The sequence below is a fragment of the Thalassophryne amazonica genome, chromosome 13 (genome assembly GCF_902500255.1).
Source record: "Thalassophryne amazonica chromosome 13, fThaAma1.1, whole genome shotgun sequence".
NCBI lineage: Eukaryota > Metazoa > Chordata > Actinopteri > Batrachoidiformes > Batrachoididae > Thalassophryne > Thalassophryne amazonica.
This window is the reverse complement of record NC_047115.1, coordinates 3,799,376-3,943,554: the sequence shown is the minus strand read 5'-3', so window position 1 is coordinate 3,943,554 and position 144,179 is coordinate 3,799,376. Positions and strand designations below refer to the sequence as shown.

The window sequence follows — 144,179 nt, the reverse complement described above, 5'->3', positions numbered from 1 at the left end:
CTTATCCGCACGCCACAGCAGTGAGAAGCAAGCTGCACAATTGTCATCACAATTCAAGTATACTGCGTAACAAAACACCAAGTTACTATCAACAATTAGTCAAACACTTAATCACCTTTGATGTGTGCTGACAGCATGTGTCCTCACCCTTCCTTGCTTCACGGGCTCGATGTGTCAAACCCAGGCGCGGTCCTCAGCGTCTCACAAACGAACATCACAAGGTCGAGTTCCCGGCAGTTCTGCTTGAATCACACATCAATCAATCAATCAATTTTTTTATATAGCGCCAAATCACAACAAACAGTTGCCCCAAGGCGCTTTATATTGTAAGGCAAGGCCATACAATAATTATGTAAAACCCCAACGGTCAAAACGACCCCCTGTGAGCAAGCACTTGGCTACAGTGGGAAGGAAAAACTCCCTTTTAACAGGAAGAAACCTCCAGCAGAACCAGGCTCAGGGAGGGGCAGTCTTCTGCTGGGACTGGTTGGGGCTGAGGGAGAGAACCAGGAAAAAGACATGCTGTGGAGGGGAGCAGAGATCGATCACTAATGGTTAAATGCAGAGTGGTGCATACAGAGCAAAAAGAGAAAGAAACAGTGCATCATGGGAACCCCCCAGCAGTCTACGTCTATAGCAGCATAAATAAGGTATGGTTCAGGGTCACCTGATCCAGCCCTAACTATAAGCTTTAGCAAAAAGGAAAGTTTTAAGCCTAATCTTAAAAGTAGAGAGGGTGTCTGTCTCCCTGATCTGAATTGGGAGCTGGTTCCACAGGAGAGGAGCCTGAAAGCTGAAGGCTCTGCCTCCCATTCTACTCTTACAAACCCTAGGAAATACAAGTAAGCCTGCAGTCTGAGAGCGAAGCGCTCTATTGGGGTGATATGGTACTACGAGGTCCCTAAGATAAGATGGGACCTGATTATTCAAAACCTTATAAGTAAGAAGAAGAATTTAAAATTCTATTCTAGAATTAACAGGAAGCCAATGAAGAGAGGCCAATATGGGTGAGATATGCTCTCTCCTTCTAGTCCCCGTTAGTACTCTAGCTGCAGCATTTTGAATTAACTGAAGGCTTTTTAGGGAACTTTTAGGACAACCTGATAATAATGAATTACAATAGTCCAGCCTAGAGGAAATAAATGCATGAATTAGTTTTTCAGCATCACTCTGAGACAAGACCTTTCTGATTTTAGAGATATTGCGTAAATGCAAAAAAGCAGTCCTACATATTTGTTTAATATGCGCTTTGAATGACATATCCTGATCAAAAATGACTCCAAGATTTCTCACAGTATTACTAGAGGTCAGGGTAATGCCATCCAGAGTAAGGATCTGGTTAGACACCATGTTTCTAAGATTTGTGGGGCCAAGTACAATAACTTCAGTTTTATCTGAGTTTAAAAGCAGGAAATTAGAGGTCATCCATGTCTTTATGTCTGTAAGACAATCCTGCAGTTTAGCTAATTGGTGTGTGTCCTCTGGCTTCATGGATAGATAAAGCTGGGTATCATCTGCGTAACAATGAAAATTTAAGCAATACCGTCTAATAATACTGCCTAAGGGAAGCATGTATAAAGTGAATAAAATTGGTCCTAGCACAGAACCTTGTGGAACTCCATAATTAACTTTAGTCTGTGAAGAAGATTCCCCATTTACATGAACAAATTGTAATCTATTAGACAAATATGATTCAAACCAGCGCAGCGCAGTGCCTTTAATACCTATGGCATGCTCTAATCTCTGTAATAAAATTTTATGGTCAACAGTATCAAAAGCAGCACTGAGGTCTAACAGAACAAGCACAGAGATGAGTCCACTGTCCGAGGCCATAAGAAGATCATTTGTAACCTTCACTAATGCTGTTTCTGTACTATGATGAATTCTAAAACCTGACTGAAACTCTTCAAATAGACCATTCCTCTGCAGATGATCAGTTAGCTGTTTTACAACTACCCTTTCAAGAATTTTTGAGAGAAAAGGAAGGTTGGAGATTGGCCTATAATTAGCTAAGATAGCTGGGTCAAGTGATGGCTTTTTAAGTAATGGTTTAATTACTGCCACCTTAAAAGCCTGTGGTACATAGCCAACTAACAAAGATAGATTGATCATATTTAAGATCGAAGCATTAAATAATGGTAGGGCTTCCTTGAGCAGCCTGGTAGGAATGGGGTCTAATAAACATGTTGATGGTTTGGATGAAGTAACTAATGAAAATAACTCAGACAGAACAATCGGAGAGAAAGAGTCTAACCAAATACCGGCATCACTGAAAGCAGCCAAAGATAACGATACGTCTTTGGGATGGTTATGAATAATTTTTTCTCTAATAGTTAAAATTTTGTTAGCAAAGAGAGTCATGAAGTCATTACTAGTTAAAGTTAATGGAATACTCAGCTCAATAGAGCTCTGACTCTTTGTCAGCCTGGCTACAGTGCTGAAAAGAAACCTGGGGTTGTTCTTATTTTCTTCAATTAGTGATGAGTAGAAAGATGTCCTAGCTTTACGGAGGGCTTTTTTATAGAGCAACAGACTCTTTTTCCAGGCTAAGTGAAGATCTTCTAAATTAGTGAGACGCCATTTCCTCTCCAACTTACGGGTTATCTGCTTTAAGCTACGAGTTTGTGAGTTATACCACGGAGTCAGGCACTTCTGATTTAAAGCTCTCTTTTTTAGAGGAGCTACAGCATCCAACGTTGTCTTCAATGAGGATGTAAAACTATTGACGAGATACTCTATCTCACTTGTAATACACGTCGGCAGTAATGACACCTGGTTACGCCAATCGGAGGTCACTAAAATTAACATTAAATCGGTGTGTAACTTTGCAAAAACAATGTCGGACTCTGTAGTTTTCTCTGGGCCCCTCCCCAATCGGACCGGGAGTGACATGTTTAGCCGCATGTTCTCCTTGAATTGCTGGCTGTCTGAGTGGTGTCCAAAAAATGAGGTGGGCTTCATAGATAATTGGCAAAGCTTCTGGGGAAAACCTGGTCTTGTTAGGAGAGACGGCATCCATCCCACTTTGGATGGAGCAGCTCTCATTTCTAGAAATCTGGCCAATTTTCTTAAATCCTCCAAACCGTGACTATCCAGGGTTGGGAACAGGAAGCAGAGTTGTAGTCTTACACACCTCTCTGCAGCTTCTCTCCCCCTGCCATCCCCTCATTACCCCATCCCCGTAGAGACGGTGCCTGCTCCCAGACCACCAATAACCAGCAAAAATCTATTTAAGCATAAAAATTCAAAAAGAAAAAATAATATAGCACCTTCAACTGCACCACAGACTAAAACAGTTAAATGTGGTCTATTAAACATTAGGTCTCTCTCTTCTAAGTCCCTGTTGGTAAATGATATAATAATTGATCAACATATTGATTTATTCTGCCTAACAGAAACCTGGTTACAGCAGGATGAATATGTTAGTTTAAATGAGTCAACACCCCCGAGTCACACTAACTGTCAGAATGCTCGTAGCACGGGCCGGGGTGGAGGATTAGCAGCAATCTTCCATTCCAGCTTATTAATTAATCCAAAACCCAGACAGAGCTTTAATTAATTTGAAAGCTTGTCTCTTAGTCTTGTCCATCCAAATTGGAAGTCCCAAAAACCAGTTTTATTTGTTATTATCTATCGTCCACCTGGTCGTTACTGTGAGTTTCTCTGTGAATTTTCAGACCTTTTGTCTGACTTAGTGCTTAGCTCAGATAAGATAATTATAGTGGGCGATTTTAACATCCACACAGATGCTGAGAATGACAGCCTCAACACTGCATTTAATCTATTATTAGACTCTATTGGCTTTGCTCAAAAAGTAAATGAGTCCACCCACCACTTTAATCATATCTTAGATCTTGTTCTGACTTATGGTATGGAAATAGAAGACTTAACAGTATTCCCTGAAAACTCCCTTCTGTCTGATCATTTCTTAATAACATTTACATTTACTCTGATGGACTACCCAGCAGTGGGGAATAAGTTTCATTACACTAGAAGTCTTTCAGAAAGCGCTGTAACTAGGTTTAAGGATATGATTCCTTCTTTATGTTCTCTAATGCCATATACCAACACAGTGCAGAGTAGCTACCTAAACTCTGTAAGGGAGATAGAGTATCTCGTCAATAGTTTTACATCCTCATTGAAGACAACTTTGGATGCTGTAGTTCCTCTGAAAAAGAGAGCTTTAAATCAGAAGTGTCTGACTCCGTGGTATAACTCACAAACTCGTAGCTTAAAGCAGATAACCCGTAAGTTGGAGAGGAAATGGCGTCTCACTAATTTAGAAGATCTTCACTTAGCCTGGAAAAAGAGTCTGTTACTGTTATATGGCTGGGGGGGCCTGGCTGCCGGTTTGTTTGTCTTTTGGTTTCCTCCCAGGTGGCGTGCATTTGGGACTGAGTGGCTGTGTTGCTGAGGCTGTCAGGACCTCACCCTGATCACCTGCGACTCATCAGGACTCACAGCTGTGGTGCATCTGGATGGATTGGAACATGTTGGCATTTAAGACTGGAGTGCACAGTGTGTATTTGCCAGAGACTCGACCTTGTGACCAGACGGGTGAGATCGTCGTCTCGGGAGCCATCTCATCAACAGCGGATGCTGAGAACGTCCAGGTTTGATGCACAGTCTGTGAAAGAGGAGGGGGTGAGGTCTCACGCTCGTCAGCACACTTCCTGAGGTACGTTAGATTTTGTGACTAACAGTTATACAGTCAGTAAATGTGGTGTCCCTCACACCTTATTGTATTGAGCTGTTTGTTAGTCATGTATCAGCTTCCACTGCAGTGGAGTTTTGTGAACGGGATGTTCCATGCCTGCAGGTTGGGAAGCTGATCAGTAATCAAGCCAGGAAGTGTTTGCTGTTTGTACACCTTTAAGTGTTCTGTGTGTAGAGTGTGGACTCACATAATGGTTCCTTCTTTCACAGACTCGGTTGTTGCGGCCACCTGGGGGGTGTCGGCGGGGTCCTTGGGTCCGAAACAGCTTCTGGCTCCGGACCGTTAGCGCTGCTGGGAGCGCACCACGCCAGGCCGCACCTTTTTGTTATATTATCACTGTTATGTATTAAATTCAGTTAGCCTTTGAACCGTGCTCTGCTTATTTCATACTGGGTCCTTCAAACGCTGGTCGGTTCTCCGAGCTGCGTCCGACACATAACAGTTGCTCTATAAAAAAGCCCTCCGTAAAGCTAGGACATCTTTCTACTCATCACTAATTGAAGAAAATAAGAACAACCCCAGGTTTCTTTTCAGCACTGTAGCCAGGCTGACAAAGAGTCAGAGCTCTATTGAGCTGAGTATTCCATTAACTTTAACTAGTAATGACTTCATGACTTTCTTTGCTAACAAAATTTTAACTATTAGAGAAAAAATTACTCATAACCATCCCAAAGACGTATCGTTATCTTTGGCTGCTTTCAGTGATGCCGGTATTTGGTCAGACTCTTTCTCTCCGATTGTTCTGTCTGAGTTATTCTCATTAGTTACTTCATCCAAACCATCAACATGTTTATTAGACCCCATTCCTACCAGGCTGCTCAAGGAAGCCCTACCATTATTTAATGCTTCGATCTTAAATATGATCAATCTATCTTTGTTAGTTGGCTATGTACCACAGGCTTTTAAGGTGGCAGTAATTAAACCATTACTTAAAAAGCCATCACTTGACCCAGCTATCTTAGCTAATTATAGGCCAATCTCCAACCTTCCTTTTCTCTCAAAAATTCTTGAAAGGGTAGTTGTAAAACAGCTAACTGATCATCTGCAGAGGAATGGTCTATTTGAAGAGTTTCAGTCAGGTTTTAGAATTCATCATAGTACAGAAACAGCATTAGTGAAGGTTACAAATGATCTTCTTATGGCCTCGGACAGTGGACTCATCTCTGTGCTTGTTCTGTTAGACCTCAGTGCTGCTTTTGATACTGTTGACCATAAAAATTTTATTACAGAGATTAGAGCATGCCATAGGTATTAAAGGCACTGCGCTGCGGTGGTTTGAATCATATTTGTCTAATAGATTACAATTTGTTCATGTAAATGGGGAATCTTCTTCACAGACTAAAGTTGATTATGGAGTTCCACAAGGTTCTGTGCTAGGACCAATTTTATTCATTTTATACATGCTTCCCTTAGGCAGTATTATTAGACGGTATTGCTTAAATTTTCATTGTTACGCAGATGATACCCAGCTTTATCTATCCATGAAGCCAGAGGACACACACCAATTAGCTAAACTACAGGATTGTCTTACAGACATAAAGAAATGGATGACCTCTAATTTCCTGCTTTTAAACTCAGATAAAACTGAAGTTATTGTACTCGGCCCCACAAATCTTAGAAACATGGTGTCTAACCAGATCCTTACTCTGGATGGCATTACCCTGACCTCTAGTAATACTGTGAGAAATCTTGGAGTCATTTTTGATCAGGATATGTCATTCAAAGCGCATATTAAACAAATATGTAGGACTGCTTTTTTGCATTTACGCAATATCTCTAAAATCAGAAAGGTCTTGTCTCAGAGTGATGCTGAAAAACTAATTCATGCATTTATTTCCTCTAGGCTGGACTATTGTAATTCATTATTATCAGGTTGTCCTAAAAGTTCCCTAAAAAGCCTTCAGTTAATTCAAAATGCTGCAGCTAGAGTGCTGACGGGGACTAGAAGGAGAGAGCATATCTCACCCATATTGGCCTCTCTTCATTGGCTTCCTGTTAATTCTAGAATAGAATTTAAAATTCTTCTTCTTACTTATAAGGTTTTGAATAATCAGGTCCCATCTTATCTTAGGGACCTCGTAGTACCATATCACCCCAATAGAGCGCTTCGCTCTCAGACTGCAGGCTTACTTGTAGTTCCTAGGGTTTGTAAGAGTAGATGGGAGGCAGAGCCTTCAGCTTTCAGGCTCCTCTCCTGTGGAACCAGCTCCCAATTCAGATCAGGGAGACAGACACCCTCTCTACTTTTAAGATTAGGCTTAAAACTTTCCTTTTTGCTAAAGCTTATAGTTAGGGCTGGATCAGGTGACCCTGAACCATCCCTTAGTTATGCTGCTATAGACGTAGACTGCTGGGGGGTTCCCACGATGCACTGTTTCTTTCTCTTTTTGCTCTGTATGCACCACTCTGCATTTAATCATTAGTGATTGATCTCTGCTCCCCTCCACAGCATGTCTCTTTCCTGGTTCTCTCCCTCAGCCCCAACCAGTCCCAGCAGAAGACTGCCCCTCCCTGAGCCTGGTTCTGCTGGAGGTTTCTTCCTGTTAAAAGGGAGTTTTTCCTTCCCACTGTAGCCAAGTGCTTGCTCACAGGGGGTCGTTTTGACCGTTGGGGTTTTACATAATTATTGTATGGCCTTGCCTTACAATATAAAGCGCCTTGGGGCAACTGTTTGTTGTGATTTGGCGCTATATAAAAAAAAAATTGATTGAATTGATTGATTGATTTTGATTTTGATTTTTTTTTTTTTTGGGCGCTGTTGTCGTGCGTTACCTGTGCTGCTCCACAGCCTGTCTAGTGGATTTTTATTTAGCGCTGTTGTCGTGCGTTACCTGTGCTGCTCCACAGCCTGTCCAGTGGATTTTTATTTTTATTTTATTTTTTAGCACTGTTGTTGTGCGTTACCTGTGCTGCTCCACAGCCTGTCCAGTGGATTTTTATTTTTATTTTATTTTATTTTTTAGCACTGTTGTTGTGCGTTACCTGTGCTGCTCCACAGCCTGTCTAGTGGATTTTTATTTTGTTTTAGCACTGTTGTCGTGCGTTACCTGTGCTGCTCCACAGCCTGTCTAGTGGATTTTTATTTTGTTTTAGCACTGTTGTCGTGCGTTACCTGTGCTGCTCCACAGCCTGTCTAGTGGATTTTTATTTTTATTTTATTTTTTAGCACTGTTGTTGTGCGTTACCTGTGCTGCTCCACAGCCTGTCCAGTGGATTTTATTTTTATTTTATTTTTTAGCACTGTTGTCGTGCGTTACCTGTGCTGCTCCACAGCCTGTCTAGTGGATTTTTATTTTATTTTAGCACTGTTGTCGTGCGTTACCTGTGCTGCTCCACAGCCTGTCTAGTGTCGGATTCCCTGTTTGGGAATCCGCTAGCTTAGCGTAGCTACTAGCTCTTAGCCGTTTTAGCATGGCGGCTTCTCCTGTCTCTCCCGTACTTTTCTGCTCTGGGTGTGAAATGTTTAGTTATTCCTCGGCCTCCTTTAGCAGTAACGGTACTTGTAATAAGTGCAGCTTATTCGTAGCTTTGGCGGCCAGGCTGGGCAAATTGGAGGCTCGGCTCCGCACCGTGGAAAATTCTACAGCTAGCCAGGCCCCTGTAGTCGGTGCGGACCAAGGTAGCTTAGCCGCCGTTAGTTCCCCCCTGGCAGACCCCGTGCAGTCGGGAAGGCAGGCTGACTGGGTGACTGTGAGGAGGAAGCGTAGCCCTAAACAGAAGCCCCGTGTACACCGTCAACCCGTTCACATCTCTAACCGTTTTTCCCCACTCGACGATACACTCGCCGAGGATCAAACTCTGGTTATTGGCGACTCTGTTTTGAGAAATGTGAAGTTAGCGACACCAGCAACCATTGTCAATTGTCTTCCGGGGGCCAGAGCAGGCGACATCGAAGGACATTTGAAATTGCTGGCTAAGGCTAAGCGTAAATTTGGTAAGATTGTAATTCACGTCGGCAGTAATGACACTCGGTTACGCCAATCGGAGGTCACTAAAATTAACATTGAATCGGTGTGTAACTTTGCAAAAAACAATGTCGGACTCTGTTGTTTTCTCTGGGCCCCTCCCCAATCAGACCGGGAGTGACATGTTTAGCCGCATGTTCTCCTTGAATTGCTGGCTGTCTGAGTGGTGTCCAAAAAATGAGGTGGGCTTCATTGATAATTGGCAAAGCTTCTGGGGAAAACCTGGTCTTGTTAGGAGAGACGGCATCCATCCCACTTTAGAGGGAGCAGCTCTCATTTCTAGAAATCTGGCCAATTTTTTGGGATCCTCCAAACTGTGACTGTCTAGCGTTGGGACCAGGAGGCAGAGCTGTGGTCTTACACACCTCTCTGCAGCTTCTCTCCCCCTGCCATCCCCCTATTACCCCATCCCCGTAGAGACGGTGCCTGCTCCCAGACCACCAATAACTAGCAAAAATCTATTTAAGCATAAAAATTCAAAAAGAAAAAATAATATAGCACCTTCAATTGCACCACAGACTAAAACAGTTAAATGTGGTCTATTAAACATTAGGTCTCTTTCTTCTAAGTCCCTGTTGGTAAATGATATAATAATTGATCAACGTATTGATTTATTCTGCCTAACAGAAACTTGGTTACAGCAGGATGAATATGTTAGTTTAAATGAGTCAACACCCCCGAGTCACACTAACTGTCAGAATGCTCGTAGTACGGGCCGGGGCGGAGGATTAGCAGCAATCTTCCATTCCAGCTTATTAATTAATCAAAAACCTAGACAGAGCTTTAATTCATTTGAAAGCTTGTCTCTTAGTCTTGTCCATCCAAATTGGAAGTCCCAAAAACCAGTTTTATTTGTTATTATCTATCGTCCACCTGGTCGTTACTGTAAGTTTCTCTGTGAATTTTCAGACCTTTTGTCTGACTTAGTGCTTAGCTCAGATAAGATAATTATAGTGGGCGATTTTAACATCCACACAGATGCTGAGAATGACAGCCTCAACACTGCATTTAATCTATTATTAGACTCTATCGGCTTTGCTCAAAAAGTAAATGAGTCCACCCACCACTTTAATCATATTTTAGATCTTGTTCTGACTTATGGTATAGAAATAGAAGACTTAACAGTATTCCCTGAAAACTCCCTTTTGTCTGATCATTTTTTAATAACATTTACATTTACCCTGATGGACTACCCTGCAGTGGGGAATAAGTTTCATTACACTAGAAGTCTTTCAGAAAGCGCTGTAACTAGGTTTAAGGATATGATTCCTTCTTTATGTTCTCTAATGTCATATACCAACACAGAGCAGAGTAGCTACCTAAACTCTGTAAGGGAGTTAGAGTATCTTGTCAATAGTTTTACATCCTCATTGAAGATAACTTTGGATGCTGTAGCTCCTCTGAAAAAGAGAGCTTTAAATCAGAAGTGTCTGACTCCGTGGTATAACTCACAAACTCGTAGCTTAAAGCAGATAACCCGTAAGTTGGAGAGGAAATGGCGTCTCACTAATTTGGAAGATCTTCACTTAGCCTGGAAAAAGAGTTTGTTGCTCTATAAAAAAGCCCTTCGTAAAGCTAGGACATCTTTCTACTCATCACTAATTGAAGAAAATAAGAACAACCCCAGGTTTCTTTTCAGCACTGTAGCCAGGCTGACAAAGAGTCAGAGCTCTATTGAGCTGAGTATTCCATTAACTTTAACTAGTAATGACTTCATGACTTTCTTTGCTAACAAAATTTTGACTATTAGAGAAAAATTACTCATAACCATCCCAAAGATGTATCGTTATCTTTGGCTGCTTTCAGTGATGCCGGTATTTGGTTAGACTCTTTCTCTCCGATTGTTCTGTCTGAGTTATTTTCATTAGTTACTTCATCCAAACCATCAACATGCTTATTAGACCCCATTCCTGCCAGGCTGCTCAAGGAAGTCCTACCATTATTTAATGCTTCAATCTTAATATGATCAATCTATCTTTGTTAGTTGGTTATGTACCACAGGCCTTTAAGGTGGCAGTAATTAAACCATTACTTAAAAAGCCATCACTTGACCCAGCTATCTTAGCTAATTATAGGCCAATCTCCAACCTTCCTTTTCTCTCAAAGATTCTTGAGAGGGTAGTTGTAAAACAGCTAACTGATCACCTGCAGAGGAATGGTCTATTTGAAGAGTTTCAGTCAGGTTTTAGAATTCATCATAGTACAGAAACAGCATTAGTGAAGGTTACAAATGATCTTCTTATGGCTTCGGACAGTGGACTTATCTCTGTGCTTGTTCTGTTGGACCTCAGTGCTGCTTTTGATACTGTTGACCATAAAATTTTATTACAGAGATTAGAGCATGTCATAGGTATTAAAGGCATTGCGCTGCGGTGGTTTGAATCATATTTGTCTAATAGATTACAGTTTGTTCATGTAAATGGGGAATCTTCTTCACAGACTAAAGTTAATTATGGAGTTCCACAAGGTTCTGTGCTAGGACCAATTTTATTCACTTTATACATGCTTCCCTTGGGCAGTATTATTAGACGGTATTGCTTAAATTTTCATTGTTACGCAGATGATACCCAGCTTTATCTATCCATGAAGCCAGAGGATACGCACCAATTAGCTAAACTGCAGGATTGTCTTACAGACATAAAGACATGGATGACCTCTAATTTCCTGCTTTTAAACTCAGATAAAACTGAAGTTATTGTACTTGGCCCCACAAATCTTAGAAGCATGGTGTCTAACCAGATCGTTACTCTGGATGGCATTTCCCTGATCTCTAGTAATACTGTGAGAAATCTTGGAGTTATTTTGATCAGGATATGTCATTCAAAGCGCATATTAAACAAATATGTAGGACTGCCTTTTTGCATTTACGCAATATCTCTAAAATCAGAAAGGTCTTGTCTCAGAGTGATGCTGAAAAACTAATTCATGCATTTGTTTCCTCTAGGCTGGACTATTGTAATTCATTATTATCAGGTTGTCCTAAAAGTTCCCTAAAAAGCCTTCAGTTGGTTCAGAATGCTGCAGCTAGAGTACTGACGGGGACTAGCAGGAGAGAGCATATCTCACCCGTGTTGGCCTCCCTTCATTGGCTTCCTGTTAATGCTAGAATAGAATTTAAAATTCTTCTTCTTACTTATAAGGTTTTGAATAATCAGGTCCCATCTTATCTTAGGGACCTCGTAGTACCATATTACCCCATTAGAGCGCTTCGCTCTCAGACTGCGGGCTTACTTGTAGTTCCTAGGGTTTGTAAGAGTAGAATGGGAGGCAGAGCCTTCAGCTTTCAGGCTCCTCTCCTGTGGAACCAGCTCCCAATTCAGATCAGGGAGACAGATACCCTCTCTACTTTTAAGATTAGGCTTAAAACTTTCCTTTTCGCTAAGGCTTATAGTTAGGGCTGGATCGGGTGACCCTGGACCATCCCTTGGTTATGTTGCTTTAGACGTAGACTGTGTTTCATAATTATTGTATGGCCTTGCCTTGCAATGTGGAGCGCCTTGGGGCAACTGTTTGTTGTGATTTGGCGCTATACAAGAAAAAAGTTGATTGATTGATTGATATTCATCCTGTTGTAACCAGGTTTCTGTTAGGCAGAATAAATCAATATGTTGATCAATTATTATATCATTTACCAACAGGGACTTAGAAGAGAGAGACATAATGTTTAATAGACCACATTTAACTGTTTTAGTCTGTGGTGCTAAATTTTTCATAATTATTGTATGGCCTTGCCTTACAATATAGAGCGCCTTGGGGCAACTGTTTGTTGTGATTTGGCGCTATATAAGAAAAAAATTGATTGATTGATTGATTGGTGCAGTTGAAGGTGCTATATTATTTTTTCTTTTTGAAGTTTTATGCTTAAATAGATTTTTGCTGGTTATTGGTAGTCTGGGAGCAGGCACCGTCTCTACGGGGATGGGGTAATGAGGGGATGGCAGGGGGAGAGAAGCTGCAGAGAGGTGTGTAAGACTACAACTCTGCTTCCTGGTCCCAACCCTGGATAGTCACGGTTTGGAGGATTTAAGAAAATTGGCCAGATTTCTAGAAATGAGAGCTGCTCCATCCAAAGTGGGATGGATGCCGTCTCTCCTAACAAGACCAGGTTTTCCCCAGAAGCTTTGCCAATTATCTATGAAGCCCACCTCATTTTTTGGACACCACTCAGACAGCCAGCAATTCAGGGAGAACATGCGGCTAAACATGTCACTCCCGGTCTGATTGGGGAGGGGCCCAGAGAAAACTACAGAGTCCGACATTGTTTTTGCAAAGTTACACACCGATTTAATGTTAATTTTAGTGACCTCCGATTGGCGTAACCGGGTGTCATTACTGCCGACGTGAATTACAATCTTACCAAATTTACGCTTAGCCTTAGCCAGCAGTTTCAAATTTCCTTCAATGTCGCCTGCTCTGGCCCCCGGAAGACAATTGACTATGGTTGCTGGTGTCGCTAACTTCACATTTCGCAAAACAGAGTCGCCAATAACCAGAGTTTGATCCTCGGCGGGTGTGTCGTCGAGTTGGGAAAAACGGTTAGAGATGTGAACGGGTTGGCGGTGTACACGGGGCTTCTGTTTAGGGCTACGCTTCCTCCTCACAGTCACCCAGTCAGCCTGCTTTCCCGGCTGCTCGGGATCTGCCAGGGGGTAACTAACGGCGGCTAAGCTACCTTGGTCTCCAATTCGCCCAGCCTGGCCTCCAAAGCTACGAATAAGCTACACTTATTACAAGTACCGTTACTGCTAAAGGAGGCCAAGGAATAACTAAACATTTCACACCCAGAGCAGAAAAGTGCGGGAGAGACAGGAGAAGCCGCCATGCTAAACCGGCTAAGAGCTAGTAGCTATGCTAAGCTTGCGGATTCCTAAAAACACGCAAAGTGAATAATGTGTAAATAATTTAGAGGTGATTCAGCAGAAGGAGTGCTTTAGTTAAGGCACGTAAAGATTACACTGGGAAACAAATTGTAATCTAGATAACTAGATCAATCTAACTGCGCAGATTAAACAGCTAACAGATACAGAAAAACACCGCTGTGCTCCGGAACAGGAAGTGATACAATACCGCAGTGAGAGCCAACCACCAGTAGAGGCAAGCAAGACTTATGACTTAAATGCAGAACGCCATCCAATTATCTGCTTCAGCTGAAAGTCTTTAAGGTTGCATGTGAGCACCAGTCACAGGTGCTACACATGATGTTGATGAGGGTGAGGACTCTTCAGCCAGCACCTTCTCCACAAACAAATCAGTTTCCATGCCATCTGAAGAGCAAAGAAAAGAAAAGAACACCAAAATATCCAGCCACACCCCCCAACACACAACAAGAAACTCTACTGCCATCTCTCCTAGACATTTCCATGCCTCCATTGGAATGTCATCTGGACCAACTGCCTTTCCACTCTTCATCCACTTCATAGCAGCCCTCACTTCTTCCTTGCTAATCTCTTGTACTTCCTGATTTACTCTCACCACATCATCCAGCCTTTTCTCTCGCTCATTTTCTTTATTCATCAACTCTTCAAAATATTCCCTCCACCTTCTCAGCACACACTCCTCACTTGTCAGCACATTACCATGTGCATCTTTTAATCAATCAATCAATCAACTTTTTTTTTATATAGCGCCAAATCACAACAAACAGTTGCCCCAAGGCGCTTTTAACACCATAACCTGCTGCACATCCTTTCCAGCTCTGTCCCTTTGTCTGGCCAATTGGTACAAGTCCTTTTCTCCTTCCTTACTATTCAACTTCTTGTACAGCTCGCAATATGCCTTTTCCTTTGCTTTTGCCACTTCTCTTCTCGCCTTACACCGCATCTCCTTGTACTCCTGTCTACTTTCTTCATCTCTCCGACTATCCCAAAACGTTTTCGCCAACCTCTTTCTCCTTATGCTTTCCTGGACCTCTTCATTCCACCACCAAGTCTCCTTATCTTCCTTCCACTGTCCAGATGTCATACCCAGTACTGCCCTAGCTGTCTCCCTCACCACATCTGCAGTACTTTTCCAGTTGTCCAAAATTGCTTCCCCTCCAACTAGTGCTTCTCTCACCTGCTCGCTAAATTTCACACAACAGTCTTCCTCCTTCAGCTTCCACCATCTGATCCTTTGTTGAGCTCTCACTCTCTTCTTCTTCTTTACCTCTAAAGTCATCCTACAAACAACCATCCTATGCTGTCTAGTGACACTCTCTCCTGCTACCACCTTACAGTTTGTGATTTCTTTTAGCTTGCATCTCCTATAAAGAATGTAGTCCACCTGTGTGCACCTTCCTCCACTCTTATATGTTACCCTGTGCTCCTCCCTTTTCTTAAAGTAGGTATTCACCACAGCCATTTCCATCCTTTTTGCAAAATCAACTACCATCTGTCCTTCCCCATTCCTATCCTTGATACCATATCTACCCATTACTTCCTCATTACCTCTGTTCCCTTCACCAACATGCCCATTGAGGTCTGCTCCTATCACCACTCTTTCATGCTTGGGCACACTCTCCACCACCTCATCTAACTCACTCCAGAAATCTTCTTTCCCCTTCATCTCACAACCTACCTGTGGGGCATATGCACTGATGATATTCATCATCACCCCTTCAATTTCCAACTTCACACTCATCACCCTGTCAGACACTTGCTTAACCTCCAGCACACTTTTAACATACTCTTCCTTTAAAATGACCCCAACACCATTTCTCTTTCTGTCCTCACCATGGTACAACAACTTGTACCCACTGCCGATGCTCCTGCTCTTACTTCCCTTCCACTTGGTCTCTTGCACACACAATATGTCTACCTTTCTCCTCTCCATCATATCAGCCAGCTCTCTTCCTTTACCAGTCATACTACCAACATTCAAAGTCCCCACTCTCATTTCCACCCTTCTAGTTTTCTTCTTCTCCTGCTGTTCGTGGCAACGTTTTCCTCCTCTTCTTCATCGTCTTCACCCAGCAGTAGCCCAATTTCCACCGGCACCCTGTTGGGCAATAGCACCGGTGGCGGACGTTGTTAACCTGGGCCGCGACCGATCCGGTATGGGAATTCGATTCTGAGTCTGCATAGTTGTGTTGGCTTGTTTTATGCCGGATGCCCTTCCTGACGCAACCCTCCTCATTTATCCGGGCTTGGGACCGGCACTCCGAATGTACTGGCTGCACACCCCATGTGGCTGAGTTAGTGAGTACACACTCTGTACATACATAAAAAGGTATTTTTCAAAATGTGTTAATCAGATGAAATGTAAACAACTCATTTAAAATTGGGTCATTGCTCTAGTTGTATTTAGTTGTTTCAGACACTAAAGCTGTCACATAGTTAATTTTCAGTTTGATAGAGTGCACATTGACATGTGTGAATGGACTGACTGTGATTTGTTGCAATGTTCCTACTTCTGCAAAACTAAAATATATTCTAATATTTACTTTAACTGATTGACCAGTTACTTGTGTGCCTTTCTGTGTGTGTGCACGACATTAAAAAGGATTTGTGCATTTGAATGTGGTTGATGTGCACCCTTTGGGGGGTGTTTTGAGTGAGTGTGTGTGTGTTGCGTCAAATGAACATTATGTGTGTGTGGGGGGAGCTTTGTGTGTGTTCACAAGCGTATAATATGATAGAAAGTATTCAAACAGTGTTGCATTGCAAGAGCTTATAATGTCCATAGATTTAACAAATTTTTGTTTCTATTTACTTTAGTAATCTATCAAAAACTATACTGCATGTACAAGTCTTATAAATGGCCTTAACAGAGCTTAATAATATTACATAACAACTCGACGAAGGGCTTCATTCTGCTGAAATTGGTGAGTTTGACCCGATACTATCAACCTGATTCCACTGTGCGGCGTTTACGCCTTTTGGGGGAAGCCAGATGGCCGACAATGCAGCGGCTTGGCTTCACTCGCTCAGCCATGACGCCCATTCAACATAGTGTATAGTTCAGTGGCAGTATCCCATGAGATCGCATCTCGTGGGATCCAGGAAGTGTTCAATAGTTGACCTTTCCTGTTTCACTGTGGACTCAAAATTTGGCAATTCCTGTTTCAGTGTGAACTTCCCACTGTATTCCCACAAGATTCCATGAGGTCTCATGTGTCAGTCCAAGAAGTGTTTGACATTTGACAATTCTTGTTTCACTGTGGACTCAAAATTTGGCACTTCCTGTTTGGGAATCAGTGTACCATGAGTGAGCTTTACACAGAAAGATGTTAGAAAGATTTTTTAAACTTTTAATTAAATACCTACCGTAAATGCTTTTTTCCCTGAGGTGTTACACGTAAATATTGACGCGAATGTCATCCAGTGTGCGCACAGCGTCATGCAGCTTCTCCACTCCACACGGAGAACTGAGTAATTTGAACTTTTTCTTGCCAGGATCAGATGGAGTCTGTGGTAAATGAGGCGTTAATGAGGCGCTGTGACTTTTTCAACTTCTTGCACCAAGACAGAGAACCAGTGTGAGGGGGGGAGGAGGAAGGGGGGCTCCACTCTGCTGACAGTGCAACTCTGGCGCTGCAGAGGGACTTCTCTTCACTAAAACGAACAGGTAAAACCTTAAATTTACACTGTGCGGAAATTCACACCACGAGGAGCGCAGCTTTCAGGAAATCAATCGACAGCGTCAATTTACATATTTGGGCTTATGAGAAAGCCTGTAAAAATCCATAAATTAGCCGCATCATTGTCAATGCCGCAGTGTTCAAAGCGTGTGGAAAAAAGTAACGGCTAATGGTCCGGAAATTACGGTATTGGCCTTTTGGTATTTCACATATTTTAATTTGTTTATGCCATTTCAAATACAAAAGGCCAACCAGGCTTCTCAATATAAAACAATCTAAAATTATCTTCCTCAAATTCAACCTGAAAGCAAATCTCTACAACTTGATATAAATTAATTAAAAATATAAAAACCAAGATGATTAGTTACATATGTAATGAGCCCCTTTGGTATAATCCTGGCATCCGTCCATCTGCGGGAGACCGTGGTGTAGCGTCCAGTTTGTTTTTTGTTTTGTTTTTTTTATTTGTGTTTTTTTTTACACTTTTTAATTCAATTTTAAATTATTTCATTTATGTAGCGCCAAATCACAACAAAGCTGCCACAAGTAAGGTATACACTGCAAAAACTGATATCTAATAAAGTAAAAAATATTTGTTTAAAGAAAATTTGACTTATTTTTTGTCTAAATAGAAAAATAATATTCTCGAGCATTTTCTACATAAGAAAAAATGTCCTATTTTGGGAAAATGTTTGCAAGTTTTGAGCAAATTTTTCTTACCCCATTGGCAGATTTTTTTTTTGCTTAATACAAAACAATTTGGCTAGATTTGGGATTATCTTGCTTATTTTGAGAGGGACAGTGTTTACAGTGTAACTTTACCAACCCCTAGAGCAAGCACACAAGAGACAGTGGTAAAGAAAAACTCAAGCAGACCAGACTCAGAAGGGCGACCCTCTGCTTGGGCCATGATACTGACACAACTGACAAAACAATTTACAAAACGAATATATACAGGAAATTTTTGTCTTTTGTTTCTATTTGGACCTGCACAAATGAGTACACGTGCAACAAATGCAGCAGAGATTGTCACGTGTACTGTGACGCCAGCTGTGGCTGCCACTGTCACTCCTTCCTCCTCGCCCGTTGCTCAGCGAGGTCTTGGTTCCTCTCCTGCTCCTCTGTGCACCTGTTCTGAAAGTAAGGTTCCAGGCTGCACAGTCGTCTGCACTCTGCTCCCACGTGTTGACATTGATGCTGCACATTTTCATGTCCTTCTTGCAGACATCCTTGAAGCGCAGGTGTGATCGACCAGCCAAACGAGTGCGCTCTTCCAGCTCACCGTACAGTAGATCTTTAGGAATGTGAACCGGATCCATTCTCCTGACGTGGCCAAGCCAGTGAAGGCGCCTTTCACCAAGAATGGTGAACATGCTGCTCATGTTGGTGTGTTCCAAGACCTCTGTGCTGGGCACCTTGTCCTGCCATCCGATGTGCAGAATTCATCTAAGGAACCTCAGATGGTAGCTGTTGGACTTTTTCTCATGTCTGGCGTAGGCGGTCCATGCCTTGCTACCGTAGAGGAGTGTGCTGAGCACGCAGGTCCTGTAGACGCGCAGTTTTGTCTTCTCAGTGAGGCTGGAGTTGTTACAGACTCTGGGGCTTAGTCTGACCATAACTGCTGCTGCCGTCGCAATCCTGCTGTTCATCTCTGCATCAATGCAGAGTGAGTTAGAGATGGATGACCCAAGGTATGTGAAGTGCTCCATGACTTCCAGGCTGTACCCATCAATGTCAATGTCAACAACTGTGCCCTGCACTATGACGTTTGTCTTCTTCAAACTGATGGACAGTTCAAATTCCTTGCAGGCGTGAGAGAGGCGACTAACAAGCTGCTGTAGACTGTCTTCAGAGAGTGATATCAACGCTGCATCATCAGCAAAGAGCATGTCATGGATGAGTACCTCCACAACCTTGGTCTTGGCGCAAAGTCAGGCAATGTTGAAATGCTGGCCGTTTGCTGCAGTCCTTCAAGGCGTACTGGAGGAGCATAGAGAAGAAGATTCAGAAGAGCACTGGCACAAGTACACAGCCCTGTTTCACCCCACTGCTAACTGGGAAGGCCTCTGATGTTGCACCATTGAAGCTAACTGTTTTGTGCATGTTCTCATGGAATGAAGAAACCACTGCGAGGAGTTTTGGGGGACAGCCAATCTTCTACAGGAGCCTGAAGAGTCTGCTTCGACTGACTAAGTTGAAAGCCTTGGTCAGGTCGATGAAGGCGATGTAGCGTGGCATTTGCTGTTCTTGACACTTCTCCTGCAGCTGGTGTATTGAAAAGATCACGTCCACAGTAGACCTCCCAGCTTGAAAGCCGCACTGGGACTCTGGGTAAACACGCAAGGCCAAGGGCAACATGAGCGAAGGCCTTCCCAACAGTGCTGAGAAGGGAGATGCCTCAATAATTATTGCAGTGACTTCTGTCTGCTTTGTTCTTATACAAGGTGACAATGCTCGCATCTCGCATGTCCTGGGGAATGTGTCCCTGTTCCCAGCAGAGCAGTTCCTACTCTCACCTATGGTCATGAGGGTTGGGTCATGACCGGAAGAACTAGATTGCGGGTACAAGTGGCCGAAATGTGCTTCTTCAGGAGGGTGGCTGGTGTCTCCCTTAGAGATAGCGTGAGAAGTTCGGTCATCCATGGGAGGCTCGGAGTAGAGTCACTGCTCCTACATGTTGAAAGGAGCCAGCTGAGGTGGTTCGAGCATCTGGTAAGGATGCCTCCTGGGCGCCTCCCAAGAGAGGTGTTCCAGGCACATCCATCTGGGAGGAAACCCCAGGGAAGACCCAGGACTAGGTGGAGAGATTATATCTCCACACTGTCCTGGGAACGCCTCGGGAACCCCCAGTCAGAGGTGGTCAATGTGTTCCAGGAAAGGGAAGTCTGGGGTCCCCTGCTGGAGCTGTTGCCCTATGACCCAAACCTGGAAAAGCAGTTGAAGATGATGATATTAAAGACTGCTCTTAACCCACCTGCAGCGCAGCTTTTTTACGGCGAGCTTCTCCACAAAAATATCCAATGAAATATGAACCAGCCACACCGGCCAGGGTGAAAGTCAGATTATTCAATAATTTCTGGACCAAGTTGAAATAAATATAAAAACACTGGAATATTCAGTATATGAAAGAGAAATGAATCTCATTGGTATATATTCTTATATTAGTAGAATATGCAATGTCAAAGCAACTGTCATGTGACCCACCAAACTGAGAGAAAAAACATTTCCATTCTATGAATTTGCTCTTACAGAATATCTCAGGATGGAAAACCTGATGTGAAGAAAAAAAAAACCCTGAGGCTAATTAAAAAGGGATAAATTGAGACTTCTGAAAGTGAGGCTTTGACAGGAATTTTCAATATATTATCAATTATTAATGTCTTTACTTTGGTTTGCTGTCTTTGATTTTGTCTTTGATCTCATTCTTCATATACACATTTATATACATGTGTTTCAATTAATATTACTCTCTTAGTTAATCACTGAATTGCTAAAGTAATTATATACACTGAACTGTTTGAGTAATCATTAAACTGCTCACACAGGAAGATGAACAGATGAACATGGGCTCAGTGAGAGTGCGGACTGTTTTGCTAAGACCATGTTTTTGCTGAGCACAGATGTACGAGGTTTATTAGAAAAGTATCCGACCTTATTATTTTTTTCAAAAACCATATGGATTTGAATCACGTGTGATTACATCAGACATGCTTGAACCCTCGAGGGCATGCAAGAGTTTTTTTCACGCCTGTCGGTTACGTCATTCGCCTGTGGGTAGTCTTTGAGTGAGGAGTCGCCCACCCTCTCGTCGATTTTTTCATTCTTTAGGAATGGCTCAGAGACTGCTGCTTTGTTTGATCAAATTTTTTTCAAACCTGTAAGGCACAACTGAGTGGACACCATTCGATAAATTCAGCTGGTTTTCGGTAAAAATTTTAACGGCTGATGAGAGATTTTGGTCTGTAGTGTCGCCATAAGGACGGCCCATGGCGCCTGACAGCGATCTGCGCTTCGTGGTGGCGTCGTCTCGCCGTTTCAAGTTGAAAACTTCCACATTTCAGGCTCTGTTGACCCAGTAAGTCGTCAGAGAACAGAGAACTTTCAGAAGAAGTCGGCATGAGGAGTTTATTCGGACATTCCATTGTTAACGGACATTTTGTATTGAAACAACGTGTGGGCAGAGTCGCATGTCGGGCCGGACCCGACCGCGGGGGGTCGCGACAGGAAAAACACCTCCGTTGGAAACCTTAACGGGCAAGTTGGAACATGCCCAAGCTGTTAAACAATTTCTCAGTTATTCACTTGTTGAAAGCCATCAAAAGCCGCCTGAATTCTACAAATGGTTTTCAACACGGAGGTGTTTTTCCTGTCGCGACGCACACAGATTTGCCGAGTCGTCACGGAAATGACTCGGCGAATTTGCGTGCACGTCTTTCATTAAAAAATGTCCTTAAACAGTGGAATGTCCACATAAAGTCCTCATGCCGGCCTCTTCTGAATCTTCTCTGTTCTCTCACGACGTCCTGGGTGAATTAAGCCTTAAATTAGGATGTTTTCAGGTTGAAACAGGCCGATGACGGCGCCTGGAAGCGCTGCATGACGTCCTGCTCTGTGGGAAGTCCTTACAGCGACAGAAACACCCCATAATCTCTCATCAGCCGTTAAACTTTTCACAGAAAACCAGCTTAATTTCTCGAATAGTGTCCACTCGGATATTCCTCACAGGTCCAGAAAAAATGTTGATAAAGCAACGCGCGCCGTCTCGAGCAGCGTGTGAAACAAAGGAATTCAGCCGAGAGGGCGGGACCACGTCTCACTCAACGCCTGCCCACAGGGAAATGACGTCACCGACACGCGTGAAAAAACTCACGCATGCGCACGAGGGTTCAAGCATGATTGGTGTAATCGCATGTCATTCAAATCCATATAGTTAAAAAAAATAAATAAAAGGGTCGGTTTATTATCTAATAGACCTCGTACATTTTAATTAACAGTCCAGCCTTGAGAAGAGAGCAGTGTGACCTGCACGCCAGTTCAGGGTTGCAGGCTGTTATGAGAGACTGGAGGTTTTAAAGCCATAACAATTTTCATATCGACGTGAGAATAGACTTTGTGTCGCTACTTGTTTGGTATTTTGTCTCTTTCATATGTCTGTATGCAAGTTATTCTAATAAAACCAGGAAGCAAGTGGGCGGGGCCCTTCAGAGCTGATGAGACGGTCGGTGACAAGGGTCACGCTCGTTTTGCTCTCTCCTGATTCAGGAAAAGAAGTTCAGTGTCTCCTGCATGATTATTTTCTGTTTTAACTGAGTTGTTCTTTTTCAGGTCCAACTCTGTACAACTCTGACAGGCTTCTAAATGAATCACTAAATAAATGCTGAGATATTTATCACCACAAAACATTCAGGCAGTAAAACTAAGTCACTACTTTACAGAATAGGGGATTTTCATGTTTCTTGGTTTCTAATGCAGAAGTAAAAGTTAATTGTGCATCTGAACTTCCGGTCTCTTGCAAACAACAGTAGAAGCAGCTTCACGGTGTCGCTGCTCCGCACCGCTCTGTAATTCTAACGAACAAACACAGCTGTACCTCAGCTTTCACTCCTTCACGAGTGACAAAAGTCTCCAAAAGAAAAGAGTGAGAGCTTAGAACATGACGATCACTCTGCTCTGACTGTGGAGAAGCTGCTGTGAGGACGACGTGGAGAACACGGCAGCTTCAGCTGCGACGATGCAACACGGCGACCGTCCGGCTCCTCAGCTTGGGAGGTTTTATTTAAGGGTGATTCTTTAACTACGGGCACTATTGGCCTTGTAAATGTAATTTCCACCACACCGTTGCCTTACAATATAAAGCGCCTTGGGGCAACCGTTTGTTGTGATTTGGTGCTATATACATGTGCTCTGATGTCACTGTTTATCTCCATAGAAACTACCCAAACAATCTTTCATACAAACTGTTTAAAGGGACATTACAGTGTTGTGGTGGAAATTATGGCAATAGTGTGGGACAACTACATTTTGTTTAAAAAAATCACAACAGTTGTATGACATTGAATACCCCAATTATGTTGTGATTATTTTACTGATATTTTATTCAGAGATATTTTAAAACATTAGAAAAAATGTTTCTTTACCATTCATTTTTATCATTGAAGATCAAAAGTCTGGGTGTGGGACAAGCACAAAACGGCAATATTTGCATATAATGATGCTGAAAAAAGGTGAAAAAGTCATCATAGACTACTAGGACAAAGTTCTTAACACACTTTCATTGTGAAGATAACTATAAAAGTGTGAAATTTCCCCTTTTTTCTATTTTTCATACAATATGATCAAAGGACATAATAAGTGCCCGTAGTCTAAGAATCACCCTTAAACATATATGATGGGTCGCAGGCTGCCACGCTGCTGTTGCTTCCACAGACGACGACCAGGTGGATTATGGGGTACTTTATTACAACACCTCTTTTCTCTGCAACACAGCATGTAAGCACTGCGGTGGTGTGGGAAAGATTGTGTCAGTGTCGGGACAATCTGAACACACCACAGTGAAGTCCTCTTTTTTCTGTCTGTATAGTAATTAAGTCAATCATTGGAATAAAACACAGAAATCTGTTCATATAAAATAAAAAAATACATTCTAGGGTGATCGTATAGTGTATTATTTTGTTATTCTAACATCATAAATTAACAATCCCCACATAATCCTTATGTGACATGAAACATCTTTGAAGAACACAATAAACATCTACCGTGAGATATCTGACCAGCGGCTCATTAACATTAGATTCAGAACTACATGAACAAATGTGAGTCCTTTAACTGAACAAATAAAAGCTGCTCACACAGGCTGATATACAAAATCAGGAAAAGTTACATTTAAGGAAAAAAATACACAAAAAAAATATATTAACTGCAACACAGCATGTAGCACCACAGTGGTTTGTGGGAAAGATGACGTCAGTGTGGAGACCATCTGAATACAGCTGGCACGAGGGAACACATTTAAGCTAGTTTAGCATCATTAATAAGTCTCTAAACATCGTTTTATGGTCCAATAACTCACAGAAAGTGCTCAAAGCAGTTACCTTAAGTCACAGTGAGTACAAGACACGGCAAAATGTAAAATATAACCACCTGAAATGTAAAGAAAATAATTAATTATCCCGGACCGTAGAAAAGGACGTCTTACCACAGTGAAGTCCTCTTTTTTTCTGTGCTTTACCCAAGTCCACCACTGCGCCACTAGATGGCAGTGTTGCACCTTTTTGCCATAATTTAACAGGCACAATTCAACTCCACCAGGTGACCATGTGCTCGCCTGGCGCGCAAGCGCCTGGTGGTCAGGCCTTAGTCCACAGGGCCCGGCCAGGCTCAGCCCAAAAGAGCGATGTGGGCCCGCCCTCCTGTGGGTTCACCACCTGCAGAGGAGGCCATGGGGGTCAGGTGGAGAGACGACTGGGTGGCAGTCGAAGGCGGGTGGGCCGGCGGCCCGGTCCGTGCTCACAGCCTCTGGCTGTTGGGACGTGGAACGTCACCTCGCTGGTGGGAAAGGAGCCTGAGCTTGTGCGGGAGGTTGAGAGGTACTGACTAGAGATTGTCGGGCTCACCTCCACGCACAGCTTTGGCTCTGGTATCCAACTCCCGGAGAGGGGCTGGATGCTCCACTTTTCTTGCGTTGGTCATTGGGAGAGGCGGCGAGCTGGGGTAGCATTGCTTATTGCTCCCCGGCTCAGTCGCCATGTGTTGGAGTTCACCCCGGTGAATGAGAGGGTCATGTCCCTACGTCTTTGGGTTGGGGACAGGCCTCTCACTGTTGTCTCGACCTATGGGCCGAGCAGCAGTGCAGAGTACCAAACCTTCTTGGAGTCTCTAGGAGGGGTACTAGATAGTGCTCCGACCGGGGACTCCATTGTTCTCCTGGGGGACTTCAACGCCCACGTGGGCGGCGACAGCGAGACCTGGAGTGGCATGATTGGGAAGCACGGCCTCCCCGATCTGAACCCAAGTGGTGTTCAGTTGTTGGACGTCTGTGCTAGTCACAGTTTGTCCATCATGAACACCATGTTCGAGCACAAGGGTGTCCATAAGTCAATCAATTCAATCAATCAATTTTATTTATATAGTGCCAAATCACAACAAACAGTTGCCCCAAGGCACTTTATATTGTAAGGCAAGGCCATACAATAATTACGTAAAAACCCCAACGGTCAAAACGACCCCCTGTGAGCAAGCACTTGGCGACAGTGGGAAGGAAAAACTCCCTTTAACAGGAAGAAACCTCCAGCAGAACCAGGCTCAGGGAGGGGCAGTCTTCTGCTGGGACTGGTTGGGGCTGAGGGAGAGAACCAGGAAAAAGACATGCTGTGGAGGGGAGCAGAGATCAATCACTAATGATTAAATGCAGAGTGGTGCATACAGAGCAAAAAGAGAAAGAAACACTCAGTGCATCATGGGAACCCCCCAGCAGTCTAAGTCTATAGCAGCATAACTAAGGGATGGTTCAGGGTCACCTGATCCAGCCCTAACTATAAGCTTTAGCAAAAAGGAAAGTTTTAAGCCTAATCTTAAAAGTAGAGAGGGTGTCTGTCTCCCTGATCTGAATTGGGAGCTGGTTCCACAGGAGAGGAGCCTGAAAGCTGAAGGCTCTGCCTCCCATTCTACTCTTACAAACCCTAGGAACTACAAGTAAGCCTGCAGTCTGAGAGCGAAGCGCTCTATTGGGGTGATATGGTACTACGAGGTCCCTAAGATAAGATGGGACCTGATTATTCAAAACCTTATAAGTAAGAAGAAGAATTTTAAATTCTATTCTAGAATTAACAGGAAGCCAATGAAGATATGGGTGAGATATGCTCTCTCCTTCTAGTCCCTGTCAGTACTCTAGCTGCAGCATTTTGAATTAACTGAAGGCTTTTCAGGGAACTTTTAGGACAACCTGATAATAATGAATTACAATAGTCCAGCCTAGAGGAAATAAATGCATGAATTAGTTTTTCAGCATCACTCTGAGACAAGACCTTTCTAATTTTAGAGATATTGCGTGAATGCAAAAAAGCAGTCCTACATATTTGTTTAATATGCGCATTGAAGGACATATCCTGATCAAAAATGACTCCAAGATTTCTCACAGTATTACTAGAGGTCAGGGTAATGCCATCCAGAGTAAGGATCTGGTTAGACACCATGTTTCTAAGATTTGTGGGGCCAAGTACAATAACTTCAGTTTTATCTGAGTTTAAAAGCAGGAAATTAGAGGTCATCCATGTCTTTATGTCTGTAAGACAATCCTGCAGTTTAGCTAATTGGTGTGTGTCCTCTGGCTTCATGGATAGATAAAGCTGGGTATCATCTGCGTAACAATGAAAATTTAAGCAATGCTGTCTAATAATACTGCCTAAGGGAAGCATGTATAAAGTGAATAAAATTGGTCCTAGCACAGAACCTTGTGGAACTCCATAATTAACCTTAGTCTGTGAAGAAGATTCCCCATTTACATGAACAAATTGTAATCTATTAGATAAATATGATTCAAACCACCGCAGTGCAGTGCCTTTAATAGCTATGGCATGCTCTAATCTCTGTAATAAAATTTTATGTTCAACAGTATCAAAAGCAGCACTGAGGTCTAACAGAACAAGCACAGAGATGAGTCCACTGTCTGAGGCCATAAGAAGATCATTTGTAACCTTCACTAATGCTGTTTCTGTACTATAATGAATTCTAAAACCTGACTGAAACTCTTCAAATAGACCATTCCTCTGCAGATGATCAGTTAGCTGTTTTACAACTACCCTTTCAAGAATTTTTGAGAGAAAAGGAAGGTTGGAGATTGGCCTATAATTATCTAAGATAGCTGGGTCAAGTGATGGCTTTTTAAGTAATGGTTTAATTACTGCCACCTTAAAAGCCTGTGGTACATAGCCAACTAATAAAGATAGATTGATCATATTTAAGATCGAAGCATTAAATAATGGTAGGGCTTCCTTGAGCAGCCTGGTAGGAATGGGGTCTAATAGACATGTTGATGGTTTGGATGAAGTAACTAATGAAAATAACTCAGACAGAACAATCTGAGAGAAAGAGTCTAACCAAATACCGGCATCATTGAAAGCAGCCAAAGATAACGATACGTCTTTGGGATGGTTATAAGTAATTATTTCTCTAATAGTTAAAATTTTATTAGCAAAGAAAGTCATGAAGTCATTACTAGTTAAAGTTAAAGGAATACTCGGCTCAATAGAGCTCTGACTCTTTGTCAGCCTGGCTACAGTGCTGAAAAGAAACCTGGGGTTGTTCTTATTTTCTTCAATTAGTGATGAGTAGTAAGATGTCCTAGCTTTACGGAGGGCTTTTTTATAGAGCAACAGACTCTTTTTCCAGGCTAAGTGAAGATCTTCTAAATTAGTGAGACGCCATTTCCTCTCCAACTTACAGGTTATCTGCTTTAAGCTGCGAGTTTGTGAGTTATACCACGGAGTCAAGTACTTCTGATTTAAAGCTCTCTTTTTCAGAGGAGCTACAGCATCCAAAGTTGTCTTCAATGAGGATGTAAAACTATTGACGAGATACTCTATCTCACTTAGATAGATAATAACAAATAAAACTGGTTTTTGGGACTTCCACTTTGGATGGACAAGACTAAAGCTTTCAAATGAATTAAAGCTCTGTCTGGGTTTTTGATTACTTAATAAGCTGGAATGGAAGATTGCTGCTAATCCTCCACCTCGGCCCGTGCTACGAGCGTTCTGGCAGTTAGTGTGACTCGGGGGTGTTGACTCATTTAAACTAACATATTCATCCTGCTGTAACCAGGTTTCTGTAAGGCAGAATAAATCAATATGTTGATCAATTATTATATAATTTACTAACAGGGACTTAGAAGAGAGAGACCTAATGTTTAATAGACCACATTTAACTGTTTTAGTCTGTGGTGCAGTTGAAGGTGCTATATTATTTTTTCTTTTTGAATGTTTATGCTTAAATAGATTTTTGCTGGTTATTGGTGGTCTGGGAGCAGGCACTGTCTCTACGGGGATGGGGTAATGAGGGGATGGCAGGGGGAGAGAAGCTGCAGAGAGGTGTGTAAGACTATAACTCTGCTTCCTGGTCCCAACCCTGGATGTCACTCCCGGTCCGATTGGGGAGGGGCCCAGAGAAAACTACAGAGTCCGACATTGTTTTTGCAAAGTTACACACCGATTCAATGTTAATTTTAGTGAGTGCACGTGGCACCAGGACACCCTGAGCTGGAGGTCGATAATCGACTTTGTAGTCATATCATCTGACCTTCAGCCACGTGTCTCTGATACTTGGGTAAAGAGAGGGGCTGAGCTGTCGACCGATCACCACATGGTGGTGAGTTGGATCCGCTGGGAGGGGAAGAAGCCAGTCAGACCTGGCAGGCCCAAATGTATCGTGAGGGTCTGCTGGGAACAACTGGCGGAACCATCTGTTAGCAAGGTCTTCAACTCCCACCTCCAGGAGAGCTTCTCCCAGATCCCGGGGGAGGTTGGAGTCATGTAGTCCGAGTGGACCATGTTCTCCACCTCCACTGTTGATGCAGCCGCCTGCAGCTGTGGTTGCAAGTTCTCTGGTGGCTGTTGCGGTGGCAATCCCCGAACCCGGTTGTGGACGCCGGACGTAAGGGATGCCGTCAAGCTGAAGAAGGAGTCCTACTTGTCTTTGTTGGTAGGCGGGACCCCAGAGGCAGCTGACAGGTACTGGCAGGCCAAGCATGCTGCAGCCTGTGCAGTCGCAGAGGCAAAAACCCAGGTCTGGGCGGAGTTCGGAGAGGCCATAGAGGAGGATTATTGGTCAGCCTCGAAGAAATTCTGGCAAACCGTGCGACGCCTCAGGAGGCAGAAGCAGCTCTTCGCCAACACTGTCTATAGTGCGGGTGGGGAGCTGTTGACCCTGACTGGGGACGTTGTTGGGCAGTGGAAGGAATACTTTGAGGATCTCCTCAATCCCATCGCCACGTCTTCCGAAGAGGAAGAAGAGACTGGTGACTCAGAGGCGGACTCATCCATCACCCAGGCCGAAGTCACCAAGGTGGTCAGAAAGCTCCTTGGTGGCAAGGCTCCTGGGGTGGATGAAATCTGTCCTGAGTACCTTAAGTCTCTGGATGTTGTGGGACTGTCCTGGTTGACACGTCTCTGCAACATCGCGTGGCGGTCGGGGACAGTACCCCTGGATTGGCAGACCGGGGTGGTGGTCCCTCTGTTTAAGAAGGGGGGCCGGAGGGTGTGTTCCAACTACAGGGGGATCACACTCCTCAGCCTCCCCGGTAAGGTCTATTCCAGGGTGCTGGAGAGGAGAATTTGACAGATAGCCGAACCTCGGATTCAGGAAAAGCAGTGTGATGTTCGTCCTGGTCGCGGCACACTGGACCAGCTCTACACCCTCCATTGGGTGCTCGAGGGTTCATGGGAGTTCGCCCAACCAGTCCACATGTGCTTTGTCGATCTGGAGAAGACGTTTGACCGTGTCCCTCGGGGCACCCTGTGGGGAGTGCTCCGGGAGTACGGGGTCCGGGGTCATTTGCTAAGGGCTATCCAGTCCCTGTACGACCGCAGCAGGAGCTTGGTTCGCATTGCCAGTAGTAAGTCAAACCTGTTTCCAGTGCACGTTGGCCTCCACCAGGGCTGCCCTTTGTCACCGGTTCTGTTCATTACCTTTATGGACAGAATTTCTAGGCACAGCCAGGGTGTAGAGGGGGTCCGGTTTGGGAACCACAGAATCTCATTTGTGCTGTTTGCGGATGATGTGGTCCTGTTGGCTTCGTCAAACCAGGACCTTCAGCGTGCACTGGGGCGGTTTGCAGCCGATTGTGAAGCATCCAGGATGAAGATCAGCACCTCCAAATCTGAGGCCATGGTTCTCGACCGTAAAAAGGTGCCTTGCCCTCTTCAGGTCAGTGGGGTGTCCTTGCCTCAGGTGGAGGAGTTTGTTTAAGTATCTCGGGGTCTTGTTCACGAGTGAGGGACGGATGGAGCGTGAGATCGATAGACAGATCGGTGCAGCGTCTGCAGTGATGCGGTCGCTGTATCGGACCGTCGTGGTGAAGAGAGAGCTGAGCAGGGGGGCAATGCTCTCAATTTACAGATCGATCTACATTCCGACCCTCACCTATGGTCATGAGATTTGGCTCATGACCGAAAGAACAAGATCGCGAGTACAAGCGGCCAAGATGAGTTTCTTCCGCAAGGTGGCTGGGCGCTCCCTTAGAGATAGGGTGAAGAGCTCTGTCACTCGGGAGGAGCTCTGAGTCGAGCTGCTGCTCCTCCACGTCAAAAGGAGCCAGCTGAGGTAGCTCGGGCATCTTTTCCGGATGCCCCCTTGTCGCCTCGCTGGAGAGGTGTTCCGGGCACGTCCCATTGGGAGGAGACCCCGGGGAAGACCCAGGACACGCTGGAGGGACTACGTCTCTCAGCTGGCTTGGGAATGCCTTGTGGTTCCCCTGGAGATGCTGGGGGAGGTGTGTGTGGATCGAGAGATCTAGGCGGCTTTGCTTGAGCTGCTGCCCCCGCGACCCGACCTAGGATAAGCCGAAGAAAATGGATGATGGATGGATGGAATTCAACTCCGTTACACATATGTATATTTATTACATCCTTTATTTAACCAGGTAAAAGCCTCATTGAAATTAAAAATGTATTTTCAAGAGTGACCTGCTCAAGAAGGCAACACAACAACATGAACACAGACACATAAACTACACAACAAATAAAATATAAATATATGTATACAGAAATACACACATTTCAATTAATAAAATAAAAATCACATCCAGCCAGCATGGAATACAGGTACAGTTACTAAAATGCTGTCATAAAAACATTTAAACACATGATTATTCTGTACTTTTGTGAGTGTGTGGAGTTAATACGTGTGAAGCATCGCGCAGCAGCGCAAAGCTCACTCATGGTACAGGGCATCCTAAACAGGAAGTGCCAAATTCTTAATCCACAGTAAAACAGGAAATGTTCAAATGTCAAACACTTCCTGGATTGACAAACGAGATCCCATGGAATCTCACGGGAACTCAGTGGCAAGCTCACACTCAAACAGGAAGTGCCAATTTATCAGTCACAGTGAAACAGGAAATGTCCAATGTTGAACACTTCCTGGCATGGGTGGAGCTAGAGCGGAGGCCGGGGTTTCACTGGACTCTCCTGAAATCTGAATGGATACAGATGATTGACATGTCACGGCACCACACGTCTGGTTGAAAGACCTGCATTTTCAAATCAGTGAGTCACATTGACTGCTAGGTTCCTCCTGTCCAGTAGTTGGTGCTGTGTACCACAAAAAGTTCTAATCCACCTTAGAAGAAGAAAAAAAAGTTTGCCTACATACAACTGCATTTTATGCCAGAAATGAGTTGTTAAAAGCAGCATTTCTCCTTTAATTCGGGTTGGCTTATGTACACATGCTTAAGCTAACAGACAGCAGCTGATTCATGCTCTGTTGGCTTATTATCAATCAATCAACTTCAATCAACTTTTTTCTTATATAGCGCCAAATCACAACAAACAGTTGCCCCAAGGCGCTCCATATTGCAAGGCAAGGCCATACAATAATTATGAAAAACCCCAACGGTCAAAACGACCCCCTATGAGCAAGCACTTGGCAACAGTGGGAAGGAAAAACTCCCTTTTAACAGGAAGAAACCTCCAGCAGAACCAGGCTCAGGGAGGGGCAGTCTTCTGCTGAGACTGGTTGGGGCTGAGGGAAAAAACCAGGAAAAAGACATGCTGTGAAGGGGGGCAGAGATCGATCACTAATGATTAAATGCAGAGTGATGCATACGGAGCAAAAAGAGAAAGAAACAGTGCATCATGGGAACCCCCCCACAATCTACGTCTAAAGCAGCATAACCAAGGGATGGTCCAGGGTCACCCGATCCAGCCCTAACTATAAGCCTTAGCGAAAAGGAAAGTTTTAAGCCTAATCTTAAAAGTAGAGAGGGTATCTGTCTCCCTGATCTGAATTGGGAGCTGGTTCCACAGGAGAGGAGCCTGAAAGCTGAAGGCTCTGCCTCCCATTCTACTCTTACAAACCCTAGGAACTACATGTAAGCCCGCAGTCTGAGAACGAAGCGCTCTAATGGGGTAATATGGTACTACGAGGTCCCTAAGATAAGATGGGACCTGATTATTCAAAACCTTATAAGTAAGAAGAAGAATTTTAAATTCTATTCTAGAATTAACAGGAAGCCAATGAAGACAGGCCAACACGGGTGAGATATGCTCTCTCCTGCTAGTCCCCGTCAGTACTCTAGCTGCAGCATTCTGAACCAACTGAAGGCTTTTAGGGAACTTTTAGGACAACCTGATAATAATGAATTACAATAGTCCAGCCTAGAGGAAATAAATGCATGAATTAGTTTTTCAGCATCACTCTGAGACAAGACCTTTCTGATTTTAGAGATATTGCGTAAATGCAAAAAGGCAGTCCTACATATTTGTTAATATGCGCTTTGAATGACATATCCTGATCAAAAATGACTCCAAGATTTCTCACAGTATTACTAGAGATCAGGGAAATGCCATCCAGAGTAACGATCTGGTTAGACACCATGCTTCTAAGATTTGTGGGGCCAAGTACAATAACTTCAGTTTTATCTGAGTTTAAAAGCAGGAAATTAGAGGTCATCCATGTCTTTATGTCTGTAAGACAATCCTGCAGTTTAGCTAATTGGTGTGTATCCTCTGGCTTCATGGATAGATAAAGCTGGGTATCATCTGCGTAACAATGAAAATTTAAGCAATACCGTCTAATAATACTGCCTAAGGGAAGCATGTATAAAGTGAATAAAATTGGTCCTAGCACAGAACCTTGTGGAACTCCATAATTAACTTTAGTCTGTGAAGAAGATTCCCTATTTACATGAACAAACTGTAATCTATTAGACAAATATGATTCAAACCACCGCAGCGCAGTGCCTTTAATACCTATGACATGCTCTAATCTCTGTAATAAAATTTTATGGTCAACAGTATCAAAAGCAGCACTGAGGTCTAACAGAACAAGCACAGAGATGAGTCCACTGTCCGAAGCCATAAGAAGATCATTTGTAACCTTCACTAATGCTGTTTCTGTACTATGATGAATTCTAAAACCTGACTGAAACTCAAATAGACCATTCCTCTGCAGGTGATCAGTTAGCTGTTTTACAACTACCCTTTCAAGAATCTTTGAGAGAAAAGGAAGGTTGGAAATTGGCCTATAATTAGCTAAGATAGCTGGGTCAAGTGATGGCTTTTTAAGTAATGGTTTAATTACTGCCACCTTAAAGGCCTGTGGTACATAACCAACTAACAAAGATAGATTGATCATATTTAAGATTGAAGCATTAAATAATGGTAGGACTTCCTTGAGCAGCCTGGCAGGAATGGGGTCTAATAAGCATGTTGATGGTTTGGATGAAGTAACTAATGAAAATAACTCAGACAGAACAATCGGAGAGAAAGAGTCTAACCAAATACCGGCATCACTGAAAGCAGCCAAAGATAACGATACATCTTTGGGATGGTTATGAGTAATTTTTCTCTAATAGTCAAAATTTTGTTAGCAAAGAAAGTCATGAAGTCATTACTAGTTAAAGTTAATGGAATACTCAGCTCAATAGAGCTCTGACTCTTTGTCAGCCTGGCTACAGTGCTGAAAAGAAACCTGAGGTTATTCTTATTTTCTTCAATTAGTGATGAGTAGAAAGATGTCCTAGCTTTACGGAGGGCTTTTTTATAGAGCAACAAACTCTTTTTCCAGGCTAAGTGAAGATCTTCTAAATTAGTGAGACGCCATTTCCTCTCCAACTTACGGGTTATCTGCTTTAAGCTACGAGTTTGTGAGTTATACGACAGAGTCAGACACTTCTGATTTAAAGCTCTCTTTTTCAGAGGAGCTACAGCATCCAAAGTTGTCTTCAAAGAGGATGTAAAACTACTGACGAGATACTCTAACTCCCTTACAGAGTTTAGGTAGCTACTCTGCTCTGTGTTGGTATATGACATTAGAGAACATAACGAAGGAATCATATCCTTAAACCTAGTTACAGCGCTTTCTGAAAGACTTCTAGTGTAATGAAACTTATTCCCCACTGCTGGGTAGTCCATCAGGGTAAATGTAAATGTTATTAAAAAATGATCAGACAGAAGGGAGTTTTCAGGGAATACTGTTAAGTCTTCTATTTCCATACCATAAGTCAGAACAAGATCTAAGATATGATTAAAGTGGTGGGTGGACTCATTTACTTTTTGAGCAAAGCCAATAGAGTCTAATAATAGATTAAATGCAGTGTTGAGGCTGTCATTCTCAGCATCTGTGTGGATGTTAAAATCGCCCACTATAATTATCTTATCTGAGCTAAGCACTAAGTCAGACAAAAGGTCTGAAAATTCACAGAGAAACTCACAGCTTATTAGTGCAGCAGATAACTGAAACAATCCTTCAAATGGTGATACAAGCATCAAATTCAGCACAAATATACACACACACACACACATCTTCAACCGCTTAGTCCAATTTAGGGTCGTGGGGGGCTGGAGCCTATCCCAGCAGTCATAGAGCACGAGGCACGGTACACACAGGACAGGACGCCAGTCTGTCACAGGGCCACAAACAAACAAACAAACACATTCACACCCACTCGCACACCTATGGCAATTTAAAGATTCCAATCCACCTAACCCGCATGTCTTTGGATGTGGGAGGAAACACACACAAACACAGAAAGGCCACAGGCGGGAATTGAACCCATGACCTTCTCGCTGTGAGGCAACAGTGCTAACCACTAAACCACAGTGCTGCCTAGCACAAATACAGCTGGAGCAAAATTAATGGAGCAACTTTAACTTTTGACCCCTGTACAAACTGAAACTGACCTTTGTCACCATTCTTGCTGCTTTTACCTCATAACTCCATAACATTCAGTCACAGACTGTCCAAACTATACCTTTTTTTTTAGAATGTTTATGATCAGGCAAATAATGTGGTGTAGTTTTCTATATGATTGGAACATCTTTTCATTTTGACCCCTGTGTAATTCTTCATTTGACCCCTACCTGGCTGCCTGAAAATTCAAGTGGCCAATCAGGTTTTTTTTTAAAGAGTTCATGTCTATGGATTATTTGTGCTGAATTTGATGTTTGTATCATCATTTGCAGGATTCCATTCTAAATATTCTCTTATCTGCTGCTCTATATATGAGATGTAAGATGCTGCTCCTCACTGTTTCTCAGTTGCCTCAAAAGTATTGGAACACTTGGTATTTCACACATTTTAATTTGCTTATTCTATTTCAAATACAATTTTTTTTCTAAAATTATCTCCCTTAACTCAAACTGAAAACAAATGTCTACAACTTGATATAAATGAATTAAAAATCTAAAATCCAAATTAAAAATCTCCAATACTTTTGGAGGGCACAGTATCCTAACCTTATGATGAGTGCAAAATGAGTGTGGTATTATTACTGTTTTGTTTAAGAAGGTTTAATTTTCACTGTTGCTGCACTTTGTGTCAAATCATAGTCATATCGTATATCAGATTGATATGAAAATTCAGTAAGGTATATCTTCTATTATACATTATCACAGGTCTGGGGAACTACTTTTTGCGCAGGAAATTCATCAAGCACGTCGGCCGCGTACTAACACAGAATACCCAGAAACTGGACAGTTGTTCGGCCATAACGAGAGTGTCCACTTTTAGCTTGCCATAAGCTAAGTTAGTGGCGCTCGTGAGAGTGTGACTGTCTGGGTCAGGAGAAAGTAGTCCGTCGATCGTAATCTGTTCCAGCTATACCACAATGCCAAAATAGCAGAGATGTCGCTCCAACGAAAGCGGCACGTTGAGCAGGATGAGCCACAGCTCACAGGCTGCATCCGCTATCTAGTGGGTTATATAGAAATCGATGATCAGAACTAATCTTCATTTCCAGAAAACTTTATGAAATATTTTAACAGTTTCTTTCCAACATTACCTGAAGTTGGTTTCTTTTTTCATATGTAAATCTGTAATTGTAATATTTGAGTTTGTGGATTTATTGATTTGTTTTTGCCTTCAGTCAGTTTGTGATATCTCGGCGCTCCGACCGTCTCTGTGGGCCGCAAAGGCGTCACTGTGGGCGTCACGTGGGGCTGTGTTTGTGCTGTGATTGGCTGAGGCAGCTTAGCCGCTGATCAGCTGCTCTCTGCGGATATCGGAGCTCAGCGGGGAGTCAGCAGTGTCCTCAACGGCTCACAGCCTCCGACAACCGCTGAAGTCACGGCCTCCTCGCCGCTGACAGCTCCCCAGCGACTGACCGTTTCATACCGTGTTTCCAGGGATGAGAAAGCGGAACAGCTCTGCGCCTGTGGAGCATGACAGCGACGCGGACCTGAAGCAGCAGCAGCAGCCCGCGAGGAGAGCAGGGGAGCCGGCGTCAGGCAGCCGCCACGGCCCGGGAGAGGAGCGGAGCATGGGCAAAGTGTACCGGAGGTAAGATCCGGAGCGCCCGAACACCGTAACACTGTTAAAATACCGTTAAATCAACAGAGCTGGAACACTGTTGAAACACCAGAACCGGAACACTGTTGAAACACCAGAACCGGAACACTGTTGAAACACCAGAACCGGAACACTGTTAAAATACCGTTAAATCAACAGAGCCGGAACACTGTTAAAATACCGTTAAATCAACAGAGCCGGAACACTGTTAAAATACCAGAACCGGAACCCTGTTGAAACGCCAGAACCGGAACACTGTTAAAATACCGTTAAATCAACAGAGCCTGAACACTGTTGAAATACCAGAACCGGAACACTGTTAAAATACCAGAACCGGAACCCTGTTGAAACGCCAGAACTGGAACACTGTTAAAATACCGTTAAATCAACAGAGCCTGAACACTGTTGAAATACCAGAACCGGAACACTGTTAAAATACCAGAACCGGAACACTGTTGAAACACCAGAACCGGAACACTGTTAAAATACCGTTAAATCAACAGAGCCGGAACACTGTTAAAATACCAGAACCGGAACACTGTTGAAACGCCAGAACCGGAACACTGTTAAAATACCGTTAAATCAACAGAGCCGGAACACTGTTAAAATACCAGAACCGGAACCCTGTTGAAACGCCAGAACCGGAACACTGTTAAAATACCGTTAAATCAACAGAGCCTGAACACTGTTGAAATACCAGAACCGGAACACTGTTAAAATACCAGAACCGGAACCCTGTTGAAACGCCAGAACTGGAACACTGTTAAAATACCGTTAAATCAACAGAGCTGGAACACTGTTGAAACACCAGAACCGGAACACTGTTAAAATACCAGAACCGGAACACTGTTGAAACACCAGAACCGGAACACTGTTAAAATACCGTTAAATCAACAGAGCCGGAACACTGTTAAAATACCAGAACCGGAACACTGTTGAAACGCCAGAACCGGAACACTGTTAAAATACCGTTAAATCAACAGAGCCTGAACACTGTTGAAATACCAGAACCGGAACCCTGTAAAAACACCAGAACTGGAACACTGTTAAAACACCAGAACCGGAACACTGTTAAAACACCATTAAATCAACAGAGCCGGAACACTGTTGAAATACCAGAACCGGAACCCTGTAAAAATACCAGAACCGGAACACTGTTAAAACACCAGAACTGGAACACTGTTGAAACGCCAGAACCGGAACACTGTTAAAATACCAGAACCGGAACCCTGTTGAAACACCAGAACCGGAACACTGTTAAAATACCGTTAAATCAACAGAGCCTGAATACTGTTGAAATACCAGAACCGGAACCCTGTAAAAATACCAGAACCGGAACACTGTTAAAACACCAGAACTGGAACACTGTTAAAACACCAGAACCGGAACACTGTTAAAACACCGTTAAATCAACAGAACCGGAACACTGTTGAAATACCGTTAAATCAACAGAGCCGGAACACTGTTGAAATACCGTTAAATCAACAGAGCCGGAACACTGTTGAAATACCAGAACCGGAACACTGTTAAAACACCAGAACCGGAACACTGTTAAAACACCGTTAAATCAACAGAACCGGAACACTGTTGAAACACCAGAACCGGAACACTGTTAAAATACCGTTAAATCAACAGAGCCGGAACACTGTTGAAATACCAGAGCCGGAACACTGTTAAAATACCGTTAAATCAACAGAGCCGGAACACTGTTGAAACACCAGAACCGGAACACTGTTGAAACACCAGAACCGGAACACTGTTAAAATACCGTTAAATCAACAGAGCCGGAACACTGTTGAAACACCAGAGCCGGAACCCTGTTAAAATACCGTTAAATCAACAGAGCCGGAACACTGTTGAAACACCAGAACCGGAACACTGTTGAAACACCAGAACCGGAACACTGTTAAAATACCGTTAAATCAACAGAGCCGGAACACTGTTGAAATACCATAACCGGAACACTGTTGAAACTCCAGAACTGGAACACTGTTAAAATACTGTTAAATCAACAGAGCCGGAACACTGTTGAAACACCAGAACCGGAACACTGTTAAAATACCGTTATATCAACAGAGCCGGAACACTGTTAAAATACCAGAACCGGAACACTGTTAAAATACCGTTATATCAACAGAGCCGGAACACTGTTGAAACACCAGAACCGGAACACTGTTGAAACACCAGAACCGGAACACTGTTAAAATACCAGAACCGGAACACTGTTGAAACACCAGAACCGGAACACTGTTAAAATACCAGAGCCGGAACACTGTTGAAACACCAGAACCGGAACACTGTTGAAACACCAGAACCGGAACACTGTTAAAATACCGTTAAATCAACAGAGCCGGAACACTGTTTAAATACCAGAACCGGAACACTGTTAAAATACCGTTATATCAACAGAGCCGGAACACTGTTAAAATAGCAGAACCGGAACACTGTTGAAACACCAGAACCGGAACACTGTTAAAACACCGTTAAATCAACAGAACCGGAACACTGTTGAAACACCAGAACCGGAACACTGTTAAAATACCGTTAAATCAACAGAGCCGGAACACTGTTGAAATACCAGAGCCGGAACACTGTTAAAATACCGTTAAATCAACAGAGCCGGAACACTGTTGAAACACCAGAGCCGGAACCCTGTTAAAATACCGTTAAATCAACAGAGCCGGAACACTGTTGAAACACCAGAACCGGAACACTGTTGAAACACCAGAACCGGAACACTGTTGAAACACCAGAACCGGAACACTGTTAAAATACCGTTAAATCAACAGAGCCGGAACACTGTTGAAATACCGTTAAATCAACAGAGCCGGAACACTGTTGAAACACCAGAACCGGAACACTGTTAAAATACCGTTAAATCAACAGAGCCGGAACACTGTTAAAATACCGTTAAATCAACAGAGCCGGAACACTGTTAAAATACCGTTAAATCAACAGAGCCGGAACACTGTTAAAATACCGTTATATCAACAGAGCCGGAACACTGTTAAAATACCAGAACCGGAACACTGTTAAAATACCGTTATATCACCAGAACCGGAACACTGTTAAAATACCAGAACCGGAACACTGTTGAAACACCAGAACCGGAACACTGTTAAAATACCAGACCCGGAACACTGTTGAAACACCAGAACCGGAACACTGTTGAAACACCAGAACCGGAACACTGTTAAAATACCGTTAAATCAACAGAGCCGGAACACTGTTTAAATACCAGAACCGGAACACTGTTAAAATACCGTTATATCAACAGAGCCGGAACACTGTTAAAATAGCAGAACCGGAACACTGTTGAAACACCAGAACCGGAACACTGTTAAAACACCAGAGCCGGAACACTGTTAAAATACCAGAACCGGAACACTGTTGAAACACCATAACCGGAACACTGTTAAAATACCATAACCGGAACACTGTTGAAACACCAGAACCGGAACACTGTTAAAATACCAGAACCGGAACACTGTTGAAACACCATAACCGGAACACTGTTGAAACACCAGAACCGGAACACTGTTGAAACACCAGAACCGGAACACTGTTAAAATACCAGAACCGGAACACTGTTGAAACACCAGAACCGGAACACTGTTAAAATACCAGACCCGGAACACTGTTGAAACACCAGAACTGGAACACTGTTGAAACACCAGAACCGGAACACTGTTAAAATACCGTTAAATCAACAGAGCCGGAACACTGTTTAAATACCAGAACCGGAACACTGTTAAAATACCGTTATATCAACAGAGCCGGAACACTGTTAAAATAGCAGAACCGGAACACTGTTGAAACACCAGAACCGGAACACTGTTAAAACACCAGAGCCGGAACACTGTTAAAATACCAGAGCCGGAACACTGTTGAAACACCATAACCGGAACACTGTTAAAATACTGTTAAATCAACAGAGCCGGAACACTGTTGAAACACCAGAACCGGAACACTGTTAAAATACCGTTATATCAACAGAGCCGGAACACTGTTAAAATACCAGAACCGGAACACTGTTAAAATACCGTTATATCAACAGAGCCGGAACACTGTTGAAACACCAGAACCGGAACACTGTTGAAACACCAGAACCGGAACACTGTTAAAATACCAGAACCGGAACACTGTTGAAACACCAGAACCGGAACACTGTTAAAATACCAGACCCGGAACACTGTTGAAACACCAGAACCGGAACACTGTTGAAACACCAGAACCGGAACACTGTTGAAACACCAGAACCGGAACACTGTTAAAATACCGTTAAATCAACAGAGCCGGAACACTGTTTAAATACCAGAACCGGAACACTGTTAAAATACCGTTATATCAACAGAGCCGGAACACTGTTAAAATAGCAGAACCGGAACACTGTTGAAACACCAGAACCGGAACACTGTTAAAATACCGTTATATCAACAGAGCTGGAACACTATTGAAATACCAGAACCGGAACACTGTTGAAATACCAGAACCGGAACACTGTTGAAACACCAGAACCGGAACACTGTTAAAATACCAGAACCGGAACACTGTTAAAATACCGTTAAATCAACAGAGCCGGAACAGTGTTAAAATACCAGAACCGGAACACTGTTGAAACACCAGAACCGGAACACTGATTCGTCGTGGCGCGCAGTGAAATGTGACGCCGCGTTACAAGTCGTGTCAAAACTTGACAGTTTCTGTGTCACTTCGTAATAATGCGGGACAGTTTTGGCTCCAAGAACCATCACAGGAACCACTATTAAGGATCAATACTCAAGACGGATCAATACACTCAGTTGCGACCTCCACAACGTGAGATGAAATGAGGGTGGTGTGTGACATTCGTGGAAGGTTTTTTGACAGACAAAAACATGCTCCACGAATATCAAGAATATCACACACCAACACGCACTATTAAGAAACCTAGTCAGATGTGTTAAGACACGTTAAACATGTCAGGAATGTGTCAGAAATGACAGAAAAATGACATTGGTAACGCGTCTTGGTTATGTGTAAACGCACCTTAAAAGAACAATGTTTACTAAACACAGCCTGACAGAGCTTTAACTTTGTGATTTGTAGATGTTGGATGTGAACCTTTTGGTCATTAAGTTCTTATGGTCGTGGTCGTTGCACTCTAACAGTCTGTGCTGACCTATGAGACAGTCCAGGCCTGGTTCTCTGTGTCCATCCAGAGAGAAACTCCCATGGATCTGTGATCAGAAAGGTTTGGACTGAATAATCTGGGCTGGCCAAACTACTGGAACACTCCCAGGAAGCTCAGATGTCTCTCAGGCAGTGAAGTAGCAGAATCACAGCTGTGAAGGTGATGATGTGGGCGTGGCACCCTCTGCTGTGGGCGTGGCACCCTCTGACCTGTATTACAAATCAGACTTTAACGTCTGAACCACATCAGCTGGTTGGACAGGTTTCACTTGTTTATCAGCCTGTCCGAGTGAAACCATCAGGTTGTTTTCCATCAGTCGCCTCCTTAAGCAGATGACGCCACCGGGGGGGTTATTGTTAAAGTCAAATATTAATTCAATTACCTTTTCAGCTTCTTTAATGTTACTGTTTCCTCTGTTTTAAACCGGTTCAAAACTGGTATTCTAAATGGCTTTAAACCATCTTGACTGTCTGGTTTATTTAATAAGAAGTCAGTAATACCAGCATGGTTACGTCACGACCTTTAACCCAGACTTTTTTTTTTTTTTTTTTTTTTTGGTTTTGTTTTTAAGATTCTTTCTGATTTCCTGTCTGATGTTTCTGACTGCGTCCTGGTGAACTCAGATTTCTGTGTTCCTTTTAACTGACCTTTATTTCAATTTTTTTCTTGATTTTTAGTCTTTTTAAGTTTATTATAATTCCTGCTGTTTGGCATGACGCAGTTTCATTTTGAAATATATTCTGTTAACTGCTTTCCTGAAACCTAAAAACAACTTGTGCTTGATTTCACCACAAAACACTGACGTTAAAACACAAATCTTGATTTAATGCCTTCTTTTGTTTTTTTTTTCTTATTTGATAAAAAATGCCGGCATGCATCTAATAAGTTATGGGTAAGTTTTGTATAAGTTAAGAGCACATTGAAGCACGCTGATAAACGGCGTAATATGTCAAAAAAGTTTGGGCCATGCATAATATTCTTGACGTAATGCCAGCGTGTGGCTCATAGGTCCCACGTGTCCCACGCTGGCATACCATTTCTGTTTGATGTTCTTACACTGACCGGAGGGGATCACAGCTGTGGTTCTGTGAACTGAGTCTGGACCCGGGGCCAGGTGGGTTTTACCTCAGACTAAACAGGACATCCAGGGGGTTTAAAGTGTTTGCTTCCAGGATGTTCGAGAACCTTTGACTTTGTTCTTGCAGTGTTCTGGTCCAAAGACCAGGTCCGATGGAGCCGGGCTGCGGTGTTTGTCTTTGCTGCAGACAGTGATCAATAATTCAGGATGAGTTTGGATCATGTGACCTGGGATCAGGTAGCCACGGGTCCACATTCCACAAAACTGATACCGCTTGAACTATGACCTTTAACCTTAGGCGGTAGGTCACTGTGGAAACCAGCTTTTTTTTTTCTTTTTTTTTTCTCAATTAAACAAATGACAACAAATCATCATTTTTATAAGTGATTGATGGATTAGCTGTTTGATTGATAAACTGTTTCTTGCAGAGGTCGAGATGAACGGAGTCAGAAAATTCAGATATAAAAAAAAAAATCCTAAAATAAACCAGAAGGAACTGGAGTCAGAAAATTCAGATTTTAAAAAAAATCTAAAATAAACCACAAGAAACTGGAGTCAGAAAAATCAGATATTAAAACAAAAATCCTAAAATAAACCAGAAGAAACTGGAGTCAGAAAATTCAGATTAAAAAAAAAAAAAAAAAAAAAAAAAAAAAATCCTAAAATAAGCCAGAAGAAACTGGAGTCAGAAAAATCAGATATTAAAACAAAAATCTAAAATAAACCACAAGAAACTGGAGTCAGAAAAATCAGATATTAAACAAAAAAAAATCCTAAAATAAACCACAAGAAACTGGAGTCAGAAAAATCAGATATTAAACAAAACAAATCCTAAAATAAACCACAAGAAACTGGAGTCAGAAAAATCAGATATTAAAAAACAAAACAAAATCCTAAAATAAACCACAAGAAACTGGAGTCAGAAAAATCAGATATTAAAAAACAAAACAAAATCCTAAAATAAACCACAAGAAACTGGAGTCAGAAAAATCAGATATTAAAAAACAAAACAAAATCCTAAAATAAACCACAAGAAACTGGAGTCAGAAAAATCAGATATTAAAAAAAAAAAAAAAAAAATCCTAAAATAAACCACAAGAAACTGGAGTCAGAAAAATCAGATATTAAAACAAAACAAAAAAAAAAATCCTAAAATAAACCACAAGAAACTGGAGTCAGAAAAATCAGATATTAAAACAAACAAACAAAAAAAATCCTAAAATAAACCACAAGAAACTGGAGTCAGAAAAATCAGATATTAAAACAAACAAACAAAAAAAAAATCCTAAAATAAACCACAAGAAACTGGAGTCAGAAAAATCAGATATTAAAACAAAAAAAACAAAAAAATCCTAAAATAAACCACAAGAAACTGGAGTCAGAAAAATCAGATATTAAAACAAAAAAAACAAAAAAATCCTAAAATAAACCACAAGAAACTGGAGTCAGAAAAATCAGATATTAAAACAAAAAAAACAAAAAATCCTAAATAAACCACAAGAAACTGGAGTCAGAAAAATCAGATATTAAAACAAAAAAAACAAAAAAATCCTAAAATAAACCACAAGAAACTGGAGTCAGAAAAATCAGATATTAAAACAAAAAAAACAAAAAAATCCTAAAATAAACCACAAGAAACTGGAGTCAGAAAAATCAGATATTAAAACAAACAAAAAAACAAAAAAATCCTAAAATAAACCACAAGAAACTGGAGTCAGAAAAATCAGATATTAAAACAAACAAAAAAACAAAAAAATCCTAAAATAAACCACAAGAAACTGGAGTCAGAAAAATCAGATATTAAAACAAACAAAAAAACAAAAAAATCCTAAAATAAACCACAAGAAACTGGAGTCAGAAAAATCAGATATTAAAACAAAAAAAACAAAAAAATCCTAAAATAAACCACAAGAAACTGGAGTCAGAAAAATCAGATATTAAAACAAAAAAAACAAAAAATCCTAAAATAAACCACAAGAAACTGGAGTCAGAAAAATCAGATATTAAAACAAAAAAAACAAAAAAATCCTAAAATAAACCACAAGAAACTGGAGTCAGAAAAATCAGATATTAAAACAAAAAAAACAAAAAAATCCTAAAATAAACCACAAGAAACTGGAGTCAGAAAAATCAGATATTAAAACAAACAAAAAAACAAAAAAATCCTAAAATAAACCACAAGAAACTGGAGTCAGAAAAATCAGATATTAAAACAAACAAAAAAACAAAAAAATCCTAAAATAAACCACAAGAAACTGGAGTCAGAAAAATCAGATATTAAAACAAACAAAAAAACAATCCTAAAATAAACCACAAGAAACTGGAGTCAGAAAAATCAGATATTAAAACAAACAAAAAAACCCAATCCTAAAATAAACCACAAGAAACTGGAGTCAGAAAAATCAGATATTAAAACAAACAAAAAAACCCAATCCTAAAATAAACCACAAGAAACTGGAGTCAGAAAAATCAGATATTATAAGACCTGACAGGGTTGGTTGATTGACAGGTCGCCCGTTTTTAGCCATGTCCTCCAGAAGGGTGGCATTAACTCCTCATTGCTCGCAGGAAGTTTTCATATTGGCTGCACGGACTGATATGAGTTCTGGACCAAAGAGTTCACACGTAACCTCTGTGCCCTCTGACCTGTGTGACCTGGTTAAGGTCGGTCGTGTTAAGTCACACATGTTTCTGCTCCTGTTTCCTGTGTACAGGTGGGGTGTGGCCCGGAAGCTGAGAAGGACGGCGCTGTGGCTGCTGCTCGTCTACGTCTCCGTCCCCTTCATCGTCAAACTGTGTCCGTCCATCCAGGCCAAACTCGTCTTCCTCAACTTCGGTCAGTCTGTGAGAACTACAGAGGCACTCCTTAGAGGACACGCCCCACAAAGGAGGAGGAGCCCCTGATAAGCATTCTGGCTCCGCCCCTTTTTAAGGTTATCCAGCATAAAACCAAAAGGACATATATATATAACAAAAAAGGGGAGTTGATGGTCTAGTGGTTAAAGCGTTGGGCTTGAGACCAGAGGATCCTCGGTCCTGACTAGAAAATCACTAATCCCCTAGTTGTTCCCGGTGTGTAGTGAGCGCCTTGTATGGCAGCACCCTGACATCAGGGTGAATGTGAGGCATTATTGTAAAGTGCTTTGAGCATCTGATGCAGATGGAAAAGCGCTATATAAATGCAGTCCATTTACCATTTAAATAAATGATTAATTCAGTTATTTTTTTTGCTGCTTCTCTGGGTCGCAGTGGCAGCGGACGAAGCAGCTCATCCCATGCTTCCTTATCCTGGTCCGTCTCTGCACCCGGGACCAGGAGCTGAGCCAGCATGGAAGGGGCTCAGTTCATAAAAAAATCAGCTTTAAAAGTCACAGTCATCAGAACATGTCAGACGGTGTTGTGGGTTCAATAACCTGATCAAGTAGGAAAATTACTGAGGTGCCTTTCAGCAAGGCTCAAAACATTCCTTGCAAACATCAGTCTGACCGTTGACCTCTGGTCACATTCCTCCACAAATATAATTTCAGCATGTAGCATAGCTAGCACATATGCTAATGTCCAGGGACTGTGCACAGATAGCTTGCTAACAGGCTAACTGGGAATTTAGATTTAATTTTCATGAACTGAAATTCTTCATGAATGTTGGACTTGTTTAAAAACAAACTTGTACTAATTATGACATTAATGATGTTTAATACGTTTTTGCAGCGACACCAAATTGTGATCTTGACAGCGAGGTCACGGGGACCATGTGATTTCTGTGACCCCGCCAGGGTCAAGTCTCTAGTAAAGTATTTTTAAGAAAAAAGTTAGAAAAGTCACATTTCAGTAAAGATGTGGCTTTGAGTCTTATCAGTCTTTGGCTCCGCCTACAGACATTTTCTTAGTGATGTAGCAATCAGAAGCCCCACCCCCAGCCTTGGAGCAGAACCACTCATCACATGCTAAGTGATTCACCGGGTAGAGATAGATAGAGCTAGCTCGATGTGAACGTATTTTCTTGCTAGCATGTTAAGCCCTGGAACACGGCGTTAGCTGAACGAAGGAAAAGGTGAATGAATGACCCTGCATGTTTCCCTTCACGGAAAAACCCGTGAATCAAGAGCGTGAAAAGGAACGAAACAAAACCGAAACTAGCGAAAGAAAAATAAAGCAAACGGCAGGGGCGGGATTTGGTTGTCTTGACAACGTGTGCGCCGAGCCGTTCCAACCAGAGACGGCTGCAACGTGTGCAAATAGTTAAAGGAGTTGATCAAATGTTCTTGCCGCTATTGTTTCTATATGAAAATGTTGCTTTTCGTCCCACACATGGACGAGTCATGTTCAGCTCGTCAGATCGTTAGTTATTGATCTGTTCACATATCGTCAGCATTCGCGCAAGACTTGGGAGGTTGGACGAAGTTGGACAACAATCAAACGGAACGCTGACGGTACGGGAACTACGCAAATGATGAGAAACTGTCAAGACAGAAAGCAAAACGGAATACGGACAAATTGAAGTTGTCGTCAGGATTCATTCACATTTTTCAACAGTTTGAATATTCTGACGAGGTGCCAGCTGCAGGAACGAAGCTGGACGACGGCTAAATGATGTCTCTGAAAGTCAACGTGAGTCCAGATTTATTGTTTCCTTTGGGCTTCGGTGTCCTTCGTTAGTGCCGTGTGACCGGGGCTTCAAAACATCTAGATTTTTTTTTTTTTGTAGTATTTCATGTTGGGTTTTTCCCCTCTTTTACTGCACCATTACTTATTTGTTTTTTATTTGTATTTGTACTTTTTAAAAACTACATAAAGCAGTTGACCCCCCCCATTTATTTATTTGTTTATTTTTAAACTCAGTTGTGTTCTCTGTATTCAGATCAAACAGTTGATCAGTTTGTTGACTTGAGGTCATGAACCCTCAACTCCATCAGCATGATGACCCTCAGCAGGGGTCAAAGGTCAGATCAGCTAAAGTGCCACCACTCATCCAGGAGGTGGCGACACCATGGATTATTGACAAATGATGTAACAGGAGACTATTGCTGATGATGTGTGACCTTTGACTTCTGTCTCTAAATTAGTGAAAGTCCCGTACTTCATTGACCTGAAGCGACCCTTGGATCAGGGCCTGAACCACACACACAACTTCTACCTGGAGCCCGAAACTGGATTCAAGATTGGAGTCTGGTAACACACACACAGACACGCACGCACGCACGCGCACACAGGCAGGCACGCACGCACACAGACAGGCAGGCAGGCACGCACGCACACAGGCAGGCACGCACGCACACAGGCACGCACGCGCACACAGGCAGGCACGCACGCACACAGACAGACAGGCAGGCAGGCACGCACGCACACAGGCACGCACGCGCACACAGGCAGGCACGCACGCACACAGACAGGCAGGCACGCACGCACACAGGCAGGCACGCACGCACGCAGGCAGGCACGCACGCACACAGACAGGCACGCACGCACACAGACAGGCAGGCACGCACGCACACAGACAGGCAGGCACGCACGCACGCAGACAGGCAGGCACGCACGCACGCAGACAGACAGAGACGCACGCACGCAGACAGACAGAGACGCACGCACGCAGACAGACAGAGACGCACGCACGCAGACAGACAGACGCACGCACGCAGACAGACAGACAGAGACAGACAGACGCACGCACACAGACAGACAGACAGAGACAGACAGACGCACGCACACAGACAGACGCACGCACGCACACAGACAGACGCACGCACGCAGACAGACAGAGACGCACGCAGACAGACAGACAGACAGACAGATGCACGCACGCACGCAGACAGACAGACAGACAGATGCACGCACGCACGCAGACAGACAGACAGATGCACGCACGCACGCAGACAGACAGACAGACAGAGACGCACGCAGACAGAGACAGATACACGCACGCACGCAGACAGACAGACAGACAGATGCACGCACGCACGCAGACAGACAGACAGACAGATGCACGCACGCACACAGACAGACAGACAGACAGATGCACGCACGCACGCAGACAGACAGACAGACAGATGCACGCACGCACGCAGACAGACAGACAGACAGATGCACGCACGCACACAGACAGACAGACAGACAGATGCACGCACGCACACAGACAGACAGACAGACAGATGCACGCACGCACACAGACAGACAGACAGACAGATGCACGCACGCACACAGACAGACAGACAGACAGATGCACGCACGCACACAGACAGACAGACAGACAGATGCACGCAGACAGACAGACAGACAGACAGATACACGCACGCACGCACGCAGACAGACAGAGACACGCACGCACACAGACAGACAGACAGACACAGAGGTGTTGAGTAGGAACAGAAACATGACAAAGTGAGAAACACTTTCAGAAATGAACAGGTGAGATGAAGTTGACCAGAAAAAACAAAATGTCTGATTCAAACTGTCTCCACTGAAACAGAAACCAAAGGAGCTTCAAGCTGTGTCACTTTAACGGCGCGCTCCACCATTCTTGATCATTTCCGGTTTGTTGAGATGATTGACAGCTGGTTTGTGCAGGCACACAGTTCCAGCGGGAATGTGGCGGGAGGCTCAGGGGAAAGGAAGTGAGTGGTACGACGCCGCACTGCGCTCTGGCAGCCCTGCTATTCTCTATCTCCATGGCAACGCAGGAACCAGGTGACACCTGCACACCTCATTCCCTTAGCGTCCTTTATGACCTTTGACCTTTTCTGTGCACATCATGCTGCTGTTGTGTTTGACCTCTGACCTGCATTTCTAAACAGAGGAGGAGACCACAGAGTTCAGCTCTACAAGGTAAACCAACCTCACATTGTCCATCAGCCACACAGCGCCCCCTGGCTGTCAGCCATCACTCAGCCTCTCTGTATTAGTTTATTACACTCATTTGCTCCTGATAAACTTGTAGGTGGTGTTAATACCAGCCAATAGGGGGCAGTAGAAAAATGTTTTTATATACAGTGTTGGTACATTGACGGGTCAGTGGTTCAAACCCTGATTAGTGTGCCAAAGTGCCCTTGAGCAAGACACTTAACCCTGTCCTGGTGCTGAATGCAGAGGGTTTGACCTTCACTTTGCATGAAAATGTTGTAGTTCCTGGTGCTGGTCAGCAGGGGCCATACTTCTGAGCAGTTGTGCCTGTTGTTCTGCAGGTTCTCAGTTCCTTAGGGTACCATGTGGTCACGTTTGATTACAGAGGTGAGATGCACTGCCTCATTGGTTGATTTACTTGTCTGCTATGTTTTCATTGGTTGGTGCAGCTAACTAGATGTTTGCACCTCATCAGGATGGGGAGATTCCGATGGAATGCCGTCAGAGAGCACTATGACCTCAGATGCCATTTTCATGTACGACTGGATGAAAACAAAGCTGGAAAAAGCATCGCTCTACATCTGGGGACACTCGCTAGGAACGGGGTAACACGCTAACGCACACGCACCGTTAAGTCTGCTCTAACACACACAGTAACAAATCCGTTTGTCTTCCAGAGTCGCCACAAACCTGGTCAGATGGCTGTGTGACAGAGGTACCGCCCACAGACACAATCATCTCTGATTGGGCACTTCTGCTCGTCACAGGAGCAGCCGGTGACATCACTGCATCAATGCTCTATTTGACTACAATTCCCACAAGACTTTGCAAAGACAAAGCAACTATACCAAATAATTACTTTTAAGAGTCCATAAGGTCATTTTAGGGCAATTATTTTTCCTTATTATAAATCCAGAACCTTAAAAGAAAAAAAGACCAATGACCCTTTGAAATAACCCTCCACACTCTCACTAGCTTAGCTTATGACAAGCTAAAAGTGGACGCTCTCGTTATGGCCGAACACCTTTCCACAGTTTCTGGATATTCTGTGTTAGTCGGCGCCCACGGCTGACGCACTTGATGAATTCCTGTGCAAAAAGTAGTTCCCAGATAATTGTGATATTTTCCTGTGAGATAATAAGGATATCTCATCTAAATCAATTCTAAAATTTACCAGTAATAAAATTCTAAAGAGAACTGAAGAGTGGCCGTAATAATAGAATAGAATGCTTTTTATTGTCATTATACACAAGGTACAATGAAATTAAAAAACAACTCCCGTAGTGCAAAGGTGTAAAAAAAAGTAAATATAAAAAGACGAATAAGAATATATACATGTATTTACAAAGGAGCCAGTAGGAGTATATAAATAGAAGTCTGTACTATTCATTGCATTCACCTTTGCATTCATATATAATATATATATACACGAGGGCTGTCAATAAAGTATAGGTCCTTTTTATTTTTTTCAAAAACTATATGGATTTCATTCATATGTTTTTACGTCAGACATGCTTGAACCCTCGTGCGCATGCGTGAGTTTTTCCACGCCTGTCGGTGACATCAATCGCCTGTGAGCACGCCTTGTGGGAGGAGTCGTCCAGCCCCTCGTCGGAATTCCTTTGTCTGAGAAGTTGCTGAGAGACTGGCGCGTTGTTTGATCAAAAATTTTTCTAAACCTGTGAGACACATCGAAGTGGACACGGTTCGAAAAATTAAGCAAGATTTTTTTAATGAAAGACGTGCGGACGGGTCGCGCGTCGGGACGCAGCCGGCGCGGTGTGGCGGCACAGGAAAAACACCTCCGTGTTGATAACCATTTGTAAAATCCAGGCGGCTTTTGATGGCTTTCAGTGGAGTGAGTATATGAGAAATTGTTTAACAGCTGGACATGTTCCAACTTGTCCTTAAGGCTTCCAACAGAGGTGTTTTTCCTGTGGCGGAGCATCGCGGCGGCTGCAAGCCGACGCTGCAATCCGTCCGCACGTCTTTCATTAAAAAAATCTCCTTTAACAGTGGAATATCCGGATAAAATGCTGAAACTGACTTCTTCTGAAACTTCTCTGTTCTCTCATGACGTCCTGGATCAATAGAGCCTGAAATGTGGAGGTTTTCAGCTTGAAACAGGCTGACGATGGCGCCTGAGAGCGCTGCGCGACGTCTCGCACCGTGAAAAGTCCTTAAAGCGACAGAATCACCTCAAAATCTCTCATCAGCCGTTAAAATTTTCACCGAAAACCAGCTTAATTTTTCGAACCGTGTCCACTTCGATGTGTCTCACAGGTTTAGAAAAAATTTTGATCAAACAAAGCGCCAGTCTCTCAGCAACTTCTCAGACAAAGGAATTCCGACGAGGGGCTGGACGACTCCTCCCACAAGGAGTGCTCACAGGCGAATGACGTCACCGACAGGCGTGGAAAAACTCACGCATGCGCACGAGGGTTCAAGCATGTCTGACGTAAAAACATATGAATGAAATCCATATAGTTTTTGAAAAAAATAAAAAGGACCTATACTTTATTGACAGACCTCGTAAATCCAATGAACTGTGCAGACTGAAGGCTAATGTGCATTCAATACCCGTATTGCACTTTGGTAGAACATGTTGTTGAGTCTGGATGTGTGGGCCTTGATGGACCGGTACCTCTTTCCTGAGGGCAGCAGTGAGAACAGGCTGTGCCCGGGGTGTGAACCATCCAAGCTGATGCTTCTGGCCCTGCGCAGACATCTGGTGTTATAGATGTCTGACAGAGAGGACAGCTGAGCTCCTATGATGTTCTGTGCTGACTTCCTGACTCTCTCCAGAGCCTTCTTGTTAGCCTGAGAGCAGCTCCTGTACCACACCAAGATGTTGTTGGTGAGGACGCTCTCGACAGAACACCTATAGAAGGACAGCAGCAGTTCCTGGGACAGGTTGACCTTCCTCAGTGACCTTAAGAAGTACAGACGCTGCTATGCCCTTTTTACAAGGGCATTGGTGTTGGTGCCCCATGTCAGGTCCTGAGAAGTGTATGTTCTCAGGAACTTGAAGTCACTGACCCTCTCTACGGTGTCTCCCTGAATGAGAAGGGGGGCTCCCTCTTCTGCCTAAAATCAACACCAACTCATTTGTCTTTGAGGAGTTAAGTGCCAGGTTATTGAGGGAGCACCAAGTAGTGAGGTTCAGGACCTCCTCTCTGTAGGCCGTCTCATCATTGTTATGAATCAGCCCGACCACAGTAGTGTCATCTGCAAATTTGACAAAGATGTTGCTGCTGTGGGTTGGTGCACAGTCATGGGTGTACAAAGTGTAAAGCATGGGGCTAAGCACACAGCCCTGAGGGGCCCCAGTGCTCACTGTCAGCACTGAGGAGTGGTGGGACCCCATCCTGACTGACTGCAGACGGTTGGTGAGAAAGTCTCTGATCCATCTGCAGGTGTGCTTGCCAATGCACAGACTGCGCAGTTAAAGTCAGAACAAGAAGCTGCACTGAAAGAGATCAATCTGGGACAAAGAGACACATTCGGTGTGTTGTCGCTCCGAGAGCTGAGCAGGGTGGAGAAAGTAGTCCGGCGAGATCAACCTGTGGGTGCGAGATATTTCACAATGCTAAAATAGCAGAGATGTCGGTCCAATGAGAGCAACACTCTGAGCAGGGTGATGACCCGCCCAGATCCAGGTCACATGACTGAGAACCATGATGACATGTTAGCATGGAATTGTGTGAAATGAAACATTCTGTGTCGAAACCTGAAGAACTCTGATCTGAAGTTTAATTTTTCCCACTTAGTGGAAAACAAGACATCTGAAGAAAATGTATTCAACATCAAAACTGGTGAAAATCCTGACTGAATTTTTTTGTTCATTTGTTTTTGGTACAATTGATCAGTGGTGGGCACACCAAAAAATTAGCATCAATAACCATTAAGTTATGGAAGCTAACCAAAAAGTTAGCATCGATAACCATTAATCAGATAACTTTTCAGTTATCTTATGACGCTAAACCGATAAACTGCTAAAATTTTATCTTTATGAAAGATAACTTTTATTCTGATGCGGTCACATCAGATTACACTGTCGGCTTCTGATAAACCAGTTTCACTTTAAGCGCCGCAGGGGCTTCTGGGTAAATTCAAGGATCACAAACACAAAAAGAACACACGAAAAATGAATGAATAAAAAATAAAACCCCACTGTCCTCATCTTTCAAAAGCAGTAAAACACAGTATTAGAAGTCACAGTTTATCTCAGTATTAGATACACCGTCATTTACAAACTAAAAGCTGCTGCTTTTTTCCACATACTTTGAATCCTGACACGAAGTAAATATAAATTCTTACCTGTTAGTTTCAGTGGGATTCATTAAATTCTGAAGAAAATATTCCACATAAAGCGTCCTGATGATACAAAAATGTGTGTAAATGGTAAAGAGAAGTCCTTGAAGCTGTGAATCTTGGCGATTAAATTATCCTGTGCCACAAAGAAATAAAATAAACTGTTAAAATTAGTCCATTTTGTTTTTGTGTCGAGCAGACGGTAACAGTGTAACGTCCAAAGTGAAGCTGAACTACACTACCCACAACGCTCCCTGTGTCAACCGGCCAATCACGTCTTGCGCTTAATGATGGTGTTATCAACAAGCGACAGCCAGTCTGCCATAAACCTCTGATCTACACACGACAGGGATTATGTTTGATTTTAGGGTTTACAAACATTTTTGACTGTTAAACTTTGCTCACTTTACAAGTTATCGGACTGAAAGTTATCACAACTAAATTTATCGGAAGATAATTGGTCTGATGATGGTTTTAAAACTTATCTGAAAAGCTAATCTGATAACAAAAACATTGGCTTCAGTAATTATTGGTTATCAGATTAGCTGAACCACTGCAGTTGAATAATAAAAACAAAAAAGCAGTGGGGGGGTTACTGTGTCAGTAAAACAGTCAGATTTTGTGGAGACTTTCAAGTCCAGACGTAAGACGCACTTATTTTCCCTTTCATATGGTTAGAATACTGGCATGGTTTTGTTTTACACTTTTTACTCTTTTAATTCATTATATTATTAAACAGAGTGTGCCACGGCCTCAACTTTACCAGAGGGTCCCCCCCTTTTGAATCTGGTCTGCTTGAGGTTTCTTCCTCAGAAGGAGTTTCTTTTTTACCACTGTTGCTCTGGGGGTTAGTAAGGTTAGACCTTACTTGTATGAAGCACCTTGAGGCAGCTTTGTTGTGATTTGGCTCTGATTATTTTTTTTTTTTTTACAACTTCTAAACCAGTTTATTTCAGTTAACAGTTTCAGTGGGGATGCTTGAACTTATAACAGTCACTGGGTGAGAGACAGGGCCAGGGTTGGGTCACTGGGGCAAGGTGGGGTCAGGGTCAGGTCACTGGGGCAAGGTGGGGTCAGGGTTGGGTCACTGGGGCAAGGTGGGGTCAGGGTTGGGTCACTGGGGCAAGGTGGGGTCAGGGTTGGGGCACGTACAGACAAATGGTTCACTGAACCTGCTTGTCTTTGGAAGTGGAGGAGTAAAGTCCACACAGAAAGGACAGGGCAGGAAGAGAGCCTGTAACCTTTAACCTTACCAACCACTGTGCTGCCCACAGGTGGATTATTCCAAAAAAAAAAAAACATTTTTAAACTTAAAATGCTAAATTTATCAGAAAAAAAAGTTTATTATAGGACACCAACAACAACAGCAGGTGTCACCAAAAAGCCTCCAGTGGAAAAACTCACCTGATAAAACGTGTGCCCAGTATGCATTTTTAAAATAAACCCAAACACATATGGTTGACAAGAAGCCATGTATTTGTGAAAACGGCTCAACGTCACACCGATTCCACTCCAAATTAGAGAGGAACACTGTGCCCCCTAGTGGCCACAGCTTCAATGTGGTTCTGTTGTTTCAGGAAGTCCACCTGATGCTCTGATCTTAGAATCTCCATTTACGAACATCAGAGAGGAGGCCAAGAGTCACCCCTTCTCCACGGTAACCATGGTAACCACTCACACAGGTCAGGTGTGTGTTTACTGTGTGCACTTACTGTGTGTGTGTGTTACAGGTGTATAGATACATGCCTGGATTTGATTGGTTCTTCTTGGACTCCATCACAGCCAATAACATCCACTTTACCAGTGATGACAAGTAAGCACCCTTTAGCCCCGCCCCTGTGTCCTCTAACCTCTGAATTGTCAAAATCCATGTTTCAAAAAAAAATGTTTTAAAACATGTTTTTTTAAATTGATTTGTGTTATTGGACTCCTGTGCTAGTCACAAACTGTCCCTAATGAACACCGTTTGTTTGAACATAAGGCTCCTCATAAGTGTACATGGTACCAGAGCACCCGAGGCCGAAGATCAATGATCGTATCATCTGATCTGAGGCCGCGTGTTCTGGACACTCGGGTGAAAAGAGGGGCAGAGCTGTCAACTGATCACCATCTGGATCAGAGGTGGGGGAGGACTTTGGACAGACCTGGTAAGCCCAAACGGATAGTGCGGGTGAACGGGGACTGTCCGACAGATCTTCAACTCACACCTTCAGCAGAGCTTTTCTAGAATCCCTATGGAGGTTGGGGGCATTGATACAGAATGGACAATGTACAAAGCTTCCTCTGCTGAAGCTGCAGCGGGGAGCTGTGGACTGAAGGTCTTAGGTGCCTCAAGGGGTGGCAACGCTCGAACACTGATGGTCAGGGATGCCGTCTGACTGAAGGAGCCTTCTGGGATTTGTTACCTCAGAGGACTCCAGAGGCAGTTACAAGGTACTGACAGGCCTGAAGGGCAGCAGCCTCCGCTGTGAGGGAGGCAAAGCAGCGGGTGTGGGAGGAGTTCGGAGCAACCAGGGAGAAGGACTTACCAAGTTGCTTCTGTCGGGCCGTGAGGCACCTCAGGAGGGGAAAACGGGGAACCATCCAAGCTGTCTACAGTAAGGATGGGACTCTGTTGACATCAACTGAGTATATAATCCGCCACTAGAAGGAACACTTTGAAGAACTTCTGCATCAGACCAAAGCACCCTCTATAGTAGGGGCAGAGCTGGAAGTTGATGGAGGATTTTCATCAGTTTCCCTGGTGGAAGTCACTGAGGTAGTCAAACAACTCCACAGTGGCAAGGCCCCGAGGGTTGATGAGATCTGTCCAGAAATGCTGAAGGCTCTGGGTGTGGAGGGATTGTCTTGGATGAGATGTCTCTCCAACATTGCGTTGAGGTCTGGGACAGTGCCTAAGGCAAACTGGAGTGGTGGTCCCCAATTTAAAAAAGGGCACCAGAGAGTGTGTGCCAACTACAGGGGCATCACACTACTCAGCCACCTGGGTAAACTCTACTCCAGAGTGCTGGAAAGGAGGGTTCAGCCGATAGTCGAACGTCAGATTGAAGAGGAACAATGCAGGTTCCGTCCTGGTTGTCAGTGTGGCCCGGGAAAGGGAAGCTGCTGCTGGAGCTGTTGCCCCCATGACCCGATCCCGGATAAGTGAGTGAAGATGTATGTCATTTTTTTTTTTTAAACAGTTCAGAGGAACCTGAGCTCAGGAACAGAACTGGTTCCTGTGTGGTGACCTGGACCAGTCTGACCTGGTTCATAATCATAAATACAAACATTTAATCTTTAGAAATAATAATCTCAGATCCCACCCACACTTAAAAAGTGCCTGTTAATTGACTTTGCTCCACCTACGTTTTGTGACCCCAAACCAACAAAACAAAAGTTACCACACCCTTTTTCCAGCTCCACCTCAATCAACTTTGCAAACGAAGAACTAAAGCCCCTTTCACACCAGAGCTGCTTCGATTTGCTTCATGTGGCAATGACGATGCAGAAATATGTCTCAGGTGCGCGCAGCAGGGGGCAGAGAGGAGGTGAGGATGCAGCCTGCAGGTTCTCTGCACAGAGAACTCAGAGTGCACAGTCTGTCTGCAGACAAACTGTGCACTGAGTTCTCTTTTACTTTATATTTGTTCTTGTGCTGAGCTGCAGGTCTGAGTTCTTTTATAGTTTATCTTTCTTCCTTTGACCGCAAGCAGATGGACCATCTGTGTGTAAATGTCTGGAGTTATACCTGATGTGGACATGTCCTGTCTCTGAGCAGTCTGTGAGCAGGACTTTTATGGACTTTAACACAGTGATGAGAGAGTTTGAGGGGAGAGTGAGGAACTGCAGCCAGCTCGTTTATTTTTTCTTTTAATTGTTAACGTGTGCGCACACAAACGACTCATCTGTGATTAGACTGGAGATGTCTGGATTTTTTACTGGATGTGGACATGTCCTGTCTCTGGCAGTCAGTCTGTGAGCAGGACTTTTGTGGACTTTATTTAAACACAGTTGTGAGAGAATTTAAGAGCGAGGAGCTGCAGCAGCAGTTTTTTTTTCTGTGCTCTTTTTTGAGCGTGTAGTTTTTACTGCATTGTGTACACAGTATAAAAACAATCCTGCATGATTTGTACTTTAGGAACAATGGAACACAGCAGGAATCAAATTGGTGTCGGGTAACGTCGTATTGTGCAGGTGTGGCTTCCAGTCACGTTGAGTACCGTCCTGTTGCTCTGACTTGAGTTGAAACCACTTAATTTTTGTGCACAGAATCCTGTGCTCGACAACAATTAAATGTTTAATTTTTGGTGTCAGATTCGTTGTCCTTTGCACCCTACGCGCTGTTGTGACGTTGAGCTACATTGTCTCGGCACTGGGTTGCTTCCACGTGGCATCATCATGACGCCGCACGACAACTTGAAGTGGGCCCGGTGTGAAAGGCGCTTAAGTGGTGGACATGTGGACTTTCCTCCCAGGATCTGTGTGTGAACTTGGGGACAGCTTTGAGTAAAAACATTTGTTTGGTCTTTATGTCATCAGTGTGAATCACATCTCGTGTCCACTGCTGATCCTGCACGCTGAGGACGACGGTGTGGTGCCGTTCCACCTGGGCAAGAAGGTACAGCAAACCTAAACACAGATCAGATCCTCTGTGTGTGTGAGAGAACTCTAAGACGGACAGACGGATCTCCTTCACACCCGGTGGGAACATTACTTGGGTATCTGTTGGTGATAACATTTTGAGTACTTTAGTCAAAGGTCAAGGAAAACATGATCTGAAAAAGACTTTTTATTCCCTTTTTTGTATATCTCAGCAACCAAGAAGCTGAGGTGTGTGATCTACAGCATATATTGATCAGCAAAGTATTTGTGATTGATTGGTCTTCATGAAGTCATCCAGAACTCCACTATAGACGTATTTGTACCGTTCTGTCGTGGTGGCCTGAGCATCTGACAGCTTTCATTTTTTGTCTTGCAGTTGTACAAAGTGGCCGCGCAGTCGAAGAGCCTCAGAGGTCACAAGGTCCAGTTTGTTCCATTTCCATCGTCACTGTGCTACAAACACAAATTCATCTACAGGAGCCCAGAGCTGCCAAACATCCTCAGGTACCAGAACCACTTCACGTGGACTTGAAATACTGTTACACAATCTGGCAACAAAATATCAGCAGAAATAATATTTATTCTCCAAACGAGTCGTGTAGTGATTCCAGCTCGTCCTGCTGATGTCAAATCAATGACTCGTCTTTTCTCTAAATTCAGAAAAAAAAGAATTCTTGAAATTCTTAGCTTTAGAAATATTTTCCCCAAATCTGTAACTAAAAACAAACCACCGTGCGGCTCATCAGCATGTCCACTTCATTTTATGGGCTGTGGTCACCTGTAGGTGGCGCTGATGCTTGTCTCTTTGTTGCAGTGACTTCCTGGGATCCGCCCACTCCAGCTGATGACTCCATGTTTTTCCGAAGGAATTTTTTTTGTCACATCATTCCTTATTTTTCTGCATTCGTCTGATCAGCACTGGTCCGGCCGTCACCCTGACCACGTGTTTTGTGGGGCGGTTGTTGGTTCTGTTGCTGGAGCTCGTGTGGTTGCGACACCTCCTACACTGTTTTGCTTATTTCCACTTCAAATGTTTCACTCTGGTTTTGGTTTGTTTTTAAGATGTCTCCTGTTAAAACTTGAATTATTAATTAAATATTTGTTTTGAGTAGCTGCGCGTGTCATTTTACTTTGGATCGTTTGAGTCTGAATATACTGAAGGGGGCGCTAAAATGTCAACCGTTACAAACTGATTCAGTCTGACATCAAATCCTCAACGGTAACAAATAAAAATTTCACATGACGTTACTAACGTGACACATTTTTCACTTAGTGTATTGGGATCAATATTTGTGATTGATTTTGTGAAGACTAAATGTTGAAAAATCTGGGTTCTGAAGCCTATTGATTACCACTTGCACAGCGCCTCCTACTGGCGTCTGTCACACACACAAACACACACCGCTCTGATTACGTGAGTCATCTGTGACATTCATAACTGCAGGGAGGAGGACTTTCGTACAAGGAAACCCTCAGATTCGGGCTCCGGGTTACATTTTGTGGACACGCCCCTTGGAAGATGACTGACAGATATTTCATCTAACACAGACAAGCAACCGCTGTCACAGAGCGATGGAAGCACCTTTAGCTAACTGTAATTAGCGAGGTCGAGTGCAGCACTTTACTTTTCAATCCTTTATTCAGTTACACACAAATTCAGGTTCTGGGATCTTAGGTTGTAACTAATGAACATTATGTTACCATGGAGATACAAAGTACTGTAAGAAAAAACAGCTGTTTTTTGTCTTCTTTTTTTTTAACCAAGCATCACAACTCTCAGTCTCGGGCCTCAAACAGCGGTTCATTGGGCGGTGGGATCTTCACGCCAGAAGGTTCGACGCCCCAGATGTGAGTGGCGTATTCAGAGATGGTCCGGTCACTGGAGAACTTGCCGGCAGCGGCAATGTTGCGGATCACGGTCCTGGTCCAGTCTCTGGGGTTCTGTGGGACGACATCGAACCTGGTTATCGACGGGTTTTGTTCTTTGGCACATGAACCAAACAAGATGAAAGTCCACAACTTCACAGACACAACCGACTTCCCACCAGCCGCAGCTGTGAGTTCGCAGATGCTTGCGATTGTGTTTCCTTTGATATGCTCAGGTCCATAAATATTTGGACATTTCTTGCTTTGCTCATTACCAGTGTCTTAATAGTCTTTGCTTAAAGCCATCAATAACATCACAGAATTAAGAGTGTGTGTGTGTGTGTTCGGCAACAGACCAGTCAAAATGACAAAATACACGCTCACATCTGACTTCTGTATACACAAGATATCAAACAAACTCGCAAAGCAGAAAAACATCAGTGGGGTCTACAGCTGGGGGCGGGGCCAGAGGCCACGTCATCGCCACCTCCCCACTGGAAACAACAGGTGCATCACTGACAGCATATATAATAACTAAAATTATGAGAACCTGATTAATATTCATTAATAAATGAATTTCAACTTTGATAATCAATATGAAAATTGGGTTCTATTTAAGTGTGACTTTTTTTTTATTATACAAGTTGCATGTGCACACCCACACCCACACACACCTTCAACCGCTTAGTCCAATCAAGGGTCGGGGGCTAGAGCCTATCCCAGCAGTCAAAGCGTGAGGCAGGGTACATCAAGGACCACACAGGACCTGTCACAGGACCACAAACACATTCACACCCACTCACACACCTACAGATAACTCCAAGATTCCAATCCACCTAATCCACATGTCTTTGGATGTGGGAGGAAACCCACGAGGAGAACATACAAACTCCATACAAAGGCCACAGGCAGGAATTGAACCCACGACCTTCTCGCTGTGAGGCAACAGTGCTAACCACTAAGCCACTGTGCTGCCCTAAGTCACAGGACCTCAGAAATGATCTGAAGAAAAATGCAACTTGAAGTGTTTTCTGATGATTTTAATATGCCATGATTATGTGCTTGTGTGACATTTTACTGGTCAATACACTAAAAACAAACATCAATGCTCTTCACCTCTGCCAATGAAGGAGGAGGAGCTTATGTGATCACTCCTGTTTGTCTGTTTGGAAACAGCCTGTAACCCACAATTTTTCATATCGTTTTGAAGGATTCATATCCTGATACGCAAGAACTGATTCAATTTTCAAGGTCATAGGTCAAAGGTCCAAGTCAAGAAAAATCCCTGTCCATTAACAGTGAACAAGTTCAATGTAAGTACATAGTATGATTGGAAATATGTTAAAAAGACACGGAAGACAGAAGAAAGTGTGAAAAAAACACTTATTTCCATTGTGGTCCACTTAAAAATCAAAAAATAAAGTAAAAATAAAATCATAAGTGTATATATGATAACAAGAACCTAAACAATTTATAAATACATTAAGACAGTAAAGTAACATTAAAAATTACATAACAGGAAATAAAAGGGTTGAGTTCTTCTAAAAAAACTGTTGAGGTCTAAGGTTGTAAAAACATTCTGGTCTCACACAGCATTCAAATTCATTATAGAAACTTTGCACAATTTATTACCACAAAAGCTTGTGGATCCCCACATACAACACACGAGTTTTATGTATATTTTACATTATATCTCGATCAAATGTGCCTCAGTGACTCATTTTTCTGTTATGGATTTAGCATTTTGATGCCTGTTTGTCAGTCGGGAATAAAGTGCCAACAAGTAATCAATCAATCAATTTTTTTTTATATAGCGCCAAATCACAACAAACAGTTGCCCCAAGGCGCTTTATATTGTAAGGCAAGGCCATACAATAATTATGTAAAACCCCAATGTTCAAAACGACCCCCTGTGAGCAAGTACTTGGCTACAGTGGGAAGGAAAAACTCCCTTTTAACAGGAAGAAACCTCCAGCAGAACCAGGCTCAGGGAGGGGCAGTCTTCTGCTGGGACTGGTTGGGGCTGAGGGAGAGAACCAGGAAAAAGACATGCTGTGGAGGGGAGCAGAGATCAATCACTAATGATTAAATGCAGAGTGGTGCATACAGAGCAAAAAGAGAAAGAAACACTCAGTGCATCATGGGAACCCCCCAGCAGTCTAAGTCTATAGCAGCATAACTAAGGGATGGTTCAGGGTCACCTGATCCAGCCCTAACTATAAGCTTTAGCAAAAAGGAAAGTTTTAAGCCTAATCTTAAAAGTAAAGAGGGTGTCTGTCTCCCTGATCTGAATTGGGAGCTGGTTCCACAGGAGAGGAGCCTGAAAGCTGAAGGCTCTGCCTCCCATTCTACTCTTACAAACCCTAGGAACTACAAGTAAGCCTGCAGTCTGAGAGCGAAGCGCTCTATTGGGGTGATATGGTACTACGAGGTCCCTAAGATAAGATGGGACCTGATTATTCAAAACCTTATAAGTAAGAAGAAGAATTTTAAATTCTATTCTAGAATTAACAGGAAGCCAATGAAGAGAGGCCAATATGGGTGAGATATGCTCTCTCCTTCTAGTCCCTGTCAGCACTCTAGCTGCAGCATTTTGAATTAACTGAAGGCTTTTTAGGGAACTTTTAGGACAACCTAATAATAATGAATTACAATAGTCCAGCCTAGAGGAAATAAATGCATGAATTAGTTTTTCAGCATCACTCTGAGACAAGACCTTTCTGATTTTAGAGATATTGCGTAAATGCAAAAAAGCAGTCCTACATATTTGTGTAATATGCGCTTTGAATGACATATCCTGATCAAAAATGACTCCAAGATTTCTCACAGTATTACTAGAGGTCAGGGTAACGCCATCCAGAGTAAGGATCTGGTTAGACACCATGTTTCTAAGATTTGTGGGGCCAAGTACAATAACTTCAGTTTTATCTGAGTTTAAAAGCAGGAAATTAGAGGTCATCCATGTCTTTATGTCTGTAAGACAATCCTGCAGTTTAGCTAATTGGTGCGTATCCTCTGGCTTCATGGATAGATAAAGCTGGGTATCATCTGCGTAACAATGAAAATTTAAGCAATACCGTCTAATAATACTGCCTAAGGGAAGCATGTATAAAGTGAATAAAATTGGTCCTAGCACAGAACCTTGTGGAACTCCATAATTAACTTTAGTCTGTGAAGAAGATTCCCCATTTACATGAACAAATTGTAATCTATTAGACAAATATGATTCAAACCACCGCAGCGCAGTGCCTTTAATACCTATGACATGCTCTAATCTCTGTAATAAAATTTTATGGTCAACAGTATCAAAAGCAGCACTGAGGTCTAACAGAACAAGCACAGAGATGAGTCCACTGTCCGAAGCCATAAGAAGATCATTTGTAACCTTCACTAATGCTGTTTCTGTACTATGATGAATTCTAAAACCTGACTGAAACTCTTCAAATAGACCATTCCTCTGCAGATGATCAGTTAGCTGTTTTACAACTACCCTTTCAAGAATGTTTGAGAGAAAAGGAAGGTTGGAGATTGGCCTATAATTAGCTAAGATAGCTGGGTCAAGTGATGGCTTTTTAAGTAATGGTTTAATTACTGCCACCATAAAAGCCTGTGGTACATAGCCAACTAACAAAGATAGATTGATCATATTTAAGATCGAAGCATTAAATAATGGTAGGGCTTCCTTGAGCAGCCTGGTAGGAATGGGGTCTAATAAACATGTTGATGGTTTGGATTAAGTAACTAATGAAAATAACTCAGAACAATCGGAGAGAAAGAGTCTAACCAAATACCGGCATCACTGAAAGCAGCCAAAGATAACGATACGTCTTTGGGATGGTTATGAGTAATTTTTTCTCTAATAGTTAAAATTTTGTTAGCAAAGAAAGTCATGAAGTCATTACTAGTTAAAGTTAATGGAATACTCAGCTCAATAGAGCTCTGACTCTGTCAGCCTGGCTACAGTGCTGAAAAGAAACCTGGGGTTCTTATTTTCTTCAATTAGTGATGAGTAGAAAGATGTCCTAGCTTTACGGAGGGCTTTTTTTTATAGAGCAACAGACTCTTTTTCCAGGCTAAGTGAAGATCTTCTAAATTAGTGAGACGCCATTTCCTCTCCAACTTACGGGTTATCTGCTTTAAGCTACGAGTTTGTGAGTTATACCACGGAGTCAGGCACTTCTGTTTTAAAGCTCTCTTTTTCAGAGGAGCTACAGCATCCAAAGTTGTCTTCAATGAGGATGTAAAACTATTGACGAGATACTCTATCTCACTTACAGAGTTTAGGTAGCTACTCTGCACTCTCCAACTTACGGGTTATCTGCTTTAAGCTACGAGTTTGTGAGTTATACCACGGAGTCAGACACTTCTGATTTAAAGCTCTCTTTTTCAGAGGAGCTACAGCATCCAAAGTTGTCTTCAATGAGGATGTAAAACTATTGACGAGATACTCTATCTCACTTACAGAGTTTAGGTAGCTACTCTGCACTGTGTTGGTATATGGCATTAGAGAACATAAAGAAGGAATCATATCCTTAAACCTAGTTACAGCGCTTTCTGAAAGACTTCTAGTGTAATGAAACTTATTCCCCACTGCTGGGTAGTCCATCAGAGTAAATGTAAATGTTATTAAGAAATGATCAGACAGAAGGGAGTTTTCAGGGAATACTGTTAAGTCTTCTATTGTGTGATCCCCCTATAGTTGGAACACACCCTCCGGTCCCCCTTCTTAAACAGAGGGACCACCACCCCGGTCTGCCAATCCAGAGGCACTGTCCCCGATCGCCACGTGATGTTGCAGAGGCATGTCAGCCAAGACAGTCCCACAACATCCAGAGACTTAAGGTACTCAGGACGGATTTCATCCAACCCAGGAGCCCTGCCACCGAGGAGCTTTCTAACCACCTTGGTGACTTCGGCCTGGGTAATGGATGAGTCCGCCTCTGAGTCCCCAGTCTCTGCTTCCTCTTCGGAAGACGTGACGATGGGATTGAGGAGATCCTCGAAGTATTCCTTCCACCGCCCGACAACATCCCCAGTCAGGGTCATATATTAAAGCCAAAAAAAAAAAAAAAAAAAGCACCTCAAATGTCAGGAGTGTGTACTTAATTCATGCACTTGAACTGATCACTTCTACTTTAGCTGATGAAAAGCCACTCTGAACAGGACTTGAAAACTAAGTCCCTTCAGCTACTCCTGGGGGTCATCACAGCAGATACGCCGGATGCCCTTCATGACACAACTCTACATTACACGGAGAAACCGGCAGGGGTGGAATTTGAACCAGGAACCTTCAGTACTGAAACTAAGTGCCCTAACCACCCTAACCACTTGACCACCACCCCTGCTTCACTTTTACCAGGACTTTAATCTTGAAAATTTTTCTAAGGTAACATTTTGTGGAACTGGAAACCAGCGTTGGCAGAGGTTCGCACTGTATGAGCGCGGCGCTCTAGATATTATTATTAGTGTGGATTTTTTTTTTTTTTTAATATAGCTGACATTCACTTTTGTTGGAACTGATTTTGTGTTGATCTGTCAATAAAAAAGGGGGAGGGGCCTCGAACACTACTTTTATTGCAACTGTGGGATGCCTAAAACTTTTGCACTGTACATGCATATAAATTATTACTAATCATTTCAGGCTGTATCTGTGCAATCATAAATAAATCTATCAGCATAATAAGGTTACAGCTAACACAATTAGCAACATGGCTGAGTGTCATTATCACGACTTCACGTGGCGACGCGGTAATGAGGACGAGCAGCCGCGCGTCACGGCTCCGCTCTGCGTTTGTACCTTGTACAGTTGACTGACTTTCTCCTGACAGCCAACGTAATCTTCATAATCTGCAAACACCTTAAACCTGCAGCACAAAAACAACATGACGATTATCACCACAAACTCAGAAACTCACATCGTCTGATCTCACGGAGACCGTTTTTAACATTTTACGTGTTTCATTAGAAATCTGAAATCTCTCAGAATCATTTTGAGTTTTTCCATTTGCTAAAACACATTTCTTGAAACCTTAAACACAAATCCAAAAATTCAAACTACATTTGCAAAAACCCAGATTCTTCTATCAAATCCTGTGTAGTGTGTCGAGCCCGGACCAGACTCCAGCCACATCATCGCAGGCTGGTTCCGTGAAGTCGCCCTGATGTCGGTCACAGACCTTCCACCGCCATGCAGAGACAAACTCCTCTACTGGGTTCATTAAGGGGCTGTGAGGTGGAGAGAAAACCCGTATGAAGTGACGCACTCTCAGGGATCAGGACGACCCGGTGACGCCCACACCAACCCAAACTGTGACACAGTTTGGTAGAAATGATGGTTCTCGGTCGTCCTCGTCTTCTGTGTGTTTCTGTGCGTGGCAGACGGGCGCCCTCTGAGCTGACCTTTATCCTGGTCACATCAGTAGACATGCATGAGCTCAGCTGTGAGTTGTGTGTAAAAGCTGACAGCTGTGTTCTGTCGTGTTGCTGCCTGTGTTTAGAGTTTTACAAATTGTGTCTAATGAGGTAAAAACTGATTCAGGTTTTGCCAAAAGACTTGCTTGATCCAAGAAATAATTTACGGTCGCTGTGACTGGAGTTTAGTGTTTTAGTGATTCAAAAAACTGTCATCAAAAATGTCTTGATTTTGTTTTTAATGAATCAGATTCTGTGGGACGGGAAGACAGTTAAAGTTTAAAGTAAGCGATGACATCACAGTGAAGGCATGGTCACCTGACAAGTTTACCTGTCATGACTCATCAGCATCTGGACCAGATCTCTGAAGAGGTCCGGTTCTGCAGGACTGAAGAATCCAGCCTGGATCTGATCGATGGCCAGCTTCAGTTCAGGCAGACGTTTGTAATACGCCCGAGCGTTGTAGCTAGTTAAACACACACACCAGGTCATGTGATCAAGATTTTATATATATATATATATATATATATATATATGAAAAGTATTTGAACACCCTGCAATTTTGCAAGTTCTCCCACTTAGAAATCATGGAGGGGTCTGAAATTTCCATCGTAGGTGCATGTCCACTGTGAGAGACAATCTTAAAAAAAAAAAAAAAAAAAAAATCTGGAAATCACAAAGTATGATTTTTAATAATTTATTGTATGTTACTGCTGAACTCAGCCACATGGGGTGTGCAGCCAGTACATTCTAAGTGCCAGTCCCAAGCCCGAATAAATGAGGGTTGCGTCAGGAAGGGCATCCAGCATAAAACAAGCCAACCCAACTATGCAGACTAAGAATCTAACTTCCATACAGGATCAGTCACAACGTCCGCCACCAGTACTGTTGCCCAAAAGGGTGCCAGTGGAAATTGGGCTACTGCTGGGCAAAGACGACGAAGAAGAAGGGGAGAACGTTGCCACAAACAGCGGGAGAAGAAGAAAACTAGAAGGGTGGAAATGAGAGTGGGGACTTTGAATGTTGGTAGTATGACTGGTAAAGGGAGAGAGCTGGCTGATATGATGGAGAGGAGAAAGGTAGACATATTGTGTGTGCAAGAGAAAAGTGGAAGGGAAGTAAGAGCAGGAGCATCGGCGATGGGTACAAGTTGTTGTACCATGTTGAGGACAGGAAGAGAAACAGTGTTGGGGTCATTTTAAAGGAAGAGTATGTTAAAAGTGTGTTGGAGGTTAAGCGAGTGTCTGACAGGGTGATGAGTGTGAAGTTGGAAACTGAAGGGGTGATGATGAATATCATCAGTGCATATGCCCCACAGGTAGGTTGTGAGATGGAGAAAGAAGAGGAGAACATTTCCACAAACAGCAGGAGAAGAAGAAAACTAGAAGGGTGGAAATGAGAGTGGGGACTTTCAATGTTGGCAGTATGACTGGTAAAGGGAGAGAGCTGGCTGATATGATGGAGAGGAGAAAGGTAGACATATTGTGTGTGTGCAAGAGACCAAGTGGAAGGGAAGTAAGAGCAGGAGCATCGGTGGTGGGTACAAGTTGTTGTACCATGGTGAGCAATGAAAGAGTGGTGATAGGAGCGGACTTCAATGGGCATGTTGGTGAAGGGAACAGAGGTGATGAGGAAGTAATGGGTAGATATGGTATCAAGGATAGGAATGGGGAAGGACAGATGGTCATTGATTTTGCAAAAAGGATGGAAATGGCTGTGGTGAATACCTACTTTAAGAAAAGGGAGGAGCACAGGGTAACATAAGAGTGGAGGAAGGTGCACACAGGTGGACTACATTCTTTATAGGAGATGCAAGCTAAAAGAAATCACAGACTGTAAGGTGGTGGCAGGAGAGAGTGTTGCTAGACAGCATAGGATGGTTGTTTGTAGGATGACTTTAGAGGTAAAGAAGAAGAAGAAGAGAGTGAGAGCTCAACAAAGGATCAGATGGTGGAAGCTGAAGGAGGAAGGCTGTTGTGTGAAATTTAGCGAGCAGGTGAGAGAAGCACTGGTTGGAGGGGAAGCAGTTTTGGACAACTGGAAAAGTACTGCAGATGTGGTGAGGGAGACAGCTAGGACAGTACTGGGTTTGACATCTGGACAGTGGAAGGAAGACAAGGAGACTTGGTGGTGGAATGAAGAGGTCCAGGAAAGCATAAGGAGAAAGAGGTTGGCGAAAACGTTTTGGGATAGTTGGAGAGATGAAGAAAGTAGACAGGAGTACAAGGAGATGCGGCGTAAGGTGAAAAGAGAAGTGGCAAAAGGGAAGGAAAAGGCATACTGCGAGCTGTTCAAGAAGTTGAATAGTAAGGAAGGAGAAAGGGACTTGTACCGATTGGCCAGACAAAGGGACAGAGCTGGAAAGGATGTGCAGCAGGTTAGGGTGGTAAAAGACGCACATGGTAATGTGCTGACAAATGATGTGTGTGTGCTGAGAAGGTGGAGGGAATATTTTGAAGAGCTGATGAAGAAAATGAGCAAGAGAAAAGGCTGGATGATGTGGTGAGAGTAAATCAGGAACTACAAGAGATTCGTAAGGAAGAAGGGAGGGCTGCTATGAAGAGGATGAAGAGTGGAAAGGCAGTTGGTCCAGATGACATTCCAGTGGAGGCATGGAAATGTCTAGGAGAGATGGCAGTAGAGTTTCTAACCAGATTGTTTAATAAAATCTTGGAAAGTGAGAGGATGCCTGAGGAGTGGAGACGAAGTGTGCTGGTTCCTATTTTCAAGAACAAGGGTGATGTGTAGAGCTGCAGTAACTACAGAGGCATAAAGCTGATCAGCCACAGCATGAAGTTATGGGAAAGAGTAGTAGAAGCTAGGCTTGTAAAACAGGTTAAGATCTGTGAGCAGCAATATGGTTTCATGCTGATAAAGAGCACTACAGATGCAATGTTTGCTCTGAGAATACTGTTGGAGAAGTACAGAGAAGGCCAGAAAGAGTTACATTGTGTTTGTGGACTTAGAAAAAGCTTATGATAGGGTGCCAAGAGAAGAGCTGTGGTATTGTATGAGGAAGTCTGGAGTGGCAGAGAAGTATGTTAGGGTAGTGCAGGACATGTACAAGAATAGTGTGACAGCGGTGAGATGCACAGTAGGAATGACAGACTCATTCAAGGTGGAGGTGGGATTACACCAAGGATCAGCTCTGACTCCTTTCTTGTTTGCAGTGGTGATGGACAGGTTGACGGATGAGATCAGACAGGAGTCCCCATGGACTATGATGTTTGCAGATGACATTGTGATCTGTAGTGAGAGTAGATAGCAAGTTGAGTCTAGTCTGGAGAGGTGGAGATATGCTTTGGAGAGAAGGGGAATGAAAGTCAATAGATGCAAGACTGAGTACATGTGTGTGAATGAGAGGGAGCCCAGTGGAATAGTGCAGATACAAGGAGTAGAAGTGGTGAAAGTAGATGAGTTTAAATATTTGGGGTCAACTGTTCAAAGTAATGGAGAGTGTGGTAGAGAGGTGAAGAAGAGAGTGCAGGCAGGGTGGAGTGGGTGGAGAAAGGTGGCAGGAGTGATTTGTGACCGAAAAATATCAGCAAGAGTGAAGGAGAAAGTTTACAAGACAGTAGTGAGACCAGCTATGTTGTATGGTTTAGAGACAGTGGCACTAAGAAAAAGACAGGAGGCAGAGCTGAAGATGTTGAGATTCTCTTTGGGAGTGACGAGAATGGACAAGATTAGGAATGAACATAGAGGGACAGCTCAGGTGAGACGGTTTGGAGACAAAGTCGGAGAGGCGAGATTGACATGGTTTGGACATGTGCAGAGAAGGGACCCACGGTATATAGGGAGAAGGATGCCACCAGGCAGGAGGAGAAGAGGGAGACCAAAGAGGAGATTTATGGATGTGCTGAGGGAGGACATGCAGGTGGTTGGTGTGACAGAGGAAGATACAGAGGACAGGGTGAGATGGAAACGATTGATCTGCTGTGGCGACCCCTAACGGGAACAGCCGAAAGACAAAGAAGATTTGTATGTTACTGCTGCAAATAAGTATTTCAACACCTGTGAAAATCAATGTTAATATTTTGGTACAGTTGCCTTTGTTTGCAATTACAGAGGTCAAACGTTTCCTGTAGTTTTTCACCAGGTTTTCACACACTGCGCAGGGATTTTGGTCCCACTCCTCCATACAGATCTTCTCCAAATATTTCAGGTTTGGAGTTTCAGCTCCCTCCAAAGATTTTCTATTGAGTTCAGGTCTGGAGACTGGCCAGGCCACTCCAGGACCTTGAAATGCTTCTTATGGAGCCCCTCCTTAGTTGCCCTGGCTGTGTGTTGGGGTCACTGTCATGCTGGAAGACCCAGCCACGACCCATCTTCAATGTTCTTACTGAGGGAAGGAGGCTGTTTGGCAATACATGACCCCATCCATCCTCCCTTCAATACGGTGCAGTCGTCCTGTGCCCTTTGCAGAAGAGCACCCCCAGAGTATGATGTTTCCACCCCCATGCTTCACGGTTGGGATGGTTTTCTTGGGGTTGTTCTCATCCTGAGAACTGAGATCCTTGAAAACTAAGGAAGCTGAAAGAAAATATAAGCTATATAAGAATAAATTAACAGAGCTATTAAGAACTAGTAAAAAATGATATTATAGAAAACAACTGGAAAGGAATAAATGTGATACAAAAACGGTTTGGGGAATATTAAAAGATCTTATGCAGCATGGAAGGAGAAAAACAATATATCCAGATTATTTTATTGAGAAAGGTAAAGATAATTATGAGATGAGTGAAACTGTAAATCATTTTAATGATTTTTTTGTTAATACTGGCCCGGATTTGGCCAATAAAATTTCTGGTAAAGGTCCTGATGCTCCAATACTCATTAAGAGAAATAGAAATTCATTTTTTCTCTCTCCTGTAGATGAACTTGAAATTATTACTATTGTTAGAAAATTTAAAAGTAAATCTTCAACTGATTTTCAAGATATTAACATGATACTGGTTAAAAAAGTAATAGAAAGTATTGTCAAACCACTTGTTTATATTTGTAATTATCTTTTATAACGGGAAAATTTCCAAGCAAAATGAAAATGGCTAAAGTTGTCCCTCTATTTAAAGTGGAGATAAACACATTTTTACAAACTATAGACCAGTTTCTTTACTCCCACAATTCTCTAAAATTTTGGAAAAGCTATATGACAATAGATTAGAGTCATTCATTGGAAAGTATAAAATTCTTAATGAATGCCAATATGGTTTTAGGAGTAAGCGGTCCACTTCAATGGCAGTAATTGAAACCATAGAGGAGATAACCAATGCTATAGAGAGAAAGAAATATGCAGTTGGCATTTTTATAGACTTAAAGAAAGCTTTTGATACTCTTAATCATTCAATTTTGATAAAAAAATTAGAAATGTATGGTGTTAGGGGAGTTGCACTGCAATGGATACAGAGTTACTTAACAGAGAGAAAGCAGTTTGTGAAAATGGGTGAGTTTACATCAAATAATGGAGATTTTATGCGGCGTACCCCAAGGTTCAATTTTGGGAGCAAAATTATTTAATTTATATATAAATTACATATTTAACATATCCAAAATGATGAGAATGATTTTATTTGCGGATGACACAAACATATTTTATGAAAATGAAAATTATAGTGAACTTACCCGTATTATTAATGAAGAACTGAATAAACTAAAAAGTTGGATGGACACAATTATCTTTAAATCTAGATAAAACTACAATAATGTTTTTCAGAAATTACAAAGTAAACTCTGAGATAAAGATATGTATAAATGGTGTTCAAATTGAAAGAGTATCAGAATGTAAATTTCTTGGTGTAATAATAGATGAAAAAATAAGCTGGAAAAAGCACATTAGATATATACAGAGTAAAGTTTCCAAAAGTCTTGCAGTTATTAATAAATATTTATTGGAGCATGATGCCCTTTGAGTGTTGTATTGTACATTGATTTTGCCTTATTTAACTTACTGTATAGAAGTATGGGGTAACAACTATAAGAGTTCACTTCATCCCCTCGTTATATTACAAAAACGCGCAGTTAGAATTTTGCATAAAGTAGGATATTTAGACCACACAAATGAATTGTTTATCAGGTCAAAATTATTAAAACTGACTGATTTGGTAAAGTTTCATACTGCATTACTAATGTTTAAAGCCAATAAAAATGAACTGCCATGTAATATACAGAAACTGTTCTGTAAGAAAGAAGGACAGTATGGATTGAGGGGATGTGGTAACTTTATAGTAAATTATGTAAGAACTACTCTGAAAAGTTGGTGTGTGTCGGTATGTGGAGTTAAATTATGGAATCATTTGGACAACCACATTAAATTCTGTGGAAACATTTATAAGTTCAAAAAGAAATATAAAGAAATTATGTTAGCACAGTACACAAACGAGTAAAAATGTTTATAGAGTTAGTAAGAAGTGTAGACTATTGTATAGACATTGAACAGTATTTGGTGTATGACATTATGTCAGTAATGATCAGGGTGCAAGACTATTTGTAATTGCTTAGAAGGTAAAAATGTGTTAAACTTTAAATGAATTGAAAATAATGGAATGCCATCGATGCAATTGTTAGTACCTAACTATATTCTAATGTAGATATAAAATGTAAATATGAAATTGTTCTATTCTGTTATTTTCTGATTTCTATCTTATTTGAGTGTATTTAACTGTGGATAGTAACGGGTGTACGGGGTGGGCGTTTATAAGCTTTTGCTTCAGCCCCTGCCCTTTTGGCTGCACATAATTTGAGAAATTGAGTTATTGTTGTATTTTTGTTTTTTTAATTTATGTTAGTAAGAGTTTATGTTGGTATTTTGTTTTGTTTATGTGCGTGCTGAATAAACTCATTCATTCATTCATTCATTCATCCTCTAAACATGGTAAGTGGAGTTGATTCCAAAAAGCTCTATTCTGGTCTCATCTGACCACATGACCTTCTCCCATGCCTCCTCTGGATCATCCAGATGGTCACTGGTGAACTGCAAACGGGCCTGGACATGTGCTGGCTTGAGCAGGGGGACCTTGTTGCCCTGCTGGATTTTAAACCATGACAGCATCATGTGTTACTAATGTAATCTTTGTGACTGTGGTCCCAGCTCTCTTCAGGTCATTGACCAGGTCCTCCTGTGTAGTTCTGAGCTTTCTCAGAATCATCCTTACCCCACAAAGTGAGATCTTGCATGGAATCCCAGGCCGAGGGATATTGACAGTCATCTTGTGTTTCTTCCACTTTCTAATAAATAATCATAGCGGTTGTTGTCTTCTACCAAGCTGCTTGTCTGTTGTCCTGTAGTCCATCCCAGCCTTGTGCAGGTCTACAGTTTTGTCCCTGGTGTCCCTAGACAGCTCTTTGGTCTTGGCCATGGTGGACAGGTTGGAGTGTGATTGATTGAGTGTGTGAACAGGTGTCTTTTATACAGGTAACAAGTTCAAACAGGTGCAATTAATACAGGTAAAGAGTGCAGAATAAGAGGGCTTCTTAAAGAAAAATTAACAGGTCTGTGTGAGACAGAATTCTTGCTACTTGGTAGGTGATCAAATACTTATTTGCAGCAGTAACATACAAATAAATTATTAAAAAATCATACATTGTGATTTCCGGAATTTTTTTTTTTTTAGATTATGTCTCACACAGTGGACATGCACCTAAGATGAAAATTTCAGACCCCTCTATGATTTCTAAGTGGGAGAACTTGCAAAATTGCAGGGTGTTCAAATACTTATTTTCTTCAGTGTATATCAGATTTTAGATTCCACTAATTAAAATTTGCATTTTTTTCTTCCTTTGAATCATTGTTGCTAATTGAAATTGACACCAGTTACAGTTTTTGAATCCTGTGAGATGTCCAGAATCTGTCCTCACCCGGTTTTGTCCACCTCCTCCACATCCTTCACCCTCATGCCGAAAATAAAGAGGTTTTCCTCGCCGGCCTCCTCGGCCATCTCCACCGTGGCCCCGTCCATGGTCCCAATGGTCAGTGCCCCATTCAGCATGAACTTCATGTTCCCTGTTCCAGAAGCCTCGGTGCCGGCCGTGGAGATCTGCTCCGACAGGTCGGCAGCAGGGATCACTGGATGAGGAGCAGACCAGACCACATGAACACGGGGTTAGAACCAACAACAGCTCAGCTCTTATACGACCTCAGCAGGACAAGTATTCAATAAATAAATAGAGCAAAACTCTGCCGGCCCCTCGGACTCCAGAGACATCAAACCACCAAGTGGTAGAATTCCAGTGGTGTTGGCAAGATCTCATGACCTTGACCTTGCCAACAAGCCAGTTGTTGATCCCACCCACCAGGTTGACGACGCCCCCTCAGTCTGTGATTGGCTGAGGGGTAAAAACAGAAAATGACATTTTTAATGTATAGAAGAAACGATGTGAGTCCTCGTTTTTCAGACCTTTCTCTGCCAGCGACACTCTATAGTTTTCCAGGTAGATCAGCTTCAGTTTGTCTCCCACCGACACATCATTATTGATCACATGACCCACCGAGGTGATCAGTTTGATGATCAGCTTCGCCATGTGGTAGCCAGGAGCTGCCTGCAGGGGGCGATACTCAAAACATTAAAGAAAACCTTCAAACTCAACTTCATGAAATTTGTTTATTTTTTAATACCGTACTTTTCCTCCGATCATCACCGTCCTGGGGACAAACTCTTTGTTGGGCTCCAGTTTGAGACCTGAAACCAAAAAATGTCAAAGTCAAGACTTCAAAATTCATTAGAGAAGCAAACAGGGAACCCCACAGGGGGAACCCCTGTTATTCTAAAGCCAAAAATTCATTGGTTTTTCTGAAGGTCATGCCCCACCCCTCCTCATGACCACAGTAACAAAAGGAGGTGCTAACCTACTGCTATCTACTGATTGGCTCATAGCAATGTGTCATCACCCTGTGACAGCTTATGTACTATACAGAATCCAGTCAAAAACATGCATGCCATTTTAAATGTCCACACAACTCGGTGGAAACCTGACTTTGGAATCCACTGGGTCGTGCGCCCAATGTGCCCAAGTTTTTGTACCTTTTAATTAAGTCCGTTATTGTCTGTCTGCTGCTGGAGAACACAGTCTTTAGTCCGGTACAATAGATGTTCTACAGTCAACATGCCAAAGCAGCATCGTGCCCATAGAGCAAGTTTTTTTCTTTTCTCAAACAGCCCGTAGGGCACCAGTTTTGCTTGCGGCAGTAGGTGGGGTTTTACTTACGGTTGTAGAGCGTGATGACGTGCAGGCAGTTGAGCAGCTGCCTTTTATACTCATGGATCCGCTTCACCTGCACATCAAAGAGGGACTCTGGGTTTATGTGGATCTGGTTCTGCTTCTGGAGGAAGGCAGAGAACTTCTGCTTGTTCTCCTGATGGACACAGAACAAACAGATCCACTTCTGTTGAGCAACTGTAACCCATTTTTGTTTTCCAGTTTGAAATCTGAGGAGTTTGCACCTGTTTGACTCTCGCAATCTCTCTGATGAAGGCCTCGTCGTTCTCGTACTGAAGGACTTTCTTCAGGTCAAAGAGATCAGTCAGGAAGTTGTCACCGATCCTCTGATCAACACAGAAACAGAAGGTGACCCCAGTGCAAGGAGGACAAAAACAAACATGGTAGCGTAATGATTTGGACCAGGTGGATTAGTGGGAGTTTGACTGTCAACCTTTAGACCTGGATTCTGTTTCAGCTACTGTCTGTGTCCTTGGACCTTCATCTGCACTGTGTCAGTCCACCCAGCTGGAAACAGGTCCCGGTCTGGTCGAGAACTCCTCCACTCTCACTCGCTTCACGCTACAGAACCCAGGGACGAGCCCCGCCCCGGGCATCAGGCGGCATGAAGAAGTCTATTGCACTCTGAATATATTTTACTTCATGCAGGAAGGAGGTACAGAGTTCCTCTTTGTAAATAAAACCGACACAGACGCTCGTTTATCCCGCTGTCAGCAAGGCTCTTAAATGAGTGGACGGCTCAGGGTGGACAGGAAAGACCGTATAAGGTCATGTGATGCTGAATTTGCACTAAGATGATTTTCTTGATTATGTATTTGTATTTTGATCTATGATGTCATTGTTTTTGATGGATGCAGCAGACCCCCCCCCCCCCCCCCGACACACATCTCCCCGGGGAGACTAATAAAGACACTTTCAAGAACTAACGTGTCAACAGCCCACCAATGACCTTTGACCCATCAGGTGTGTTTGTACCTCAACGATGACATCGACGAGGCCGGGGTTACACAGCAGCAGCCAGCGGCGTTGCGTGATGCCGTTTGTTTTGTTCTGGAACTTCTCTGGCTCCACCTGGTGGAAATCCTTAAAGCTACAGAAAACAAAACTAAGCTGAGTGATGGACAGGAAGCAGCAGGTTCATCCAACGACTCAGAACACGACAACATGAAAACAAACAAACAAATATTCGCACACGGACTCTGAGGGATTACGGGTTCAGTCAGTTCTTAGTGTAACCAGACTGAATCAAGCGGATTAGAAACGATCTGAGAGTCACACAGAAGCTGACTCAGCAAAGCCATCTACAGGCCCGCCAGACGTACCATCCATCCACCAGGGGGCAGTACAACAAAACCTGTGTTACAAATGAAACTCTTCAAATGGAGTCTTTCAGGTCCAAGATTTACAATGTTTGAGAGCAAGCAGCAGCTCAAAAAATGAGGGGGTGGAGCCAGAAGACACCCATCAATGAACAGACACTCCCCTCGCATATGACGCACTCAATGATTGGCTGCTTTTAAACAAACTATCATCACATGCATTTTTTTCCACATTAGTCTGTTAAAGGTCTCACAGCAAAACTCTAAACTTTATTTAACATGTTTTCTTTTATTGCTCATTTCTCAGCAAACATTTAAATAAACAAACAAAAAAATAACATCAGTTTGTTTTCTTTGGCCAATAATATAAAAATGACTCAATAATGTGTAGAAATTATCAAACATGTCTCCACATTCTGAATTATTAATTATTAGCAACAATCAATAACACTAATTGATCGACTGTAAGGCCTTTATTCCGCCTTCAATAACTGATCAATAACTGTGATTGGACAGTACCAATTAATTTAAGCAGCTGCCTGCAGGGGGTGATATTTCACTTCCCGTAACTTATTTTCAGATCAGCTGTCAAACTCAGCTTATCCAGATGCGCTGATGTCATCACTTCACACGGCAGCCGTAAGGAAAAGAAACATTTTTCTCATCCGTTCTTGTGTCCTCACATCTTTAATAGGCGGAGCCATGACATTCAGAAAGACCAACAAAGACACAAAACCAGATGGACTCAAATTCTTGGAAATCAAAGGGGCGTGTCCTTCCATATGACATCACTGTGAATGTGTGACACTGAAGCTTTTACCGATCTAAATAACACTGATGCTCCCTACAGCGCCCCCCTCAGGGCTAACCCTGTCCTGACATTTGTTCTCAGCTGGAATGAACACTAGGGGGCACTGTGGGGTGTTGCACTCACACAGTGCTCTTGACAATGTTGGAGTGGATCTGGGCGACTCCATTGACGGCGTGAGACCCGACCACGCACAGGTGGGCCATGTTAATCCTCTTCGGGTCTCCTTCCTCAATAATAGACATCCGCCGGACACGATCCGTGTCCCCAGGAAACATGGCCGCGATTTTCTGGGAGGAAAACATCCAAACATTAAAAAAAACTAAATAAATAAAAAACATTCACAACTTCCTTCTTTATTCCTCACAAAGTCGACTCCTGAATATCAGACGTTTGAGTTCAGCTCAACGCGACCCCTCATTACATCATAATGACATCACTGTGCAAATGTTCGCCACCTTTAACCACAGTTATCTTCACACATGAAGAAGACCTGAGCAGAACCTGGGTTTGGTTTTTTGGACCTTTGCTTCTTGTTCCTCAGATACGACATGTTGGTTCAGGTCACGGACTTTACCATTGTCAAAAAGGTTTGTGCAAGAGGATTAACAGAGCCAGCAAGTCCTCCCCCGCCCAGCCGGCCGCCACAGAGTCCTCCCCCCGACAGAGCACCCACCCGCCCGCCGCAGAGTCCTCCCCCCGACAGAGCACCCGCCCGCCCGCCGCAGAGTCCTCCCCCCGACAGAGCACCCGCCCGCCTGCCTGCCACAGAGCGACTCCCCACCCGCCGCTGAGTCCTCCCCCCGACAGAGCACCCACCCGCCCGCCGCAGAGTCCTCCCCCCGACAGAGCACCCGCCCGCCTGCCTGCCACAGAGCGACTCCCCACCCGCCGCTGAGTCCTCCCCCTGCCCGCCTGTTACAGAGTTCATTCTTCAGCAAGTCCTCTGTTCAGTCAGAGTCAGTGGATAAAAACAAAAACACTACTGTATATTCAGCTGTGACACAGGATCAGTGAACGTCTTATTTTGGATCATGCTGAACAGTAAAACAAAGACAAACCTGTGAAGCTGCTTGTGAAGCTTTACAGCTAATCACATGGTTGCCACCAGAGGCCACTGTTGCTTGTTTAGAGTCATTACGTTTCATCCAATAAGCTGGGTTACTATGGAAACTGAGCAGTTTGAGGTTTCACATATTCACAAACAAGAGTATTTGTTTTAGAGGCAATAATCTGAAGGTCATGTGGAACGTTTCCTGGTCCAGACTAACGCTCAGAGCGACTGAACGCATCGTTTCCTCGTTACACACATCGGCGTCAAACAAAGAAAAAACTTTAGGTTCAGCTTTGAAGTACGGGACGGGCTCAGCTGAGGTAGATACAATGCAGAAGACCTCTTGGGTCCTCAGGAATCAGGTCTTACATCTAGGTGTCGCTGGTTGATCTCGTAGATGATGCTGAGGTGTCGAGGCAACAGCTGCTCGAACAGGAAGACGGGCCAGCGCTCCAGAGCCTCGGGCAGGACCGTGTGATTGGTGTATGCACACGTATGACGCGTGATGTCCCACGCCTGAAACACACAGCCACTGCACAGTAAGACAGAGGTCAGAGGTCAGCAGCAACACCAATCACGTCAGAGCACCGCAGAGTCCACCAGCGGGAGGGTTCAGACTCAGTCAGCCGAGTATGAGCAGACCTTGTCCCAGTCCAGCTTTTCCATGTCCACCAGGATCCTCATCAGCTCAGGGATTGCCAGAGCCGGGTGGGTGTCATTCAGCTGGATCGCCACCTGAGAACAGAGCGAGAAGACCGTTTACCACCACAGAAGAAGAAACACGAGCACGCACACAATCCACGCGGCCGCTTCAGATGACTCGGGAGACAGCAGAGAGACGTTTTAAGGCAAAGGAGGTCAAACCTGAGCACATCACACCTGTTCATGGACGCGTGTGTCCAACATCTAAGAAACAGGTGGTGTTTGACGGACGATCTCATGGAACAGGGAAATATTTAAGGTCACTCAAAATGGAGATGATGTTCTATGATGTGTAAATGGACGCGTTTTCATCCAATGAAGAGACTCAAAGGGCTTTAAACACACACACACACACACACACACACACACACACACACACACACACACACACACACACACACACACACACACACACACACACACACACACACACACACACACACCAGGATAGTGGTGGGCACAGTTCAGCTAATCTGATAACATAATTATCAACGCTAATGTTTTTGTTAGCGGATTAGCTTTTCAGATAACTTTTAAAACCATCATCAGACCAATTATCTTCCAATAAATTTAGTTCCAATAACTTTTTTTTTTTTTTTTTTTTTTGCTGGTAACGTGAGCAAAGTTTAACAGTCTAAAATGTTTGTAAACCCTAAAATCAAACATTTTAGTCAGTTTGTGGTGTGTTTGTAGCAAACTGGCTGCCTGTCGTTTGCTGATGACCTCATCATTAAGTGACAGACGTGACTGGCCGGTCGAGGCAGGGAGCATTGTGGGTAGTGTAGTTCAGGTTCACTTTGGACGTTACATTGAGTGAGTCCGCTCGACACAAAAACAAAATGGACTAATTTTAACATTATTTTATTTCTTTGTGGCTGACAGGATAATTTAATCGCCAAGACTCAGTGGGGGAGAGGAGCTCTCATGGCGCAGCTGTGTACAGAGGGACTTTTCTTCACCGTCACCTTTTCTTCAGATGAATCCCACTGAAACTAACAGGTTAATTTATATTTACTTCGTGTCTTTTATTCTGCCAATCAATGCATTAATGGACGTATTTCGGTTGTTTAAGTCGCAGGGTTCAAAGTGTGTGAAAAAAGCAGCAACTTTTTAGTTCGTGTATCTAATACTGAGAAACTGACTTCTAATACTGTGTTTTACTGCTTTTGATAGATGATGACAGTGTTTGGGGTTTTATTTTTTTATTCATTCATTTTTCATGCATTCTTATGTGTTTGTGATCCTTGAATTTACCCAGAAGCAAAAAGTGAAAGTGAAACTAGTTCATCAGAAGCTGAGTGTAATCTGATGTGGCCACGTCCGAATCAATACTAAAAGTTATTGATTATCTGTAATAAAGATAAATTTTTTTAGCAGTTTATTGGTTTATCATAAAAGATAACGTTTCAGTTATTGGATTAATGGTTATCAAAGCTAACTTTTTGGTTAGCTGTGCCCACCACTGCACCGGGAGTATATTAGTAATGTGGTGTAATAAGCATGAGGACCCTCTGTCCACAAGAGGACCATCTGGCCTCGAGTCCACCTCTTTAACCAAATTCCGGCATAAAGTAGCAGGAATGGACTGTCTGGGGGTCCACAAGGGAGAATGGAGGACCAGCCTAGTCTGGAAGAAGTGTTCAAGATGTACGATTAATGAGGACCCAGTTAGAAACAGGACCAAAGGAAGAAACCAGATTCTAGTTCAGGTCAGCTTCCACCAGGGACCTTCTTTAAGGCCTGCTTGTTACTTTTTGGGAATAAAGAGCAGTTTCGTTGGTGGCACTTTTTGAAGATGACAAGATGTTGATGAAGGAGGAAGCCAGAAGAATGAAAGACTTTGGAAGCCAGAGGAAGTGCCAGGATCAGGAGTGTAGTGTGGTCCAAGACTTGAGACAAAGGTTAAAGGTCAGGTTTATAAGACCAACAATGGTGTATGGTGCTGAGACATGGGCAGTGAGGGGAGTGCAGGAGAAGTGAGAACACTGAGATGGATGTGAGCAGATACAAAGCTAAATAGAAAAAAGAAGTGAGGGGATTAGAGGAACATCTCAGAAGGTCCAGGAAAGTAGTTTGAATGTGATGAGATGATGACTATGCCATTAAGAACGGGATGAACATAGATGAGTACAGGTAGAGTAGAAGGAGACAGAGGTTCAGGGACAAATGGCAGAAGGTCCACTAGAACCATCTACATATGTTTTCTTAGACCTGAAACATCTTAACGATCGAAACTTTCTACACATTACATTACACAACACGGCAATAAGCTCAGCTGCTGAACGTTCATCATGTTTGTGGAAAGCGTCAGTGAGATGAAGTCCTGGAACTCTGACGTCAAACCTCAACATGTGGACAACCAGTATGGCGTTACACTCGGCACAAGTAACTGTTTTACTTTTTGAAATTTTAAGACTGAAATATCTCCAAAAAACGGCATTTTAGGCCAATCAAAAGTTAAGGTTATTTGTTCACTCAGTTACAGACTGATGTTACAGAGGGTTAAAAGGCAGAACGGAATCTGGATCATGACGCACCTCGTGTCACGTTATGGTGGGTTCAGGGTAAGTAGTATAAGGGAATCTGGATGGGGAAGTGGATCGGCCCTGTCCAACCCAGACGAGTGAAAGACTTCAATACGGGACCAGATACCGATACAGGTACGGATCGGCCCCTCTCTAGTTAATACATGGTGTAATATGTACGTGGAGGTGAGACGAGACGTAACCTTAACCTTCTCTGGGAACGTGTCAAATGATGTCCTGATTGGGTCTCTGCAGCCAAACTTGGAGGATTTGAACCTGCGGATGATGTCCTGCAGTGTGGCAGCGACCACGAAGTATTCCTGCTTCAGACGCAACTCCTTCCCCTCGAAAAACTACAGAAACACAGAGGGACACATTACAGACCAGGTGGGTCCAGGCCCAGGGAATTAAACAGACTCATTAGAACGTGTCCTGACCCAGTTTAAAAAACACAAACCAGAGCCACTAAAATAACCTGTGCAGTCCAGGACCAGGAAGCATCATCAACCCAGTAACCATGGTAACTGAATTATTAATGTGTGATGACTTAACAAGTTAACAGCAGTGATAACAGGGGTGGCCAAAGAAGGCCGTCCCACCCGAGAATCTAACTCGTAATGATGAGTCACGACTTTACAATTTGTTATGTCTCAGGGCGCCATGGTAAGCTGTATCAATTCTGTGAAGACACTGAGCAGAGGCCCGCATGTACAAAACATCACCAGAGTCCAGCACTGATAAAAATGTGGCAGCAACAAGCCACTTTTTTTTTTTTTTTTTTACATTAAAAGAAAAGCACAACTTATTATGAAAATAAAAACTCAATTTCAGTCTCAGTTTTTTTCACTAGTTGAAGAACATGCGTTGTGAAATTTAGGGAGTCATCAATTAAAATACCCAGATATTTATAAGAACTAATCATCTCTATGATCTTTCCGTCCAGGGTGACCACAGCAGGGACGAGTGCTCTGAGCTTTGAGTTACTAAAGATCATGAGTTTGGTCTTTTCAGCATTAAGAACAAGCTTTAGCTGATGTAGGTTATCCTGAATAACAAAAGCATCCTGCAGGTGCCTAATGGCCAGAGCAAGTGTAGATGCACAGCACTAAATGACTATGTCATCTGCATAGAAATGAACATTAGCAGAGAACACATTTTGACCCAGATTATTTACATAGTGTAAATAAAAGAGGACCTAAAATAGAACCCTGTGGTACACCCTTGGAGACTGATACAAATTCAGAGCATAGACCATCATGTGTAATGCACTGAGATCTGTCACTAAGATAGTCCAAAAACCAGACAAGTGATTGCTCAGAGAGTCCTGACCGAAAAAGTCTCATCTTTAAAACATCATGATCAACCGTATCAAATTCTTCAGACAAGTCTATAGAAAGCGATACACAGTGCTGTTTCTTATCAAGTGCTACCGATGTGTCATTAACCACTTTTAGAGCAGCTGTGACCGTACTGTGCTTTTTCCTAAAGCTTGACTGATATGTACAAAGAATGTCATTGATAGGACAGAAACTGTTTTAATTGGTTACTAACCAGAGTTTCAAGGATTCTGGCCGGCACTGATTAAGTCTGATATCGGGCTATAGTTCTTTAAGCAAGCTGGGTCACCGCCCTTCAATAACGGGAGCACAAACACGGATTTCCACAGCCTTGGAACAACCTTAGTTTCCAATGAAAGATAAAAAAACATATGTCAAAGACCTTGCTATAAAATCAGATCACTTTCAGGAAGTAAGGTTCAGTTAGATCAGGCCCTGATGGTTTTCTAGGATCTGTATTTTTTTTAAGGCTTTGCAAATGTCGTGCACAGAAAAAGGTTCAAGATAAAAAAATGTTTTAAAAAAACTTGTCCAGTATCCACCAGCACAGCAGAACTGGGCTTCCCCGATGTTGAATGAGTAGAATCAAACAAGGAGCCAGAAGATAGAAAAAGCTCATTGAAAGGGTTCAAGATCTCCATCTTGTTCTGCACAACAGTGGAGTCCTTCATAACACAGGTAAGTTAGAAAATGAGAACTTCTATTCACAGAAAGTGAGTTTATGGTTTTCCAGAACATCCTTGGGTCACTTAAATTTTCAGTGGTAATATTCTGATTTGGCTTTCTTAATTAAAGGAAAAGAAAACCCACTGATATAATACAGCTGGGAAGACAGACTGTGCTATAAACTAATGATTGATGCATATCAATGAAAATAACTAATATCCATCTCAAAAGTCAGCATTTAATGAGCTGTCTGAGAAAATCAGGCGGGTGGCCATGTAGGTGTCACCAATTGCCCTTCAGATAGATTGATTAGGCATAGTGATGTTTATTTTTTTCATCAGACTAAATTTTACCCCATTTTTGGTCAATTCAAAATTTGATGTCAAAACACCCAGAGAATCAATGACTTTCAAATATATAGTAAAAATGGCAAACTGACAAAGCAATTTTCAAATCCGAGCACATGGTTAGAAAAACTGAGCATGAGGCATCATCGGGGAGACCCTGAACCTCTGTAAACCATTGTCTGTTCGGTGGAACTTTTCCTTATATTTCTATAATCACTTTTTGAATTTTATAGGCCAATGCTTTTAGGGCCAAATCCTGGTGAGCGGGAAATTTGAAATCCCTCATATATTTGTCAATATTTTGCCTATTTCAGTAAATAAGGCATCATTTAATGTGTTTTCCAATAAGGGGAGTTAATTTATGTAATTAGTTTTATGACCAGAGATCAAGGTCATTGACAAAGGTCAAGATTCTGCAATTTGTTTTTGCCAATTTTTCATATTCAGCAGTATGTATTATCACCAGAATTGATAACATTGAGCTTTTAATGAATCAGTGTGATACAAGAGATTATTGCCTTTATATTGATATGCAATATGACTGTTTAATAGATTTCAGGTCTTTAAGGTCGGAAAAGTAAGGTTCTTTGAAATCCCACTCTATTTCATCAAATTTGAATCTCCTCATTATTACAGTCAATATTTTACCTATTTCAGCAACCAAAGTATTAATTTATGTGTTTTCAGATATAGGGAGTAGAACTAATCAAGGTCTTTGCGTAATTCCAAGGTCAATCTTCAAAATGAAAGGTATTTTTTTTGCTTTTTATGGACAGAAAAAGTGTCAGAATACAGGTACTGTATCACATGATCATAATATCTTATTTTTGTTTAGCCAAGATAAACCCCATTATGAAAATAAACTAGACCATCTTTCTCTGGGTTTGGACATCAAATTCTGAATTGACCAAAAATTTGGTCAAATTTGGTCTGATGAAAAAACAAACTTTATCATGCCTGATCAATCTATTTGATGGGTAATTGGTGAAAATTTTATCAAAATCCGAGTCGGCCATCGAGACACCTACATTGCCACCCACCTGATTTTCTCAGAGACAGCTCCTTAAGCAGAATTTGACAATTTCATAAATGTCGCCTTTGACACAATTTTAACCAACCAGAAAAAACACCCGGATCACTTGTGGCACTGCTGTACTGTGTAGCATGAGCACAGAAAGCTACAGATGGTGAACACGTGCTGATGGAAAAGTCCTCTCTCCCTCACTCACCATTTTCCTGCTGAGCAAACATGAAGCCTTTCAACTTTAAAATAAACTACATTTCTAAATGTATCATGAGCGGCACTCACAGGAGTAACAAGATAAAGACTGAAGGATTTTGGTGGTTTTCGTGTTCAGTGGAGTGAATCTCTGTTCAGCTGTCCTCTTCAGCTGCACTCTGAGCTGTGGCTTCACAGCCCTGGGGCATTAAAGTGGCTGATTTTCAGTAACAATTCAGTTTGTTTTTTGGAACAGACCATTTGAACCCAAGAGCTGGGTGGAAATTTGTGATTACCGGTGGATTAAAGCTCATCTCTGGTGCGTGCTCGCAGAAGAAGCAGCTCGCCTTCAGCGCAGAAACATCCCTCCTCCCCTCCTACTGTTCAGCAGTACACAGAACAGTCAGCACTGGAGAGGTTTCACAGATGTGGTTTCTCTCCAGTATCGGAAAATCCCGCAGGTTGGATCGGGAATCTGCAAATTACGTCCAATCTGCGAATTACGTCGGTATCGGAACCCAATACCAATCCGGGATGTTGATTGCCACTTATATGCTTTGCCCTTCTATACTGGAGGGTGACACTGGCAGAGTTGCGAACCTCTGTTCCCATGTGATGTCACAGATCGCTGTTACAGCAGCCAACACGGCCACCTGCTGGTGGCTTTAGGCCAGCCGTACAAAAACACTTAACTTTAACATAAATGATCACACATACCTACAACTTTTCATATGGGCTCTCAATATCATAATCTACCAACCCAGTCATAAATTAGCAGTGGGTTTTCTTTTCCTTTTAGGAAGAACATTTATTTGAGTTGTCTAAAAACAAGCCAATCTGAGGTGGAACCTGTGGTTTCTGCCTTGGCCCAGGTGGAGTTCCTCTTATGAACCGTGTCTGCTAGTTCAGAGGAGAACTGGGGCTGATCATGACGCTTTACACTGTACCTCCTATAAGGAGCATGAGCATCTTTATATAACAGCTGAGTGGATCCTTGTCATTTGATTGGTGCTTTGTATGTCACATGACATGGATTAATTCATCCCATTTGTGTTGCATTGCATTTAGAGTGCAGTTTGGTTCCATTTAGAGTGCAAATTTAGTTCCATACTTTTGGTACCATTGCACATGCCCACACGTGCTTGTGCACGCACACACGCAAAACAAATCCTCTGTGCTGTCTGGAGGCTGTTAGCAGGAAGAAAGAATGAAAAGCTTGACTCATTTCTGACGATTTTTTTTCGCTGCACTGGTAGCTGAAAGCTGAAACATACCATTCTAATCAGCTTCGCCTCGTTAAATAGTATATTTCAGCTTTCACCTCATGAAATATTTGTACCATTGAACTCAAACATTCATTATTTGTACAATAAAGAAGGCACGTGCTGCCTCCACATCAGGGATCAGCTCAGTTCCTCCCGTTAAATCAGGATGAAATCCTTGCTCACTAACAAGTTTAAGATTCCTCTTAAAAACAGCAGCAATGGCCCAGCGGTCACTTAAGTCGCTGCAAATTACTCCGATGGCTGAAAATTTACGAGGGACATTTGTAAGAATGATGTCAGTTAAGGTGGACGTCTCAATACATTTAAGATTTGGACGAGTGGGTGAGACTGACAGAATTACATACTGGCTTAAGCCATTCCCAGGTCAGGTCAACATTGTACTTCAGTCTGGATAAAAGGTGTGACAAAGAATGCAACGCATGTTTTGAGGCAGACGGAGACAGAAAACAACCAACAACAGTTATGTTGATGTTTTTGCATATTTCCACATTTAAAGGCAGGAATTCCACACACTCACAGATCCATTCAGACAAAACAACCCTGGTGTGGAATCTAGATTTGACAAAAATAGCAGCACCGCCTCCTTTCTTAGGTCTGACAGTGATAAACAAGGAACCATCTATGTTCATATCAAGTTTCAGATATTACAACAAGGTCCGCCTCAGGTGAATTAACCCATATTTGAACCGTAACCATTTTTAAGAACAAGCTGCGCACATTCAGATAAATAATACTTAAACCAGACAGATGTTTAAAATGAGCAGGGGTCGAAACACAGAGTTCAGGACCAGGACTGAGCTGCACGTTACCGCACACAAGTAGGAATAAAACAATCAACCATTATCATCTGCCTCTATCAGACCTGAGCGGTTTAACTTTATATACAAGACGAATACAAAAACACGAGTACAACTAGAAGAAACAGTAAAAAACAGAGCAGACATGTTAAAGCCATAATTAAAGGCTGGGTCAACAATGCAGAACCTGAAGGGGGCACACAATGCTGCATGGTTATAATGGCAGGACCAATCCAAACAGACCTGGGGATGCAGGACTATGGTCGAGTCCTCACTAAACATCCCACGAGGAGGACAAATAAAAAACTGGTTTTCAGCAATACTGTTGGAGTTCTCAGCTACAAATCCGAAAAGCTGCACAGTCGAGCTTAGTGAGTTGCGGATGACCTCCGTCATCAGCCCGAGGGGAATCCCACGCATGACGTCCCTCACCAGGAAGTCAGAAGTGGAACAGAGCTTTGAATAAAATAAGCTAAATTAAAAACTAAGAAACTCGTCACATCACGTCAATCCCATCGTCACATCTTCTGAAGAGGAAGCAGAGACTAGGGACTCAGAGGCAGACACATCCATCACCCAGGCCGAAGTCACCGAGGTGGTCAGAAAGCTCCTAGGTGGCAAGGTTCCTGGGGTGGATGAAATCCGTCCGGAGTACCTTAAGTCTCTGGATGTTGTGGGTCTGTCTTGGTTGACACGTCTCTGCAACATTGCGTGGCGGTCGGGGACAGTGCCACTGGATTGGCAGACCGGGGTGGTGGTCCCTCTGTTTAAGAAGGGGGACCAGAGTGTTCCAACTACAGGGGGATCACACTCCTCAGCCTCCCCAGTAAGATCTATTCCAGTGTACTGGAGAGGAGAATTCGACCGATAGTTGAACCTCGGATTCAGGAGGAGCAGTGTGGTTTTCGTCCTGGTCGCAGCACACTGGACCATCTCTACGCCCCCCATCAGCTGCTCAGGGGTTCACTGTAGTTTGCCCAACCAGTCCACATGTGTTTTGTGGATCATTCGACCGTGTCCCTCGAGGGGCCCTGTGTGTGTGTGTGTGTGTGTGTGTGTGTGTGGGGGGGGGTGTTCCAGGAGTACGGGTCCGTGGTCCTTTGTTAAGGGCTATCCGGTCCCTGTACAACCACAGCAGGAGCTTGGTTCACATTGCCAATAGTAAGTCAAGCCTCTTTCCAGTGCACGTCGGCCTCCGCCAGGGCTGCCCTTTGTCACCGGCTCTGTTCATTACATTTATGGACAGAATTTCTAGGTGCAGTCAGGGTGTAGAGGTCGTCCGGTTTGGGAACCACAGAATCTCATCTCTGCTGTTTGCAGATGATGTGGTTCTGCTAGCTTCGTCAAATCAGGACCACTTTAGAGGGAGCAGCTCTCATTTCTAGAAATCTGGCCAATTTTTTGGGATCCTCCAAACTGTGACTGTCTAGCGTTGGGACCAGGAGGCAGAGCTGTGGTCTTATACACCTCTCTGCAGCTTCTCTCCCCCTGCCATCCCCCTATTACCCCATCCCCGTAGAGACGGTGCCTGCTCCCAGACCACCAATAACTAGCAAAAATCTATTTAAGCATAAAAATTCAAAAAGAAAAAATAATATAGCACCTTCAATTGCACCACAGACTAAAACAGTTAAATGTGGTCTATTAAACATTAGGTCTCTTTCTTCTAAGTCCCTGTTGGTAAATGATATAATAATTGATCGACATATTGATTTATTCTGCCTAACAGAAACTTGGTTACAGCAGGATGAATATGTTAGTTTAAATGAGTCAACACCCCCGAGTCACACTAACTGTCAGAATGCTCGTAGCACGGGCCGGGGCGGAGGATTAGCAGCAATCTTCCATTCCAGCTTATTAATTAATCAAAAACCTAGACAGAGCTTTAATTCATTTGAAAGCTTGTCTCTTAGTCTTGTCCATCCAAATTGGAAGTCCCAAAAACCAGTTTTATTTGTTATTATCTATCGTCCACCTGGTCGTTACTGTGAGTTTCTCTGTGAATTTTCAGACCTTTTGTCTGACTTAGTGCTTAGCTCAGATAAGATAGTTATAGTGGGCGATTTTAACATCCACACAGATGCTGAGAATGACAGCCTCAACACTGCATTTAATCTATTATTAGACTCTATCGGCTTTGCTCAAAAAGTAAATGAGTCCACCCACCACTTTAATCATATTTTAGATCTTGTTCTGACTTATGGTATGGAAATAGAAGACTTAACAGTATTCCCTGAAAACTCCCTTTTGTCTGATCATTTTTAATAACATTTACATTTACCCTGATGGACTACCCTGCAGTGGGGAATAAGTTTCATTACACTAGAAGTCTTTCAGAAAGCGCTGTAACTAGGTTTAAGGATATGATTCCTTCTTTATGTTCTCTAATGTCATATACCAACACAGAGCAGAGTAGCTACCTAAACTCTGTAAGGGAGTTAGAGTATCTTGTCAATAGTTTTACATCCTCATTGAAGACAACTTTGGATGCTGTAGCTCCTCTGAAAAAGAGAGCTTTAAATCAGAAGTGTCTGACTCCGTGGTATAACTCACAAACTCGTAGCTTAAAGCTGATAACCCGTAAGTTGGAGAGGAAATGGCGTCTCACTAATTTAGAAGATCTTCACTTAGCCTGGAAAAAGAGTTTGTTGCTCTATAAGAAAGCCCTTCGTGAAGCTAGGACATCTTTCTACTCATCACTAATTGAAGAAAATAAGAACAACCCCAGGTTTCTTTTCAGCACTGTAGCCAGGCTGACAAAGAGTCAGAGCTCTATTGAGCTGAGTATTCCATTAACTTTAACTAGTAATGACTTCATGACTTTCTTTGCTAACAAAATTTTGACTATTAGAGAAAAAATTACTCATAACCATCCCAAAGATGTATCGTTATCTTTGGCTGCTTTCAGTGATGCCGGTATTTGGTTAGACTCTTTCTCTCCGATTGTTCTGTCTGAGTTATTTTCATTAGTTACTTCATCCAAACCATCAACATGCTTATTAGACCCCATTCCTGCCAGGCTGCTCAAGGAAGTCCTACCATTATTTAATGCTTCAATCTTAAATATGATCAATCTATCTTTGTTAGTTGGTTATGTACCACAGGCCTTTAAGGTGGCAGTAATTAAACCATTACTTAAAAAGCCATCACTTGACCCAGCTATCTTAGCTAATTATAGGCCAATCTCCAACCTTCCTTTTCTCTCAAAGATTCTTGAGAGGGTAGTTGTAAAACAGCTAACTGATCACCTGCAGAGGAATGGTCTATTTGAAGAGTTTCAGTCAGGTTTTAGAATTCATCATAGTACAGAAACAGCATTAGTGAAGGTTACAAATGATCTTCTTATGGCTTTGGACAGTGGACTTATCTCTGTGCTTGTTCTGTTGGACCTCAGTGCTGCTTTTGATACTGTTGACCATAAAATTTTATTAGAGATTAGAGCATGTCATAGGTATTAAAGGCATTGCGCTGCGGTGGTTTGAATCATATTTGTCTAATAGATTACAGTTTGTTCATGTAAATGGGGAATCTTCTTCACAGACTAAAGTTAATTATGGAGTTCCACAAGGTTCTGTGCTAGGACCAATTTTATTCACTTTATACATGCTTCCCTTGGGCAGTATTATTAGACGGTATTGCTTAAATTTTCATTGTTACGCAGATGATACCCAGCTTTATCTATCCATGAAGCCAGAGGATACGCACCAATTAGCTAAACTGCAGGATTGTCTTACAGACATAAAGACATGGATGACCTCTAATTTCCTGCTTTTAAACTCAGATAAAACTGAAGTTATTGTACTTGGCCCCACAAATCTTAGAAGCATGGTGTCTAACCAGATCGTTACTCTGGATGGCATTTCCCTGATCTCTAGTAATACTGTGAGAAATCTTGGAGTTATTTTTGATCAGGATATGTCATTCAAAGCGCATATTAAACAAATATGTAGGACTGCCTTTTTGCATTTACGCAATATCTCTAAAATCAGAAAGGTCTTGTCTCAGAGTGATGCTGAAAAACTAATTCATGCATTTATTTCCTCTAGGCTGGACTATTGTAATTCATTATTATCAGGTTGTCCTAAAAGTTCCCTAAAAAGCCTTCAGTTGGTTCAGAATGCTGCAGCTAGAGTACTGACGGGGACTAGCAGGAGAGAGCATATCTCACCCGTGTTGGCCTCCCTTCATTGGCTTCCCGTTAATGCTAGAATAGAATTTAAAATTCTTCTTCTTACTTATAAGGTTTTGAATAATCAGGTCCCATCTTATCTTAGGGACCTCGTAGTACCATATTACCCCATTAGAGCGCTTCGCTCTCAGACTGCGGGCTTACTTGTAGTTCCTAGGGTTTGTAAGAGTAGAATGGGAGGCAGAGCCTTCAGCTTTCAGGCTCCTCTCCTGTGGAACCAGCTCCCAATTCAGATCAGGGAGACAGATACCCTCTCTACTTTTAAGATTAGGCTTAAAACTTTCCTTTTCGCTAAGGCTTATAGTTAGGGCTGGATCGGGTGACCCTGGACCATCCCTTGGTTATGTTGCTTTAGACGTAGACTGTGTTTCATAATTATTGTATGGCCTTGCCTTGCAATGTGGAGCGCCTTGGGGCAACTGTTTGTTGTGATTTGGCGCTATACAAGAAAAAAGTTGATTGATTGATTGATTCAGCGTGCACTGGAGCAGCTGAGCGTGAAGCATCCGGGATGAAAATCAGCACCTCTAAATCTGAGGCCATAGTTCTCGATTGGAAAAAGGTGCTTTGCCCTCTTCAAGTTGGTGGAGTGTCCTTGTCTCAAGTGGAGGAGTTTAAGTATCTCAGGGTCTTGTTCACGAGTGAGGGACGGATGGAGCGTGAGATCGATAGATAGATCGGTGCTTCGTCTGCAGTGATGCGGTGACTGTATCGGACCGTCGTGGTGAAGAGAGAGCTGAGTAGGGGGGCAAAGCTCTCGATTTACCGATCAATCTACATTCCGATCCTCACCTATGGTCATGAGATTTGGCTCATAACTGAAAGAACGAGATCGCGAGTACAAGCGGCCGAGATGAGTTTCCTCCGCAGGGTGGCTGGGCGCTCCCTTAGAGATAGGGTGAGGAGCTTGGTCACTCAGGAGGAGCTCGGAGTTGAGCCGCTCCTCCTCCACGTCGAAAGGAGCCAGCTGAAGTGGCTCGGGCATCTTTTCTGGATGCCCCCTGGACGCCTCGCTGGAGAGGTGTTCCGGGCACGTCCCATTGGGAGGAGGCCCCGGGGAAGACCCAGGACACGCTGGAGGGACTACGTCTCTCGGCTGGCTTGGGAACGCCTCGGGGTTCCCCCGGAGGAGCTGGGGGAGGTGTGTAGATCGGGATGTCTGGGAGGCTTTGCTTGAGCTGCTGCCCCCGCGACCTGACTCCGGATGAAGCGGAAGAAAATGGATGGATGGAAAAACTAAGAAAAACCTGTCTGGGTCTAAAACAAAAACAGAAAGGAAAGAGGCACTTCCCTTCATCAAGTGAAGGTCGAGCTTGTCAAAAATGAGAAGACGATGGAAACCGGTTGACATCCAGCAGCACAGAGCTGTGAAGAATGTCAGGCAGAAGGATGGGGCAGTGCTGCAATCAACGAATTAAAATCAGGACCACCCAGCATAGAAAACAATATAAAATGCCCAGAATCAGAGGGAAAAATAAACACTTCCCTTAGAAATGTGAGGTTTGGGCTCATCAATAAAAGAGCGTGGATACGACGGCTTCACCGCGGCAGGTCCACAGCTTCACAGGACAGCTCGGTCCAATGAGCCAACGGTGCAACCAAACAATGTGATTCAAGTCCAGAAAGTCCACTAGTATTCCAGTTTGAATCAAACAACTTGTAGATCATATAACAAGGTGTCAGAATCAGCAAATAAGATAAACAAACAGAAACGTCTAATGATGTGCTGCCATCTTGGATTCATGATTGTGTGTTGGTTTTTACAAATAAATGTGTCTTTGTAAATATATCATTTTTTCCATTTGTACAAAAAAGAAGCCATTTGCAAAATAGAAAATTCAGTTTGTGAAGATGACTCATTTGTGGATCAGCGATCACATGCATTCAACGCTTTTCTCTGTTATGTAATTTTGAGACAAACTGAGCACAAAGCTGCATTTCAGTTTTACAAATATGTACCTCGCTATTCACACTGCCATCCAGTAGAAGGCAGTGTTGTTCTATGCATTCTGAGGCCTTCGCTTGTGTTGAATGCAGCAACAAAGGGGTCGGAGAGTTCTACATCACTATTTGGCTTTGAGAGGCCAATCAGAAAAAAGCAAAACACTCAAGTCTGGGAGTAATAGGAAGGAGTGACATATCTGTACATACATGACGACGCTGGGTCGAGGGCGAAATAATCAGATGGAGCCTCAGAAATATCATTTCCCATAATGCCTTTTGGTGTGTGTCAGTTAATGTGCAAACCTTCAGAATTAGCGCGTTAATTTAAAGATATGTGAGATATTTTCACTTTGTAAAAATGACAGAGTTGCAGTTAATGTCAAACTATCTGGAATTAGTTTTGTTTATAAATGAAACAATGAATGAAACTGGTTGGATGGATCTTTAAGAGTGATCATGACACTGATTCTGAGTTCATGGCCACACCCACGTCACTCTTCCATGTGACAATGGTGGCCAAATAATATATGGTCTCTAAATACGTCTGTGCTCTACAAACGAGATGCTGTAGTTTGGAGTATTTTATGACAAACACCTGGAATAATCTGTCTTGTGTGGCGAGACGTCCTCACGGATCAGACGGCTCTTTTGCAGTGGACACGCTGAGTGAAACTCGCCGCATTTAATGTTGAATGCTAATGACAACCTTTATTGTGCGCTTAAAAAAAAAGTTGTACGGATAGTACATAAAAACACACATTCAAAGTTAAAAACCATAATATTTCAAATCCACAATAATACTGATCATACCTATTTTAAAAACATTGACACTGAGTAAATTCACAACATGAGTCAGTAAACTGATCCACAAAGTAACAATTCTATTGCTTAAAAACTAGCGATGGGTCGATGGTCAAAGGCATCATGAAGCATTTCGATACATTGCCAAACTGTTTTGATACTGTGTCACTGAATACTGACACCTGCTGGACCTTAAAAATCCTTACAGGCACCCAAGTTGACAGACTCAACTGACACCGATTTGATGACCTATATAATAATATCATTTAAGTCACTGTATTTTATATTGTATTATTTCATATCATGTAATTTTAAAACATCTTTGATATTTTAGATACAGTCAATAAATAATGTGAACATGTATCATAATGTGAACACCTAAGTGAATGTGTTATGAATGAGGATGCTTGTTGACTGGGATTATGTTTCACAGATTTTTATTCCAAAAAATAAGTTTTGCAAACGTTTTGAAATTCATTTGTAGCAAACACCTGCTCACATGACACAGATGAGGCTGAGTGCAGAGAAACTGTAATGACAACTGGAAGAGGTCTGGATATACTGTCTTCTGGTTGTCCCAGTATCTCAGAGGATCCTGGGACCCTCTGCCAGGTACCTCTGCACTTCCTGGATGGCATAAGCTGTGGCACTTTTGCTCTGCCTGCCCCCTTCGATGTTGAGATGTTGCCAAAGGTCATCTAAAAACAACGTGTTATTTCAGGACATGATTTCCAAACAACAACAAATAATGCTGAATAACATGTCTGAAGTTTGGTTTGGCTTTCCAGTTTGGTGGGCTCAGGGTCTCATCACTGTTTTTTGTAGATGATGTGGTCCTGTTGGGTTCATCGGCCTGTGACCTCCAACACTCACGGGATCAGTTCACAGCCGAGTGTGAAGTGGCTGGAATGAGTATCAGCACCTCTAAATCTGAGGCCATGGTTCTCAGAAGGAAACCGATGGATTGCCTACTCTGGGTAGGGAATGAGGTCTTGCCGCAAGTGAAGGAGTTCAAGTACCTCGGGGTCTTGTTCATGAGTGAGGGGACGATGGAGTGCGAGATTGGCTGGAGAATCAGTGCAGCAGGGGCGATGTTACATTCGCTCTACTGTACTGTTGTGACGAAAAGGGAGCTGAGTCAAAAGGCAAAGCTCTCGATCTACTAGTCAATCTTCATTCCTACTCTCACCTATGGTCATGAGGGTTGGGTCATGACCAAAAGAACTAGATCGCTGGTGCAAGCGGCTGAAATGGGCTTCCTCAGGAGGGTGGCTGGTGTCTACCTTAGAGATAGGGTGACAGGTTCGGTCATCTGTGGGGAGCTCAGAGTAGAATCGCTGCTCCTTCACGTTGAAAGGAGCCAGCTGAGGTGGTTCAGGCATCTGGTAAGGATGCCTCCTGGGCACCTCCGTAGGGAGGTGTTCCAGACATGTCCATCTGGGAGGAGACCCCGGGGAAGACCCAGGACTAGGTGGAGAGATTATATCTCCACAATGTCCTGGGAATGCCTCGGGATCCCCCAGTCAGAGGTGGTCAATGTGGCCCAGGAAAAGGAAGTCTGGGGTCCCCTGCTGGAGCTGTTGTCCCCACGACATGAACCCGGAAAAGCGGTTGAAGATGAGTGATTGAGAAGATGTCTGAAGTGGGTGCAGATGGTCCTGGCTGGGGCTCATTTTATTTATTTATTTATTCAATGTTTTAACAGGTAAGTCAATTGAGAACACTTTCTCATTTACAATTACAATTTACATTTACGACCTGGACAAGAGGCAACACAACAGCAGGAGAGAATAACAGATTCACAATCTCCACATACAACAGTGAAAAACATACAGTAAAACAACTGCAGAAACAACAACAATAAAACAGAAAATGTTAAGAATTAAGATATACATTATTAAAAACATGCAATGGTCCTGTAAAATGTTAGAAATTGAGTTTTTAAAAGTAGATAGAGGTAAAAACAAACTAAGCTTTAGAGACTGTTGTAAGTTATTCCAGTCACTTGCTGCAGAAAACTGGGAAGAGGAGCGACCAAAGACTGTGCGAACGTTTGGGACCACCAAACTGATGTAAGTGCTGGAGCGGAGAGCACGACTAGAAGTGTGGATGTTTAATAAAGAGCTCAAATAGGACGGAGCCAAGTCAATCAAACATTTGTAAATACACAGTCAGTCATTTATTTTTTCATCCTAAGAAACAGGACATAGAAGCCGCGTTACTCTCCTTATTTCTAACAGGCTAAATTCTGAAAAGATCTGAGAGAAATGAGAAATGAGAGACAGAGAAAAGATTTATTCTAGTAAAAGGAAATATAGAGGGTAACTTGGTTACTTTATTAAATGTAATTACAAAACAAATTAAAGGAATTCGACAGAAAACACAAATTAAACTTGTAGCAAAATTTATGACACCTATTTTTAAAAATTAGGAATGAAATTAATAATCACTCACTCATCTTCAGCCGCTTAGTCCAATTAAAGGCTGCGGGGGGCTGGAGTCAATCCCAGCAGTCATAGAGTGTGAGGCGGGGTACACCCAGGACAGGACGCCAGTCTGCCACAGTGCTAGATTACACTTACATATATTTTGTAATCTAGCCACAAAAAATTTAAATATATCAAATGTTTCTAAAAGTGAGACATCATGAAAGTAGATCTAGATCTATGAAGATATTGGTCTGGAAATTGAGGGGAAAAACAGCAGAAAATACAATTCATAGAATTAGGGATCCAAGAACAAGCAAAATAAAAAAATTAAGGAAGATAACCAGATGGAGCCTAACTCCTTTGCTTATTTTTTCTTCAAAAACTGAATCTAGTAAAATTAATATTTTACCTCGATTATTATATTTATTTCAGAACCTACCAATAGAGATCAATCGATGCCATTTTAATCAATGGAAAAAATGTTATCAGGATGTATACGTATGTCGAGGCAAGAGACCAAGGGTCCGTCTCAAAACTTTACAGCTGACCAAGAGTCTCGCAGAGATCATTTTCATTTTCTCGCAACACAGGTAAGAACATTCATATGCAATCCTACACAGTTGTATGTAAAAATTTGGGCGCCCTTGATAATTTTCATGATTTTCCTTTATAAATCATTGGTTGTCTGGATCTGAAATTTCACTTAAATATATCATATAGCAGACAAATAGTGTTATCTGAAGTGAAATGAAGTTTATAGTATTTACAGAAAGTATGCAATAATTATTTAAACAAAATTAGGCAGGAGCATAAATTTGGGCACCCTTGTCAACTTATTGATTTGAATACATTTAGCACCAATTATTGGAACACAAAATTGGTTTGGTAAGCTCACTGACCCTTGACCTCCTTACACTGGTGGATCCAGTCATGAGAAAGAGTATTTAAGGTGGCCATTTGAAAATGTTTCCCCTCTTTGCATCCCTTCTTATGAGTGGCAACATGGGAGCCTCTAAACAACTCTCAAATGACCTGAAAACAAAGATTGTTCAACATCATGGTTTAGGGGAAGGATACAAAAAGCTATCTCAGAGAATTCAGCTGTCAGTTTCCACTGTAAGGAGCATAGTGAGGAAATGGAAGACCACAGGCACAGTACTAGTTAAGGCCCGAGGTGGCAGGCCAAGAAAAATCTCAGATAAGCTGAAGTGAAGGATGTGAGCACAGTCAGTCAACCCACAGACCTGCGCCAAAGACCTACAACATGATCTTGCTGCAGATAGTGTCTCTGTGCGTTGTTCAGCTATACAGCGCACTTTGCACAAGGAGATGCTGTATGATGCTGTAATGCAGAGGAAGCCTTTTCTGCGTAAATACCACAAAGAGAGTCACTTGAGGTATGCTAAAGCACATTTGAACAAGCCAGCTTCATTTTGGAATAAGGTGCTGTGGACTGATGAAAGTAAAATTGAGTTATTTGGGCATAACAAGGGGCGGTATGCATGGCTGAAAAAGAACAGCATTCCAAGAAAAACACTTGCTACCTATAGTAAAATTTAGAGGTGGTTCCATCATGCTGTGGGGCTGTGTGGCCAGTGCAGGTACTGGGAATCTTGTTAAAGTCACATGGATTCCAGTCAATATCAGCAGATTCTTGAGAACAATGTTCATGAATCAGTGACAAAGTTGAAGTTGCTCCGGGGCTGGATCTTTCAACAAGACAACGACCCTAAACACTGCTCAAAATCTACTAAGGCATTCATGCAGAAGAACAAGTACAACGTTCTGAAACGACCATCTCAGTCCCCAGACCTGAATATTATTGAAAATCTGTGGTGTGATTTTAAGTGGGCTGTCCATGCTCGGAAACCAACAAACCTGAGATGTTTTGTAAAGAAGAATGGTCCAAAATACCTTCAACCAGAATCCAGACTCTCATTGGAAGTTATAGGAAGCATTTAGAGGCTGTTTCTGCAAAAGGAAGATCTACTAAATACTGATGTATTTTTTTCTATTGGGGTGCCCAAATTTATGCACCTGCCTAATTTTGTTTAAAGAATTACTGCACACTTTCTGTAAATCCTATAAACTTCATTTCACTTCTCAGATATCACTGTGTTTGTCTGCTATATGATATATTTAACTGAAATTGCTGATCCAAACAACCAATGATTTATAAAGGAAAATCATGGAAATCATCAGGGAGGCCCAAACTTTTACATACAACTGTACCTTATATAATCCTCAATGGAAAAGTATAGGAGAGAAAACATGTTCCACTCCCATACAGGCAATTACAGCTGACAATCTACAAAATTACATAAAAAGTATTGACAATCCATGGGTGAAATATACTCTTAAAATGTGGAAAGCTTTCACAAAAGAACATAAATTAGAGTTCTTAAATAGTGTGCATATGACTCAGACTTCATGCCTAATAGACTGGATACTAGATTTAAGGACGGGACATGTAAGGGTTTGACAGCTTTATGCAAACTATTGAAAGAGGGAACAATGTTAGTTTTGATACAATGAAAGAAAAATACCTTTTTGAAAAACAAGATTACTACAACTATCTGCAGATATGACACTAAATTATTATGAAAATGAAAAATGTATCAGAAGCAAAGGTGAGTTTTAAAAAAATTGTTTAGGAAAGCATATAAGTCTGATATTAACCGTAGAATTATATCATGTGCATGCAAAGGCTTGTCCAACCTTAAAGCAAAGTCGACTACATACATTAAAGAAAAATGGGAGCAAGAAGGAGGAATAAGTCTATCTGAGGAGGAATGGACAACAGTGTGATGATATCACTGGAAATGTTCTAGCTGCCAGATCTGGAGGGAATTCAGCTGGAAAATCTGATATTTTATTACACCCACTCAGAAATCCCACTGTGTTGGAGCGCCCCCTATATATTGGAGAAAGGGTGGTAACCAACATGCAAACCACAACCGTGTTTTTTGGGACTGCCCAGCTATCAAGGACATCTGGAGAGAGAGACACACGGCTCGACAAGACATTTTCCAGGACATGGTGCCGCTAGAAATGAAGACTGTATACTTTGGAAATTTACCCCAGAAAAGACATATTTACTGAACATTTTGTTGGTTGCAGCTAAAACGGCATTAACCACGAAATGGTTATTACAAGAAAGCCTGACTTTAACTGGATGGCTGGACATTTACAATATGGAAAAGATAAAGGCAAGTGTTAGCCACAAATTTGAACAATATACCTCATGTTGGATGAAATGGATCCACAACGTAACAACCCGGAGGCCTGATTTTGCTTTCTCAGATTACTAGTGAAGCTCCCGAACTGTTGGTGTTATTTTTTGTGTTGGGGGATGTGCGCTTGAGAAATGATGGTAAATTGATATTGATGGTACGAGGACGATGAACACAGTGGCTACAGGATATGTTGTGTATATATTTGACATGAAATGCTCATAAAAATAAAAAAGATTCCTTCAAGGACATACATTTTTCCGAATTAACAAGAACAAAACACCACAAGTTTCAAAAACATTTCAGACATTTTTTAAAAGTCCTAATGGTAACTTTATCGCCATCTGCTGGATGAACCCTGTAGCACACAGGAGCAGCACTCACGTTGTCGTTGGGGTAGAGAACTCTGGAAATGTTCTCGGCCAGGTTCCGGTCCAGAACCGCTTCGATATAATCACCAATGTTAACTGTAAGAGATGAAACACAGCGTCCATCAGTTCACCGCGTGATGCGTTCAGCAGACCTGGCGTTTCCTGGCTCCTCATTGGCTGAGGGGACGATGGAGCAGAGAGTGAAACACTGAGGGCAGGAGCAGGTTCAGGCAGCCCTGGTCCAGAGGTTAAAGCAGTGAGACCAGAAGATCCTCTGTCCAAGTCCTCACCAGACCAGAACATCACAAAGGGCTCCTGGACACGTTGCTCACGGTGTCACAGACACACAAACGTCTCCTACATGCCCCCTTTTTGTTTGTTTGCAGGAGTAACTGTTTACTTACTGACTGGATCGTTAGAAAAACTGATCAACTTAAACAATAATTATGGTCTGATATGAACATTAAAAAAAACTCCTGAAGTACATGAGATCTGGACTCCAGTCAGCATCCTAAGGTGAGGACTGGATGTCTTTAGTCCCAGGTCTGTGGAGGATCTCTGGCTCCAATGAACGGTTCCTTAGTGAGTCTCAGATGAGGAGGACCTCAGAGACTGGAGAAGGTCAAGGACACGCCCACTTCTCACCTGTTCAAGGACACACCCACGTTTCACCTGGCTGCAGTAGACAGACTTACCTTGGACGTGTGGGGACAGCCTGTTTGTCTCGGTGGCTATCATGCAGGACCTAATGCCATCCATGTGTTCTGGATGTGACACATGGTCCCAGACCACAGACCTGACCTGGACCCTCAAACTTCACCAAACTCATAAAACACCAAGCTAACGTTAGAAACAGAATCATTTTGAACTGCTGATGAGAGTGAAGCTCAGTTAAATGAAGCAGGCTTCATGTCTATGAAGCAGAGGATTAACAGGGACCTACAGTTGTGCAGTTTGAAGTCGTTGGGTGCTTTGGCGGACCACAGTCTCATGGTGTTCACCGTGTTGTTCTTGTAGCCTGGAACCGGAGTGTCGTACGGCATCGCCAGCACCACCTACAGACACACAAAAGGGTCAACTGTGTCATGACGCAAGTTACAGCTGAAACCATGAGTCAGAAGAACCGCTGTGTCTTCACTCACAGCTTCATGGGGACAAAAGAATTTTCACACAAGAAAACGGATCGAGTCCAGGCCCTCGTGGCCCACCACATGTCCTCTGTGGCACCACGATGCTGCAGTTTCTGCCATCACAACCACAGAAGCCTGTATAAGAGCACTCTGGGTGTCTTGGTGGCTTCCCTCACTCGCCCCTTCCCACCCCACCCCACTGTCGAGTACTATCCTGTTTGGATGTCTTAAAAACTGATCGAAACATTCATGTGTTCATCCACCGGCTGTCTAAAGAAAACTGACTCCAGGAGGGTTTTGATTTGTTGCCTTTAAGCCCAGGTCACTGTCCTGCTGAAAGATGAACCGTCACCCCAGTCTGAGGTCAAGAGCACTCTGGAGCAGGTTTTCATCCAGGATGTCTCTGTACATTGCTGCATTCATCTTTCCCTCAATCCTGACTAGTCTCCCAGTTCCTGCTGCTGAAAAACATCCCCACAGCATCATGCTGCCACCACCATGCTTCACTGTAGGGATGGTGCCTGGTTTCCTCCAAACATGATGCCAAAGAGTTGAATCTTTGTCTCATCAGACCAGAGAATTTTGTTTATCCTGGTCTGAGAGTCCTTCAGATGCCTTTTGTCAAACTCCAGGTGGGCTGCCATGTGCCTTTAACGAAGGAGTGGCTTCCGTCTGGCCACTCTACCATACAGGCCTGATTGGTGGATTGCTGCAGAGATGGTTGTCCTTGAAGGTTCTCCTCTCTCCACAGAGGAATGCTAGAGCACTGGGCCAGTGGGTTCTTGGTCATCTCCCTGACTAAGGTACTCCTCTGATCGCTCAATTTAGACGGGCGTCCAGCTCTAGGAAGAGTCCTGGTGGATCTGAACTTCTTCCATTTACAGATGATGGAGGCGACTGTGCTCATTAGGACCTTCAAAGCAGCAGAAATGTTTCTGTACCCTTCACCAGATTTGTGCCTCCAGACAATCCTGTCTCAGAGGTCTACAGACAATTCCTTTGACTTCATGCTTTGTTTGTGCTCTGACTGTCAACTATGGGACCTTATATGTAGACAGGTGTGTCTTTCCAGATCATGTCCAATCCACTGAATTTCGGTCAGCCCTGTTTCTCTTTGTCAGAAATTATTGTAAATATACGTTACCAATTATAATGTCTCTATCCTGATTTTTCACATACATGTACATTTGTGTGATTTTACTTTCTGAATGAACCTTCTAAATGAACCATTAAGCATTTCACATGGTAAAATGCCCTCTTGCTGCCTTGAGAAATCTTGCTTACTGAGCACAGTAGTACGTTTAATTAGCTGAATGGCCTTGAACAAGAACACTACACCCTGTGAAAGCTAGCCGGAGCCTGTCTTGTTTTGACTAAGAAAACTCACAAAATAATGTTATATCTGTATGAGAACAAACTTTAAGACTCCAAGATGTTTTAATGCTATTTTTGTATCTGTCTTTGCTTCAATAAAAGCAGAGAAAGTTGGGACAGGCTCTTCAGAGGTGAGTGGTGAAACGGTGAGGGAGGGGTTCTCGCTGAAATTCAGTGCCTCTGTGTGGTCATTTTCTGTGATATGTTTGAGCTGTGTTTCCTTTCAACAGGTTCAACTCTGACATTTTCTTGGTCCTTCGAGCCGGATGCCAACAAACCAGAGGGTCATCAGCCCGTGGGGGAGGACTCCACTGAAGACCGTGGCCATGGCGGGGGAACTACAGCTCCCATTACAGACCCTTTCCAGGGCGGACTCCTCCCTGATGGGTCAGCGCTCATCAGGGTGAAGGCATTCAAATTTCAGGGACAGAGATTGACCACGGGTGAGAACTGTTTTTCTTGGTACAAGCTTGGGCATGTGACTGGGAGTCGCCCCATGGAAAAACCCCGTAATGTATTTAGGCTTGTCTTTTGACTGTAAGGTGTGAGGTAAGGTCAGGCTGTAAGGTGTGAGAAAATAAGACCTCTAATGGGTCCGGAAAAGCGCAAAAAATCTGTACAGTGTCGGGTCAGTAAAACCTTCGGTGGGCGGGTTGTAAAATTCTGGGAAAAACGCGTTCCCTTAATATTGTCCACAGGAAATATTAAAAAATGGTTGGAGATGAAATGTGATAACAGCGGAGTTAAGATGTAGTAACAGCTGAAGCGTGATAACAGCGGTGTGAATGTGTTCGTATGCATGAGGGCTCACAACAGAATTGCGGGTGGCCTGACATCCGTCTAACCAGCAGACATTAAACGAAGCCACTGTTCTGTGAAGTAGGTTGTGAACATTCTATACTGCACCACACCTGTTTGAGAACCCACTAACCTGAAACGAGGCGCCAGGCAAGGTTTACCCACCTCCCAGAGGTGGAAGTGGTGACACTTTTCAGGTTGATCAGTGACCAGACAGTAAAAAAGGAAACAACCCGTTCGTTAGATCTCCCTATGAATGGGTAATTGTTGTTGTTCCTGCTGCAAAAACGACACAAAGCCACAGTCTAATGATTTTAGGTACACGAAGATTAAATATCCAGGGTCACCCGAACACCTAAGAATGTGGTGAAAGAAGTTTAACTTCTCGGGTAAATGACAGCCAAACTCCACAACAAAATCGGTTGATATCATAAGAGAGAACACCGGAGATTCTACAAAAAAGCAAAAGATGCGGAGTGGAAAATACATCATACTATGCTATTGTAACAGCTACAACAGTTTTGAAAGCTAAACCTGCTGAAGCAGTCGTAATATGTGAGGAAGAATGGTACTTTGCAGGAAGGGGGGAAGGTCAAAGCCGCGGCACAGCCAGAGGCAGCGGCTGTGGGATGTATAGGAAACTGATATGTTGGAAGTGTGGGAGAAATGGGCACTTTGCGTGTGATTGTACTCACTCGCAAAGATAAGAAGTTATTTGTTTTTAACATGAATTCTGTTTATGCACATATAAGGTTGCAATTCTTTCTTTTCTAGAGGATTATACCTGCTTTACTCAATTTTTTTTATGTATATTTATTGTAAATTGTTTTAGATAATACTGCCAAAGTCACAGTTACTGGCACGTCAAGATTTTAAAGTGCAGAGTTAAAATACTGAGAAACAAATGCAAAATAACCAATTCTGTATCATTAAACAAGGGGTGGCCAAGTTTGGTCATCGAGAGCAACCTTCCTGACACTCTTAGTTGTCTCCCTGCTCCAACACACCTGAATCCAATGAAAGACTCGTTAGCAGACATTTAATGAGTCTTTCATTGGATTCAGGTGTGTTGGAGCAGGGAGACAACTAAGAGTGTCAGGAAGGTGGCTCTCGAGGAACAAACTTGCCCACCCCTGCATTAGAATTTTTGACAAAGTCTCTGTTGACACTGGACAACAATCCAACTCTTTCAGATGTACCCTTATGTAGTTTATGCAGAACGACTGATGGGCACAGAGACATTCGTAATGCATCCTGCCTATGTGTAAACACAGCATTATGTGTGTGTGTGAGAGAGAGAGAGTTAGTGTCCAGGGTGAAAAGAAAGATTCTTTAATGGGAAAATTCTGAGATAAACCTGTTAATGAGATACATTTTTTCAGGTTGTTAAGATGATAACTCAAAAACAATAGATACTATCACCTTCCTACTTTCCATATCGAATGATCATATAACTTGGATGAAGTGGTTAGAATATGGGTACTTTTTGCACACTGGATAAAGTGTAAAAGTTGGTTAGTTTTTCCTATTTAATAGATTTCAAGCAAAAGCTAATCAAGATTACACACCGGTAGGGCAGTTAATGATTGGATTTATTATTGTGAATATTTTCACGTGGTGGTGGATTGTGTATTTGTCCTCTGTAATATATTTTGAGGATATTGAAATTTGTGTGGACTGGTTCTTTTCTGTCTAGGACAAAATTCAGATTGACTGCTTTAATTGAACATTGCTGTATTTGGCTCATTTTGCCTCAGTAATGAATGAGCTACTGTGGAACTGACCAATTAGATCAATGACTTCCAGTGAATATTTATAAAACAGGCTCATCTAGGCGATAAAGACTTTGGGTTATAAAACAGTTCTATGAATCAGTTCCCCAGTATACATATTAAATACTGCTAACAAGATAAAGAAATTTTTAACTGACTCATCAACTAATTATTTTTGATTGAAATAACAGACAGAATTGCCTGTATGGGTGGTTGTGGTAGATTCTCTGTGGACTATTAAAAACTGATTGTGAGACTGTGAATTAACGCCCAATTCCCGTCCTCTGGGCCCCAAACAGCCTGGTAGAAGGTTGGCGGGAAAGTCTCCTATGAGGACACTGTAATTAATAGTTCCTTTGAGTTCTGCGTGTATACATGTGTATATAATCTGCTCAGTGTAATGGGACACAGGTCATTTTTGGACCTGTGGATATTTTCCTAGTTTTATTTGAGAAACGTATTTGATATATATAAGCAATTGTGAAATGCTTATTTCTAAATTACGGTGTTGGGGAGAAACATGCACGTGCGCATGCATGACAGCTGAAGGAAGCTTCAAAATCCCCCCCCCCCCCCTTCTCCTGCCACTCCACACCCCCAAAACTGCTTAGAGAAAACAAAAACTGCTGCGGAGTGTTATCAGTTTGTTTGGGAACACAGTGTGAATGACCTCTCAAGACGGCGAGGAGAACAGTGAGTGTTTTTGGACCCTCAACTCTGATGGGTTTCAGTTGGCAGGGTGGAAATGTGGCACCATGTGTGTTATTTTCCATGCATGATACGCACAAGTGAAAGTTGGATTTAGTATACTGAAAGGTTTGAAGTGCACGTTTGGGTTGGTGGACAGTGTGTGGTCACAGGAGGGTGTGAGTGCAGGTGGACGGGAAGAAGAAAAAGGTTTCATTTGTCAGGTTGGTTTTGGAATACAAGAGATGTGGTATGAAGAAAACAAGGTGCTAAACTGAGAGGTCACCTTTATATGTGACGTTTAGGCAGACTGATATTACCCGAACGCTTCAGACTATGCTGTGGTCTCCTCTTGCAGCACTCAGTACAGCAGGACTGTCCATTATCACCGGCGCGCTTTGCAATTGCATTGGAGCCTCTTGCTGAAACAATAAGAACACACCCGCTTGTAAAGGGGCTTCAGGTTGGAGATGCAGAAACACACATTCGTTTATATGCTGATGATGTATTATTGTATTTGCGTAATTCTGAAGAATCTCTTCCAAGTCTACTGAATTTAATTACATCCTTTGGTAAAATATCAGGATACACAATTAACTGGTCCAAAAGTGAGTTTCTGCCTCTCTCCAGTGTCTACTCACCAGGCTTTTTGCAAGGTGTTCCTATCAAAATAATTGATAATCAGCTTATTTACCTGCATTTGTCTATACCTAAAGATCCAAAGTTGATATTGAAATTGAATTTTGCAGAATTTATAACAGGATTAAAACAATATTGAATGTTGGAAAATTTTACCTCTATCAATGATCGGACACAAACTCAAAAATGATTTCTCTTCCCAGGTTTCAATACCTATGTCAAAATCTTCCAATTTTGCCTTTTTTAAAGATTTGGACTCAATTATTTTATCTTACATTTGGAATAATAAGAATGCAAGAATCTCAAAAATACACTTACAGAAGTGTAAGGTGGGGGGGGGGGGGGGGGGGGGGGGCTCCCAGTATTTAAACATTACTGGCCTGCCATTGTTAGGGCACTGATATTTTGGCGGCAGGTGGTACAGGACACTCAGACTCCTACAATACCATTATGGGTCAAAATGGAGGCCAACTGTGTGAATAATTCCTCTCTGCCAGCTGTGCTATTATCCAAGTTTGAAAACTCTGAGTCTCATAAGAACTTATGTTTTCTTTTAAGGCAGTCTGTAAGAATTTTAAACCAGATTAGGAGCTTTCTAGCATCACGAAATACAGCAGTACAAGTGCCTATGTGTTTTAATCATTGTTTTTATGCCTCCTTGGCCTGACAAAACTTTTCATGACTGGAGAGAGAAGGGCTTGATGTCAGTTAAAGACCTATAGATTGATAGCAAATATGCATCATTCAATCGATTGAAAGTAAAGTATAACCTATCTAACTCACACTTATTCCGGTATTTGCAGGTCAGGCTCTACATCTAAACAAAAATAGCAAATTTTAAAAATCTTCTGATGGAGAATAATATTTTCAACACTTAACAGCCCTTTTGACTCCAAACGCCTAATTACAAAAATTGTACACCTGTTTGATGAGTGTATTGTTGCACACACTGTGAAAACTAGGGATACTTGGAGAGATGAACTGGGAATAGAACTGTCTGAGTCCATGTGGAGTGTGTGTCTGTCCAACATCCATTCTTGTTCTGTGAACAGTAGACGTCAATCAGTTCAGTTCAGAATTGTTCATCACTTACACCAGGGGTGGCCAAGTTCAGTCCTCGAGAGCCACCTTCCTGACACTCTTAGTTGTCTCCCTGCTCCAACACACCTGAATCCAATGAAAGACTTGTTAGCAGACTTTTAATGAGCCTTTCACTGGATTCAGGTGTGTTGGAGCAGGGAGACAACTAAGAGTGTCAGGAAGGTGGCTCTCGAGGACCGAACTTGGCCACCCCTGACTTACACTATTCAACAGTCAGACTGCACAGAATCTATCCCTCAGTTTCTCCAGAGTGTGACAGATGTAAGGAGTCAGAGGGAACATTGTTACATGTGTTCTGCTCCTGCTCTTCACTCTCAGTCTTTTGGTCAAAAATATCTGATTGGTTCTCCAAAGCATAAAAAACCCTACAACCTGAACCTGGACTGGTCATCTTTGGCTACACACAGACTCTGAGACCTCTACCTGCTATTATGTGGCAACCATTGGAACTTGGACTGATTGTTGCCAAAAGACTGATATTGAAGGAATGGAAGTCCCCTGCTCCTCCTCAATTTCAGTTAGCGGTCACTGAAATGATGTCCATAATACAAATGGAAAAACTCTGTACCTGGGGTCCATTCCTAACTCATTTTGAGGGCGTAACATTGGACTGACTGTTTGCTCCTGGACTAGTGACTTTTTTATGCTGCTCTTCTGCACTGTTTAATTATGTAAAAATCTAAAATAAAATATTAAAATAAATAAATAAATAAATAAATAAATAAGCAGGGACGTCCCTGAAAAAGACGTTGCTTGGATGGCAGCATGTGTTGCTCCAAAACCTGGATGTACCTTTCAGCATTGATGATACCATCACAGATGTGTAAGTTGTCCATGTCATGGGCACTAACACACCCCCATACCATCACAGATGCTGGCTTTTGAACTTTGTGCTGGTAACAATCTGGATGGTCTTTTTCCTCTTTTGTTCAGAGGACACGACATCCATGATTTCCAAAAACAATTTGAAATGTGGACTCAGACCACAGCACACTTTTCCATTTTGTGTCTGTCCATTTCAAATGAGCTCGGGCCCAGAGAAGGCGGCGGTGTTTCTGGATGTTGTTGATGTTTGACTTTCACTTTGCATGGTAGAGTTTTAACGTGCAGTTGTAGATGTAGCGATGAACTGTGTTAACTGACAGTAGTTTTCTGAAGTGTTCCTGAGCCCACGCAGTAAGATCCTTTACACAATGATGTTGGTTTTTAATGCAGTGCCACCTGAGGGATCAAAGGTCACGGGGATTCAATGTTAGTTTTCAGCCTTGCTGCTTACGTGTCGAAAGTTCTCCAGATTCTCTGAATCTTCTGATTATATTATGGACTGTAGATGATGGAATCCCTAAATTCCTTGCAAATGTACACTGAGATACATTGTTCTTAAACTGTTGGACTATTTTTTCACACAGTTGTTCACAAAGTGGTGATCCTCACCCCATCTTTGCTTGTGAACGGCTGAGCCTTTTGGGGATGCTCCTTTTATACCCAATCATGACACTCACCTGTTTCCAATTAACCTGTTCACCTGTGGAATGTTCCAAACAGGTGTTCTTTGAGCATTCATCAACTTTCCCAGTTTTTTGTTGCCCCGTCCCAACTTTTTTGAAACGTGTTGCAGGCATCTATTTCAAAATGAGCAAATATTTGCACAAAACAATAAAGTTTATCAGTTTGAACATTAAATATCTTGTCTTTGTGGTGTATTCAATTGAATATAGGTTGAAGAGGATTTGCAAATTATTGTATCCTGTTTTTATTTCCATTTCACACAACGTTCCAACAGAGTCCCTCAATGTAGACTGAATCTCTTTAAGAACTCATTTTGTGCCCACATCAATTAGAGTTTTAAATAATGGTTCCTGGGATAGGTAGGACGATTGTGCATTAATGTCATGGTAACATTGCTAATCAGTGTTATTTATTCATTGTCATTCACTATATTGTCAGCATTTTCCTTTTAACCATATGTGGGAGATGGCTGTGCAGTAGGGTTATGTGCAGTTTAGATATGTGTATTAGGGATATGTGAAATATGCATGAACTATCTGTGCAAGACTGTTGTGCAATAGGGGTATGTGCAATACTGGTGTATGTATTAAATTATGTGCAATGTACATGAGTTATGTAACTATGCCATGGCAGTTTTATCTGTGCAGCTCTTGGAGTCCAAGGCAAATTTCCCGGAGGGGACAATAAACTGTATCATATTTATTGGAACTGGGGTTGTAATTAAAAATATAAAAGCCAAGATGATGGGTTGCATAAGTAATCAGCCCTTTTGGTATAATACCTTTAAATAATCAGTTTAATTGCCTCTTTGCTTCAGATAAGTCAGGGGATGGATACATGAACATTTCCAAGTCACTGAACATGTCTTGATCTTTATTTACATCAGTTATGAAGAAATACAAACAGTATGACACTCTGTGGTAAATCTGTGTAGACAGTTCTCAAAAACCGAAGGAGAAGAGTGAGGAAAGCCATCAAGACAACCCGAAGAAGTTACAGGCTTCTGTGGCTGTGATTGAAGAAATTGTGCATTTGTATTTTTAATTAATTTGTATCAAATTGTGGAGATTTGTTTTCAGTTTGAGTTTAAAGAAGAAAATTTTAGAAATTTTTATTTTTTGTATTTGAAATGGTGTAAATAAATTAAAGTGTGTGAAATACCAAGGGGTGGAATACTTTAGCAGGTCACTGTAATCAACAGAGTAGTCATGTCCCACGGTTAGTGAAATGGAATGTCTTCACCTGGTGGACGTTCACCATTAATGCAGGTACAACAGAATTTCACCAAGCGCTGTCGTCAATAATAACAAAAACAATCATCATCATCGATAAGCGGCGTTCCCTCACCTGCGTGTCCACCCACTTGACTCCATCTTCAGTATGCTCCACGCGGCCGTAGAAGTGAACAGGCAGCATGTACTCAGGCCTCGCCTTCTCCCAGGGGTTCCCATATCGCAGCCAATCATCTGCCTCCTCTACCTAAGGAGGCGGGATAAGCAGTGATCCAATCACAGGCCGCAGAGCTTGTGGGTAGTGGGCGGTTTGTACCCAATTACCTGCCAGCCGCCGTGGATCTTCTGGTTGAAGATGCCAAACTCATAGCGGATGCCGTAACCATACGCTGCCAGACCGAGTGTCGCCATGGAGTCCAGGAAGCAAGCTGGAATCAAACAGCGGGAATGTTTTTAGAAAGTCATGAGGACAACAAGGTGCAATTGGCTCTGGAGATCTCTAGTGACAGTTTCTGGTTCACAGCGATGTTTGACCTCAGTTTCATGTTACAGATGCAATGTCATCGTGTTCTACCTGCAAGTCGCCCCAGTCCACCATTTCCAAGACCGGCATCCTCCTCGATGTCCTCCAACTCCTCCATGTCCAACCCCAGCTGTACACAGAGACACACGCGCGCACATACACTCACTCTGTCTCTGTTATAAGGTTCCTTCCTGTTTGGTGACACTATCAGGAAGTTAAAGCTTTGACTCATTTGAGAAAACAAACTGAAGTTCAGTCAAGTGAAGAAAGATTCTGAAAGACGTCGTCCACATCCACATGTGTGCGGGGATCTGTGGTTTTGTGGCCGCGAGGTGGCTCCGCGTGTGGGGATCTGTGGTTTTGTCACTGTATATAGGCCTCCTGGCCCATATTCTGAATTCTTAGATGAATATAGTACGTTCATCTCTAACTTGTCAACTAGTGTAGATAACATTCTGATCATTGGTGACTTTAACATTCATATAAATAAGCCTTCTGATCCCCTCTGCAAATCATTTATGGAAATTGTGGCTGCATTAGGATTTCGGCAATGCATTCAGGACTCGACGCACATTAGTAGAAATACCCTGAATCTGGTATTGCTGTCACGAATATTGACATCATGCCTCTTACATCAGTGGTCTCTGATCACTCACTTAAGATAAGAAAAGCCTTTATTCATCCCTCAATGGGGGAAATTTCAGTGTCACATCGCAGCATAGAACAGTAGGAATAGACAGAAGGACATGCAATAAAACAAACAAACAAATGTCTCTTAAAAAACAAGAACTAAAAAAAGCACTGAGTGCCGGGTAAAGCTAAGGCTACCATTGTTCAGTTCAATGCTGCACTGCCGGGATGTAAAAAGTGATCAGATAAAGTGACTTCAGCGTAAAATGTACGATAAGTTACTCTGATGTTTACAATATGGACAGGTTAAAATATAGAAGGTAAAGTGACTTGACTTGGACCATAAGTTAAATTACTGCACCTAATAAATACAGCAGGTAATGACATGATTATTGTCCTGGTTGCTATGGTTAACACAGTACTAGCATTGTTCATTGTACAGTCTGACAGCAGCCGGGAGAAACAATCTGCGGAATCTCTCCCTCACACAGCGAGGGTGGATGAGCCTGTCACTGGAACTGCTCTCCAGAGCAGACAGAACGTCCTGCAGGGGGTGACACTCGTGGTCCAGCATAGATGTAAGTTTAGCCAGGACCCTCCTGTCCCCCACCTCCTGCACAGAGTCCAGAGCAGGATTTCCTGATGATCTTATCCAGTGTTTTCCTGTCCCTCTCTGTGATGCTGCTGCTCCAGCAGACCACACCGTACAGGATGACTGAAGCCACCACAGAGTCACAGAAGGTCCTCAGGAGTGGCCCCCTCACTCCAAAAGACCTCAGCCTCCTCAGGAGGTAGAGGCGGCGCTGACCCTTCCTGTAAAGTGCGTCCCTGTTGTGAGTCCAGTCCAGTTTGTTGTTCAGATGAACACCCAGGTACTTATGAGTCCACTCTCTCAGTGTCCCTTCCCTGGATGTTCACTGGGGGGAGTGTAGTGGAGCGGCGTCTGAAGTCCACCACCATCTCCTTGGTCTGTGCTGTCTGTGCTGTGTCTGAAGTCTGCAGTGTAAAGAGTGAAGAGGAAGGGCACGAGGACCATCCCCTGGGGGGCCCCCACACTGCAGGTCAGGAGATCAGACATGCAGTTTTTGGTCCTCACAAACTGGTGCCGGTTTGTGAGGTAGTGCAGGACCCATTCAGCCAGATCCTCGTCCACTCCTGCAATCACCAGATTGTCCCTCAGGAGCCGCGGATGGTGTTGAAAGCGCTGGAGAAGTCAAAGAAGAAAATCCTCACATCGCTGCCGGCCCTGGTCTGGGCCCGCTGCCTTTTTGCTCTTTAGTCTCTTCAGCTGACTCCTGACCTAGTCTGCTGTGAAGAGTAGATAGCAGGCGGGGGGGGGGGGGGGGGGGGGGGGGATAGGGGTGGAGGAGGTCTGGAGGGAAGCTAGACTGCCTGATGTCTTAGCTTTACATTTGACAAAACCGGTTAAAACCGCGCTACCCAAATCACAGTCACCTTGGTTCAATGATTATCTGCGTGACCTCAAGCATAAAGCAAGAGGTCTAGAACGGAAATGGCGTCGGTCAAAATTAGAAGTATTCCACCTTGCGCAGCGTGATGCTATCTTAGACTATAAGCATGCATTATTGGCAACAAAGCGGACCTACTACTCTGATTTGAAAACAAGCATAACTCAAAGTTCTTGTTGGACACAGTGGCAACACTTATTCATGGGCAACCACCTGTAGTTCGCTCTCCTTTTACAGCACAAGATTTCCTGGATTACTTTGGGAAGAAAATAGAAGACATCAGGTTAAACATATCCCATCATGCCTTAATCCAGCCACTACACCCTGCTATTGATGTGGGCACCATTACTGAGGTATTACCTAGATTTACAGAATTTGACAGTATCTCACTAGGCATGCTGACAAAACTCAATGTCAACAAAAAGCACAACCTGTTTATTTGATCCTATACCAACAAAACTGTTTAAGGACCTGTGGTCCACTCTTGGGCCGACTGTGCTGGAAATTATTAATCTTTCCTTAACTTCTGGATCTGTTCCTAAATGTTTCAAATCTACAGTGATTAAACCATTACTTAAGAAACCTAATCTTAACCCTAGTGTATTGAAAAACTATCGCCCGATATCAAATCTATCATTTTTCTCTAAAATTCTAGAAAAAGTGGTGTCACGGCAGCTCGTCGACTATCTTACTGAGAATAATCTCTTTGAGCCACTGCAGTCTGCTTTTAGAAAGTATCATTCCACAGAGACGGCTCTCACTAAAGTGGTGAATGATCTTCTGCTTACAATGGATTCGGGCACCACTACGGTTCTGTTGCTGTTAGAGCTCAGTGCTGCATTTGATACCGTGGATCATCATATTCTACTTGATAGGCTGGAAAATCACTTTGGGATTACTGGGAGTGCCCTTGCATGGCTGACGTCATACTTGACCAGTCGTTCTCACTGCGTTTTGTACAGTAACACTACCTCTAACCTTAGTGACATGAAATTTGGGGTTCCACAGGGGTCTGTCTTAGGCCCCCTGCTTTTCTCCCTTTATATAGCACCCCTTGGGCACATATTGCGGCGTTATGGGATTACCTTTCACTGCTATGCAGATGATACTCAGTTATACATGCCGATAACTGCTGGTCATCTCGTTCACATAAAATCCTTAGAAGATTGCCTTGCAGCAGTGAGCAGCTGGATGTCTAGAAACTTCCTACTTTTAAACTCTGATAAGACTGAAATGATGGTTCTTGGTCCAGTGAGACATCGGCATCAGTTTGACCAGTTAACGCTTAGCCTAGGCTCGTGTGTCATACATCACACTGACAAAGTGAGGAACCTTGGGGTACTTTTTGATCCTTCGTTGTACTTTGACCTCCACATTACAAATGTTACTAGGACTGCTTTCTTCCACCTGCGAAATATAGCAAAGATTCGTCCCATCCTGTCTATGGCTGATGCTGAGACTCTGATCCATGCATTTATCTCTTCTAGATTGGTGGACTTTGCTGACTTGGTCTTCGGAGTGAGATTGCATCAGAATTTTGGCTCTCTGTTGGGGCTGTTTACACAGAGACTGCTACCTGCTGCTTTGGACTTGAACTAACAGTCTTTTTCAAGACTTTTTTACTTTTTTACCTTTTTACTTTTTTTAACTTTTTTACTGTGCTCCAAAGCCTAAGGAAGACCTCTAACGGTCGAAACATCGCGACGGAGCACTTTTATCAGCTAACTTTCATTAGCGTTGGCAAGCTAACTAGCTTGCTAACGCTTTCGTTTTAATTTTTTTATTTTTATTTTATTTTAGCACCGTTGTCGTGCGTTCGCTGTTGTCGTGCGTTGCCTGTGCTGCTTCATGGCCTGTTTGGTGCCTTGATTGGGGCACTCCTTCTGCTGAATCACCTCTGGATTATTTGCACATTATTCACTTTGTGTGTTTTTGGGAATCCGCTAGCTTAGAGCAGCTACTAGCTCTTAGCCGGTTTAGCATGGCGGCTTCTCCTGTCTCTCCCGCACTTTTCTGCTCTGGGTGTGAAATGTTTAGTTATTCCTCGGCCTCCTTTAGCAGTAACGGTACTTGTAATAAGTGCAGCTTATTCGTAGCTTTGGAGGCCAGGCTGGGCGAATTGGAGGCTCGGCTCCGCACCGTGGAAAATTCTACAGCTAGCCAGGCCCCTGTAGTCGGTGCGGACCAAGGTAGCTTAGCCGCCGTTAGTTCCCCCCTGGCAGATCCCGTGCAGTCGGGAAAGCAGGCTGACTGGGTGACTGTGAGGAGGAAGCGTAGCCCTAAACAGAAGCCCCGTGTACACCGTCAACCCGTTCACATCTCTAACCGTTTTTCCCCACTCGACGATACACTCGCCGAGGATCAAACTCTGGTTATTGGCGACTCTGTTTTGAGAAATGTGAAGTTAGCGACACCAGCAACCATTGTCAATTGTCTTCCAGGGGCCAGAGCAGGCGACATCGAAGGACATTTGAAATTGCTGGCTAAGGCTAAGCGTAAATTTGGTAAGATTGTAATTCACGTCGGCAGTAATGACACTCGGTTACGCCAATCGGAGGTCACTAAAATTAACATTAAATCGGTGTGTAACTTTGCAAAAACAATGTCGGACTCTGTTGTTTTCTCTGGGCCCCTCCCCAATCAGACCGGGAGTGACATGTTTAGCCGCATGTTCTCCTTGAATTGCTGGCTGTCTGAGTGGTGTCCAAAAAATGAGGTGGGCTTCATAGATAATTGGCAAAGCTTCTGGGGAAAACCTGGTCTTGTTAGGAGAGACGGCATCCATCCCACTTTAGAGGGAGCAGCTCTCATTTCTAGAAATCTGGCCAATTTTTTTGGATCCTCCAAACTGTGACTGTCTAGCGTTGGGACCAGGAGGCAGAGCTGTGGTCTTATACACCTCTCTGCGGCTTCTCTCCCCCTGCCACCCCCTCATTACCCCATCCCCGTAGAGACGGTGCCTGCTCCCAGACTACCAATAACCAGCAAAAATCTATTTAAGCATAAAAATTCAAAAAGAAAAAATATAGCACCTTCAACTGCACCACAGACTAAAACAGTTAAATGTGGTCTATTAAACATTAGGTCTCTCTCTTCTAAGTCCCTGTTGGTAAATGATATAATAATTGATCAACGTATTGATTTATTCTGCCTAACAGAAACCTGGTTACAGCAGGATGAATATGTTAGTTTAAATGAGTCAACACCCCCGAGTCACACTAACTGTCAGAATGCTCGTAGCACGGGCCGAGGCAGAGGATTAGCAGCAATCTTCCATTCCAGCTTATTAATTAATCAAAAACCTAGACAGAGCTTTAATTCATTTGAAAACTTGTCTCTTAGTCTTGTCCATCCAAATTGGAAGTCCCAAAAACCAGTTTTATTTGTTATTATCTATCGTCCACCTGGTCGTTACTGTGAGTTTCTCTGTGAATTTTCAGACCTTTTGTCTGACTTAGTGCTTAGCTCAGATAAGATAATTATAGTGGGCGATTTTAACATCCACACAGATGCTGAGAATGACAGCCTCAACACTGCATTTAATCTATTATTAGACTCTATTGGCTTTGCTCAAAAAGTAAATGAGTCCACCCACCACTTTAATCATATTTTAGATCTTGTTCTGACTTATGGTATGGAAATAGAAGACTTAACAGTATTCCCTGAAAACTCCCTTCTGTCTGATCATTTTTTAATAACATTTACATTTACTCTGATGGACTACCCTGCAGTGGGGAATAAGTTTCATTACACTAGAAGTCTTTCAGAAAGCGCTGTAACTAGGTTTAAGGATATGATTCCTTCTTTATGTTCTCTAATGTCATATACCAACACAGAGCAGAGTAGCAACCTAAACTCTGTAAGGTAGTTAGAGTATCTCGTCAATAGTTTTACATCCTCATTGAAGACAACTTTGGATGCTGTAGCTCCTCTGAAAAAGAGAGCTTTAAATCAGAAGTGTCTGACTCCGTGGTATAACTCACAAACTCGTAGCTTAAAGCAGATAACCCGTAAGTTGGAGAGGAAATGGCGTCTCACTAATTTAGAAGATCTTCACTTAGCCTGGAAAAAGAGTTTGTTGCTCTATAAAAAAGCCCTCCGTAAAGCTAGGACATCTTTCTACTCATCACTAATTGAAGAAAATAAGAACAACCCCAGGTTTCTTTTCAGCACTGTAGCCAGGCTGACAAAGAGTCAGAGCTCTATTGAGCTGAGTATTCCATTAACTTTAACTAGTAATGACTTCATGACTTTCTTTGCTAACAAAATTTTGACTATTAGAGAAAAAATTACTCATAACCATCCCAAAGATGTATCGTTATCTTTGGCTGCTTTCAGTGATGCCGGTATTTGGTTAGACTCTTTCTCTCCGATTGTTCTGTCTGAGTTATTTTCATTAGTTACTTCATCCAAACCATCAACATGTTTATTAGACCCCATTCCTGCCAGGCTGCTCAAGGAAGTCCTACCATTATTTAATGCTTCAATCTTAAATATGATCAATCTATCTTTGTTAGTTGGTTATGTACCACAGGCCTTTAAGGTGGCAGTAATTAAACCATTACTTAAAAAGCCATCACTTGACCCAGCTATCTTAGCTAATTATAGGCCAATCTCCAACCTTCCTTTTCTCTCAAAGATTCTTGAGAGGGTAGTTGTAAAACAGCTAACTGATCACCTGCAGAGGAATGGTCTATTTGAAGAGTTTCAGTCAGGTTTTAGAATTCATCATAGTACAGAAACAGCATTAGTGAAGGTTACAAATGATCTTCTTATGGCTTCGGACAGTGGACTTATCTCTGTGCTTGTTCTGTTGGACCTCAGTGCTGCTTTTGATACTGTTGACCATAAAATTTTATTACAGAGATTAGAGCATGTCATAGGTATTAAAGGCACTGCGCTGCGGTGGTTTGAATCATATTTGTCTAATAGATTACAGTTTGTTCATGTAAATGGGGAATCTTCTTCACAGACTAAAGTTAATTATGGAGTTCCACAAGGTTCTGTGCTAGGACCAATTTTATTCACTTTATACATGCTTCCCTTAGGCAGTATTATTAGACAGTATTGCTTAAATTTTCATTGTTACGCAGATGATACCCAGCTTTATCTATCCATGAAGCCAGAGGATACACACCAATTAGCTAAACTGCAGGATTGTCTTACAGACATAAAGACATGGATGACCTCTAATTTCCTGCTTTTAAACTCAGATAAAACTGAAGTTATTGTACTTGGCCCCACAAATCTTAGAAGCATGGTGTCTAACCAGATCGTTACTCTGGATGGCATTACCCTGACCTCTAGTAATACTGTGAGAAATCTTGGAGTCATTTTTGATCAGGATATGTCATTCAAAGCGCATATTAAACAAATATGTAGGACTGCCTTTTTGCATTTACGCAATATCTCTAAAATCAGAAAGGTCTTGTCTCAGAGTGATGCTGAAAAACTAATTCATGCATTTATTTCCTCTAGGCTGAACTATTGTAATTCATTATTATCAGGTTGTCCTAAAAGTTCCCTAAAAAGCCTTCAGTTAATTCAAAATGCTGCAGCTAGAGTACTGACGGGGACTAGCAGGAGAGAGCATATCTCACCCGTGTTGGCCTCTCTTCATTGGCTTCCTGTTAATTCTAGAATAGAATTTAAAATTCTTCTTCTTACTTATAAGGTTTTGAATAATCAGGTCCCATCTTATCTTAGGGACCTCGTAGTACCATATTACCCCATTAGAGCGCTTCGCTCTCAGACTGCGGGCTTACTTGTAGTTCCTAGGGTTTGTAAGAGTAGAATGGGAGGCAGAGCCTTCAGCTTTCAGGCTCCTCTCCTGTGGAACCAGCTCCCAATTCAGATCAGGGAGACAGATACCCTCTCTACTTTTAAGATTAGGCTTAAAACTTTCCTTTTCGCTAAGGCTTATAGTTAGGGCTGGATCGGGTGACCCTGAACCATCCCTTGGTTATGTTGCTTTAGACGTAGACTGTGGGGTGTTCCCATGATGCACTGTTTCTTTCTCTTTTTGCTCCGTATGCATCACTCTGCATTTAATCATTAGTGATCGATCTCTGCCCCCCTTCTCGGCATGTCTTTTTCCTGGTTCTTTCCCTCAGCCCCAACCAGTCTCAGCAGAAGACTGCCCCTCCCTGAGCCTGGTTCTGCTGGAGGTTTCTTCCTGTTAAAAGGGAGTTTTTCCTTCCCACTGTGGCCAAGTGCTTGCTCATAGGGGGTCGTTTTGACCGTTGGGGTTTTTCATAATTATTGTATGGCCTTGCCTTACAATATGGAGCGCCTTGGGGCAACTGTTTGTTGTGATTTGGCGCTATATAAGAAAAAAGTTGATTGATTGATTGATTGACTACTGCAATGTTCTATTTTCTGGTTTACCGCAGTCCAGCATTAGGGCTCTCCAATTGGTTCAAAATGCTGCAGCCAGACTTTTGACAGGAAGCAGAAAGTTTGACCACATTACACCCATTTTGGCGTCTCTTCACTGGCTTCCTGTCCCAGTGAGATCAGATTTTAAGGTTCTGCTACTAACCTATAAAATTATTTATGGACTGGCACCTCCCTACCTAGCTGACCTAATTAAACCTTACATACTGGCCCGGGCTTTACGTTCTCAGGGTGCAGGACTACTTTGTGTCCCTAAGGTGAATAAGAAGTCTGCGGGTCACAGAGCTTTCTCTTATCGTGCCCCTGTTCTGTGGAATGATCTCCCTGCATCAATAAAACAGTCAGATTCTGTGGAGACTTTCAAGTTCAGACTTAAGACGCACTTATTTTCCCTTTCATGTGGCTAGCATACTGGTACAGTTTTGTTTTACGCTTTTAATTCATTTATTAGTAATTGGAGCGTGCCACGGCCTCAACTTTACCTAAATTCTGGGTCTTTTAGTGAAGTTTAGGGCTAGCGGCCGGTGATCACCTTAGTATTTCTCTGTTTTTCTTGTTGTTTAATGCTGACAAATTATACTGTATTTCTTGTCTTTCTGATGCCTGACTTTTTTTTTTTTCTCTGTTTAAGGTGCAGCTCCATCCAGAGATGGGAGTTGTATTTGTGTTGGCGATCCTCCTGTCCTGTGCGCCAACAGCATTTCTTGTATAGTTGTTCTGTGAATTATTCTGTAATTTGTGTCTGTATCATGGCCCAAGCAGAGGGTCACCCCTTTGAGTCTGGTCTGGTTGAGGTTTCTTCCTCAGAGGGAGTTTTTTCTTACCACTGTTGTTCTGGGGGTTGGTAAGGTTAGACCTTACCTGTGTGAAGCGCTTTGAGGCAACGCTGTTGTGATTTGGTGCTTTATAAATGAAAATAAATTGAAATAAATTGAAATTAAGGCGGCTCCGTGTGTGGGATCTGTGATTTTGTGGATGCGAGGTGGTTCAGTGTGCGGGGATGTGGGTTTCCGGCCCTGTGTGGTACCTGGTAGATGGCCTCGTCACAGGCGTTCTTCAGGCCCAGGTTCACCATGGTGTTCTGCAAGGTTCTGCCCATGTAGAACTCCAGAGACAGATAATAAACCCTCTGTGAAAAGACAAGAGCAGCTGTGAGCACACGGTACTGACCCGAAGCTCGGCCTGGATTTGTAACATGCGAAAACATAACAGCTGAGGAAAAAAATAAGATTGAAAAAAAATTCTCAATAAAAAGTTCTAATTTTCATCTTTTAAAAAAACATTTTCAACATATGAACAAGATGCTTCAAGCTTGTTTGTTCATTTTGTTGCTAAATTTCAAACACGTTCAGAACCAGAACCTTTCTAAAAAAAAAAATTTGTTGTGCATTTGGAGGCACAAATAGACAACAAGGGCTTCAAGATGTACAGATTCACTTCAGATCTGAACAGAAGAAACATTTAGGAAAATAAAGTCGGCCATGTGGGATGGAAGTGACTTCAAAGTTTTGAGGTAAATTTATTGTTCAGTCCCATGTCCAGTAAAACTCACCTAAACCGTCATCGAATAAACCAGATATTCATAGTCACCGGACAAAAAAGTCCCAAAGATTTTGTATTGTTTTCCATGAAATAAACACCACGTATAACGGATTTTAGACAACGGATTTTCACTCACATCAGATAAAATGTCCCGTCTGATCACAATGTACGAGGGCTGTCAATAAAGTAACGGTCCTTTTTATTTTTTTCAAAAACTATATGGATTTCATTCATATGTTTTTACGTCAGACATGCTTGAACCCTCGTGCGCATGCGTGAGTTTTTCCACGCCTGTCGGTGACGTCATTCGCCTGTGAGCACTCCTTGTGGGAGGAGTCGTCCAGCCCCTCGTCGGAATTCCTTTGTCTGAGAAGTTGCTGAGAGACTGGCGCTTTGTTTGATCAAAATTTTTTCTAAACCTGTGAGACACATCGAAGTGGACACGGTTCGAAAAATTAAGCTGGTTTTCAGTGAAAATTTTAACGGCTGATGAGAGATTTTGAGGTGATTCTGTCGCTTTAAGGACTTTTCACGGTGCGAGACGTCGCTCAGCGCTCTCAGCCGCCGCCGTCAGCCTGTTCAAGCTGAAAACCTCCACATTTCAGGCTCTACTGATCCAGGACGTCGTGAGAGAACAGAGAAGTTTCAGAAGAAGTCGGTTTCAGCATTTTATCCGGATATTCCACTGTTAAAGGAGACTTTTTTAATGAAAGACGTGCGGACGGATCCGCGCGTCAGGACGCAGCCGACGCGGTGCGGCGGCACAGGAAAAACACCTCTGTGTTGATAACCATTTGTAAAATCCAGGCGGCTTTTGATGGCTTTCAGTGGAGTGAGTATATGAGAAATTGTTTAACAGGCAGGACATGTTCCAACTTGTCCTTAAGGCTTTCAACAGAGGTGTTTTTCCTGTGGCGCTGTGTCGCGGCGGCTGCGTCCCGATGCGCGGACCCGTCCGCACGTCTTTCATTAAAAAAAAATCTCCTTTAACAGTGGAATATGCGGATAAAATGCTGAAACCGACTTCTTCTGAAACTTCTCTGTTCTCTCACGACGTCCTGGATCAATAGAGCCTGAAATGTGGAGGTTTTCAGCTTGAAACAGGCTGACGACGGCGGCTGAGAGCGCTGTGCGATGTCTCGCTCCGTGGGAAGTCCTTAAAGCGACAGTATCACCTCAAAATCTCTCATCAGCCGTTAAAATTTTCACTGAAAACCAGCTTAATTTTTCGAACCGTGTCCACTTCGATGTGTCTCACAGGTTTAGAAAAAATCTTGATCAAACAAAGCGCCAGTCTCTCAGCAACTTCTCAGACAAAGGAATTCCGACGAGGGGCCGGACGACTCCTCCCACAAGGAGTGCTCACAGGCGAATGACGTCACCGACAGGCGTGGAAAAACTCACGCATGCGCACGAGGGTTCAAGCATGTCTGACGTAAAAACATATGAATGAAATCCATATAGTTTTTGAAAAAAATAAAAAGGACCGTTACTTTATTGACAGACCTCGTATTTCCATTAAAATCCCCGAACACGTGGGACCGGAGGCATTTCTGTGATTAAAAGTCCGACCATTTATTTTTTTCACACCGTGTTCAGACTCTGACCTGCAGTCTGACGTGCACCTGTTAAATCAGACACAAACAGCTGTGATTTGACACTTTTCTGCTTTTACACCTTCATCTGACATCATATTATAACAGTTTTTACAGTGTGCACACTGATTATAAACTGATCAGAAAAGTCTGCAAACTTACAGCACAAAGTCTGTAAAAGAGGAAAATGTCCAGTTTACCTTTGATTTGCAGGTGATTGTAGAAAGAAAAACTTGTTGAGGGTCAAATTAATCCAGAATGAAGCAAAATCCAGAGACGGAGAACTTTAAAACCGTCACACACGTCATTTTATGACACAGAGTTACAGAGCTGCTGCTGCATAAATCAGGCTTTAAATTAATTAAATAAGTCATCATAAATTGGAAATTTATGTAAATTTGATAGTTTAACTATTTTTATATTTATTTTGATAGCACCTGTAGCTGGATGTGTTGCTGTATGCGGTTAAATGATTAAAAAAAAAGTTCATTCAGTAGTTCAGTGCAGTTGGAACCAAAATGGCGCCGTGTTCTGAGTTGGCGCCGCTCTCTATCAAGGGACTCTAGTTTGGGGCGGAGTTATTAACGTCATCATCTCAGCTGAGTCAGATGATTTAACAGGGGTTTGGTGCTGCAGAACTTCCTAAGATGTTTCTGCTGAAATCCAAACTTTAGAACCTCAGTTTATTTCTGTAACAGTTTAATGACAAGAACAAATTCAAGAAGGAATATTTTATTTTCCCATTAACGCCATCATGCAGACGGACCGCAGGAGGTGCTGAAATTACCTTTGAACTGACCCACTTGTGTGACGGGTACTCACACTGCCATGAACGCCAACATCCAGAACATGTCTGTAAATGACTTCATAGGTCTTATTTGGTTACAAAAACAGTGTTTTTAGATTCAGAAGTGTTTATTTCTTGCTAACTTTTACAAATTATATGAGAAACATGAGATTTATACAGAAATACGGTATTTCAGAGTGTTTGCCACCATCTTGGATTGTTTTGTTTGACATCATGCAGCCTTTCTGTACTCTGATTGGCTGTTGCTGTGTGCTTCCCAGCATCCCTCATGCAAATTAAGGGGAACCCCCCCATGTGAACCATGATGTCTCTACCAGATGTAGGTCAGAGCATCTGATCGCTTCAATTTCTTCCCTTCAGGGGGATTAATTACCTCCACTAATGAAGTGGGAGGTGGTTCTGTTTTCCTGTCTGTCTCTGAACAGTCTGTAATCCACATGTTTTCATCCCTTAGTTATGCTGCTATAGACGTAGACTGCTGGGGGGTTCCCATGATGCACTGAGTGTTTCTTTCTCTTTTTGCTCTGTATGCACCACTCTGCATTTAATCATTAGTGATTGATCTCTGCTCCCCTCCACAGCATGTCTTTTTCCTGGTTCTCTCCCTCAGCCAAAACCAGTCCCAGCAGAAGACTGCCCCTCCCTGAGCCTGGTTCTGCTGGAGGTTTCTTCCTGTTAAAAGGGAGTTTTTCCTTCCCACTGTAGCCAAGTGCTTGTTCACAGGGGGTCGTTTTGACCGTTGGGGTTTTTCTGTAATTATTGTATGGCTTTGCCTTACAATATAAAGCGCCTTGGGGCAACTGTTTGTTGTGATTTGGCGCTATATAAATAAAATTGATTTGATATCATTATGAAATTTTTACTGAAGACTTAAATCCCAATAGGCAAGAATTGATACAATTTTCAAGGTCATAGGTCAAACCTTAAAGACAGGAAAAATCTTTAAAAATTCCCATCTTTAACACTGAGCGAATTTTCAAAAAATCATAACTGTCAAAAATATCACATTTCTTTCATATTTAGATTAGACAGAACTTTATTCATTCCTTGGGAAGACTCCCTCAGGGAAACTGAGGTTCCAGCAGCATTGTACAGCAGCACACAGGGTAAGAAGCACACAGAGTATCAAAAGTAAAAAATAAAACAATTTGCAATATAAATACCAGACATACTGATCAATCCTGGTTTACTGGCTACTACTGTTCCTCTCCTTCCCGTCCTCTGTCTTCCTGTTCCTCCTCCTCCCCCTCAGTGAGGAGTTGTTCAGTCTGATGGACCTGAGGGACAAAGGAGTTTCTCAGTCTGTTGGTCCTGTACTTGGGAAGCAGTAGTCTGTGGCTGAAGAGGCTCCTCTGGTTGCTGATGACGGTGTGCAGAGGCTGACTGACATCATCCATAATGTCCAGCAGTTTGTCCAGTGTTCTCTTCTCTGCCACAGTCACCAGAGAGTCCAGCTTCATACCAACCACAGAGCCAGCCCACCTTATCAGTTTGTCCAGCCTGGATGTGTCCTTCTTGGACGTGCCCCCCCCAGCGCACCACGCTGTAAAAGACGATGCTGGCTACTATGGACTGGTAGAACATCCACAGGAGTTTCCTGCAGATGTTAAATGACCGCAACCTCCTCAGGAAGTCCAGGCTGCTCTGTCCTTCCTGTCCAGGTGGTTGATGTGGGTCGTCCAGTCCAGTTTGCTGTCCAGCCACAGCCTGAGGTACTTGTAGGAATCCACAGCCTCCATCACCTCTATTTGAGAGTGTTATGTAGGAACGTATCCTTTATTGAGTAACAATGTTTGATCTGGATCTGACCCAGATTGTGGATTTTGTGGACATTTGAATTTAACATTGAAAATCCCATTTGATATTTTTCACATTATATCTCAATCAAAAGTGCCTCAATCACTCATTTTTTTTGTTATGGATTTACCAGTTTTATGCCAGTTATCAGTCCCAAACCAAATGCCAAAAAAAACAAACAAAAAACTGTACATCACAGTTCTGTGAAAATTATTATTCAGAAACAAAAAAATGTTGAGAAAAAAAAAACAAAAACCCAACAAGACCAGAAAAAAAAACGCTGTTTCAAGTGCATGAACTAAATACATCCTCCTGACATTTGATCACATCTAATTTAGTTTATGAAAAGTTACTTCTAACAGAACTTTGACATTTTTTTTCAAGGTAAAATTTGTGGAATTAAATCAAATCAATTTTATTTATATAGCGCCAAATCACAACAAACAGTTGCCCCAAGGCGCTTTATATTGTAAGGCAAGGCCATACAATAATTATGTAAAACCCCAATGTTCAAAACGACCCCCTGTGAGCAAGCACTTGGCGACAGCGGGAAGGAAAAACTCCCTTTTAACAGGAAGAAACCTCCAGCAGAACCAGGCTCAGGGAGGGGCAGTCTTCTGCTGGGACTGGTTGGGGCTGAGGGAGAGAACCAGGAAAAAGACATGCTGTGGAGGGGAGCAGAGATCGATCACTAATCATTAAATGCAGAGTGGTGCATACAGAGCAAAAAGAGAAAGAAACACTCAGTGCATCATGGGAACCCCCCAGCAGTCTAAGTCTATAGCAGCATAACTAAGGGATGGTTCAGGGTCACCTGATCCAGCCCTAACTATAAGCTTTAGCAAAAAGGAAAGTTTTAAGCCTAATCTTAAAAGTAGAGAGGGTGTCTGTCTCCCTGATCTGAATTGGGAGCTGGTTCCACAGGAGAGGAGCCTGAAAGCTGAAGGCTCTGCCTCCCATTCTACTCTTACAAACCCTAGGAACTACAAGTAAGCCTGCAGTCTGAGAGCGAAGCGCTCTATTGGGGTGATATGGTACTATGAGGTCCCTAAGATAAGATGGGACCTGATTATTCAAAACCTTATAAGTAAGAAGAAGAATTTTGAATTCTATTCTAGAATTAACAGGAAGCCAATGAAGAGAGGCCAATATGGGTGAGATATGCTCTCTCCTTCTAGTCCCTGTCAGTACTCTAGCTGCAGCATTTTGAATTAACTGAAGGCTTTTCAGGGAACTTTTAGGACAACCTGATAATAATGAATTACAATAGTCCAGCCTAGAGGAAATAAATGCATGAATTAGTTTTTCAGCATCACTCTGAGAAAAGACCTTTCTAATTTTAGAGATATTGCGCAAATGTAAAAAAGCAGTCCTACATATTTGCTTAATATGCGCATTGAAGGACATATCCTGATCAAAAATGACTCCAAGATTTCTCACAGTATTACTAGAGGTCAGGATAATGCCATCCAGAGTAAGGATCTGGTTAGACACCATGTTTCTAAGATTTGTGGGGCCAAGTACAATAACTTCAGTTTTATCTGAGTTTAAAAGCAGGAAATTAGAGGTCATCCATGTCTTTATGTCTGTAAGACAATCCTGCAGTTTAGCTAATTGGTGTGTGTCCTCTGGCTTCATGGATAGATAAAGCTGGGTATCATCTGCGTAACAATGAAAATTTAAGCAATACCATCTAATAATACTGCCTAAGGGAAGCATGTATAAAGTGAATAAAATTGGTCCTAGCACAGAACCTTGTAGAACTCCATAATTAACCTTAGTCTGTGAAGAAGATTCCCCATTTACATGAACAAATTGTAATCTATTAGATAAATATGATTCAAACCACCGCAGCGCAGTGCCTTTAATACCTATGGCATGCTCTAATCTCTGTAATAAAATTTTATGGTCAACAGTATCAAAAGGAGCACTGAGGTCTAACAGAACAAGCACAGAGATGAGTCCACTGTCTGAGGCCATAAGAAGATCATTTGTAACCTTCACTAACGCTGTTTCTGTACTATGATGAATTCTAAAACCTGACTGAAACTCTTCAAATAGACCATTCCTCTGCAGATGATCAGTTAGCTGTTTTACAACTACCCTTTCAAGAATTTGTGAGAGAAAAGGAAGGTTGGAGATTGGCCTATAATTAGCTAAGATAGCTGGGTCAAGTGATGGCTTTTTAAGTAATGGTTTAATTACTGCCACCTTAAAAGCCTGTGGTACATAGCCAACTAATAAAGATAGACTGATCATATTTAAGATCGAAGCATTAATTAATGGTAGGGCTTCCTTGAGCAGCCTGGTAGGAATGGGGTCTAATAGACATGTTGATGGTTTGGAGGAAGTAACTAATGAAAATAACTCAGAACAATCGGAGAGAAAGAGTCTAACCAAATACCGGCATCACTGAAAGCAGCCAAAGATAACGATACGTCTTTGGGATGGTTATGAGTAATTTTTTCTTTAATAGTTAAAATTTTATTAGCAAAGAAAGTCATGAAGTCATTACTAGTTAAAGTTAAAGGAATACTCGGCTCAATAGAGCTCTGACTCTGTCAGCCTGGCTACAGTGCTGAAAAGAAACCTGGGGTTGTTCTTATTTTCTTCAATTAGTGATGAGTAGTAAGATGTCCTAGCTTTATGGAGGGCTTTTTTATAGAGCAACAGACTCTTTTTCCAGGCTAAGTGAAGATCTAAATTAGTGAGACGCCATTTCCTCTCCAACTTACGGGTTATTTGCTTTAAGCTGCGAGTTTGTGGGTTATACCACGGAGTCAGGCACTTCTGATTTAAAGCTGTCTTTTTCAGAGGAGCTACAGCATCCAAAGTTGTCTTCAATGAGGATGTAAAACTATTGACGAGATAATCTATCTCACTTACAGAGTTTAGGTAGCTACTCTGCACTGTGTTGGTATATGGCATTAGAGAACAAAGAAGGAATCATATCCTTAAACCTAGTTACAGCGCTTTCTGAAAGACTTCTAGTGTAATGAAACTTATTCCCCACTGCAGGGTAGTCCATCAGAGTAAATGTAAATGTTATTAAGAAATGATCAGACAGAAGGGAGTTTTCAGGGAATACTGTTAAGTCTTCAATTTCCATACCATAAGTCAGAACAAGATCTAAGATATGATTAAAGTGGTGGGTGGACTCATTTACATTTTGAGCAAAGCCAATAGAGTCTAATAATAGATTAAATGCAGTGTTGAGGCTGTCATTCTCAGCATCTGTGTGGATGTTAAAATCGCCCACTATAATTATCTTATCTGAGCTAAGCACTAAGTCAGACAAAAGGTCTGAAAATTCACAGAGAAACTCTCAGTAACGACCAGGTGGACGATAGATAATAACAAATAAAACTGGTTTTTGGGACTTCCAATTTGGATAGACAAGACTAAGAGTCAAGCTTTCAAATGAATTAAAGCTCTGTCTGGGTTTTTGATTAATTAATAAGCTGGAATGGAAGATTGCTGCTAATCCTCTGCCTCGGCCCGTGCTACGAGCATTCTGACAGTTAGTGTGACTCGGGGGTGTTGACTCATTTAAACTAACATATTCATCCTGCTGTAACCAGGGTTCTGTAAGGCAAAATAAATCAATATGTTGATCAATTATTATATCATTTACCAACAGGGACTTAGAAGAGAGAAACCTAATGTTTAATAGACCACATTTAACTGTTTTAGTCTGTGGTGCAGTTGAAGGTGCTATATTATTTTTTCTTTTTGAATTTTTATGCTTAAATAGATTTTTGCTGGTTATTGGTGGTCTGGGAGCAGGCACCGTCTCTACGGGGATGGGGTAATGAGGGGATGGCAGGGGGAGAGAAGCTGCAGAGAGGTGTGTAAGACTACAACTCTGCTTCCTGGTCCCAACCCTGGATAGTCACGGTTTGGAGGATTTAAGAAAATTGGCCAGATTTCTAGAAATGAGAGCTGCTCCATCCAAAGTGGGATGGATGCCGTCTCTCCTAACAAGACCAGGTTTTCCCCAGAAGCTTTGCCAATTATCTATGAAGCCCACCTCATTTTTTGGACACCACTCAGACAGCCAGCAATTCAGGGAGAACATGCGGCTAAACATGTCACTCCCGGTCCGATTGGGGAGGGGCCCAGAGAAAACTACAGAGTCCGACATTGTTTTTGCAAAGTTACACACCGATTCAATGTTAATTTTAGTGACCTCCGATTGGCGTAACCGGGTGTCATTACTGCCGACGTGAATTACAATCTTACCAAATTTAAGCTTAGCCTTAGCCAGCAGTTTCAAATTTCCTTCAATGTCGCCTGCTCTGGTCCCCGGAAGACAATTGACTATGGTTGCTGGTGTCGCTAACTTCACATTTCTCAAAACAGAGTCGCCAATAACCAGAGTTTGTTCCTCAGTGGGTGTGTCGCCGAGTGGGGAAAAACGGTTAGAAATGTGAATGGGTTGGCGGTGTACACGGGGCTTCTGTTTAGGGCTACGCTTCCTCCTCACAGTCACCCAGTCGGCCTGCTTTCCCGGCTGCTCGGGATCTGCTGGAAGGGAACTAACGGCGGCTAAGCTACCTTGGTCTGCACCGACTACAGGAGCCTGGCTAGCTGTAGAATTTTCCACGGTGCGGAGCCGAGTCTCCAATTCGCCCAGCCTGGCCTCCAAAGCTACGAATAAGCTACACTTAATTACAAGTACCATTACTGCTAAAGGAGGCCGAGGAATAACTAAACATTTCACACCCAGAGCAGAAAAGTGCGGGAGAGACAGGAGAAGCCGCCATGCTAAATCGGCTAAGAGCTAGTAGCTGTGCTAAGCTAGTGGATTCCTAAAAACACACAAAGTGAATAATGTGTAAATAATTTAGAGGTGATTCAGCAGAAGGAGTGCTTTAGTTAAGGCACGTGAAGATTACACTGTGAAACAAATCATTATCTAGTTAACTAGATCAATCTAACTGCGCAGATTAAACAGCTAACAGATACAGAAAAACACCGCTGTGCTCCGGAACAGGAAGTGATACAATACCGCAGTGAGAGCCAACCACCAGTAGAGGCAAAACAAGACAACAACGTCCAACGGGGGACGATGTTGCTAATCTAATCGAATTAGAAACTCGTGTTGGTGGAGGTTTGTGCTCTACGAGGACGACGCACTAGATTTTTTTTCTAGACAATGAATTTTGATCATAATGGCAAAATCATACCCTGAATCTTTTATTTAAATAAGAAATACAATTATAGTGGTGCCAAAGAAAATTCTTTTCATGAATTAAATCTTAAAAACCCAGAGGCTGTACAGCTTTAACTTTAACCGGCTCGTGTCCAGTACATTTATTGTATGTAAGTTATTTTTAAAAATAAATTAACATAAGGTTTTGGATCCAAATGAAGTACATCCAAGAGTGTTACAGGAAACGGCCGAGCAAATATATTTTCCTCTCTGTCACATTTTCATACAATCTTCAAATATCTGCAAATCAACTGGAATCTGGAAAAAAAAGTTCTTCTGACACCTATTATTTAAGGGGGGCAGGAAATTATAGGCCAGTGAGTGACTTCCCAAGTTTGTAAGACTTGTGGAAAAAATGATCAAATATTCAGATTCAGAGTCTTTGCCATTGTAACTAGTACAATGAAAGATAAGATGCAAAACCACACGTAGACGTTAAAGATCTGGACAAGAAAAGAAAATTTAACTGAATGAAAGAGGCGTGTTGAGAGAGCAAATAAAAAAAAATATAACAATGTAGTAGCAAAAAAGAGATTGCAGATAAAAAAGAGAAAACTGTGTATAAAACTGTAGATACTGCACATAAATAAATAAATATCGCCCTCATTCCAAGTGTGTCATGTGACCTGGCTGTTTGGTTCCATTCAAAGCTCTAAGAGCAGTTGGGTAGAAACTGTTTTTCTGTCTATTTGTTCTTGTTTTAATGGTTCTGTACCATCTGCCTGATGACAGCAGCTCAAACAGAGAGTGTCCAGGGTGAGACGAGCCCTTTAGGATGGTCTTGGCTCTCCTGAGACAGTCAGAGCCATGAAGGTCCCCCAGTGTGGGTAGAGGGCACCCAGTGACCTTCTCTGGAGCTCCTTCCTGTTTGGCCCCGTGCAGCTGGTAAACCACGTCCAGAGGCAGCATGTGAGGATGCTCTTCATGGTAGAGCAGTAAATATAGAACTATATGATGTTCTAGAAGGAGCAGCGCACGTTTGAAAATCCTTGCAGCTGGGAAGAAAACCTATGATGATGGCTTCCCTTTGATGCAGTGAACTTAGACATTAAGAAGGACACAATTATGACACAGATGGTAATTTAAAGTGTTTTCTTTGAGGGGTACTGATTCAACTCGATGGAAGAAGAAGACGACGACTCATTGTACATATAGTTAAACACAGTCCAATCACTAGAGGCAGTGTGCAGCCACAGTCTGGTGCACAACTCCAGATGTAGAGGTGCTGCCTTGCTCAGGGGCAGAGTAAGGGGCAGACCCTGAAGAAGCATGTTTTTGACAGTGAGAAGAAACAGACACGGGAGAACATGCAAACTCACAGGAAGGACAGGAAGTGACCCCACGACCTTCTTGCTGTGAGGCATCAGTGCTATCCGCTAACCCACCAGGCCGCTCATTGAGTCAAAGTCAACAGCTTCTAATGCAGTTACAGTTCAAAACACTTTAACAAGATCTGCTCTTATTCTGCCAACCTTATCAACTTTAACTTTTTTACTCCCAAAACTAAGTCAGCATTGGTGTCCCTCAGAGGTCGGTCATAGGGCCAGTGCTTTTTATTCAGGATTTACCTCCTATGATTACAGCCAAGTATTTTCTTTTAAATCTAGTTTTGGTCCCTGGTGGATCATTGTTACATCCACAGAAACCTGGACAATTGACAGTTATGGTCGTCTGAACGGCTGCTAGGATTTAAAGCAGAAAAAAAAGTAAAATAAATGAAAAATATGAAGTTTTTGTTTTATATTTTAGCAGCAGAAATCTCAGATGGATGGTCAACTGTTCAAATCTGTACAGGAGGAGAAAGACATCAGTTTGTCTTTTCTAAAGAGGTCACCAAAGCGGCTGCAAAAGCAAACGGGATGTCTGACAAAGTGAAAGAAAGCTTTGATTTGACTGTTCTGATTTCATTCTAAACCCGAGCAGCTTCAGTCTCCACACCTGCAAACAGTGAAAGATGTTCTTGAAAAGGTCCAGAAGTGAAGCTGCTCTAATCTCTGGGAATAAAAAAGATTTGAGGTTAGATGTTGGAACATCTTATTCTTATTAGGGGGAGGTGATGGTCTAGTGGTTAAGCGTTGGGCTTAAGACCTTAAGACCTGTCTTTTATCAGGGTTTTAAGTAAGTTTTGTTCGATTTGGCAAATTAAAACGTTTCAGCTAAATTCGGTAATGAACAAGGAACCAAACCTAATTTTTTAAAGACGGAGTTTTTCCGCCGGTGAATAATAATAACCGGACGGGTTTCGAGCACTTCAGCTGAGCTTAGTTTGGTGGTTACCGTTAGTTAAAGCCAAGTTAGTAGGATTTAGTCTAAACCGAATTGAAGCTCGGATCCTGAAGATCCGTGAACCGTCTCAGCTTCAGATTTATGATTTTTACAGGTTGGCAGACAAACACTCGAACTTTAAACCGATTGTTTTCCGGCGGAGTTCGTCGGTTTCTACCTTGGGGTCCTTCTCGTAGTAGTACTGCTGGGTCCGGATCCAGCGGCCCACCACGTGGTCCCGGACCGTGTGGGCCAAAGCGAAGTAGTAGTCCCGCGGCGTGGCCACGTTCCGGTCCTTGACCAGCGTGAAGTGCAGGTGCCGGTTGAAGGTCCGCTTCACCTCCGCCACATCTCCGACTCCGGCGATGCCGCGGACGCTGATCTGCTTCCGTCTTTCGTCATCCGTCAGCGGTCGCATCATCTTCGCAAAAGCTTATTGATCGATCGGTAACGACACAGCGGGGGACGATCGATAATGCCCTGGAAAGGTGGAACCGACTGCAGGAAAACCCGGAAGACGGGGTGTAGCCACGCCCACTTTATCAACTTCTTCAGCCAAGTTTAGCAGAGGGCGAGTCAAGAGTAATTAACATAAAGAGGCGTGTCCATACGCCTCCGTTTGTCACTGACAGCTCTCAGGACCAATTAACACGAAAGGGCGTGTCCATACGCCTCCCAGTCAGCAACTGTTAAAATAACCTTTAAACCAGGGGTGGCCAAGATCGGTCCTCAAGAGCCACCTTCCTGACCTGAATCCAATGAAAGACTCATTAGCAGACTTTTAACGAGTCTTTCATTGGATTCAGGTGTGTTGGAGCAGGGAGACAACTAAGAGTATCAGGAATGTGGCTCTTGAGGACCGAACTTGGCCACCCCTGGTTTAAATCCCGGGGAAACGGGTTCAAAAAGTAAGTTTTTTTTTTTTTTTTTTTTTTTTTTACAAAAGTGGTGGGGTTTGTATTAGATTAAATATTCACGTTCATTCGGGTTTGAAAGCCTCACCTTCACTCCTCTAAACGTACCTCTTGTCATTGTGGCCAAACACCTCAATCTACGCCTCGTCTGACCGTATAAGGCTCATCAGCTGAAAATGTCAGTCTGGCTGGAAGGTGTTGGTTTTGGAGCAGGGACTTCTGTCTCTCAGCTCTTGGTGATGTGAAACTCGCTTCACTGTGGAGAGTGTTGCTGGTGGTCCAGCAATTTCTAGTTGATGGCTGCTCAGTCAAATGGTAACGCTAAACTACCCGTTATTGTTCATCATGATCACTAACGGTAAGTTAATAGGCCTCGACACATTAGAAGACACTGCAGAACCTTCAGCGCCACTTCTTAAAAGATGTAGGTGAATGTATGTATAGATTTGATGCTGTATGTATAATTTTGACCCTGTAGGTGATTCAAGAAGATCCAAAATAAATACAAATGTGTGCACATAGTTCTTGTTTTACAGTCATTAATGATGTTTGCTGTACAAGCATTCATGAGCCACAACAAAAGGATTATACCAAGGATCAGCTCTGAGACCTTTCTTGTTTGCAGTGGTGATGGACAGGTTGACGGTTGAGATCAGACAGGAGTCCCCATTGGACTATGATGTTTGCAGATGACATTGTGATCTGTAGTGGGAGTAGAGAGCAGACTGAGTCTAGCCTGGAGAGGTGGAGGCATGCTCTGGAGAGAAGGGGAATGAAAGTCAGAATGAGTCCATGTGTGAATGGGAGGGAGTCCAGTGGAATAGTGCAGTTACAAGGAGTAGAAGTAGTGAAAGTAGATGAGTTTAAATGCTTGGGGTCAACTTAGTGATTTCTTTTTATACACATTTGCATGTTTGTGTGGGTTCCGTCTGGATGCTTCGGCTTCCTCCCACATCCAAAAACATGCACTTGTGTTTTGGAAAAATAGACTGTGCTTAAATTTCTTCTAGCAAACACTAACATAGGTCATAGGTCAAAGACACTAATGAATGTCAACCTTGTTTGACTTTTAGAAACCAAACATGCAACACGGTCAAATCTATTTCATTTATGAATCCAAAAGAAGAAAAGGAGCAACTTTAACCTTTGACCCCTGTACAAACTGCAATTGACCTCCTGTCCCCATTTTAACTCCAGAACGTTCACTCAGATGGTCCAAACTAGACCTTTTTGAAATCTTTATGATCAGGCAAATAATGTGATATATTTTTCCAATATGATTGGAGCATTTTTTTTTTATTTTGACGCCTGTGTAATTCCTCACTGACCCCCCAGTGAAGACAGCTGCCACCCCGGATGGCCACCATAAGTGTCTGTGTCGGTCATGGCCCACTGAGGCTGGATTAGAATTGTCGTTTAGTACCCTTCAGTGGTTCTGATGGACTTTTGTTAGCATGTAGGCAACAGTCGTCAGGAAAAACTCCCTCCAGTGATTTTTGAGGAAGAAACTCAAGCGGGCTGGACTCAGACCTGCTGCTGATGTGAACTGGTCCTTCCACCCAGTCTCCTCTGAGGAGGACATGTTGCTCGGATTGAGGAGCTCCTCAAAGTGTTCTTTCAGTTCCCTCGGTCCAGCCTGGACTAAGACCTGCCTCCCTGTCCTGAGTCATCTGACGGTCTCTCTAAACTCCTCCCACTGCCTCAGTGTTCGCCTCCTCAACCACCAATGGTGTAAATGTTCATCAATTCTATGAAATAACTATAGTTACATTAAAACTGTTCCTGACAATTCCACGACTTTCAGAAGCTTCATTCATCTTTCAAACTTCTGCTTAAAACAAACAAACAACAAAATAGATTGAAAAGTCTCAAACACATTTTCAGAGTCTCTTTATTTTTTTTGCCTCCAAATTGTACATTTTATTTTGGCTACGATCAAAATCTGACATTATTGGATGTACAACTATTAGCCAGCTAACAGCTAATGCTGGAACCACAGCAACACTGGCAAAAAACGAAAACTTCACGGGAGCTAAAGTCTGTCAGCAATCATCAGACGATGACAAAACAATAAATAATTCAGACTCCCTCATCCCCAAAAACCGCGACGTGCACGAGCGAGGCCGTTAGCCCAACTGCAATATGGCTTCTCAAAGTCAACGTTTATTTACAGCATTTATACGCAAAGTGTACAACGCAAAATATACACACGTGGGTGTCTCTGGAGCTACGAGTGTGTCGGCGCAGGTCAGCAGCACGATGACAGGCATGAACTCTGGTCACATGATTAATTAGTAGCGGTTGATTATTGTCACTGATTCTCGGCCTGGAGGTCGACGGTAATCTGTCGAACCTCAGGCCGATTTAACAGTTTCTGGTAATTGTAGAAAACGTTGTGGTTGTTGAAGCTCGTGCGAGGCTAACAGCTAAAATACATCTTTCAATCTATGGATGTTTCTACCGCTGAACAGTTTTCTGTGATTGGTGAGATTTTCCTTCGATGACGCGTCATCATCAGGACTCATCACCGGCTCATTCTGACGTAACATCTCATGATACCGTTAAAACAACTCAGAGCGATTTCGTGAGAAAACGTCAGCTGGTAGAAATGTCTTCATTTGACACAGACAGGCAGCACTAACGTCTCACTGCTGCCACGGTTACTGTGTGTTTCATCTTGGCGTCATCAGCTTCATGTTGGGTCAGTGTCCAGCAGGGGGCAGTGCAGCAGTTCTAATCACAAGCTGGGATCAGCTGCACCATTTGGATCAGAGGTTGACTTTAGAGTCCAGTTTGGGATGTTGTTTGTTTTCATGTCAACATCTGGACATTAGCTGTCTTCCGCACGTTGGACATTAGCTGTCTTCCGCACGTTGGACATTAGCTGTCCTCTGTGGACTGAGTGCTTATGGTTACTGATCGTGGAAAATTAACACAGAAACAGACGTTAAGGTTCTATTTTTATCACTTTGACTGAAACAGAATATTTATTTGTTAGTTTGTTTTTGGACAAACAGGACGTTGGACAGACGACACGAGCAATCTTGTCTTGTTTTGTTTTTTGGGGGAGGCGGGGGGGATCACAATAATTGTTAGTTCCAGCTGTGTGCTAACAGTACTACTGAGTACTCACAGTACCAGAGGGAGGTACTACTTCCTGTCTTGTTTGTGTTTGGAGTTCTGGCTGCAGCGCCCCCTAACTGCGCAGATCACCACAGCAACAGTCCCACACTCTCTCAGCCTGTCAGAAGTGGTTGGCATGGTAACCGGCTCCCAATCAAGTGCTAGGGGCAACAGAGTAACGTAGATGCTGAAAGTCAGAGAAAGTACCGAGGAACTCTGAAAACTTGATCCAGAAGGTTCCTGGATTCCAGTTGATCCTGATTTACTGTCACATCACAAAAACACAGCCCACAGTCCCTGAAAAGTGTGGTCACATGACTCACTGTGGACGCCAGCGCTCTTCTTCCTGTCTCAGGAACTAAAAGTTCTTTGTGACATCATCTGTGATATTCTCCCCGTCTTACGCTGTGTCTCCGTCTTCTTCCTGTTTAGCCGTCTGCTGCTTGCCATGTTGGCTACCACAGCTGTCCTTCCTGCTTCCGTCTCGGTCGCTCTTGGAGGACGAGGAGGACACTTTGAGGCTTTTGGAGGTCTTGGTCCCGCGGTTCTTCTCCTTGGCGGTGGGGTTAAGGGGCAGCGTGGGGCTGGAATATGCCCTCTGGAGGCCACAGTCATCAAAAAGCCGTGACTCAAACGCCAACAGGTCCTCGTCCCCACTGGACAGCTTGGCCCGGAGCAGCATGGCGTACGTACCATACCGCGTTTTCTGTGGGCAAAGACACAGACTGATTATTGATCACGATTATTGATTCCAAACCCTCCAGAAGAACACGGAGACACGAGACCCGGCTGACCAGGGTGAGGTTTTGGTCTAGTTGTAGTTTACCTGCTGACTGGACATTCCTGGTTTCATGATTTGCTTCCTGATGGGCAGAGCCAGTTCTGACGGGTTCTGATGGGAGTCATGTTAAGTGATCATTTGGTCACCAGCATCAAATATTCTACTCAGTTTGATTTTAGAGTAATAAAAGTGTGTACTTTAAATTAAGGGAACACCTCCAAAAAGTAGACAAAGTCTCCTCCCGAAACTCACGTGATATCATCGCAGATCCAAACCTCTGTGTCACAGCGAGCGTAAAAACTCCGTAATCGGATGTTTGTGCCTCAGACGGGTGACGGAAACATGAGTTCCTGCTTTAAAGTTTCCCTCATTCACAGACTCTCAGATGGTCTCGTGACCCTACGAGACCATCTGAGAGTCTGTGAATGAGTGTCACTAACGTCTCCCTGAGGAGTCACACCTCGAACCCTGTGTGCTCTTCTGCTGGCCTTCCTCTGCCAGCCCTGCTAACAGGGGGTGCATTGGTGGTTCTGGTACTGCTCACTTCTTTATCCTGGATGCCTCCCTCAATCTGGACTTCCGTCTAGCCCATCTGGACTAACCTGTTGGCTGGCCTGGAGGTCCCTGTTGTGGTGGAAATGTCATATTTGGCCTTCTGGTTGTTCCATGTTTAATCAGATGAGGGCACGTCGGGTCTTCCTCGGGCAGCCAGCAGACCTGTGTTCCGTCTCGTCGGCTCTGCCTCTACCCTGGTTTTCCACCTGCGCCCTACCGATCCTGGCTGTGGACACTTTTTCTTTCACTGCCTGTTAGATTTTGGAACTAATCTGAAGTTTCCTCATGCTCCAGGATCTCCTGAAGAACCTGTTTGATCCCTCTGACTCACATGCACTTGCTTGTTAACAGAAGACTGATCAGCAAAGAACTCTGTCAATTCCACCTGACCTCAAGTCAACATTTTCTCAGGGCTGTAAATTAAATTGTTCCTGAACCATCACCATTGTCAGTCCAGGTCAGGTGGTTCCACAGACCAGGTACTATGGAACCTCCATGGGTCCAAATAGGCCACAGGTCCATGGATCTGCTGCAGCTGTGACTGTTCTTGTTATTAAAGACCTCGTTAGAGGTACACGTCCCAGACCTGATCCGGACCAGGAAGTACAGAACGATGTTTTCTTATCAAGTAATAAATTTAAAGTTCAGTTTGTGTTTGGAGTAAAAAAGTGCCACAGACACTGGTCATGTCGAACCTGGGTCCTCCTCAGACTGTCAACCCATCACACCTCCTCACCTCAAACTCCAGGTACTCCTGTCGCAGTTTCTGCTCTTCCTGGTCACGGCCTCTGACCTTGCGTTCCTGGCTGACGTTGGTGAGTTCCACCAGCTCGGAGGAAACCGCCCTGAAGCGGGTTTCGTGGGATTTGACCTGCTCCTCCTGTTGGACAGATGGGAGAATCAAACTCTGCTTTGAAGCAAAGAATTGTGGGAACAGACGCTGACACGGGGATGATTTTAGTGACACAACACTGACGGACCCATGAGACCCAAACTGACAGGACGTCTGACACAGTTTGATCCAGTGGGAGGCGCTGGTGAGCCTCAAAACGATGAAATATGACATTCACAGCAGTTACACTGAAAAACTAACAGAAGTATTAGACTGGCAGAAACAGTAAGGAAAGAAACGGGGGTGGGGGAGTGGAGTAAGTCGACCTAGCTAAGGCAAGCTAACCACTAGCAAAAGCTAATTGCTAGTGAAAGCTAACCGCTAACGATTCACAACAGGAGGAGTGTAGTTAAATAAGATTCACAGCAGATGCACTGAAAATCCAAAAGAAGTGTTAAACAGAAATAAAAGAAACAAATACAATCGTGTAGCGATTAGAACAGTGTCACAACAGCAAACAGTCCGGCAGAAGCAAGTTGCCAGACCTGTGATCCAGTGTGATATATTTCATTTTGAATAATTCAGTAATTGCGTCATCTTTTATTTTTCGTTATTTGGGTGTCGATACGGTCGTGGTCATTTTCATACTGAAGCCTCTGAAGGTTAAAGCATATTTTTCCAGCATTTGACCAGCACGGTGAGATCGCTTCCCGCCCTTTCTGTTTGGGGTTTGTATGTTCTCACCGGGCACTGGGCTGTGGCTACACACTGCCCCTACTGGATGTATTGTGTCTATCTGTAATTAGGACGGAAATGCAGAGGCCACATTTCGTTGTGTATATGTATGAACAGTGACAATAAAGGCTCTATTCTATTCTATTTTTATTCACATGTTTACGTCCACCAAGACCAATGGGTCCAGAAGGTCCCAGAAATTCACTGTAAATCTTCTGAACGACTAATTTTTTATCATTCAGGCTGAATTTAGAATTTTTAGAATTTAAGGCTCCATCTGTAGAATCTGAGGAGAAAAAAAAAAACAAATCTTAAGTGTTTAAGTGATGCTTCTAAAGCACAGTTCACCTCCACAAGTCAGGTTCCTCCTGAGGAACCATCTCAAAAAGGTTGCACTCTGCTATAGAAGCTCAGAGGTCCAAACTGACAGCTGGGAATGAATGAACTTGTGTTGTAAAGGTCCAACAGACCCAACATGGAACCAAGCCCTTTCTTCACACAGACATCCTACCTGGGTGAGTTTGGTGTTGGACCCCGGCAGCAGAGGACGGCTGAACCTCTTTTGAGAGCCAATAGCAGCTGGGAAGGGTGGAGCCGAAAATATGGCAGCAACAGTGTTGATGCGTGTGATCCACGACTGCATCTGCTCTGCGTTCCTGCAGAGAAAAGAAGTTGTTTACCTGAAATCGTTGGTGCTCTTTCGTGCTGGAGTCAGAGCGTGCTGATCCACCATCACCACACGAAGGCCTTGGTGGGACCCAGGAACCTGCTGAGGTCTGACCGAGGACCTTCCCCATCCATCCATCCATTTTCTTCCGCTTCATCCAGAGTCGGGTCGCGGGGGCAGCAGCTCAAGCAAAGCCGCCCAGACCTCCCGATCCACACAGCAACTCCGGGTGAACCCCAAGGCGTTCCCAAGCCAGCCAAGAGACGCAGTGCCTCCAGCGTGTCCTGGGTCTTCCCCGGGGCCTCCTCCCGATGGGACGTGCCCGGAATACCTCTCCAACGAGGCGTCCAGGAGGCATCCGGAAAAGATGCCCGAGCCACCTCAACTGGCTCCTTTCGACGTGGAGGAGGAGCGGCCAAACTCCGAGCTCCTCCCGAGTGACCGAGCTCCTCACCCTATCTCTATGGGAGCGCCCAGCCACCCTGCGGAGGAAACTCATCTCAGTCGCTGGTACTCGCGATCTCGTACTTGTGATCGCGAGTACCAGCGGCCGAGATGAGATCCTCACCTATGGTCATGAGCTAAATCTCATGACCATAGGTGAGGATCAGAACGTGGATCGATCGGTAAATTTGTCCCCCTACTCAGCTCCACAGAACCACATCGTCCACAAACAGCAGAGACGAGATTCTGTGGTTCCCAAACCAGATCCCCTCTACACCCTGGCTGCGCGTAGAAATTCTGTCCATAAAGATAATGAACAGAACCAGTGACAAAGGGCAGCCCTGGCGGAGGCCAACGTGCACTGGAAACAGGTTTGACTTACTACTGGCAATGCGAACCAAGCGCCTGCTGCGGTCGTACAGGGACCGGATAGCCCTTAGCAAAGGACCCCGGACCCCGTACTCCCGGAGCACTCCCCACAGGGAGCCCCGAGGGACACGGTCGAACGCCTTCTCCAGAACCACAAAACACATGTGGACTGGTTGGGCGAACTCCCATGAACCCTCGAGCACCCGATGGAGCGTGTAGAGCTGGTCCAGTGTGCCACAACCAGGACGAAAACCACACTGCTCCTCCTGAATCCGAGGTTCGACTATCGGTCGAATTCTCCTCTCCAGTACTCTGGAATAGACCTTACCGGGGAGGCTGAGGAGTGTGATCCCCCTGTAGTTGGAACACACCCTCCGGTCCCCCTTCTTAAACAGAGGGACCACCACCCCTGTCTGCCAATCCAGAGGCACCATCCCCGACCGCCATGCGATGTTGCAGAGGCGTGTCAGCCAAGACAGTCCCACAACATCTAGAGACTTAAGGTACTCAGGACGGCTTTCATCCACCCCAGGAGCCTTGCCACCGGGGAGCTTTCTAACCATCTCGTGACTTCGGCCTGGGTAATGGATGAGTCTGCCTCTGAGTCCCCAGTCTCTGCTTCCTCTTCGGAAGACGTGACGATGGGACTGAGGAGATCCTCGAAGTATTCCTTCCACCGCCTGACAACCTTTCCCATCCACGCTTATTTACTCAGGAAGCCTGTAGTACCCAGAGTGCGTCTCTTGCCAACCTTCATGCCATTACAACAAATGTGACAGCAGAGCGGAGGTGGGCGGAGCCTTACGGGGCCTGCAGCAGGTAGACCCTCCAGTCGGCCGTGCGCAGGTAGAAGACGTTGGGTCTCTTGCTGTAGTCGGCGGCTCTCATGGCCAGAGAGTGATGGATGGACACGGCGTTCTTCACATCTTCCTCGGTCAGCTCGCCGTCTGTGCGGTACTCATCCTGTTAAAGGATAAGGTCAGTGTGAGGAGCACCAATGTGTGGGTGGGTGTTAAACACAGTCCCGAGGTTTACCTTCTGCAGGTAGAGCACCAGACCCTTCAGCATGGCGTAGAAAGACTTCCAGCCCCGCCGACCCCGTGGAGCTGAGACAAACAAGGCATGATGGGATATTATTAAACAGGGTCAGTGCCTCACCCCCAAAGACCAGCTGGACTCAGATAGTCACATACTTCTCTTTCCGTCAGGGTCGGCGTGGACTTTGCGGACCAGGAAGCCACTCTTATAGAGCTCACCATTGGCCTGTTGAGCCATGCCCACGAGCGGGTTTCCTCCACCACCCAGCCGCTTCATGGTGTGAGAGGCGGAGTCGGTCCGAGCGTCAGCCTGCTCCAGCACAGACTTCCGGAGGTCTTCCTCGTCGCTGATGGAGGAAGCAGGTTACGTTAGTCTGTCAACAGTGCTCAGCAACTGCAAACGTTCTTCTGTCAATCACACGGAGGAAACGAGCACTTTGATCCGCCCTCGACTTTAGATTCAGTGATTTATTGATCGACCTGCAGTGTCAGTTTGATGTGCCTCCGTCCTTCTGGTGAACTTTCTCCACAGTCAGGTACTGGACCTCCTTTTCCTTCACTCTGTCCAGGTCTTTATCGTCCCCTGTACGTCCACTCTCATCTCTCTGTTAGCGACATATCGTATCTGGACACGTGTCCAAGTTAAACTCAGCTTCCTGTCCCCCGTGGTCTCAGGTCTTTCTCCTTCTCCTCTGGTTCTTCTGATTCACTCATGTCCTTTTTGGTCTGTCTTTGTAAATCCACGTGTCCACTTTAGCATTCTCATTTCTTCTCCTGCATTCCCTTCACTGTCCGTTTCTCATTACTGGGTATATAAACCTGACCTTTAACCTTTGCTTTAATTCTGGTATCCATCCAGATGACATCAGCTGCCACTGATCCCACAGACAGAAACTGTCCCTGCACGCTGACCTCTGAATCCTGATTAGCACCAGATCACAAACACTCATCTTCACCTCACTTTTCCAAGTCCTTCAATTCTTCTGGCTTCTTCTCCGCGG

The 144,179-nt window shown here is 43.1% G+C and overlaps 3 protein-coding genes and 1 long non-coding RNA gene across 6 annotated transcripts in view; 2 read left to right on the top strand and 2 right to left on the bottom strand.

Moving 5' to 3' along the window:
- The first annotated feature begins 13,180 nt into the window (after nt 1-13,180).
- On the top strand, nt 13,181-24,540 carry LOC117523227. The gene is made up of 3 exons (XR_004564448.1): nt 13,181-13,192; nt 13,603-13,607; nt 24,420-24,540. It is a non-coding gene; the product is annotated as an uncharacterized LOC117523227 (long non-coding RNA).
- Nucleotides 24,541-36,426: 11,886 nt separating this feature from the next.
- abhd12 (abhydrolase domain containing 12, lysophospholipase) lies at nt 36,427-59,833 on the top strand. The gene is made up of 13 exons (XM_034185727.1): nt 36,427-36,730; nt 45,705-45,826; nt 48,054-48,159; nt 49,552-49,671; nt 49,779-49,809; nt 50,166-50,211; nt 50,300-50,429; nt 50,502-50,539; nt 55,716-55,795; nt 55,869-55,951; nt 58,660-58,738; nt 59,099-59,226; nt 59,537-59,833. The coding sequence occupies exons 1-13, from the start codon at nt 36,579-36,581 to the stop codon at nt 59,565-59,567; spliced, it is 1,146 nt and encodes a 381-aa protein (XP_034041618.1). The 5' UTR covers nt 36,427-36,578; the 3' UTR covers nt 59,568-59,833.
- On the bottom strand, nt 59,609-134,251 carry pygb (phosphorylase, glycogen; brain). The gene is made up of 20 exons (XM_034185726.1): nt 133,900-134,251; nt 121,527-121,628; nt 112,056-112,134; nt 111,806-111,909; nt 111,597-111,728; nt 102,183-102,294; nt 101,253-101,335; nt 82,830-82,973; nt 80,036-80,128; nt 79,763-79,909; nt 78,466-78,629; nt 77,188-77,302; nt 76,437-76,538; nt 76,201-76,348; nt 75,616-75,674; nt 75,393-75,534; nt 74,854-75,061; nt 67,331-67,465; nt 66,386-66,452; nt 59,609-60,663 (listed from the first exon to the last, which is right to left on the bottom strand). Exons 1-20 carry the CDS (start codon nt 134,140-134,142, stop codon nt 60,499-60,501), a joined length of 2,544 nt encoding a protein of 847 aa, XP_034041617.1. The 5' UTR covers nt 134,143-134,251; the 3' UTR covers nt 59,609-60,498.
- Nucleotides 134,252-136,509: 2,258 nt separating this feature from the next.
- Nucleotides 136,510-144,179, bottom strand: part of LOC117522820 (PH and SEC7 domain-containing protein 1-like) — a 114,703-nt gene continuing 107,033 nt past the window's right edge. For all 3 annotated transcript variants that reach the window (XM_034184225.1, XM_034184224.1, XM_034184226.1), the window contains 6 exons: nt 143,335-143,525; nt 143,177-143,247; nt 142,947-143,104; nt 141,173-141,317; nt 139,831-139,974; nt 136,510-138,464 (listed from right to left, as the gene is read on the bottom strand). In XM_034184225.1, the coding sequence (XP_034040116.1) occupies nt 138,159-138,464; nt 139,831-139,974; nt 141,173-141,317; nt 142,947-143,104; nt 143,177-143,247; nt 143,335-143,525 (1,015 nt within the window). In that variant the 3' untranslated portion in view covers nt 136,510-138,158. The remainder of the gene's footprint in view (nt 138,465-139,830; nt 139,975-141,172; nt 141,318-142,946; nt 143,105-143,176; nt 143,248-143,334; nt 143,526-144,179) is intronic.

Excerpts from the sequence above, each read along its gene's own strand:
- abhd12 (XM_034185727.1), top strand. The coding sequence starts at position 36,579 with ATGAGAAAGCGGAACAGCTCTGCGCCTGTGGAGCATGACAGCGACGCG. Across the intron at positions 49,810-50,165 it reads ACAGAGTTCAGCTCTACAAG|GTTCTCAGTTCCTTAGGGTA; the intron begins GTAAACCAACCT and ends GTTGTTCTGCAG. Across the intron at positions 50,540-55,715 it reads CAGATGGCTGTGTGACAGAG|GAAGTCCACCTGATGCTCTG; the intron begins GTACCGCCCACA and ends CTGTTGTTTCAG.
- pygb (XM_034185726.1), bottom strand. The coding sequence starts at position 134,142 with ATGATGCGACCGCTGACGGATGACGAAAGACGGAAGCAGATCAGCGTC. Across the intron at positions 111,910-112,055 it reads TGGACTGGGGCGACTTGCAG|CTTGCTTCCTGGACTCCATG; the intron begins GTAGAACACGAT and ends GTTTGATTCCAG. Across the intron at positions 67,466-74,853 it reads GAGGAGGTGGACAAAACCGG|CTACAACGCTCGGGCGTATT; the intron begins GTGAGGACAGAT and ends GTGTTTAACTAG.